Source organism: Liolophura sinensis, chromosome 6 (assembly GCF_032854445.1).
Source record: "Liolophura sinensis isolate JHLJ2023 chromosome 6, CUHK_Ljap_v2, whole genome shotgun sequence".
Classification (NCBI taxonomy): Eukaryota; Metazoa; Mollusca; class Polyplacophora; order Chitonida; family Chitonidae; genus Liolophura; species Liolophura sinensis.
Window position 1 is genome coordinate 58,257,128 of NC_088300.1, and position 144,179 is coordinate 58,401,306.

General features: G+C 38.7%; 8 protein-coding genes across 8 annotated transcripts; 4 read left to right on the forward strand and 4 right to left on the reverse strand.

Annotated features, from left to right (window-relative positions):
* Positions 1-24,575: 24,575 nt before the first annotated feature.
* Positions 24,576-31,093, reverse strand: LOC135467390 (M-phase inducer phosphatase 1-B-like). Its single transcript, XM_064745164.1, has 9 exons — positions 31,044-31,093; positions 29,439-29,472; positions 28,177-28,464; positions 27,917-27,973; positions 27,346-27,559; positions 26,281-26,480; positions 25,851-25,987; positions 25,261-25,378; positions 24,576-24,704 (listed from the first exon to the last, which is right to left on the reverse strand). Exons 1-9 carry the CDS (start codon positions 31,091-31,093, stop codon positions 24,576-24,578), a joined length of 1,227 nt encoding a protein of 408 aa, XP_064601234.1.
* Positions 31,094-38,814: 7,721 nt separating this feature from the next.
* Positions 38,815-45,453, forward strand: LOC135468593 (BET1-like protein). The gene is made up of 4 exons (XM_064746933.1): positions 38,815-38,842; positions 40,277-40,365; positions 41,565-41,621; positions 44,103-45,453. The coding sequence occupies exons 1-4, from the start codon at positions 38,824-38,826 to the stop codon at positions 44,268-44,270; spliced, it is 333 nt and encodes a 110-aa protein (XP_064603003.1). The 5' UTR covers positions 38,815-38,823; the 3' UTR covers positions 44,271-45,453.
* A 2,272-nt stretch (positions 45,454-47,725) lies between these two features.
* Positions 47,726-67,988, reverse strand: LOC135468592 (endothelin-converting enzyme homolog). The gene is made up of 14 exons (XM_064746932.1): positions 67,207-67,988; positions 57,665-57,730; positions 55,986-56,132; positions 55,339-55,428; positions 54,821-54,957; positions 54,347-54,569; positions 53,125-53,223; positions 52,522-52,599; positions 51,801-52,083; positions 51,239-51,408; positions 50,959-51,030; positions 50,413-50,508; positions 49,725-49,798; positions 47,726-48,798 (listed from the first exon to the last, which is right to left on the reverse strand). The coding sequence occupies exons 1-14, from the start codon at positions 67,900-67,902 to the stop codon at positions 48,699-48,701; spliced, it is 2,331 nt and encodes a 776-aa protein (XP_064603002.1). The 5' UTR covers positions 67,903-67,988; the 3' UTR covers positions 47,726-48,698.
* Positions 67,989-71,853: 3,865 nt separating this feature from the next.
* LOC135468870 (neprilysin-like) lies at positions 71,854-81,871 on the forward strand. The gene is made up of 14 exons (XM_064747330.1): positions 71,854-72,587; positions 72,779-72,844; positions 73,201-73,347; positions 73,935-74,024; positions 74,553-74,689; positions 75,323-75,545; positions 75,924-76,022; positions 76,463-76,540; positions 77,225-77,513; positions 78,515-78,684; positions 79,220-79,300; positions 80,051-80,146; positions 80,995-81,068; positions 81,456-81,871. Exons 1-14 carry the CDS (start codon positions 71,907-71,909, stop codon positions 81,553-81,555), a joined length of 2,331 nt encoding a protein of 776 aa, XP_064603400.1. The 5' UTR covers positions 71,854-71,906; the 3' UTR covers positions 81,556-81,871.
* A 4,616-nt stretch (positions 81,872-86,487) lies between these two features.
* On the forward strand, positions 86,488-98,813 carry LOC135468766 (endothelin-converting enzyme 1-like). Its single transcript, XM_064747180.1, has 14 exons — positions 86,488-87,352; positions 88,558-88,620; positions 88,883-89,026; positions 90,126-90,206; positions 91,462-91,601; positions 92,036-92,258; positions 92,733-92,831; positions 93,326-93,403; positions 94,208-94,496; positions 94,935-95,113; positions 95,941-96,021; positions 96,472-96,567; positions 96,915-96,991; positions 98,150-98,813. The coding sequence occupies exons 1-14, from the start codon at positions 86,624-86,626 to the stop codon at positions 98,247-98,249; spliced, it is 2,379 nt and encodes a 792-aa protein (XP_064603250.1). The 5' UTR covers positions 86,488-86,623; the 3' UTR covers positions 98,250-98,813.
* Positions 98,814-101,621: 2,808 nt separating this feature from the next.
* On the reverse strand, positions 101,622-115,247 carry LOC135467391 (uncharacterized). The gene is made up of 15 exons (XM_064745165.1): positions 114,622-115,247; positions 114,052-114,122; positions 112,835-112,921; positions 111,435-111,506; positions 110,961-111,118; positions 110,547-110,568; positions 109,087-109,208; positions 108,725-108,746; positions 107,917-108,047; positions 107,144-107,226; positions 106,610-106,728; positions 106,017-106,124; positions 105,581-105,776; positions 105,164-105,285; positions 101,622-104,775 (listed from the first exon to the last, which is right to left on the reverse strand). The coding sequence occupies exons 1-15, from the start codon at positions 115,121-115,123 to the stop codon at positions 104,659-104,661; spliced, it is 1,932 nt and encodes a 643-aa protein (XP_064601235.1). The 5' UTR covers positions 115,124-115,247; the 3' UTR covers positions 101,622-104,658.
* Positions 115,248-115,523: 276 nt separating this feature from the next.
* On the forward strand, positions 115,524-118,603 carry LOC135468910 (large ribosomal subunit protein mL43-like). Its single transcript, XM_064747380.1, has 3 exons — positions 115,524-115,656; positions 116,746-116,852; positions 117,789-118,603. Exons 1-3 carry the CDS (start codon positions 115,526-115,528, stop codon positions 118,145-118,147), a joined length of 597 nt encoding a protein of 198 aa, XP_064603450.1. The 5' UTR covers positions 115,524-115,525; the 3' UTR covers positions 118,148-118,603.
* A 6,656-nt stretch (positions 118,604-125,259) lies between these two features.
* LOC135467393 (uncharacterized) lies at positions 125,260-126,294 on the reverse strand. Its single transcript, XM_064745166.1, is given in 2 exon segments — positions 125,260-125,907; positions 125,910-126,294. Coding segments are annotated over 2 exon segments (933 nt in total). The 3' UTR covers positions 125,260-125,359.
* Positions 126,295-144,179: the final 17,885 nt, after the last annotated feature.

Here is a 144,179-nt window from a genome sequence, read left to right on the forward strand (position 1 = left end):
TCTGGCGGGAAGCATTACGAAGCAAATTTCGTGAAACTTCATGAATGTGGGCTGTGGTTAAAAGTGTTTGTCTTTTCATCACTAGGATATACAGAGGTGCGGATTCAAACTCGACCTTGGACAAAAGAGTTGTAGGCCCCACTCCCCCACACTGCTTGTAGGGCCTTGGTGCCAATAAGGGGTCGACGGTGCTCGTGGGACCGTTACCGCTCTCTAATCTGTCGTTGAAGACTACTTGCCGTAAATCAATATGGCGTGTATAGTTCATCAGTGACTTGCCAACAATCGGTGGTTTATCCCGGGCACTCCCGTTTCTTTTACCCATAAAAATTACCTTCCTCGTAAAAGTGAAAGCTTCCTAAGGTGTAGGGTGTTAAGCACTGAATACACAAATAAATAAATGAATGCATGAATTCATAAATGATTGTTCCGCCAGAATGTATTGTCTTTAACCTGGTTTCTCCGACCAGAGATAATAATTGACTTGTAACTCTCTAACTCCAAATATACTGGACCAAATTCTATAAAATTTCATGTATGCATTCAGTGGTTGGTACTGCAGAATATACCTGATTTCTCATGTTACAGTTCTTATCTGACTTGTAACGCTACACATGTACCTCTAAAATTACTGTTGCCACGATATGTGGCGTAAAACCATGACCATTTATTCAATCTAAAATTACTGAGGCGTATTACGCAAAACACCGTACGTGAAGTCACTGACAGCTTCAGACAATATTACAGTTTGATCAGCACCAATCAGTGCTGAATGAAGAGAAAAATTTAACTTAAATTATCTGTTGGTAAAGGTTATATAGAAAAGCTCATTAATTATAAACATGCGGTATACACACCTTATATTAGATATACATATTGAGTGGACCTCTATATGTACTTTCACTGCAACTAATGGTGTAACAGTAGCCAGACATCACCATCACTGGGAGTTGCTGTACATTTACGCAACTAACGGTGTAACCGTAGCCAGACATCACCATCACTGAGAGTTGCTGTACATTTAAGAAATGTTCCCACTACGTGTGTCTATCGGCATTTTTTAGTCAATACGGTTAACGGAGCCATTATTTTACCCCTTTCATTTTAGTTATTTTCTGATAGGAGGTCTTCTTCTGTACATTCTACACACATGCATTCGTGATCTGCCAGCATAACAAACAAAACATTATATCTAAGCCAACGGGGCCTTGTTCAGCTCTCGAGTGAACTTGCCATAAGGTCCTCTTCAATGTAAGTGAGCCTTTCTTGCCACAGGGCCTTATTCAGTCTTCTTTAGCGAATTATTGTTGAAATTTCAATCTTCCTGAGTGAGCCATTCTGTTTGTTCAGTCTTCCTGAATGAGCCATTCTTGCCACAGGGCCTTGTTCAGTCTTCTTGAGTGAGCCATTGTACCTTTCCTATAGAGGATGGGATTTCTCGACAGTATTGAAATCCGAAGTCCATAACTATCCATATATAGCTGATTGTCTATCAATATCGCTACTGCATTTATCGACAAACTATTATTTGATGTCAATAAATGAATGAACGATATCGCTAAGTATTTTTCTGTAACGCGATATCTATAAATACTGTTTGTTGTTATGGAAATGGAAATGACTGCTCCCTCTATGATGTTAAGAAAGACTGGCAAACATATTTGTATTTACAATGACCGACGAAGAATGGCCAGCCATCGAAGAAGTCAGGCAGCAGAATCAGGGCCGTCTGACCACAGGTCGGTGATTTGGTGCAGCAGGCTGGGCAGTTGCGTAGTGCTGTAGGGTGTAAGTGATATAGGTACTACTGTAAAACAAGTGGCAAATTTCATTCGTTTTACTCAGTTCTGCTAATATTTTAAAACTTTCGTTTAAAAGCATAGCGACATGTCACGAAGGAGCAGTAATTGTCAGAATGTATAAATGCAACTATTTATCGATATCGCTAATTCATTTATCGATATCGATAAATAACGGTATTTATCGATATAACCTCGGTATCAATAATTCTCGATTAAATGTTGATTTGGCCCCTCATAATGGCCTCGCATAAGGCGAGTTTGACCAGTAACTCGCTCTAATACACATACCATATAAGGACATATAGATTTGGGATTTCTCCACTCTCTATACTGTGATTCCTCACACGGATGTAATAGGTAGAATTTCATCACTCATTGTTCCAGTGTTTAATAAATCCGGTCACCCCTGTATTAACGTCAGAGGCAACAAAGCCGCCTTTAGTTTCACTACATACAAGGGGTACCATTCTTGGGATGTTTCATTGTTCATTGAGTTGCTTGAATTTCTCATTCGGGAAAACCATATATCAACAGTGTATAGGTATTCCGATGGGTACAGATTGTGTCCCCCTTTTGGCAGCGCTGTACCAGTTCTAATATGAATACGACTATATGCAGAAACTATTAAGGAGTAATCATCACCAGGCCCCATCTTTCTCATTCACTAAACAGTATACTGATTATCTGCTGGCTTTATATAAGCCACATATAGCAAGGGCTGTGAAAGATATTTACCCACCTTCGCTGGATTAAAAAAAAACACATATTCTCCAGATGGTACATCTTATCTGGGCCTATATTTCTGCAAAAACCAAAACGGTTTCCTCTCTCGCAGACTTCACGACAAAAGGGATAGTTTCAATTTTGACATTGTAAATTATCGTTACTTGGACAGCAATATACCAAAGAGTCCTGCACATAGCGTGTACACATCTCGCCTTGTAGCATTTGTTACACAATGCGTGTTGTGTGACGATATCAGTCATCATGCAGTTATTACTGCAAAAACAAGTGTGTCATGGTTATTCAATCAAACGCCTTCGCTCCAAGTTTCTTAAGTTTTACAATTAGTATAATTCTTTTGTAAGTAAATATGGACATATGGGCGGCATCTCTGCACCGGACCCACTAGCACAGTCGGTAGTGAGTCCGCTTCGGGAGCAGTAGATCCATGTTCAATCCTGGGTCGAGTCACACTTTAAAACTTTGAAAGAGGTAGTTGTAGCTTCCTCGCTTACCGTCAGCATGAAGGGGATGCTGACAGTTGACAGTATGGCTCGGGCGGGGTGAATTTCTTGCCTTCGGTAAGTCGTCTCAGTTCCACCGCACTAGGTAAAAGGGCGGTGGAAATCCGTCCTGCAACAAGGAGGCACATCACATGCATTCTAAGGATTCCTTCGTCGTCATATGACTGAAAAATTGTTAAGTTAAACGTTAAATCCCAAGCACTCACTCACTCACACAATCTCTGGCGTTCAGCTTCATGGTTCTGTCTAATTCCGCTTAACCCGGAGCTAGGAACCTTGTATTCATGGTGTTAAATTAAATCACCACGTTGGATATATGAATAGTTGCAATCAAAGCACAACTGACATACATATTTGTTAACGACAACTGATAGTCCAACATGGTACACGATTTGAAATTCTGATTTCATTCGAAGTTATATGTTATCTGTCATAAAGTTATGAGGTAATAAAAGGTAAACTTACAGGAAGCTATATTTCATCCGTTACGTGTGACCATTTGCCAATTTTCACACTGTTGTCGCTGCTCTGGTTTTACCTTCTTTGTTATGAGTCTTTTATTATGTTTTTCTTAATGACATGGCTACAAAGAATGGATATCATGTAAAGAAGGTCAATCCATGCTCTCTTATACAAGACATTTAGATCTCATGAAACACCAGTAACATACGCCATGCTCTGATTCTGACATTATCCGTGATCTAGAAAACATGAGCCAATCAGAATGCTGTGTTTCGGGAATTAGGTCACGAAAAGCGAGGTCTTCCTTTTTAACTGCTTGCCACCGATTTATTACTATGTAGGTATATCTGACCGGAAGACGATTCGTCATATCAATCATTTCTGACAGCTACAAAAGATAATTTTGCTGTTTTAAAACTGGGAAACTGACCCAGCAGTAACTTCTCCTTCCACTGACAGACGATGGGCGTCGGCGTCGTCGTCGTTAATCCCACTGTGGATAATCTAAGCGTGTAATCTCATCTATGGCCATTCCCTGTAAGGTACTAGAGATTAGAAAATGAGCTACTTTTGCCATCTATTTTGGACTATACAACATCGTTATTGATCTGTATTTGCTGTCTTTTTGTTTAATGCTTCAGCATATTCGGTACAATTCGCATTTAGAATTGTTGTATGCATGTTGTATTCATTGGTTGATATTATTTTAGTGTTATTCAATGTTACGTGCGGGATGGCTACGTGGACTGGTGGTTAGCGTGCTAACGCATTATAATAACTTATAGGAGCCTCTCACCAATTCCATTGCTTTGGATTCAAGTCTTTCAAGGTTTCCTCTCCTCTCGTATACGTTTGAAGGACGACCTACATCTTACAGATGGTCGTCTGTTTACCCAAGACTCTGTCCAGATTTCGCCCACCATAAGTGAAATATTCCTGAAAACTCCAATCAAATAAGTCAAATGAATCAGTGTTACATGTATCTAATGGAGATTTCCATATATAACGTCTCTTCAAATGATCTGGGGAAATTATACCGCCATGTTGTGGTCATATTTCTTTTCTTCTTCGACATCTTACGTTATCTATGTTGAATCAAATTCCAGAAGGCTCCCTGTGAGCTCAAACCTCCACCACAGCTAAATTATGTACTCCCACCAGAGCTAAATCATGTACAAATCCCTCACCTGGCAAAAGTAAAATAACTTGCATTTCTATTGTAGCGCGCAATGGATCTTTTAAATAATTTCTGACGATTCGGATGAAGATAAGGAATACCAAGCAAATGTAACTGAATTGTGTCTTTGTTTTTTGTTTTTGTTTATGGCCAAGTGCATGTTTATGACAATGAGATCCACTTTTGACATCACGTATGTTGTTTTTTGAAAAACAAAGACACTGACTGGCTTTAATGAAAACAGGCTAACAGCAAGACAAGAGAAGATAGATTTCCCTCAACATAATTTTTTGTGAGTTCTAAGCTTTATTAAATTCTGCTTGCATGTTTTGGATGTTAAGAGCCCCATTCACCGTTTTTTTTTGTGTCCACACTTATACATGTGTTCTTGTATAGTTTGTTTCTGTTCTTCTTCAGTAATGGTCATAGATGCTTGTAACCTTAGTAACTGTTGTGGACATGTACTTGAATATCTGATTACACTGCAATTCCAGAAGGCAAGACATTTTGGTGACAAACCTTTTCCTGCTGTGGATGAATGGAGGGAGTTATGGTGATCTGTATCTAGTGACAAAACATTGGCATTATTTGCAGACGATTCCGGAGCAAGTCAGTGAATTGCCTGAAGAGTTGATGTTCCGGGTGTGGTGTTCTCAGATGGATGGCATATGTACAGTGAATTGCCCGAAGAGTTGATGTGCTGGGTGTGGTGTTCTCAGATGGATGGCATATGTATAGTGAATTGCCCGAAGAGTTGATGTGCTGGGTGTGGTGTTCTCAGATGGATGGCATATGTACAGTGAATTGCCTGAAGAGTTGATGTGCTGGGTGTGGTGTTCTCAGATGGATGGCATATGTACAGTGAATTGCCCGAAGAGTTGATGTGCTGGGTGTGGTGTTCTCAGATGGATGGCATATGTACAGTGAATTGCTATTAATTGACTGATTATCTGTGATGATAGATGAAATAAGACTTCCAGTGTAAATAGAATTTGCCTAAACAGACAAAAGCACCAGACTGACCTCATTTTTCAAAAGTGAAAGTCAGAATTCAGGTTTGAAGGTAAAGTAAAAATAATGAGAATCAACAACAATTCAATACTGTTAGCAACATTTCGCAGCTGTGTAGAACATGCCTGTGTTTGAAAGTCATAACGAACTGTCAGATCAGTACCATAAATCATGCAGTGTGAATTTTATGGCCAAGGCAAAGCTTTTCACAAATTCGTCTGTGACTTCTTCCGTAATGTTGCTGACAGTCAAACATCTGGCAAATGGAGAATAACCGTTACAAAATTGTATTGTATCGGTGATTGTACAAAGGCCAGATCCAGTTTTAATGAAATAGTGCTAGGTCCATGACCAAGCTGTGTATGGAAAGGATCTGTTATGAAAAACTACAACCTAAAGAGCAAAACTAGAGCAGTGACAACAGTGTTATTGTTGGCAAATGGTCACTCGTATAACCGTTGAAATACGAGCTCTTGTCAGTTTATCTCAGTTAGGGTTCTATTCGAATAGTTCATATAAATGCTTAAATAGTTACACATGCCTGCTTGAACAATGGGTTAAACAAAGTTAGGTGAGAAAACGCTGTTAAATGCAGTTTATTACCGAACTCAAAATCCGTCCACATCTTTTGTGTAAAGTTGCTAATGAACAGAAAGACAGATGGACGCGGATGGAAAGATAAACCGTCAGACAAACAAATAAACGAAGGCAAAAAGCATGTTCTCCTTTGGTGGAAGTATTAACTCAGTATGGGTCTTGATTTTATTTGTATAGTCTAAACTTTAGCAGAGCTGCTTTTATCTATATCTATGTTAAGTATCATTCACATCCTAAATTTCTAGACTGTTGGTACTCTCATTTTTATCCTTTCTGTTTTTTTATTTTATTTTTTTTATCTAATTCTTACATTTTGATGCTTTACATTATACGCAATTCAACCATTGACTACCGTGCCATTTGTATACTCATCCAAAATATAAAAGCAATTTCATATTGTTTATTCAGTATTAAAATACCGTGTTAGGGTAAGTATTCATCATCAATAGTGGCTTCAATTTCTACCAGATTTTCCCATTTTAGGGCAATAATCCAGGAACTATGGCAGCCTGAAAATCACAGTTCACGCTCTTCGTGACGCTAAGGGTGGACACACTCAGTACCGAGTGCTTGTGATGATTGTTTGGTTTTTTGGCGATCAAAACTGGTATCTGCATCATCGAATTTCTTTCACAATGGATGCAGATGATATCAGTACTCCATTCTTAGATATTCTGTTTGTTAAATCTGGCCGCATGTTACCTACAGATATATTTCTGAAACCAACCGATACTCAGCCCTATCTTCATTTTAGTTCCAATCACGCGAGGCTCACAAGGGAAAATATCCCTTATTCACTGGCTGGTTACATTTACTTACGCGTGTATTACATTGGTTTTCTGAAAAACGGACCCTCGTTGACATTTTCTTCAGGTTAGGGCTCTGTCGTTTACTGATAATAACTGTATATTTGGAAGGAATATCTTTCATTGTAGCACTATTGTTAAGGCAGACTTTAATTCAGCAGGTTGCTCATTCCGAATGGTTGGGTTGATGACATAGTACACACCCGTCTAGCCAGTGAGTAGTGGATATCGTCACAATTCTGTGCTGAAACATCTATGTGCCTCTAGAAAATGATCAAACGATACTGATTGTCGTTGCCTCGGCAAGTTTAGGTGGTTCCAGACTTCAGTGAAGTTGAATGGAACCTTACGGGCACTGACCTTAAACGAAGGCTGACATTCATCTTACATTATACATCATGTGATCAGGTACAATCATGGTAACTACATCTTAGCCAAATGGGAAAGTAGGCATACTCAAAAAAGAAATCTAACTCGAAACGATGACTGAAATGCCCGGGAACAGACTGCATTTGTACAGTGGACAAGAACGTGATTATATTAAATGTGCGAAAAATTTGACAACGGAAACGTTGACGAGTTACACAGAACTTGTAGAAGTAAGGTTTGCAGACTTAGTCATGCTAAAAACGAAACAGTTTATAGAGTATGTAAAGCTTGTAACATGTCGATTGAAGATCTCCGTAACATGTATTCTATTTTTAACTGCCAAACAGAACATTACGCAGAACTTCACCCATAGCACGCAAGAGTTCGGGAACTTATTACCTACACAGCCAAATACGAATAAATGCGTTGAGCTGTTACGTTACCTGGGTAATTAATTAATATGTAATTAACGTATATTTTAAAAGGCCTGGCAACTACATCAAATCTTTACTTTGCTGACAATTGCCTTGGTCCACTAGGACTGTGGTTGGTGTATTTATAGGCCCTATATAACTGCTTTCACACAGCGCGAGGTCAATAAGCAGACGATGTCCTATTCTTGATGGTTCATCCAACGTCTCATTGGGTCTTAGTTGAATTTGGCTTTAGGAACAATTAGGAGCTGGATTTGAACTCCAGCTGGTAATTACATAGGCCAAAAGTTTGTCGACTGACCTCAGAACGACGCCTTTCACGGTTTAATCGATTTAAGCTAGCGATGACCCAGTTAATGAATTATATCGCCCATAATGTCGCATCCTGAAATGTGTGTATTGCGTCTTTAATATTAGAAATCATATATCGTGTATAAGCTTTAATACACAAACGACTTTTCATCTGCTGAGAGACATGGCGATTGTTTTAGGAGAATTGCAGTTTGCTGCTTCTAAGCATTTACATGAACTGTTTGACGTAAATCCTAACCGATGTCAATAGATAAGAAGCAGAATTTTGCCGAGTACATTTGATCATGTGTCAACTATCACACTGTCGTCTCTTTTTTTGCTCTCTATTCTGTTGTCTCCTGTATTTATAAGTGCGTCATAAAATATGAATGTGGATTTTAATACGATTCACTAGCTCGTAGTTGTTTGCGTGGTGTGTATCCTTATATATGGCTGTGACTACGGTGTGCCTCATCGGTTAAGGTTCTTTGCGTGGTGTAAGTCATCGCTTATGGTGGTTTGTCTCTTGTGTGTCATCGTTTATGGTTGTTTTCGTGGTGTGGGTCATTGTTTATGATGGTTGGTGTGTTGTTTGACATTGTTTATAGTGGTTTGCGTGTTGTGTGTCATCATTTATGGTTGTTTGCGTGATGTGGGTCATTGTTTATGGTTGTTTGCGTGTTGTTTAAAATTGTTTTTGTTAGTTCTGTGTTGTGTCATCGTTTATGCTTGTTTACGTGTTGTGTCATAGTTTATGGTGGTTTGTATGTTGTTCGTCATCGTTTATGTTGGTTTGTGTGTTGTTTGACATTGTTTATGGTGGTTTGCGTGTTGTGTTATCTTTTACGCTTATTTGCGTGTTGTGTCATCGTTTATGCCTGTTTGCGTGGTGCTGGTCATCGTTTATGGCGGTTTGTGTGTTGTTTGACATTGTTTATGGTGGATTGCGTGCTGTGTCATCGTTGTTTGCGTGGTGCTGGTCATCGTTTATGGTGGTTTGTGTGTTGTTTGACATTGTTTATGGTGGATTGCGTGTTGTGTCATCGTTGTTTGCGTGGTGTTGGTTATCATTTATGGTGGTTTGTTGTTTATGTGGTCATCGTTTATGGTTGTTTACGTAATGTGGGTCATTGTTTATGGTTGTTTGTCTGCGTTTGTAAATGTTTGCCTGTAGTTATCAATCATTCACTTTTCTTTGCGCCATACTTGTCATCGTTTAAGATTAAACGAGTTTCATCATATATGACCATTTGCGTGGTTTGTGTCCTGTTTGTGGTTGTTTGTGTGCGCGATATGTGTCATTCTTTATGGCCTTTTGAGTGTGGTGTGGCAGGGTTTATGGTGTTTGCCTTCTCTGCACCATCTTTTATGGCTGTTATAAACGTGTTATAAAACGTCCTTTCAGAGTTCGAAGAAGGTTTAATTATACTTTATTATTTCCATAAATATTGCACATTCCGTGTTTCCCTGGAATAACAAATATTGTATGATTTTGATAATATCTGTAGTGCCTATACACTTTAAAAGTTAAACACATTTGTTGTGACAGTACAGTTTAAGAGTTGAACACATTTATTGTGACGATACACTTTAAAAGCTGAAAACATTTGTATTTTGTTGTAGTGCATGTTTTATGATGAGTTCTGAAAAATTGGGACACATATGAAGAGAATATAAAAGGCTACAGTATGGGCAATAAAACACAGAACAACGACGAAAGTGTGACATTTGTAAAATGGAAGAAGCTTGAGGGGCAATAGACAGTACACCAGACAAAAGTGACAGGTTTTATGCTGGCGAAAGGAACAGTTGTAATAAAGCAGCTGGATAAACCGAAAGCCAGGGGAGTACCACGTGCTTTTATTTTCCTTTAAATTTTGGATGTGAAGAGTATATCTTTCCAACATAAGAATCATAAAACCCTTATTTTTATAGGTAGTTTGCCTATTTAATGAGCAAACACTGTTTTGTGTTTATAGAGGCTTGGAACGTAACACGTACGGATGTTATTTCCATCAGTATGAAGGGCAAGAATGGGCCTGCGTTTTGATGAACATGGAGTAAAGTATCACGACAACTATTTAAATTGGTATTGAACGGGAAAAGGCACGTAGGATATTAGACGGATTGTAATATCCAGTAAGACGAGCTGTCTACGTGACAACAGTTGTGGATGTGTAGACGATGCACGAATAACATAATCTCACTTCCCACATCACAGTTTATTTCATTGAATTGAACCATGTTTATATTTTTCTGCTGTTCCTGTATGCCTTATCGTAACAGCCTGGAATCTATTCAATAGGACATTGAAAGAAAACTCCGGCACCATGTAATAGATACGTGGGTGTTGTAATCAGTGCGAGTTTTTGAGCCAAGGCTATAAATCTTCCTACATACTGAATGATACTGTTTGACTGAATGTGTTTTTCTTTTTTTTTTGTCATTTTTATAGTCTTCCTAGACATTTATTTTAACGTGTTTCATTTTGGGGTGGAAGTCGTAAGGCATGCAACATGTGCCATAATAAGATGGATAATTTCAGTTGTTACTTCCGTAAAAGGCAACGACAGTGCAGAGAGTCATAACATTAATTTCACATGCGATATTTGGAATTTAGTTTTAAGTGGATTTGTAATCTGCTCGATGATTGGATAATCCCGTCACAGCACGTCTGTTTACGGGGGTCTCAGAAGATGACGTCACATGAACTTTGATTACAGGTTTCATCATTGGTCAGCGCGGTTGTTCCAATTTTGATGTGTTTACACGACCATTCAGATTTCTCCACCCGTAACTCGGGGCTCCTGAGCTGTCTGTGGGAAATCTAGCTGCCCTGCCCACGGGGCTCAGATGCGGCGTAAAGCAATCTACCACCCCCTGTCCCTTGTGATCTACGTTTACGCTTAATAGGTAGGTCTACTTGCTGTGCTAGGTGTATCTGTATAAATACAGACAGCATCACACTCCGGTCTCTGAGTACTTTGCTGGAGTGACGGGTGTGGACTCCTCTCTTGACAGGTGCATTAAGAAAATTTTCATGTCCTAACGCTTTGTATTACTGGACATTTCACTAGTGGCTAACGGAACTTTACAGGCTCAGGTTATCTTGATCGGCATTTTAGAGGTACGTATACAACACTTTTTTTCTTTTTCTTTTCTTAACATTTGTTAATTATATACGGGAACAAGATAGTCACTGGTGATGAATTTCGCGTTTTAGATGGAGTATGGTGTCCTGTATTTCTGTGTCCTAGTGGTACACACACCCTGGCCCGACATATACTCTGTCATGCAATGGGGCCGGGATTCGATCCCAACCTTCACCTTTTCCTGCGGCTGTAAGGAAATTGATATCCATTTGTTGTAGGAGTGGTATGTTGTTACATAACATGAACTTAGTCATTATTTCACTTTATACGGATTTTAAAACAGAGAGGGAACGAAAAATATGTCATCAAAATTATCGTATTTTCTTTTATATCGGATCACCAAATAAGGCAAACTTTAGCAGAAGATTCGAAACAAAAGTAAAAATATTATGTCTTTTTTCATATCGATATTGCAACCATTGAAACATGCGACATAAAACGACAGCACGCGTTTTCCTGTATTCCCATATGGTAAATACATGTGTAAGTTCACTACAACCGTCCATATCTTAATCCATAAGTCTCTTTCTGCATGAAAGAAAGCACTTGGTGACAGGAACGTGTCATTCAGTGTATACCGGTTGTATAGAACGCGATCTTACCTGGTTTAATTTTTATTACATTTACTTTTTGACTGAACTAATCAATCCTCAGTTTATTGATGATGAGTCCAATCGATGAATCTGCGTTTCCGGCTTTGGGCATTTTCATCTTGGTTTTACTTCTAGCGTTCTCGCCGATAAAATTCTATTTATTTACCTATTTGATTGGTGTTTTTACGTCGCACTCAAGCATTAGTACGACCAGCATTATGGTGGGAGAAAACCGGGCTCTGGAAACCTACGACCTTCTGCAGGCTACTGTCAGATTTGATGAAATTCAAAGTGCAACTGTGCGCAATACAAGAATTGCGTAATCTGATTGATTTGTGCGTGAAAACTTCAAAGCGATTATGTTAGCAGACAACAGAATTGCCAACCTGTGTTATTATGCCTTTAATTAGTGTTAAGCTGTAGAAATCTCTGCTGATTATATGAACCTTGTTGTTTGGACGTGAAAACGGCGCAAACGACATTTTCGCTAATTATGCCCACAATCATCCTTTCATGTTCCTATACAGATTGGAATTTGATCTGAACTTTAGCTGCGCTTGAGAATGTGGACGTAGCAAATTTCAAATGAACAGTTACAAAAAACCTATTTCTGAAGACACTTTTTTCAGTTACGTCAGCCTTTCAAATCAGACTACAGTGACTCGTTTTTAAACTCGATTTGGTGATAACTCATTCATAACGATTTAAAAAAAACCGACCCAAGAGATTAGTTTTTTAAATCGAGTGTTAAATTTCTTTTTATCTAAGTCGACCTGAGTCGGTTTTTTTTTCTTACGCCTGCCGTAAACATATTTGTTAGTCACAACATTACTTATTCGGTCGATAGACTGTAACTTAATTACAACTTTCCTCAGAATAGGGATCGTAAGAGTCATCACTGAAGGGAAGCAGTTCACTTTTTTCGATTTATTAACGATTTCTTAGCGAATCAGTTGATTTTAAAAACTGAGTAAATGGGTTATTTCGCGTCATTGGCGACGATTTATCACACATGTAACTCGCAGCATCAGAAATCAACATTTGCATACCATCCTTTGGCAGAATAGATGTCCAAATACCCTTTGTTAGCAGCACTAAGTGGGCGCTAAGTCTGAAGCAAAGAAGCATGTTATGTATGGAGTATGTTTAATTTGAAGTTAATGACGAGCCGCTAGCAGTTTCCGTGATGAAGATATTTAAGGAACGAAATTAAAATCAAATGTCGAAGCCAATGTCCTAAATTAGCAGGTATATATATATATAATATATATATATATATAATATATATATATATATATATATATATATATATATATATATATATATATATATATATAATTGATATGGCATTATTTTCGGACTAAGAGTTACAAATATTTAAGCCCAGTGTTAAGTCCAACAGGACACAGCTGTGAAAAGAAAAAACACGCAGATATTTTAAGAAACTTAGAATGAAGGTATTTGACGGAGCATCATGCACGGAACAGGCTAGATTCCGAATTCAAAACTTGTTGCGAAAGTTGTCACATAAATCCATTGAATGCAATGGCGTCGAATATTTGTGGTATGTAAGCGCTATGTCCAGGTATGTAAGGGCTATGTCCAGGAACTCACTCATTAAGAATTGATAATTTAAAAACTTCTTGCATTCGATAAACGCCACTCGCGAGTTGCGTTAAATTTATAGATATGATTCAGAACCGGAAAGAGCTTTTGGTAAATATAGAGTTTTTTCACGACATTGCACAGTGCTATGCTTAGGCGAACAGTTGTGAACAACGCTGGAAAACCTTTCATGACTTGTACATCGGTAATTGGTGTGTTTAGAGTTGTCTTGCTCATTAATCAATTTATCAGTGCAATTACGCTTTGCACCGATTAGAGCAGTGTGCATACTCAGCTTGTGACAGGGTCGTCATAAGTGTGGTACATTTTCCTGTTATACAGGATATGTCATCAAGTGGCAAAGATGACATATCACAGTATTAGTGTTACGAATGATGTTGGGCAATGCTAGTATTAGAGATGATGTTGGAGACTGCTAGTGTTAAAGATGATATTGCACAGTGCTAGTGTTAAAAATGATATTGCACACTACTAGTGTTAAAGATGATATTGCACAGTACTAGTGTTAAAGATGGCATCGCTCTATTCTAGTGTTAAAGATGACATTGTACAGTGTAAAAATAGTATCTCACAGCATTTCTAATGAAGAATAGCATCTCAAAGTGTTAGTGCCGTGGAGGAGGTGCTGTTGTGAAAGTGAACAGAACCGATCTGACAAAGTCACAGTCATTCAACGTAATGGACAACTGTACCCAAAACCTTTTCATTATTTGTTTCTAGAGTCAAATTACTTTCTTCATAAGAATTTCACTTATTTGTCTACGGAGCATTTGGAAACAGTTATTTTCTGTAAAATCATTTCTGATAAAATTTAGTGCACTCTCATCTTTAAGGCGTTCAGAATAAGTGAAAAACTTTTTTAATTTATGGTCTCAAAATCCGAAGTCATCGGTAAGAAAAGAAACCTGAAAATAGTTTGAAATACGGTATACACAGTTCTATATTGTCTTTCATTTGAGACACACTTCATTTTATACATTATGTACACTTTAAGGAAGATGTGATAGTGTATGAACGACAACACATTACTGTAAAGAATATGACCATAGAGCGTGGGCTTTGTGGGTCATATTGATAATACATTTCTGCAATGACGTCACATATTTTTTTGTACACATTTAAATGTAGTTTACCTATGTGTTTGTGGATAAAAAGCATTAAATACTTACCCTGGGGATCAGAGAAAAGTGGGTGATACGTCATAGGAGACATACATTATTAATACGGTGCAATTTCAATGGAAAAATAAGGTATTTTCATTTATCCTTCTACTTGTACATTCTTTTACTTGTTTTTAAATTGAGTCGGGAAATACAGTTGCCAGGATTAAGTGTGATCTTTTAAGATCTTAGTGGTAGACCTCAGATATAGAGATGCCTCAAAAGCCACACATTGACCATATCTTGAACCACCGGCCAGTTATTAGTACCCACCTAGCTGACCTTTCGGTGTGCAACACACCAGACCGACCTTGGAAACCAATGTGTGGACACTAGTTGCCTTGGGCGAAACCAGTTGTTGACACTCACCTACATGTGTCACCCTTGGATCATTGTGTGAACATTTCATCAAGGGTAGTTGCCTTTTGGGGAACCAGGTGTTGACACCCACCAAGCTGACTATTTGATGTGCCACACATTGGACCCACCTTGGACAACTATGTGGACACCCTCGCTCTAGTTTATTCCGGAACCTGTTGACAGTAACTGACTTGTAACCCCACATTTTATGACACTTCATTATTCACACCACCCGCACACTTACAGTGAACGCATTGAGTCATCTGTTTATTCAATATAGTTTATTGGTCTTTCCTTCAATGAGTCCTATATACATATGTGTTCACATAGCAATATCTAGATCCTTGTCGTCTTGTTGTCCTGATGATTCTATTGGGAACTCATAAAACTGCTTCCCGTCTGTATCAAGACAGTCCAAAGCTGGGAATCTTTTTCTTTCCTTTATTACGTCACAATCATTGTCAATGTATGCTCATAAAGCATATGAAATACACACGCACTGCAACGTCACAGAAGAAACAATGTCTTTTACTGTCATTTTGGACCTTCTATGTAGTTCGGCCTCGAGTCTCCCATAACGTGGCATTATCATGGAAAGCCACATGTCTGGTGTGGAACTCAAGATATTCTACAATCCCTGTGCGACCCCAACATAATGCATGCGTAGGCAGAGACAAATGGGTTTCTTAATAGATTGGTATCTTCAGATGGTTAGTCTCATGGTGCTTTGCGATCGGTGTGGGGGTCGGGGATCGGGGGGAGGGGATAGGGGAGGAGCCTCAGATTTCAATATACATGAAGTTGTTCGTGACTATAATTTGCTCTTTGAAATGCCCAATAGCCTGACTCACCAAGGCAATCCTTATAGGCAAACTCCACTTATATGTATCATGCTCATAACCCTGCTGGTTCCTTTTGTCAGACAAAATGTCGTCCTTCTCAGGGAAGGTTGTGTAAGTGGCGAGATCTTTGAATGCTAGAAATGACTTCTGAGCCTTTCATGGACAATAAACGTTGTTCTTAAACAGCAAAATAGCGTCAAAGAGCTTGGCCTCAGATCCTTTGGAATAATGAACATTTTGTCCTCGTGTATCTGATGTAACGCCGGATTGAGGACTCTTGAAAGGAGTAGGGATTTACAGACGGAGGAATCCGGCACAAACAAGAGGTTTATGTTGCTCCAAGAACAGAGGAGAATGATTTAATAGATAAGCTGTTCGGAAATGATTAAAGGTTGTAACGATGCACTTCGTGAGAAACGAACGAAGCCATTAAAATCGACTCGCTGAGAAGGAATCCAGTCACGAGAGGTACAAAAACATTTGAAGTGATGTAATCCTGGAACCATATATTCATTATAGTGTGGGTGTACAACTGAGGGATTGGGTTAGTACAGTCGTTTGAAAAAGGCATACATATAGGCGATGAATATGTAATACGGAAGACACCAATAGAGTTTTAACCTATTCTCTGTTATGATATTTTTAGCATTTAATTGCCAGGAAAACAAGGTCATTGCAAAGCGGTTAAATCACCGATCAGTGCAGAAGACATATTTGTCCATTTCCCAAAACCATTGACATTCCAGTACCAATTTTATTATTTTATCACATACATTTTTTCTGTTATCTTGGTAGATGATTCTTGCTTTTTCAGTTCGCCATGTTTTAATGCTCTTCACATTTTTTCGCTCTATGTTAGAAATAACTCCTACATGGAACTTATAGGATACTGTCTGTTTAAAAAATATAAACAGAGTGACATATGAAGTTGAAACTTAAAGGTACATTTCACTGCCGTCACATATCTTTGACTGGTTTAAAAATCTGAAGCTGGTCTCATTTCAGTTGAATTTAATACTGTTGTTCTGCACTGGGATAAAAAAATTTCATCGTTCATGCTTTAGATAGCATTGCAGATGAATGCCCCGCTATCTTGCTTCTTGGGGAAGATTAGATTGCGTTAAATCAATTCCGTGTTGATATTCTGTTTTCAACCTTTTCTTATTATTAGACTCTCAGTCCTTTAGATTACCATGAGATATTTGCAACTATAAATAATGTAACATAATGGAATTCAAATAGGCAACATGTTTCCGTCTCATTTCAGAACGATGGTGAGAAGCATGACGTCACTTTCCAGCGGTAGCGTTTTGACGGCAGTCTTGTTAGTGCTAATCATGTGTTTACTTCAACACAGTCACTCCCTTCCAACACATCCCAGAAAACCTGCCCAGCCAGGTGAGTTCGCAGCAAAAATCAGTCAAGTTCGGAGAAAAAGAAAACAATAAAATGAAACATATATGGAAGACTAGTACACCTTGTCCAGGAAAGTAGATTTATTTTTTAACACCTTTCCAAAAGAGTAGCATGCTTTTAAAGATTGGGTTCGACAGTGGTTTGTTGGTACCTATGCATGCAGCGGGTGTCAAAGACGTCTCACTCATAATTTGCTTTGAATGAGTGAAATATTCCTGAGTATGGCTTAAAACTACAATGGAATTAATAAATTAATCAATAAATAAGGAGGTCTATGATGTGACCCCACTTCTCACAATATAATCAGTGTTACAACTGCAATATAACCTGGTAAGGAAAACTCAGAAAAAAAAAGAGAAAAGAAAACAAGAAAAACGAAGTGTTTTCTTGGACTGTGTCAAATGGTTTTTTCAGTTGACATATACTGAAAGTTAATGTTTTCATTGCCTTTTTAATATGAACACAATATGGCTTAGAGACTTCCATTGATTGATTAGGTGTAAACACATTCTAACCGCAACTGAAAACCACATTTTACATACATGACGACTGTGGCCAGTTTTATGGTGGCTGGTGTATCTGATTCATTTTTATTGGTGTTTTACGCCGTAATCAAGAATATTTCACTTATACAACGGCGGGCAGCATTATGGTAGGAGAAAACCGTGGCAGAGCTCGGCAGAGGGAAAACTCATAGCCATCCGCAGGTAACTGCAGATCTTCCCACACAAGGCCGGAGAGGAAGTCAGCATGAGTTTGACTTGAATTCACAGCGACCGGTTTGGTGAGAGGCTGTGGGTTATTGCACCGCATTGGCGTGCTAAACCCCTCAGCCACGGAGGCACATTATGGTGGATGAAACTGGGTATAATCCAATGGAAACCATCACTCTTTACCTGTGAGCTGGTAACTTTCTGACTAAGAGCTGCTGCTGAAGCAGAGAAATGTAGTGTCGAATCTGTGCTGTCTTTGGACAGAGGCCTACATTGGGCGCAGCGAAAAAAACGCGTACGGCATTAGCTAACATAAAATGGCCAGCTACAACATTTTCGTACACAACAAATCGCAAGACACTCGCAGGGGCCTTTTGATGCGACTATTCAGAATATATCCAGACAAAAATCACGCCACAAACATTCGATCCACTCAACACATAAATATTTGTAAGGAAATGCCACCGTACACTTAATTCTAAGCTCACAAAGACTTACACATAGTTTGTATTCTATGACATCAATTATATAATATATGCTTCATGTAACTAAACAGTGTGACACATACATATTGAATGACATACCCATGTCGTACATGAAAAAGTTAAAGATTTTAATGTCTTGTACTATAATCAAGATATTGAAGCGATTTCAAACTGTTCCACGTACCCATCTGACTGAGTTGTTTTATAGTGGCGACGAGATGTTGATCTTTTATGGTAGGGACACGTTACGAGTTGTGACAGTATTTACTGTGTTAAAGTCGTGTTGAGAAGGGAACGGTATGAACATGCACTATATACATCAATTTACTCCGAACAAATTGGATTTGTGAGATACCATGAGGAAATTGTCAAAGAATGTTTTCGAACGGGTTTCGCCCATGGGGAGTTATGTCTCAATCGACTTTATAGAATTGCTCTTCCTGACACTTGTGACAGAAAGGGAGTGCTCGTTGAATAGACTTATGACGTCTTACTTGTCAAATTTACTAACGCATACTCCACACTGTACTTATATTGGTTCTCAGTCAAAATTTTCTGAAAATTAGCATGGTCCATATTTCATCACCTCCACATATTTCGTATTCGTGTGGTCGTTTAAGGCAATCTGTGAACGCCATCTGGTGTATTTGATTAGTCCACTATCAACCACGCCTACACCGCGTGCTTATTGGAGGGAAGTGTACCCTAGGATTAAACCTGATACCACAAAATCGTCTATATCCCAAAGAGGATAGAATTTCCAACAGCCTTTAGAATAGCAATCAGAAAGTTGGCTTTTCTTGGAAATTGCCGTTTAGTTATATAGTGAACTTAAGCGGTTCTATACAGAGACGGAGAAACACTTTTTATGTCCTATTTCACAACGATTAATATGTAATGTCAGTTTACAGTTATTTCGACGGGACAGGACTCTACTATTTTCGCCTTGGGACAGGAAGACCTAATTAATCCCCTGAAACAGCTATGGTTTAAAAAGCGACAACGTTTGTAAGATTAATTTTCATTTATATCGGTGGCATTATTGTCCACGGTGTGAAACCCAAGCACACTGTACTACATGTATTAGCACACATTATATTACACCATGTGCCACTCTTTGATAATGATGCACACAGTATTACATATATTATAGACTATTTCTTTCAGAGAGTCGTCTATATTCAGCTGACTCGCTACCAACATTGCCTGTGGTCAGTGACAAGGAACAACTTAAACTCTACACGTTGTTATGTTGGAAATTCACATTATTGCAAGGAAAATGAAGCCAGGACACTTTTTCTGATTCATAATGTTGAAGTCCATAAGCTCGGCTTCGACAACAAGAACCCATTGCCTCGGGTGACGTCATAGTTATTCTAAGACCAGTCTAAACTGCTATCGATTTTACTGTAAATCCTGTTTTTGACACTGACATAATGGAAGTTGTTTTACACGTTTTAGTATAATACAACCTTAATAAATGAATTTAATATTATCTGTTGCAGTATATGATCTCACGGCAGTATTGTTTTAAAGCTGGATGTTAGGAAATTTTATTATAAAAAACAATGTTGTCCATTTTATTTATTTATTTGATGGGTGTTTTACACCGTGTCAAGAATATTTCACTAATACGAGGGCGACCAGCATTATGGTGGGAGGAAACAGTGCAGATTCTAGGGAAAAGCCAAGACCATCCGCAGGTTGCTGGAAGACCTTCCCACCGGAGAGGAAACTAGCATGAGCTGGACTTGAACTCATAGCATTGGTGAGAGGATCAAGGGTCATTACCCCATGTTGTCTGTTCGCAGAAACACTAGTATAGGCTGTGTTACTACGTGGAGTTTGTTCTAACCGTAAACAAATTACTCTCAACACTCATTCCCAAGCATGTCACTTGTTTTGGAAAAATCATCACGTCATCTGAGGCAATAAAATCTTGGCATCGGAACTGAGCTTAACTGATGCAGTTTAACATCATGAATTAGAAAAAGTGTTCTAGTTTGATTTTCTTTGCAAGAATATGGACTTCCAACATATCCATGTGTAGAGCTTGTATTGTTACCTAATTTTGGCAATGAGCATGACTGCTTTTACAGGCGGTTGAATATAGGCTATTCTCTAAAAGAAATCGACTACAGAACACATTATATTGCACCATGTGTCACACGTTGATATTAATGCATACTGGATTACATGTTACTTTAGATCAAATAATACATGGTATTGAATTATATGTCAGACATTAGTACCCAAGCACACAGCGGTACAAGAATTTTATAAGAGCATATGGCATTGTCTCATACACAACACTGCCACAACATTCAAGCATACTTCATATCACACTGTTGTGTTAATACATACATTAATACATGTAATACATAGGCCATATATGGTTAGATTCACGCTCACTGTGGTACATTTTGTTGTATTAGACCTTTTGTCATTACCATAGTCCACATTATGATATCCAAGCATAGTGTAATACACCATATGTTTTATATCATGTGTCTTGGAGCAACCCCAAAAATTAATATAGGGCGGTTGAGTTCAAATCATAAAGTGATCCAAGCGATAAACAATTTAAATAGCTGAGCTACCGAATATTTATTCAAATGCTTTCCGTTTATGGATACTTCGAATAAATCCGTCTATTTGTTGAACACAAATACATGTATTACTAAAACAAATTCTCGTCCATACTACTCGGCAGTGTCGAACTCATTCTACGCTGTCTAAAAGCTGTTAAAATAAACTTATTTACTGAATAAATTTTACACTTGACACGCAAAGAAAACTTACATTTAAAGTACTGTAATCTTACACTTTCTTGAGAACTATACTTAAAATAACTCCTTGTTTCAACGGAAATATGACATATGTGAAAGTCCATGTTGGGCATATTACCATGCAACACTCACAAAAATCAAAAACATACGGAACAACCTGTGAAACGGGCAATTTAATTTACCTCCAACAGTCAGAACGATCCAGGTTTCGCTGACGAGTCTATGAACCGATAAGAACTTGAAACATCAGGATGTTAATATTGATACAGGCTGACACTTTTGTTGCTTTTTTATGTTGCAGTTTATGATTCGGCGGATATATTACAGTATTATGTCGATAAGACGAAACCGAATCAGAGAGAGCATATCGTACCTACACAAGACATTGGCACGTTTCCAGCTTCTTTTCAAGGTAATGATAATAATCCTTGATGGGCCAAGAGTCTATTCATTCCCGAGGCTTGATATTCTGGGTGGACTCTAATAACCTGCCAGGGGAGATATAAAACGTCTCTTCAAAACACACACTGAGTCATCCATCAAACCTCCCACTGTCAGTGGTTGCAGAAAACATGAGTTTTAGAAGTGATAAATTGTGTTCCTTGATGCCGCCTGTAACATTATTAACTGTGGTATACGTTGGCAAGGTGTTGGTTCATAGCTTCAGAATTTCAGTAATTGATCTCCTTTACGCATTGAAGATTACATTTGTAAACCCGCATTGGTGGCATTTTGTTGTCTTGACTTTCTGGTGTAAAAAAACAAACAAAAAAACATCTGGTTTCAACTTCTATTCTAAATTTTATTGGCAATATATCAGCATTTATCTTTTTGTGTTACAAAATAGCAACAGCGGAAACCAGCAATCGTCGTCATATATATATACGCATAATAAACTTTTGATTCTAAGATGACTTATGTTTAATGTTCTCTGGGTTAAAGTAATCCACACTCAAACTGTATATAATCATTTGCTCATTTAAGCCTTTTCGACGATGTTCTGTGTGGAAACAAATTACATATTACACATGTAGAACAAGAGAATAATTGTCAGTCCAGCTTTAAACCGATACGAACCAATCCGGTCGTTGTGCGTTCAAGTCCAGCTCATGCTGGCTCCGGCCATACATAGGAAGGTCTGTCAGCTACTTGCGAAAGGACGTGAGTGTCCCCCTTTCTCTGTCCGGTTTCCTAACACCATCATTCTAATGAGTACGGCGTAAAACACCAGTCAAATAAATAATTAAAACCGATAGGACATTTCGCCAGATAGATACCACATTAAGACCGTAGCTTAAATACGTCTGTGTTTGACTTTAAACTCGACAAGATCCGGGGATAATGAATTAAAATTTTTTAGACAGGACTGTACGTTTCATAGTACAAGTGATATACAAATGCCAGAAGAAAAAACGTTTAGAGTTTTTCTTTCGAAGGCCCACAAAATTGAGGTTACCATCAGCTTTATAACAGTGTTACAGACTTCACATCCTTTGCAGCTCTGTCTTACCGCTACATATGGATCTACATATATATGTTCTTACTGATCATATTAAATTTTAAGTGTATCACTGGTTTGTTTTTATATATTTGAACTGTTAAACCATTTGTTCTGGTATAACTTTTTGTTAATTTTCCCTTTTTGTTTTGCTTTTTTTTATTCTAACTTTATATTTATTTATTTTTTAGATGTGATAATTCCCGCTAAGAGAGGCCCCAGCGCTCAGACATCGTGCCCCCCAGGTATCAGCGAGAGGGAATGTAACTATGAGTTGATGGCCGTATGGATACGCATGCTCATGAAGGAGAACCAGTGAGAAGCGAGCCTGGATAACTCACCGGGACTTCTGTTGGCATCATGGGGAATTTGTCCTCAAACTTCAGAACAACCAAACAGTTTTGTCATGCATCAGGACACTTTATTTTGTTTTGGACTTATACACATTTGTACTGGCAACATAGATCGCAATGTGTAGAAGTGGCATTGGAACTTAAACCCTCAAATGCCATCCAATCTGAAAATGCCACAATTGCATTGTTCATGTACTGCGAAATCCCGTTTCTCAGTTTGAACCCATAAACACGAATCTATCTGCTAAGATGCATGTCTCGCTTTAAAGCATGATTTCGCCACGCATGAATGTCACGCCCCATCAACGAGATTTGGTACATCGCCTGAAGTATTTGGTTGTACACTTACTCCCAGTTACCCATACTTCTATAAAGACCTTATTGGTTTGTATTGCAGGCTGAGATGGCAGGCTTGTATGGTAAGAGATGCTTGAAAATGGCCTTTACAGAACCTCAATAAAATGTGTTATAATGTTGCAACATCGTCGAACGGGTTGCTACATTCTTCAAGTGGTGGCAAATGAGCTACATGCAGGCCATTTTCTACAAGTTATTACATTCAGTTTTCATCGTTACACCCGCCAATATTCAGTCACTTTTAACCTCTTTCCACATCAGCCTTAATTTGCTCTTTAATCGACTCTAACAGTTGAAGGATTTTCAAAATGACAATATGCTGTTCTTCTGTGCTTATGAATAAAACTTCTTATTTTATACTAGTTTTCTATATTGCCTGTAGGTCGATGTATTGGAACACGTTTGTTCGCCAACAATTACACCAACACCGTAGAGAGCAGTTTGTCCAGAGGCCATTTACGTCTAAGCGATGGTTGAATTCTTTGTCTTCGAACATTATGTTGTTCACATCTGTTCTTCAGGCGGGTAAAAGTTGACAAAGGTTGTGGTTTATTCCGGTTTTTCCACCCATAAAACAGACCGCCATATAAATGAAAAATTCTTGAGTATGACGTTTTAACAACAATGAAATAATTACATCAAACCCACAGTGCATTACCGGATTCCAGCCCATTATCATAACTCTATAATGATAATTTGCTCGCGCTTTTGTGGTTTGATCGCGCACAATCATGCAATAGCAATCTTAAAAACAAAACGACCAACTATAAGTTCACTCAGACATAAAACTCTTGTTTTATTTGTCTCAGCGTTAACTTCATTTAACTCAACTCCGAAAAAGTTAACATTAGCCACCAGTACGACATAGGCGAATCGTGGATTAAACAAAGATACCAGTATAAGCTCGTGTTTCATACTGGGTGTATAAGTAACAACACAGCTGTAGAATAACGTACATGTCAATAAATAAATAAAGCACTGAGACAGGCTAAGACATTCCACAGACTAAACTCGCCTGTTTCACTCACATTTTAACTAAAAACCAAACACAGACCGACTTTTCTTGTCTCCTGACCAAGATTTAGATTTGGTGCGGAACTTGCGCATGTCCTCTTTGTGGCCGGCGTCATGCATGGGGACGTAACTCGGAGGTGTGCACATATCCTAAAAGACGAAAGTGTATTCGGTTTATAAATGGATAGATAAAACTTTGACGATTTAATGATAAACTCCTTAAATGGTTCATTAATTTAGTTGGTGGAAACAGAAAAAAAATTCACTCGTTTTAGAACGTCTTCATTATCTTCGAAAGAAAAAAACTAGGGACAACATTGTCCCTCTCACAATACCTGTCAAGCGCATACAGATTGGTAGTGAAATCATTAAGAATATTTTAACACATCAGCAATACTCAACGGTCCAAAATGATGATGTGAGTGAATTCTGATAGCCTGAATAGTTTCCACTGAACAGCTTGTTAACATTTCAAAGCAGGTAAACGCTTTGTCGCACAAGTCATGCAGAGAAAAGCCAATCTAAGTTCACTAACGTCACGGGTACTAGTATATGCCGTCGTTGTATTTGGAACTTTTTGACAACTCCATTCCTGGACTGCCTGCTGAACGGCAAGTATCGCGAGGTTTTATGGGACTAAAAATCAATTACGATTTAGATGACTACGTAATGACCGGTCCTTCTGATGACAGAGTGCTTCGCCTACCTTTTGACTTCTGAAGAAATTTTTATAACCGCCGTCCAGTAAATACATTTCTGGGTAAAACAGTTTAGGGTAACATTCCTTATTAGCATCCCTGTCCATTTTTCGAAGAAATCTCGATCTGAAGAAGAAATGGAAATAAATAAATTTTACGGTATTAAATACAGTACGCCTTGTACAAGTAGTCCAACACCATCAAACTCAAGGTTGACAAAATAAAAAGAAAACTTATGTAAATTTTTTACTTGACATGTTGACATGTTTACGCATCATTTTTCTTGACTCTGCGAAGGTCACACGTCATGTACAGTGATCAAAAGTGTCTTGGTAAATTCAGTCGCGAAAAATATCTCTTGGGACTGTCAGTCGCGGGATATATGTTACTTATAATTCAATAAATCTCTGTGTTTATTGAATTTCTCTTAACAGAGACAAGTCTGTAATCGGACGAAACATCATCAAATAACAGTCCAGCAAAACTATGCACCTGATTCCAGATTAAAGGACAGACAAGGGTTTATACGAATCAACTGGAATCTTCCTGCATATGTGACTATGTAACGAGGGTCTGACCGTGTATGGGAAATACTTACAACTTAGGTGCTCTCTCTGAAGAAAATTCGCAGTGGAATATCAACACGAAACGCTTCCCACTATTTTCGTTAGGACGAGAATGTTTTGCCATGAAAAGTTCTAAAACACCGTCTTTTGTGAAGCAGTTAATAGCACCCTGAAATAACAATACAGCAAAAAATTTTACCACAGTGGCATGGTTCATGTTCGGACATGATTTTAAATCCCGTCATTGTTATTCTCCAAATATAAGGTAAATAGCATTTGTATATTTCATTTCCATTTAGTTGCCATAAAACTCGAAACATTTATATTTCTGCATACTAATTAGCGAGATTAAAGTTAAAAATTTTGAACTCGTTCTATCTCAAAATTGCAGATGTGAAAGGTGAGATGTGTAATACTGAATCTTTATTAAAGGAATACTGGTACCATAGCATGGTAATTCACCTTTATATGTCCTCCTGTGTATTCATACGGGTACCTGCAGTCAACGATAACAGCTTTCTCAATAGTCTCCGAATACTCGAGATTGATGACACGTGACAGAGTTTCTGGAGTTATGGAGTGGAGGTCTCGGTGTTTTCCGTCTACGGTCGGCAGACATAGCCTCCTGCAGTTGTCTCCCGTCCTGGCTTCGTCATCGGAGCCTATATAAGATCATCGGATATAATAGTTAATTGAAAAACGTTAATTACTGATGATTTAGAACATGTCAGTATTGTGTGGTATGTGGTTTACACACCGAGAAGAAAGAAATTATTAACAAAGTTGATTTGTTAGTAATTTGAGTATGTGTAACACGGGGAATTAGTTGGTTGAAACTTTCGTTTGTTTTATTAATATAAGGCCTGTTACCTAAGATTGATTATAAGCGCAATAGCGATTGGGCGAAAAACGTCAGCCGACTCAAAGCGAGTGTATAATTTTTGAGTACTCTATCTTAAATATTGTCTCCACTAAATTTCGTGAAACATCTGAATCACTGTGAAAAGATACCCTTAAAGAGTTAAAGAATCGACACTGATTGACAGTGGGGAAAGGGTTTCATGGAATAAGTTTTTGCACCCTTGGTTACACTTGAATAAATGTAACATACCTAAAATTCAGCTTAGTCAAGGCATAGCCTGGTCTTCCCTATCCCTCACACCAGCTAATCAGAATCGATTCTGTATCTCTTTAAATGTACAAATGGGTAACTGTCTCAATAGATTGTCATACCGACAAGTATGACACCAGACATGGCACAATACATGACACCGGACATGACACTGCATGTAATATCCTTATGCTTAACACCAAACCAGGAAGTATACAAAGATCGCCCATTTTACCAGCTTTGACATGCGCGACATGTTTGAACCGGTGTATTCCGGTCATACTCTCTGTACCGAGGCTAGTCCTTTACACCGTCGTGGCATGAGAGAAATAATGTTGAAAGTGACACTAGAAACAAAGAAATTTTTTTGTTACTATCTCTGAACACTTGCAAACACAAGACTATCCGTCCCTCACCACTGTCTGAGTTAGTCAGGTAGGAAGGCCTGAGCATTGATGACGTTTCTCTTAATGGCTGCTGCTTGCATGAGGTGTCTAGAGACTTGTGTCGTCTGAATCTGCCGGAACACACTCGTCTTTTTCGAGCAGGAGAACACACGTCACTGTAAGTTGGCCGTTCCCTCTTCAGACGAAGACACTGTTTTCTCTTCTCCTTCTCACAAACACCAACCTGAAGTGTAGATCGAGTGTAATCATCAACAAATTTAAAACTCATGCAAAGAAGTGTTTCCATTTCCTTGGATACTTTTTCTTTATTTCTGATTTCACCAGGTAGAAGCCGTATATCGTGCGATTTAAACTTGAATGTACGGATTTTTCTAACGTTGTATCAGTGTAACTACTGGTGAGGAGAAATGTCATTCAGGAGTTTACGCTTGAACATTTGCCGTGCAATTTAACCGTGAAACGAACAAAAAAAGGAAAGGAAAAGAAAAGACAGCGGTTAAAAAAGGTTTTTTTTTTGTCGCTTTGAGATTAATTTTTGAAGATATACAGCTCACTGATATCATTTACCATGTAAACGTACCTCGTGATTTTCTTTGGATTCTTTTACTATAGTGCTATCAGGATCGCTAGGGGTCTCCTACAATCACAATTCAGACATTTGAGAAACACAATTTACTCATTTGAACATTTATCACTGTATAAAATGTTGAATGCCTCTCTTGATTTCTTGTCCATTTTAATACGCTTACTTTCTTTCTTGTCACACACTAAAGGTTGGCTCAGAAACGAAATTGAATTACTATAAAAACATGAGCAATTAAACCAAAACTGTTATAATACCTTTGTAAATGCATATGCTTCTGACACTTCTTGTTGGAAAACTGGAAACAACAGATTTTCACATCGGCCATTTTCGGTGAAAAGAGGAAAACTCCGCACGGGCAAATCGAGATTGTCAACCTCTTCAATGTCATTGCCCATGCCCACTCCACTGTCACGTGACTCTTCATCTTCAAACAAACGAGTCCTCAGAGCGGTATCTTTGTCCAAAGTCGGTGTTTCTGACTGGTAGAAATTGCTATATTCTTCATCCGAATCGAACAGCAACTGTGTCTTCCATCGTGAGGACTGAACCGAAATATTACAAAAGTGAATGGTAAAATGAAATACAGTTTTTGCATTATGCTGATTGCGGATTATGTACGGGTTATCAAGAGTTAATCCTACTTGGCATGATCACTTGCACTAAGGTTATCGGCGCCAATAACATCCATGGAACAAACAAACTACATCTTGAGTACATTGTGGATGGCCCTGGGTTTCCCGGGTTTTGACCGGTTTCCGCCACCATAATGCTGGCGGCTGTGGTATAAGTGAAATATTCTTGAGTATGGGTTAAAACACCAATCAAATAAAAATAAATAAGTACATTTACGATTCCAGGGGCCCGTTCTACGAAGCACTTACACAGCGAGTGGCGTAATTTCCATGACAACATACAGTGAAGAGATACATCACCACGATAAATGCACTTGAGGCAGTTGTGCGACCGCTTTGTAGAACGGGACCGAGGAAGGCGTCATATTTCATTTGGTTATTAAAAACTTGGCCATTCATATTCACGCTCTTATACCTTTGTCTCTGTAGGTACACACAAGCTGAGTTAAAAGGGCACAGGTAAAGTAAATTGATGACAATTTTGCCGCATTCACAGTTGAAAAGTGTAAATAGAAGATGTATTATATGTGATGACTGGCTTGTTGTTTCATAAATATCATATGACAAGTTTCATACTTCATTAAAATATCTTCTATGGCCCATACTTAATCCGGATCTTCAAATTCGCAAAAAAAACATGTTTCTAGCCAAACTAAAGCCATAATTCACCCTTTTGGAGAATCCTACAACTTGATTGATGTACGGTCAATAACTGGTAGAGCCGAAATTGCTTCCTTTTTACTTTATCACCTTTCATACTACCTATCAGCGAATAAAATACCCTGAACTAATGTAAAATAGAGGTCTGCTGGATATTGATTTCACGTTAGAGACAACGCTCCGGCGGAGTCATAATATTAAAGACGACAGTGATATATACTTACAGGTGGGGTGTTTTCAACTTCTACCGACTCTAGTCTAAAAAAGAGTAAAACAGAGGCGAAATAAGGCTTAAGTGAACTTTCTTAACTTCATTATATATTACTTCTAATAAAATACAAAATTACAACCTGCATGGTTTGACTATACTCAATAGAAACAAGATGACAAAAACTACATACATCTTGAAGTATGAGCGAATATATATATACGTAGAAAACAAAAAACAATAACTTATTCATAATGTAACAAATATCACCTCCTGTTGCTTCTATTTTGTTCACTGGTTATTCATTATAAATATATTTCAATATAAATAATGTTAGTATCATAATTTTGTAAGGAGTTGGGTGGCTTCAAAGAAGGGAGGTACACAAATAGTCAACCGTGTGTTAGTGTCAAAAACATGAAGTCCTGTGATGTGTATACTTGTATACTATATTCACAACCTATATTAACACCTCTGAAATGAAATGCACATAAAATGATTTCATTATTTCCACTATTTCTCAGCTTCATGCAAATCACACACTTCGTTCGCGTCTTCTACGTTTGAGTACATTCTGAATAGGTGCGCAGCCTGTAACACCTTCCGTGGTTACCAAAAATTTTGGCCGGGCACAATGCAAAATAGGCAAGCTTGGCCAAATGTAAAGCGGACTTTACAAGGACATTTCTACAAATACATTCATAGCAAAAACTAACAGAATTTTAGAAAACTTGTCGCAGTTCGTTGAATCAGGTGATGCTTTCGGAGAGGTGGGGAAGAGAGTACGCCTTTACACAGCTTACTATATAACATATGCTCTCCCACAGCCGAACCTCAGTAAAGATTTCTGTCGCACCTGCAACCCTAGACGTCATGGGGGAATTTCGCTAACAGCTGTCATAAAATAGTCAGCTTAATAAAATTCCCCCTCACAGCCAGGCACATGTGAATTTTTCTGTGTACCAGGAACCCTGATGAGTTCACACAAATGGTTCTCAGCTCTTATGTTTTTTTATGTGTTGCTGACATCTGGGATTAACCCCTCACGAGCTCCCGCGAATTTCACCTGTATACATGTAGGTATAGGGAACAATCTTCCATGCGTTTTTCGAATACGCGTTCGCCTTAAAATGTTCGTTGCGATAAAAGATGATGATACTATGTGCGCACATCTCATCATTTACGTACATTTATGGTTTTTTACAGTGTGTTCGCCATTTCTGGTGCCTAAAGTGTTGTTTTATTTCAAAAATTGGCTTTTGAAGGTCGTGTAGTAGAACCATCTACTCACTGCATGAGCCAAATGAATCAGATTCGCCACATTTCTATTTTCTTGCTTTTCATTTTGACAAACATCTCATTTCACTTACTTCATCGTAACAGCAAACTACGCATGTTTCTTGGAACCCTTGGGCACGAACATTCAATATCAAAAAACGTACACAAAAGGTTAATTAGTAGAAGTATGACAGTTTTGACTAGATGGAATGCAGCGTAAGGTGGAATAACCGATAAGCAGAACAATTGCCCGGAGTCATTGTACATGCATGCGTATATAAAGCACGCTGTCAGACACAAATAAGACATCTCTGTAGCGTATTACATCTATACAGATATTCACCTAGCATGGCCACGGATATTATCCCCGGGAGAATGGACCTTGGTCGACATCTCGTAACTGAAATAAAGCCAAGTAAAGGCTGAATTGATGGCAATAATACAGTACATAGAACTGTCTAGTACATATTGCCCGAAATAGGCAAGCTTATACATTTTGTTTAAGTGACATTTGAACGCAAATACAGGTTGTAATAAGGCAGGTGTCGCTTTTTGAATAAGTCATATTTGTATTTATGATGTCACAAGATGTTATACTGAATTCTATCGAGATTATTAAAACCAAAACACACAAACTGTCAGCAATATTACGTGACTATCGAAAAGTACATTTGTGTCAGTGCTCCTCTTACACCTTTATTGATATTAATAGTGGAAGTTTGTTCTTGTAGCTAAGCAGCCTGTAAAGTCAAACTGGGATTTATAATGTCATAAGGCTGTTTTACTATATATTCCATCGCTATCGAAAAGTACAATTGTACAAGAGCTTCTCTTACACGTTTATTCACATTAATAAAAAAGTTTGTTGTAACTTTGCAGTCTCTTGAGCCGACATATAATATACAAGACTTACCTCTTTGTGACTTTGACGTCCAACCAATGTTTTCGTACAGGTTCGCAATTATGTCTGAAATATTAGAAATGAACCATCAGGATCTTCATATTTCATGACGTCTTAATGGACATAAAATTTTCAAATAAGTTTCGGTTTAAGCATGTTTACGATCGAAACCCCAGTACACGACACGGCCGGCTTTTCTGTTGGTGCTTGGGTCCTGCTTTATCCCGGACCAGGTGATTGCCAGGCTATAATCCTCGTCTTCTGTTCAGGTGAACTTGTGCTTGCGGACTGAAAAGCCCACACACTGTCACCCTCATCTTAATACCGGTCCTTCCAAGGGGTGGGGAGTCCGGCACCTCCCAGGGACAACACGAGTGAGGGCAACAGACGTCCCGTCGGTGGAAAACAATCAGGCCCCACCCCAGGCGGTTTTATCAAAGCTCTCACCTAGTTAACACTTGGTGCATCCCTCGGTTCCTTTGTAAGGCTTATTTGCTCAGGGCTTCTTGAAATGCTATAAGCGTTGGACAAGTACCAGCTAAGGTAGACTTGTCTAGGCACCAGAAGCCTTCTTCCAAATGCTAAGCAATGTCTTGGTCCAAGACAAATAGCTTTTCACAGGTTTAAGTGGCCGTCATTGTTGAGAAGCTTTTAAACTCTGTATACTTTATTTGTCTGAGGGCATTTGTATGCTGGCTGATAAGTGTGTCTGTACTTAAACAGTGATAAATCCTGAAGGTACATCTTAAGAAAGTTCAAGCGTTAATAACAAATAGATGTCAAATTCTGGTCTTTGTTCTGTACGTCGGATTTCGTTCTCTTCATTACCGACTCTTTATCCATCCCCTTATAAGGCATTCTGGAGTTATCCACGCCCTCAAAAGTGAATATTGTGAGATGGCTTTCATTTAACTTGGGGGTATTAAGAAGATCATGTTAATCCGCTACCGATCGACAAATAATTGCAGTATTTGTACGCATACAGCCACAATACGCGATATAGATCTGGATTAGTATGTGGATAGATGTGTCATCAGAAAACAGCTGATAGACGCACTACCTTTCAACCGCACTTAGAATGAAAGGGTATATAAGTACTTATTCCATCTTCACAATGTTAAGAAACATTATATATGGGTGCGGCGTTCTCCCATGGCATGATATGTATTTTTATAAGTATAAGGCGTACAACAGCGAACGATATTCGTCTTTTTTAAAAAGTTCGTTTAAAAAAAAAACAACATTTTTATCATTAAATTTTTCAAAAGCATTTTCCTGAATTGAATCGGCAACCATTGATTCATCTTGTTATCTTTCATAACCTTAATTCTCTCGAGTAGTTTCGTCTGTTTTCATTTAAAATGGGCTTTGTATACATAATCAGTCGTTTTACGATAATGTCCCAATATTTCAAATGAACTGTGTCGGGGTTTTGTTTTTTATTATGATCACAGTTAGCAAAACTCCCACCCAGGTATTCAGTGTTAGCCCTGGGTGAGAAATGTCATTTCTAGCTATAGTGTCAGTTTCGCCCGCACGTGAGTGCCAGTGAGTCGTGGCACGGTAAGACAATGAGCCTCAAATGACCCTATTGTTGTCCCGTTGTTGTCCCATTGTTGGCGTGTCAGACCTCCCTTATCCTCTTCTACACCCCAGTAGCCAAAGTTTTTTCTACACCTTTTCCCGCAAACACTTCCGTCCGTTAAGAAAATGTTGTTAAGATTCACAGCATTTTATCTCCAGTTCTCACTTTCCTGAGATGACATGTTTGTTAAAACACTAAATGTGAGCTAAAAGCCTAGGTTTGACAATTTCCAATGGTTCATAAAGAGGAAAGGCGGGAAACAAAGCTAAAATTAATCCAAGACGGAACTCGTCTTGGAATGTAATTAAAACTTGCATCTGCTCGAGATTCGCCAAGCCCAAATATGTTAACAACACCTTTATTATACTGAAAAGGCTTATTATTAATCATGCAATTCCATTTTATTCGAAAAATTAATTGCCTATTCAAATGTCACATAAGGGTTATCGGAATAAATCATTAAAAAAAGGCAATGTATTTTTCGCTATCAATTTGAGAATCTTATTTATAATGGCAATTGGTGTACAGTTATCGTGTGTTTAACCCTGTAATCCTTGCGCATGACACATACGTATACTTAACTTGAAATGTTGATCTAATACTTGGCAATATCAACCGAGCTAATGAATATGTTTTCACAATTTAAACAATATTTTGATAAGCGCTGATACGAGATCACAAGAATGTGTATGTTCAAGAGAATTATACATTATAAGAATATATAGGGCAGATATGTCATACCATATCCTGCTATGAAAACAACCCACGTAAATTCCAAGACTACAAGTCCACATCGCGTCAGATGTCAAACAGAGTCTGTGTTTCTGTTCATTTTAAGAAGGTCTTGAAGATGTTATAGAAAGACTGCAAGGTGTAATAGTTACGCTCTGCAACCTGTCAAAACTTGGTGGACCATGGCGCTCTTGACACGTAAAACTAAGTGTCGACAAGTTTGTTAGAAAAGCAAAACGTAAGAAAACTTCGACAAAATTTAGTCTTTGTTGATACTTAATCGACAGATGTCAGGAAAAAGCAAAATAGAATTTGAAGTCAGATATGGATTTATGAGAACACATTTGAGACAATGATTACCAGCAGGCGTTGTCTGTTGATATCATATGCGGTATATAAAACGTTTTCAGTGTGAAACGCTGGAGGACCCAGGAATTATTCTTTAACGCATAGGGAGAATTCGCTCGTGTAAGAATGAATGAGTATGACTTAACGCCACATTGCCAATTGTTTAGGTCTTTCGTGGCTAACCCAAGTGTAAGAAACACGGTATAGGGTGTATATATACTAGCCGCCGTTACATTTATAACTGAACAAGAAGACCCAGCTTTATGAGTATTCTTGCCACAGACAAATTCTTAAAGAGGTTTTATTACAAACCATAAAACGTTACAAAAGCTCAATAAACTAAAAGAGATTTACCTTGACAGTGGATGTTATCGTGACGTCAGATTATATAGTCTTCATGTGAACTTCCTTCAGTATAAACTGGAACTATAAAGCCGTAAAGTGTGGTACGCTGGCCGGAATACTTTTTTTAAAGATCTTATCTTCACGTTAAAACCGTTATAGGCAGATGACATACTTTAATTTCGTTTCGTCAGGTCTTATATATTGGCTTGCCATCTTCTTGTAATCCGCTTCACTGTTTGAGTTCCAAGCTGACTTTGTGTCAGATAGGAAACAGTCTTGACTTGGAGAATTACTCCTGTATAGGATTATTATGATTGTCTATTGTTCGATACTCACTGTACAAAGACAGGACCTCTAGAAGGTGTGTCTCTTTGAATGGCCAGCCCATTATACTTGGGTAATACCTCTCATAAGCCTTAGATCATTGCTCAAACACGTCTGAGGACGAACGCAGAGTCCTTTAATAACTGCAGGTCAAAATTTAACTCAATGTCTGGATGTAGACATCATTTCGGATATACTCTGATCGCTCAATCATGACGCCTATATAATGACTCAAATTTCAGAAATTCGGAAATGATATATAGTAAAACATGTCAGTTAGCGGGTTTTATGATTATATATACAGGATTTAAACAACAACGAATGATTACCTCTATATTTTGTTGCAATCAAAATCAAGCTTACATGCAAATATCACATTCCACAGATTCAAAATGAATTTAATTTTAGTCACTTGTCAGTTTTCAGTCAAGCGAAGAAAAAACCAAAATACCGAGGAAAGAAGCCTACTGTATATTCTTGGTTCGAAGTCAGAGTGCCAAAATAATACGATATATATGTACACGCATTATTCTGTCTACATATAGATGATAACAGTGTATAGCAAGTACATGTAAAACATATTGTAAAACAACTTAATTATTAAGAGTAATAATTACTATTTTAGCACTTGGTCTGGATTTGAACCAAGGATAAGTTTGTATTTATACATATCTTAATATACAAAGGATAAAGATTAAAATTTTAATTGTATATTCACTTGTTTGACAAAGACTTAGGCTGTACATCGAAACGTTGCGTACCGGCCCGGATAGCACAATTGGTAGAGCGTCCGCTTCGGGACCGGTAGATCCAGGATCAATCCTTAGGAGTCACACCTAAGACTTTAAAAGAGGAAGCAACTTCCTCGCTTGGCGTTCAGCATGCGTTCAACATGAAGGGGATAGTGCCCGTATCAGTATAATGGCGGGGCGGCTTACTTTCCTTCGGTAAGTCGTCTCAGTGAAGCAGCACTAAATAAAAGAACGGTGGAAATCCGTCCTGCAACAAGGAGGCACATTACACGTACATGCACCCTAAGGATTCCTTCGTCGTCATATGACTGAAAAATTGTTGCGTACGTTAAACGTTAAACCCCAAGCACTCATTCACTCGAAACGTTGCAAATTAATAAATCAGAAGTTGATCATAATCCATATACAACCCTCTCAAAATTAATCAAACAGATCAAATTAATCAAATGTCCTCTCATTTTCATTATATAATGATGGTCAATTTCTTTGCTTGCATGACAATACGAATTCGTATGAATTAAAACCTGTTTTCGTACATGCGTGTTAAGATATAGTCTTGTCAATATAAAATATTTTATGAGTCCTCCGTGGCCAAGGTAATTAGCGTGCCAGCGCGCGTGGCAATAACCCAAGAGCTTCTCACCAGTGCGCTCATGTTGGCTTCCTCTCCGACCATACGTGGGAAGATCTGGCAACCTGTGAATGGCCGTGGGTTACTCCCGGCTTTGCCCGGTTTCCTCCCACCATAATTCCGACTGCCGTAGCATTAGTGAAATATTCTTCAGTACGGCGTAAAACATAAACCAAATAACTAAATAACAAACTAAATAAATGAAATATATTATAACATAATAAATCCAGGCGGTATATCAGACTTTCACATGCATGATGGACATTCCTGGTCAGGTATTGGCAAAAGTAATTTACAAAACAATACTCACTGTCTTAAAATGGTGGTTTTCAATAACGGTAAGTCACTGAAAAAATGTACTGAAGCGGGCACGTGCATTCAATCCTTTGTCCCAGATTCAATGTAGACAACTGTTCAGGCGTTCACGTGGCTATATAAATGGGCTATATACGGCTGTGGACATCAAAGACCCTGCAACCAATTTAGTCACCTTATCTACGTACATACCCATCGCTAATGCAAAATAAATCTTTTGAAAGGGGTATATAATAGACCCACTTCTCGATATCGGTTATTTCCTTTCCACTTACAGTGATTCTTACAAAATTAGGATAATATTTTGGACTTTTTCAGTTTTTTCTCTGTTTCATAAAATGGGATTGGGAGGGATCGTCAGTTGAAGCGACTAATACAGTTTTGATCCAGAATTGAAGAATATGCTTGCATATACTAGGCCTATCACCGGAGAGAAGGAGGGATTATACATACATATATTCATTTATTTTGATTGTTAATCTGCAACGACATAGTCCAGAAACTTTCTTAGGAAACTGATTCACTGGTTAAACCACTGAACTTTGATATGTTACTGGTGGACTTTTTAGTCTTCATGTGAGATAAAGGCGCATCCAGAGTGGAAGACAAGTGGTGTTTACTGGATGTATGATAAACTCTCCCTCAAGCAGTGTCAATCGCGACCGCTTATTGTTCTCAGCGTTGATCCTTCCACGAGATAATAAGAAGATAATTGTACTTTTTTGTATAGAGCAAATAACAACAGAACAGAGTTGCTTGAGTAAACATATTCCAGTACTATGAAATCTTAAACTATACATGAATTATATGCATGCATTTAAACAGCATACCCCGTCCCGCATATTTTATGATCTATGGCGGGAAACGCAAACTATAACGTGAATGTTCATATCGTACGCCTAAATATATAAGCTGACAATTAAGGCGCCTCGGAAGCTTTGGACTTTAACTGGCCTACTCTTCCACATTTATGTCTTAAATAATTCACGTCCGAATTGAGTGTTGGGTTAATCACATTTGCAATGTGTATAGGGCCTTACAAACCCGTTTTTCGCTCATATAAGGAAATCTTCGCATTCCTGTTTACTAGTAGTCATATCCGGTGTTTGAAGGGTTCAATGCATGGAATCGAGTTTTGATCGTGCTCTCTATATCCCAATTTTCTAAAACCCTCAATACATGGCATGGGGTGTAACTGGATTCAACGAGTCTAACAAACAATATTTGTCAGAAAACTGTAGGTTCCAATTAGATATAGCCATGGGAATGTGGTTGTTAAAAATAACAGGCCCTGCAGCAGAAATGTAAAAATGATAGGGCCTATATGAACTTTGCTGGTGCATAATTAAAAAAAAAATACCTTACCTATATTTATTAATTTGATGTTGTTGTTTATCTCAGCAAAACCCCCAAACACGATAGCATTGGGCCTGAACCTAGAGCATCCTAGCGATTGAAAATGCCTAGAAAATACAGACCCACTGCCCACGACGGGTTCTTTCTACACGTGAGTCTGTTTTGTTCTCTGTACTGTAAACCTTTAATTATATTGTATTCCTGCATAATCCGGGAGTTTGCATTTGGACTAAGCATTCCGGAGGTCTGGTCTTTGCATTGTTTTAATGTGATTGTATGTTAAATGTGATGACAGAAGAGCATTTTAAGTATATCTAGACAAGTAATGTCTAATAAATTGCAGTTAACATCAATGCATTTTTTAACCTAATTGTGCTTAACCTACTAGGGAGCGTGTAAATTGCTACTATTCACGCATTTACAAGAACAGTTAGAATAAACCCCTGACTGAGGTAAATTGACTAGAGGCCGTATTTCACCGGTTTAGCGTGACAATTTGCCAGCTATCATATTGTCGTCGCTACTCTGTGGTGTACGTCTTTATTTATATTGAATAACACTTTAAAAGGCGTAAATGTATTTTTTTTAGTGATAAGTCATAGACATATTGACACCTTAATATGCATAAAATGGTACAGGCCTACCTTATTGTATTATTGAATCAGCTGGTCTCTAGTATTGAAGAGTGAGATTTTTTTTTTTTTTTTGGACTCACTATAAAGGTACGAGTCAACCACTGCAGGATCCGTATTTCGGTTTTTATTTGTGAGTGACAGTGTCTGGTTTTGTATCTACCCGTGAGGATTTCCCCTTAATGACGTCATCATTGACAGCATGGCAAACTTCCGAAATGGTAAGAATCTCTAGGCTGGTTGTGTAGTTTAAACTTACTTAAGTTGACATGTTTATCCCAACACGATTACCTTACCCTGTGCTCGATAGCCGGTGTCAGTCTCTTCATAGAAAATACCACAATCAGAGCATGAATTGTGATGAAAATACTGGACGCTTATCCAGCTGTCATTTTCTGACTTGGCCACTGACACATTTTTAGCAAAAATGTCAGTGGCAATCACAGCGTAGTGAAATCATTCTTCAGATGTTTGCCAGCTACACATACTAATGATAGCTCCCCTTTATTGACTGATATGTAACTTTGAGTTGTTATAGTACACATGATAACGCAAAACATTGTATTAACAGTTTACAGAAAGCACCAACATATATTGTGTACGTTACTATTCCACGTAACACAAGACAAAATGCCTCCACCTTCGACCCATACAATTGTTTAATTCATTTAATTTTAATTGAGACCTGTACATGAAGCATATTTTTGTACCTATGCAGACATGTAAATTAACATACCGTTACCGGTATAGTGTGGTAATTGTAGCGCGATCCCAAGCTCGTCAGGGGGTGCACCAGTTTGTTTTGTTAAATGGCCGAAAGCAGACCCCCAAGATACCCAGTGGTAGGACCCCTTTCCACCACATTTTTCTGTGTTAGTACATCCCCAATAACACCAAGTATATGGAATTTATATGCCTCCAGAAGCAATTGAGCTTTCAAGTTAAGAAATATTTGACAACTGATTATACGTGAAGAGATTATGGCATTTGCTTACACGGTATACTGTGACATTACAGAATAGATAATTATAATTATTTAGGTAAAATAATTGACAAATATGACAAACAGCACTTTCTTTTAGAGCAAATGTTCACGGGGTAAATTCACAGAAGAATGACTGAATTTTCAGTTAAAAATGAAAACTTCCACATACTTGATAAGTAATTAGCTTTTATTCGTTACATATTAACCAAAGCAGAAGTATTTTTTTTTAAATACTATAATTCTTCTTTTAGTATGATAAAATTGTGTCTATTTACTTTCCAGAGAACCATTAATGGGATATTTTAGGCCTTGTTCTAACCCCCAAAAAAGAGAGGTCATTTTTTGCTATTTTCAATTACGCTTTATGGGTGGCATGCATTCCAGGTGGTTGTGTGCAAATTCATCTCCTTTGCTGAATTATGAACAATGTATTTTTGAAATACACATATACTGAGCTTTCCAGAAATATGTAGTTTGTTGTGGTTTCAATGTATTTTAAAATCATTTGAGTAGGCTAGTAATAGCACAATTAATTACATGTGTAGCTGTCTGTTCTGGCAGTGTGATAGGAGTCATATTTGTACAGGTGACCTTACACTTTCGTTCTATCTCCTGTTTTCCTTCTGCTTTGTCATGCTGTATGATTACCTGTGTGGTCATGTATTTGTAGGACGAGATGGGCGGTCAGAAGAAATGCTGGACAACGAAAACCAGCACAGAGTGGATGGCTTGTCTGGAAAAGTGTCCAGGTTAAAAGAGGTTTGTTAACTTGTCTAGGTCTGGTTACTGCAAAGTATGATCCATGTACTCCGTATAGGGATATGGTAAAATGGTATGAGATGTGTACTGTCTCACAGATCCATCACAGATTCAATAATTTTGTACATAAACTGATTAAAATTAACACATGAAAATAAGAATGTACGTGTAAGAACCATTATGGAGTTAGTCAAGACATTTACATCTATAGTCCTAATTCGGTCAGAAACTTGCGGAAGTCATAGATCTCCTCCAGGCCCTATCTGCATGCTTTCCTTTTACCATAATGCTGGCCACCGCCGTACAAGTGAAATAATCTTGATTATTATACACTTTCCGTGTTTATATTGCATGTCATCATTAGGAACGTGACATTTTCATGGCATCATTTGATAACACAACAAATTTTCTCTCTCTCTACATATTCTGCCACATTCATAAAAAATTACTTCGAGCTTCACAAACTTAAATGTTTTGTCAAATGTTCGTTTTCATAGTTTAAAGTTTGCTTCCTTGTTGAATTAGTTGATGTATGGTGTATAAATAGGTTATTGACTGAACACAAGCTGGTGTGGACTTGTTCTCTTTTTGTACGGTGCTGAAGCGGGAACTCACTCAAAAATAGAAGAAAAAATAGAAGAAAGTCCACATCAACTTGTATTAATTCATTAACCTATAAGTACGGCATTAAGTACCAATGAAATAAATGAATTGTCTAAACTGTTTGTCCATTTTATTATTTGAAATGTGATTTGAACATTTTGTGTATGCCTTACTCATAAGTAGAAGCTTTGCTGGTACTGAGGCATTCTGATTATTGGTTTTACTGTGTTATAAGTGAAATACCTCTAAAATACTGAATGTAATCAAAAGACATTAAGTTTATTTACAGTTTATCTACTTACTTAATGATAAGGCAATGTGATGGCTGAGTGGCCTAATGTGCCCTCCTCAATCCACTAGGAGCATTTGATAACTGAAGCTGTATGTTTGAATCCAAGTCCTGTTGGTTTGCTCCGGAAATGTCTCATCAGGAGGTTTGTCTGGTTTTCTGACAAAGTTTGATGGTTTTCTGCCGGCTTTGTTCAGTTTCTTCCACCCAGAAATGTGACCACTGTTATATGACCGAAATAATGTGTTAAAAACCCACCAGCCTTTCAAGTGATATTGTGTTAATGATATTTATTTCCTTTATGCAGATAGCATTTGACATAGAACTGGAGGCCAAAGATCAGAACAGATACATAGACGATGTTGTAAGTTGTCATTTTCTCCTTCTTGGTGTACAACAGGGATAGGATACAGGTATATGCAAAAACCTTGTCATATTTGGGGGAAATTGATGCAAGTAACAGGAAGCAAGTATCACATAAAACACACTGTGAATTAATGCAATGAGGATGTGCCAGAATGATTTCTGAACATATGCTTTTGGAGACAGGTTGATTTATTGGTGTAAACTGTGGGTAACAGATTCATTATGGTAGTGAAGAGAAAAGTTTGTGAGAGAGGTTACATGTACTACTCATGAAGTGTTTGGAATTGACTAGTGGAGTCAGGGCTTAGGGGAGAAATAGACTGAGGGATATCTACAGATGTGGACCCAGTTGAGCATCACCAGTATTATTAATTAAGGTTAAAGCCTGGCTTAATTTTAAACAACCAGCCTTTTTGTGCAAAAAAATGGTCTCTGATAGAAACTGGTGTGGGAGACATAATGTGTAGTGGACAGTAGGACTTGTGAAATAAATTGACTAAAGGACAAAAGACATGAAGGGATCGTACTAATGAGCATGGGGAGAAAGGAGCTGATGGACATAGGGCCATAGAAGAAAGAGATTGATAAACATAGGGAGGGAAACTGAAAGAAAACACGGGATTAGAGAAAGAAACACACCCATGGCTGTCATTATCTGTAACAGCAACAACAAAGAGTAAGTTTCTAATCCAGGTGTTTAAATTTAGTTATTTATATATTAGTTTTTATTAATTTATTTACTTTTATGATAATTTATTAATTTATTTTAATAACTCTTTATTTATGTATGGAAATTCAACATACACTAATGCTGTTTTAGGGATTCATATTAAGGAAACATAATAGTACTTATGACTGGTTGTAGTCGTCAAGCCCTACAACCTCTTCGAGTGCAGGGGTCAGACCGTGGTACGTGTACGAATGAGAATCGCTGTCTCAGTGCACATATAATTGAGAACAGACTTAACTTCATAAAATAGGGAACAAAGGAATTTACTGGACGGTTAAAGCAGATGGTTTGAGAGCAGGTACGGGTCCAGATATAGTTCACTTATTTCATTTTTTTTATTATCATGGGCAAAGGATTAGGGAGAGAAACTGACAGATGGACAAAGACACTTGCGGAAACATATAAACAAAATGGTTAGGGAGAAAAACTGACAGATGGACAAAAGGAGTAGAGAGAGAAACTGACACGTGGACAAAGGATTAGGGAGAGAAACTATCAAATGGACAAAAGACTAGGGAGACAAACTGACAGATGGACAAAAGGAATAGAGAGACAAACTGACAGATGGACAAAAGGATTAGGGAGAGAAACTATCAAATGGACAAAAGACTAGGGAGACAAACTGACAGATGGACAAAAGGATTAGGGAGAGAAACTATCAAATGGACAAAAGACTAGGGAGACAAACTGACAGATGGACAAAAGGATTAGGGAGAGAAACTATCAAATGGACAAAAGACTAGGGAGACAAACTGACAGATGGACAAAAGGAATAGAGAGAGAAACTGACATGTGGACAAAGGGTTAGGGAGAGAAACTATCAAATGGACAAAAGACTAGGGAGACAAACTGACAGATGGACAAAAGGATTAGGGAGAGAAACTATCAAATGGACAAAAGACTAGGGAGACAAACTGACAGATGGACAAAAGGATTAGGGAGAGAGTGATTATAATATTATTTAATGCCCCAAATAGTATCCAACTCATCAGTATTTAACGTGCTTGCTGATTATGTGCATACATATCGTCACCGAATGACAAAAAAGTTTCGGCTGAGCTCAGTGTTTCTGGTAATAGCGTAAATGCACATCGGGCAATTACAGCACGCTTTGATGGGCTTTAAGTGGTTAGGTTATTATGCCCGGTGTCTTCTGACATTGTGCCAGATTGCTTCAAGCAAGGTATCGGTGTGATATGACCGAGATTATGTTGAAAGCGAGATTAAGCCCCTACTCTGACGTTCAGCAAGAAGCTCATCATCTTATCATTCCGTTGGACTTACATCTGATATGCCGTAACTGTTACTTTATGAACAGATGATTTACTATCTCGGGTTCAGTTATTTGTATGTTAGAGGTCCTTTAAAATGACCTGGGAGTTTGGAGACTCACTCATTAGTTGGTTGTCAAGTCCTGTATCAGGTGTTTGGATTGGCCAATAACCCATTCGTCACGGTTTCTGTAAAGGAGCGGGCCACTAAAAGTCATAATTCAGCAGTAAACCAAACATCCCACTATTGATAGGATGAGTTCAAGCTTGATGGTTTCATCGCGCCTCATTTGACGATAATAGGGTTTGTTAACCTGTAATGAAGTTCAGATATTTAATCAGCTAAAAAGACGCGTCCTGTTACTCCCATTACTGTAAATTAGCCTGGTGAAACAAAACAAAAAAGGCTTCTACTTAATCTTGGAAACTTAATTTTTGTCATGAAATTCGCTCATTATTCATTGTGATTTACTTTCAGCATGGCGAGTTTGATTCTTCACACGGTCTTTTGTCTGGAAGTGTTGGTCGCCTATCAAACATGCTCGGTACTGGAAGGAACAATCGCAGACTTATGTGTTACATTATTGTTGGCTTTGTCGGACTTTTCTTCGTTGCTTATTTTGTGGCATCACGAGTGACGGCATGAGGATACGAGTCTCAGTCGGATATTGTACATACCATTGTATTTATGATCACACCATGAAAGCTGCTTGTATTATTCTATGCGAAGATAAACTTGGGCTTCCAGAGTTCTGTACACGTAACGCCATTTACAGAAGACTTGGTCTGTTTTCTGTTCTGGTATAGGCATTATGTAAAGTGAATTGCGGGGTTCCATGCTAAGCCTTGAGCCAGTCATATGTGTGCACAGATAAATTTCCATGGGAAAAAAGTTTTGTACATGGGCTAACAGTCAGGGGAATCTGCGCTCAGTTGTTCAAAAGACAACTACTAGAACAATACTGGTATTGAGGTTTAAGCCTTACTTAATTTTCAACATACACTTTTTGACATTCGGTCCATGGTTTGTAAATACTGATGGAAATGATGAACGGGTCATGTCTACATGACAAATTTTGGGTAGCGCGTTATGTAGAAACTCTCTAATCTCAGTTCTTTGTGACATGGCCTCATCTTTCGCATTGCCGTCATTATTTCTTATGGTATATATCAGAATAAAGATGGTTTTATATCGTACTTTTGATTATAACACCTTCATTTCTGCTGTAGTTATAATGGTCGAACTTGGATTAAGTCGCTGGAAATTTAGAATTTTAGCGAAAGCGTTAAAATGAATGAAATTTGCCAAATTTTTACAGGCACATGTTTTATACTAGTACCTGTATCACTCGTGCTACAGTAACGTAGAGAGAGCAGTCGTTTCCATTGAAACCAACAGGAAACAATTTATCGATACCGCTTATTAATTTATCGATATCGACAAATAAATTATAGACATCAATAAATGATTCATCGATATCGATAAATGAATTAGCGATGTTGATAAATCGCTTCCATGTACTGATATACATCAAAAGGAAATATATATGATATATAGGATTTGTCAATATCGATAAATGAATCAACGATTTCAATCATTAGATATTACTCATTTTTGAATAAATGTTAATTTGGTCCACCATACATCATTGGCAAAGGGAACTTTTTATTCTTTTCAGGCTTCGTGTCTGTAACTTAATCCTAACTCGGGTAGAGCATGAAGACTTCATGGTCATCCGTACGAAGTGTGAACGTATGATGAGATAATATAACGTATCGGTGTGTTCCCTAATGACAATCCATGCAGCTGTGGAGCGGTCGGGAAATTGCTTTCATAACTCGTCTATACAAAATCTGTCGAACAGAGAAGAACTGGAAGTCATATATGAGAAGTTGTGGAAATTATATCACGGTTTAGACGTTAATTTACACTTGTGAAGCCCGGTTTGCATGGTATAGTCAGTATATGCTTATTTTCAGAAGAAACGACCTAATAATGATTTGTCATTTAGGGTGTTTTCCTATTATTTTTAATTTAGAGGACGTCTGAATCCTCGTTGTTGTTGTTTGTTTCACTGAAGTAAAGTGAAAAGTATATCTGAACGGTCATAGGTAAAAAAGTAGTAAAAACGAAGAAGGCCTGATATTCTGTGTCAATATTGCACAAAACCGAAAGTACATGTACGCCCAAGTTGATCTTTTTCGGTATATACACGAAGAAACAAGTTCAGAACAGCCGTGAAACTTTTCAAGCACAAAGGACATAATTGGTATTCCGAAATTACTAACAATCTGACCGTAAGGAAACACCGCAAATTTCACCCCAATTTAGAATTTAGTGGTGATATTGTCACACAGTGGTTGGATTAGTTTTCACACACGGACACCATGTCTTGTAGGTGTATCCATCTTCAGCCTTCAGCCTCAGGTGGTAAAAATTTTTTTTTGGGTGGGTGGGGGGGGGGGGGAATGTGACTTAGTTTAAAGAACAAATTGGACGGGAAACGTTCAAAGGGGTACCAAACGCCTCTCTTTGCATATATATATATATACATACATATACATATATATATATATATATATATATATATATATATATATATATATATATATATATAAAGAACACGTGTTTTTAGTGTATATCATCGATACTTTATCCGACCTTTGTGTGGATATAACCTATCTACTGATAATGGCTTCCCATGCATTATTTAACTATATGGTTCTATATGTATCTAGATCATGGCATTTCCCCATGAGTTTTATTAATGAAGGGATCGTCGGAAACCACCTTCCATAAGAACGACTGTAAATGGGACTGTTTTTACACACATAAACTTACATGTATTTCTTTTTATTGTCATATAACGAGCCAACCTTTTAAACAAAACAAAAACCATATGTGTGTGAGAAACAGGCTTTGTATGGATCGGACATTAAATCAAAAGTTACAAAAAAGTTAATTAAGCTTGCAGTATTTGAATTAGGAGCACAACTCGGAGGAATGTTTGATCGTAAAACTGAAGATAACCACCTGAACTCAACCGTTATTGTCGCGTGAGAGCATTCCTTTGGGAAAAGCATACCAATAAGACTGAGATTGGCTGTCCATTCTACAGTGATCTAGTCACGGTTCTTTCTTTGTTAAACTTGATAACAGCTGTATGTATATATATCACGAGGGCGTCCAACATTTACACTGTGGTCAGCGAACCTCATCCAGCGACTTCATGAAAACTGCTCGAATTCACACGGGGACCCTACTCAGGGTGGGTTCGAAAGGTTACTAAATAGCATTCACCTCAGGGATTTTGGGGGTAGTTTGGATAAAAGTCAATTTGGTGAAGCCATTTCTGAATTACTAAGTCTAAAATTAAATCAATAGTTAGCTGTTGTTAGCGGAAGTTGAAACTGATTTCATGAAATAGCTGTTTGTGACCGTTTTCTACAATGTTTAACTGGTGGTCGTATATGCATGACTGAAAAATTGTTAAGTATGACGTAAAACTCCTATTACACATACACTGTTTGTAAGAGCTGGACTCAGAAGTTCAGACTGTGGCAGATTATTTGGTTTATGTGAAGTTCGTTGGCGATCTGTTGTTGGCCACAAACATGGTATATTCGTAGGGGTCCCTTTGCAGGGAAAAATCTGTATCATGTGGGAATTTTTTGTGTGTTTTAGATTTTGTTTAAAGTCATCCTTAAGGCGTTTTCACTTAGAAGATGGCGGCCCCTTAAGTGTTACTTGCCGGCAGGCAACTTAACCACTCGGCCAACACCAGCTTCCTGGAAATTTAGAGATGTATTTTTTTTTTTGTTTATTTACTGGTTTTAGGGCCACTTTCCTGGCGGATATCGTGGCCCATCAAATCAGTGTTTTATTTATTTATTTTTTTTAACACATGAATATTTTGGTTACATAACAGCAGTGCGTTGGAGATGTATTTTTCAAGGGACGGTGGTTATATACTCTGTACTCTTCCCTTCCCTGCACCCATAAAAATGACGGGCGCCTTATTCAAGTGAGAAATTCTTTAGTATAGCGTTAAACACAATAACTAAACATTATTATTAATACTAAGGTATCACTCTGAGATATCTTTTTTAAAAACATTTATTTCTTTGGCTGAAAATATAATTAAAATATACATTTTGTATTAATATCACGAAAACATATTGTGCAATTCACGACCTAGCTGTTTTAAGTTCAGCAAGATTAGACAAACAAAAGCTTAATCAAGTTAACGTGATGCCAAAACACAAGCTTTATGTGATACATAAATTATACAACATATATCGTCGAACAATTTCTACCAAATGTTTCGGACTAATAATCTACTATAAAATGCTCTTGAAATGTCAATATCTAATCACAAATAACATATTTCACTGGAGTACAGAGTGTTAATATAATATGTGTGTGTAATAAAAATAAGAGCTAGTTATTCCTATTTGTTCCCAGCGCTTCCCGCCACACGTCCGCGGAATTATCCCAGAAAACTACAGGCCTATATACATATTTGTGGATCGTCACAAAGGTAACTGCAGTTATAATATTTAGTTATACGATGAGACAACAAACTGTCAGCTACATCAACAGGCGTGCTTATAAACGTCCATTACATTGGATTTAATCTCACCTGTAATTCTGTACGGATTACATGATCTACATATATACATGCAGGATAATGGGCTATATTGGGGAATTAAGCATTTCGTCCTAGTTAATAAAAAGTACATCTAAATGTATCCTCTACAAGGGACGATTTTTGACACTCTAAAATGGCTTTAATATTTCACAATATACAGCAAACAAACATATATTTACATCCTATGAGGGTGGTAAAAATTCCCAAACCATAACCGGCATCAACTGTTGGTAGTAAGAGCAGGGCACCATTGCTTCATCAATGACCTTGACATGTAATTCTGAACACCTCTCTAGAAAGAAGATCTGAACTATTTCTGTTTGCATGTGTCTCGCCTTATGACTTGTAGCTCAATCAAAACTTTTTGTCGTATATTAGCACCATATAGAGTCCACTGTAATGTGGATTTAGCTAGACGGTTTTCACCAAATCGAACATTTCTTCTGCGGATTCATAGGGGAGTTAACAGGGCACTTGAAGGCGTTGCTAAATTCCTTCATCTGGGAGACGGCTGTGTTTACCCTGTGAAAGAGATAAGGGCAATGACTGTATAGATGCATGAAATCTACAAATGTATATGATGAATAGCAGTGTTGAACAAACAACTGTTTTGATATAATGAACAATTAGACATATCACACAACCACTTACAGGCAATTACTATCCCATGAGATGCAGTGCATGCTAAATATATCACAGTAACATATTGCTGTGTATGTCACGTGATCAATAACTAAATCAACAAGACGTGAAATAATTTAAACAACAGGCTACAACATGTATCAGATTATATTTATATCCAAAAATAGCAAGCGCAAGACTTGACAAAGTAAAATATATGTATATTTTATTTATTTATTCCAGATAAAGATGGTCTCTTTAAATAACATTGCAACATAATGTAAATAACATTGTAAGTAAATATGTGCTTTCCAGGAAGATGACCTTCTTGTAGAGTGTGTTGAACTTTTTTGTTTAACTATATGCAGCTATTGTGAAACGATTGGCATAGCCCCCAAGTGGGAAAATATATCAGACAGGTTTAGATGTCACTTTAGAAAGTGGATTTAGTGACAGTATTATCGTAATAGGGATTACACTTTCTAAATACAGCGCATGTGCTAGTGCTGAAAATTGGCTGAGACCACTGTGGGTTCGAACCAGCGTCCTCAGAGTCACGCACCAATTCGCACTAGAATTTGTGCTGTATTCAGAAGTGTAATCCTATTAACGATATTTATTTATTTATTTGATTAGTGTTTTACGCCGTACTCAAGAATATTTCATTTATACGACGGTGGCCAGCATTATGGTGGGAGGAAACCGGGCAGAGCCCGGGAAAACCCACGACCATCCGCAAGCTGCTGCCAGACGTTCCCACGTACGGCTATTAACGATAATATTGTTGGCAAAATATATGTGGGTCAGTGAATCCATTCAAAACCTACTTCATGTTTTCGGGTAATCGACCTCTCATGGCGTATTGGTAGGACGTGATGTCGTTCCGAACAAAGCACCAGGTCTGCAAAGATTAAATATACGTCATCACTACATTCTAATATTCTGCATGCATTAGTTAAATCTTGCAAACCAAGACTGCTGAATAGACGTTTAACTTTTTGCATACAAGTGAGAAATCGAATGTGACTGTGAAGTTTTCACCGAACACACCGTGTAAATAATTTATAATCCCATGTTTATTACTTGGTTAACTTAGCTACAATAACTTAACTGCTGACCATATAAGTATATATTTATACCCGAGTTATTCCTTGATTGGTGTTTTATGCCGTACTCAAAAATATTTCACTTATACGACGGCGGCTAGCATTATAGGGAGAGGAAACTGGTCAGATCCCGGGGGAAACCCAAGACCACCCGCATTTTGCTGCCAAGCCTTCCACGTACCCTTGCAATATGAAAAACACCTGTCATCATCCTATAGCCTACGCTCCTATCTATGTTTAGCAAATAGACATGTAAGTCCATCAGTGTCGATTTAAACAGGGTAGAATGAAACATTCACAGTTTCCATCACGCTATCAGCCATAAGTCTTCATATTTCTCCACCACTTCACATCTCTCAGACTCCGAATTACAAAGTAATAATTTATTCTGTTTATTTCTCTGACTCACCTGAGCATAGGCTAGGAAGAACATCTGGTCATTTGTCAATCCCAGCCCTGGTGCCATCGGCTCTCCGCTGTGTTCCACCTCCCACTTTTTGTACCCCTGTTGGAGGAAAATGAATGAACTGCTTCAAATAGTGTGTACAGTCAAAAATAGCGTATCCAAATTAAAATTGCCACCTTCAACTTGAACTGTGTCAGTTTCCAATAACCTACTACTTGTTTAATCATTTGCCTCTAAATCGATGAGGCCAGCCACGCTAGCCATTTTCAGGTCATCCAAAGCTTTTCTTTTATTTGTATTTCATAGTCAGTAGTTACGGTTCCACTGTACTGGGTTTTTACTTGTTCAGGGCTCTCAGCTAAAATCAGATAAATTCTGGTTCAAGGGCAACAAAAAAAGGAATACAAAACGAAACGATAAAAAAATGAATAAAATAGACTCTGGTTTCATATTTATTTATGTACGACCATCCATTGGTAACTGACCTTTTCCGTCGGCTGTCATGTGTATCTTTGCGTTAGTATATGAGGGCAGCGACGAGGTACTTACATAATAAGCTTGCTTTAGACCACCAACTTCTAAAGCTCCTTCTCCAGCAAAGCTTGTGGCTTTGGCGGGAACCTGTAAACAGACATGCTCTTTGATCATGTTGTTATGAATGAAGTCAAAAAGAAATGCAAAAGTTATGAAAAACTTTTCAACGTAATGACACTATTAATAAACTTTATTTTACAATCTGTATTGATAGCTTATGTCGTAAACGCGATATACGGTTGTAATAGTCATAATTTGATAACCTGGTTTATAAGTAGAGTATTATTAAACTTACTGTCAGTTTTCTTCCATTCACTGAATAAGGCCCCAGTGTTTTATTTGTGTAGTAATCCACAAAGCATTTGCTAGCCTCGGTGTACCGGAATGTTGTATCATTTGTCCACCAGCGAATGAATTTGCCATCGTCATCTCTGAGCAACGACCCGTTTATTTGGTAATAGGCACCTGTACACAGACGATAAAACTGTGCTTTATAATGATAGTCCCAGTACATGAGAAGTTTCAGGAAGACAATGGTTTCTTCTGAGAAGCAGCTGCTGGCATGTCAGCGCCTACTGACAGTCGAAAATATACGACGTGTATTGTCGTCAGTGGCGGGTCAAATTCTCAAGGATTTTAACTTTTTGTAAATGGACATCTAAATGTGACATGATTTGATTAAGAGATTCGGGTATGTTTCATTACTTTCTGAAATGATAATATTATTGCAGACAGCTGCATGGGAGCGTTGCTCTTAAAATGGTACTGCATGACCTAACACAGAGTCAAAGCCATTTTATTGGTCACATCTAACATACAATAACTTTACCATTCCGCCCTGGGCCTTCTGTACTTACCGTTGTAGTCTATAGAATGAACATACATATGGGCGATTACGCTTCCCATAGAGCCGAAGTTAAGGAAATGCGGAATGTGGTAATCGTATATAGGCCACTGGAGGATTCCAGCCGGCACTAACAGCTCAGTCCAAGGGTAATAGAACTGGGCAAATGTAGCGTAGGTGTTTCCCCGCCATTTTGTTCTGTCTTCCCCATCTCTCAGCAGATTCGTCCAGTCTGTCCTGTATAACTTATTGATGTTTAGAACGTTCTGGAAATAGTCCGTTGCGTTGATTTCCAGCTGAAAGCAACCATTTAGACATTTACGTCGAATGACGGCGAAATAAAGAAAATATTTAATGTTCAGTTTACTCTAACAAATACTTGGGATGTATCCGTTTTCCAACCATACCACATATGGGGTACATCTTAAGTTAATCTGAAGACCAGATAATGAACACAACAACACAATTAAGACATTATGAACAAATAAGTTATATTAGCAAACCTATTATATTAACAAAATGACATAGACGTATGCGCCTATGCCACTCTGTCCAGTATCTTTTTATTTTAGAACGCTGATCAGCGGTCACTTAAACTCTGTCACGGATGTGAAAATGTGCCCACCAGGGTAGGTGTGTATAGGTCATGTTACATTTGTAGTCAGGTATGTTACGAAATTTATAATCAGGTTTAGGTCACTATATCTAACGGCGAGATCTGTAGTCACACCCACCGTTGCGTACATCCTGTCCACCTCTTCAGGTTTCATCATGAAGTCAGGGTAGCCGAGTTTATCCACAATGGCCTGGACCTGAGAAAAGCAGGAAACAAACTGTGGTACATTTCGTGATAGACAAAAACAGCACCTTTGTTGTTGGCATCTTGTGTTTGCACAGAGTAATATATTAAAATCGTACAGAACTATCAGTTGAGATGTACTGCAAATTGTAAACTGTTCGAGGGCTAAATACCGAATTTATGCGAGATCGTGTCATTCTCGACTATTGTTGCCCATCTGGAGAACGCCCTGTGTTAACCGTCCAGGAGCATTCCAACAATACTGATTCCTGTTCGATTTCGTATTACCATGGCGTCGAAAAAAGTATTTTATTAGCATTGTAGGCCAACTGGAAAGTAGCTAAAATTCTTTCAAGGGAGACAACTTTGCAAGGTGCATGGCATTAAAAACCCCTCACTTTTGTTTGAATGATTATATTGTAGCAATACTGTTGCTGATGAACAGAAGTGAGGAAATACTGTGATGACAATGACTAACTTATGTACAGAAGAATGCCGTCCCTGACGAGACAAATTATACATATAACATTGAAATCACCTTGTTTCTAGCATATGCCCTCGTCTTCTCGTCCATCCATTTAAAATCTGACAAATGGTCCACCAAAGATTGTTTGACGTACGAGGCGATTTCGTGCACCTGTGTGAAAGAAGTGTTATGACGAAATTTATCGTAATTACTTCATCGTCTTTATAAACGAATACAAAATGCAAACATGATATGCGTTTTCAAGAATCATTACAGTTAATACTGCTGGACGTAACATCTAGATAAAACTATGCATCTAACGGTCGTAACAGGCATTCGTATACCAGTCGTCAACCAATAAGGACGTTCCTGGTCAAAAAACGCATGGTCAAGTCCAAAAACGACGTTTAGCACAAATTACCAAAGGACTGAGGAAGTATATAAAGTACGAAAATCATACACGAGAAGCGGTCAACAGTTTTCAATAATGTGGGAAGACGTAAGCGACTGAGTGAAAACAGTGTTCAGATCGTGTACCATGCTAGAATATCAGTTGTCGATAACAAAATATGTGTCTCAGTTGCGCTTTGATTGCAACTGTTCATATATCCAACGTGGCGATCAAATTCAACACGATGAATACACAGTCCCTAGCCCTGAGTTAAACGGAATTGGACAAACAATCATGAAGCAGAGCGCTAGAGAATCTGAACGCTTTGTCCATATTTACTTTTATTTATTACACACGAGAATTGTACTTATTGTAAACCTTAAGAAATTTGGAGTGAAGGCACTTGATGGAGTAACGTTGACACACTAGTTTCTGCATTAATACCTTCTGACGCTAACTGAAATCGTCACACAATGCTACAAGGCAAGATATGTACACGCCATATACAGAACTTTGGTATATTGCTGTCCAAGTAAGGATGATTTACAATATCAAAATTGTAATGCAGCCACACAAGCATTACAAAATTCAATGGTTACATTACAAGATTTGTCGTTGCAAAAGGCAACCACACAAGCAATAAACATACTGCAAGGTGCTTTCTAAGTGTTTACACTGATTGGATATAACTGAATTCACATCTGGTCACCAGCCTTATTTACATCAATTACTGACTTTTAAGTCGAAATAATGAAATTTCTCACGCTGTGTTTGCCTTTGTAGAGGTTAACATTTCAGTTACTTGTGGTGCCTTTGCCGATATCCCTTACGGGCTACGAGTTAGAGAGCTATTAAGCGCCTTAGTATATATCCGTTTAATCAGAGGATTCCTTTAGTGAGTACCTTTTGTTTGTTGTCATCCGCAAAATGATCCTGGATAAACAGATGGCTTAGGGCAACGTTCATGGAGGTTGAAACGTAATTGAAGCAGTACCGCCACGTGCCCAGGAACTCCGCCCTCCCCGTCCTGTCTACGTAGAACTGACGATTGGCGTGAACGTATTCCCAGGACAAGTCCTGCAGGTACGCGTAAGCTAGCTTCCAAGCTAGGTAATTGTTTAAAATTCTAAAATAAGACAAAACGTACATCTATATTTAAATATATACAGACTTTCTTACAACCACACATAAGCTACGACTGATTTGATTTACAGACATATACCTTAAGTCACATGGAAACCTATCTGTGTTTAATTACGATTTTCTAAGCATTTCTACAGCGACGGTTGGACAAGGTTATTACAAGCTCTCGGCTGCATTTCATACATTTGTCAAGGTTTCGATTTTTCCTCAGTTTGCTTGCATTAATGATCTCACCGTGTTTTATTTTCCCCCAAGTTGTTCACATATTCCGCCATTCTGATGATGTAATCTTTCTTTTGAATGACCACTTTTGTGTTCCCACTGACACCGGCGCCAGTGAACATGTACTGGAAAAACGTTGACCAGTTGATCTGAAAAAAAAAATGTTTTGTTCTCTCCGTGAGCAGTTATGCAATGTGTGAATAGAATGTCAGACAATAAAGGTCAATGCTGTTTTTATTTTATCCAATATCTTAACTATCAAGTGTATTTTGATCAAGTATAAATGACCGTTTTCCATCACTGACAATGTGGTCAAGTAATATCGACCTGTCATCCTAACGCATATATACATGTATATAATGTATCACTACGAACTACGTTAAATTCATTAAATATAGTAGAAACAATTACAAGGGTGGAATTAATACCATGTTTGTCCAGATGATGGTATTGGTATTGTAATTTATCGAAACAACAACTATTTTTGAGACTGTTTAGGATGTACAGAAAAAAACGACATTGGTACTCACGACATTATTTGTCTGTCGGTTAAGTTCAGTCAGTGACACTCTCTCTTCGTCATCGTAACGGTTACTGCTGTAAGGTGACGACTTGGAAATCTAGAACACCAATTTAAGTCTCTCTCTATGACTGCGCTTGTTGTTATAATGGTTATTAATGTCGGATTATAAGTGAATAAAGTTCTTAATTCAAACTGCTGCAGATTCAAAGAAATGCCGTTGAAGACGTACACTGACGATTGTAATTCATAATCAATGATGCTGTGCAGTCTTCGGTAAAGTATTTGTCGGCAATACATAGTAGTGATGAGCAAACAAAACTTTGTAAACTGTAAATCTAGCCACACATAATTTGACAAACTGTTTCGGTTACCATGTTTAGGTGCTTGCTTTCAGAAAGACGACAGATGCTAGCGCCGTCCAAATGTACATGAGCGTCTTTGTATAAGGCGGCACTGTGGGGGTGAGCCTATTAATTTGGTAAATAAAATAGCCAAAAGAAATAAACTACTGCGTCAATGATATACGCTTTGAAACATAAAATCTTAACCCAAACATACGCAAGTAAATAAACGCAAATCCGCAATCGATTAATATCTCAATATATCATCGAGACCAGCCTCGTTTTTAATATACCTCATCTGACCCTTACATACGTTTGCTAAATCTCTCTCAAACGTGAAGACGTCGCTGACGAAAGTATCGATCCGCTGCTGGAGAGCCGCATCACCAAGGGTCAGGTTAAAGTCCCTGCAGAGCAGAGTGGCCACGGTTCGCATCAACTTCTGAAGGTCATCCCGAATCTGTGCACAATCAGACGAAAACAGATTAGTTATTATACTTTACCCTATAGACTACAATACTTCCCTTATACGACGATGATACGGTTGCAATATTGCCGAAGTGACGTTACGCTATAATCATTTATTCTTCGTGAGGTCTTACATAAAGTTCCGTCTTCATGTAAGATCTCACGGACCGGACCTTCATGTAAGATCTCACAACACGGAGTTCTCTCCCTTTTATTGACACCACGGTTCCGGGAACCATGAAAGTAGGGTAATCTGCAACATTCCCGGTCTGGGAATGGGATTAAACTCATGTCGGGTGACCTAGCGATTAAAGGCAACCATAATCAATGCAATCTGCAACGATCAGACCCCATCGTCAAGGCATATGTATATACCTTAAACCGTATCCTCTCAAACATGGAATTCAAGCGGAGATTCCATGACAGGTGATTTCTATTTTCAGGAAGTAGATAAGCCTCAATCAACCAAATAAACAGCACCGGTCCACAATCTGGGGTTAGCGTTTTAGTGCATACGGCCTAAGGATTCAGTTCCAGAAGGTCATTTTATTATGATAAATTGTATGCTTCACCTCAACAATCACTTGTTCACGAAGACAGTATCATACCGTTTCCTCTTGCAGTTACGGTATTGTTATTCCAGGCCAAAAAAAAAAAAGACAGTGATATGATATCTGTTTATTTGCTTTACAGTTTCCACATAGCGGGTGTGAATTACTTAGCTGGGAACATACGTCACTATGCTTCCTCGTTCTCCTGAGGATGGTTAACCAGGTAAGTTAACCAGGTGGTTGAGAAGTGGATTACATCATCACCAGTTAGACAAACCGGATAAAAGATGTACAAATCGTAATGTTTATTAGGTTTTCACCTTGTTAATGTTTTTTTTAGCAGAACGTTTGTGAATCCGCCTTTATATCATGCAGATTTGTTGTATTACGGACAAATCTTCTGCCAGACGTAGGACCGCAGCAGTGCGCGGGTGATGTGGTTTACCACAACAACCTGAACTAGACTCAAATCCTCGTGCTTGCTACAGGTTACTACAAAAGCATCTTAATCGCTGCATGTCTGCTGATGTTACCCTCGTCTGAGTTACGCAATCTGCACGCGTGTGCCTTACACGGTCATGTCAGAGTGAGCGGTATTATTCACGAACCTCACCCAAATACACAGAAGAGTCAGTATTTGCATTAAAAAAGTTGAAACAAGAACTGGTCATTTAAAAATTGATAAATGATAGGCCAATAAATATCATATGTGAGCGTTTACATTCTGCCATAAGTTCCATAATCTTTTTGCATTATTGTAAAAGTCACACATTTTTCATTATAGCCAAAATGTTGATTTTGACATCTGATGATGACCTGTATTTTGGCAGTGAGCTTTTAAACTTTTCAGCATTGTACCACCAAGTGTAGGCTTAATAACAAAACTTTGCATCAGCAGTCATTTGTTTAGCAATGTAAGAAAAATGACAGGAATACAAGCTAACCGCTATCATTATGCAGCTGGTTTACTTACTTGTGCTGCGCGAGACCACTCAGACGTGTACCAATACGACCACATCGTGAGTCCCGAAGACGTAATCTGCAAAATAACCAATCAAATTAGCTACATGACTATATGATTTGCATAACAAAGTGAATGCAGAGAAACATAATTCATGAAGCAAGTTAGACGCCAGCTTCATAACCGAACAAACCAAGCCATTGCAACACATTGTGTGGGGTTGTGTTGTTTATTTATTTATTTGATTGTTGCGTAACGCCGCACTCAATAATTTTTAACTTAGACGACGTGAGTCAGGTTGATGAGTGGAGGAAAACAGAGTGCCCGGGCCTTTAAGGCCCTGAAAACATGTTGCCACTAAGGTTCGTGAACCATGTAGGAAGGGGAACTCTCAAGATTCCGTGTTAGAGTATAAGATTGTACCCGTGTCATGGGTGTCGTGAAAAGGAATCGAAGGAATTGAAAGGAATCCTGTGTTTTGAACATGACATAATAATTTATATAATCGACAGGCGTATTCTGCTTGACATCTGAAACAGTATCAAGTAATATTGTTTTAAGAAACCATATACATTGTATTGAACAGTGTCCAATATATGTTTCAAGACAAAATTCAGATTTATCTTTAAGGGACCTCTTTCAGACATCCGAGTTCTTGCCTTATTTGAGCTGTTGTGAGACACTGGTTATAATTACCTGCTATAATTGCCAGTTCTAAAAGAGTGCCGTGTTTGGCATGCTTGACCTGCTAACACGGTCGGCATGTCTGGACGTGACCGAGGCTGTTTGTTTATCCAAGGTAAAGCCGACACTGCCGTAGTATCTGACACGAAGCGTGAGGCCCCAAAATGCCGCCGCCAACTTTGGATTTCTCGGTATTTTCGCTTAGCACAGTGGCTACTTATTTTTATCTGTATTATATGCACATTGTCTGGTGACATCAACATTTCTTTAAACTGTAAAAGCTGAGTTATCGTTCAAATTACTCTTCGAGGCCGTCATGTACTCAAGTGATAGGATATCCCTGGGGGCGGTTTCATGAAACGTACTTAGCGTTAAGTAGCCCTTAACAAAGTTCACTTTATATCTCTACAACATACGCAGTCATTGTATTTAATGGCATACTTAACAATGTGCGCTTCATGCGAATGGTTCCATAATATTTATATAGGACTATACAGTTACTGACCACAATGGGCATTTGTTTGGTTGTATATCATTTTGTGTTCATGTACATTGCACCTATACTGGGCTATCATACATGACTATATTCATTTTGTTTTTGTGAATATTGGACTACACTGGACATATGGATGTATTTAGCTGACGATTATATCACCACACTTCCCACTGGCAAAGATATAATATGGATATATTCGTTTCGTATTAGTATCACAACACTGGATACACTTGTGATTAAATTAATTTTGTTTATGTATTACCAACATCTATTGCCTCATTTTTTACCAATGAGCCGCCGTTATATTAATTTTTCTGTGCTAGTCTCGCAATTCACGTAAAGTTTGTGATGTATGACTCATACCTACTGTAGTTCGTCCTCTACAACGAACATCACTGATTGCTCAGAACCAATGCACATTTAAATTGCTCACATATTATTATAACCTCACCCATACCACACTCCGTATTTTGGTCATCGTTTCCTACAAATCCCTTGGTTGCGATAATCAGGCAAATTGTTAGTTGAATATTAATTAGCCCAGTGTAACCTTTACATAAAAAACCCACGTATAACGATTTACCACAAGGAAGGACACATAGCAGTCATCAAAGCTCCTGTCAATTCATATTTCACGAGAAACCGGTGCGTTTAATTAGGAGATGTAAGATTACACGTCTGTGCCGATACTCATTAAGATGAACTAGTATATTTGCCACAAATTCTGTGAAAACAAGCATCACACATAGTTAACCATTTTGGCGCACGTATCTTTTGAAGACTTCTTAAGAGCAGCTCATATTTACAGCAGCCTTGACGTTTGCTTTTTCAAAGATTTCTATTTCTATGATTTCTTCTGCAAACACCCACCGTAATTGCCTTTTTATCAGGAATATCCTCGTCGTCTTTCACTTCCACTTTGACCAAAGCTTCAACTCGGTAATCAGCCTGAATATTCTCTAACGCACTCTGCAGGTTCCACGTGTCCAGATTTTTATTAAACACATACCAGTTACCAAGAGACTCCTCCACAATTTTCAAAAGCGGGTTGGAGCCTTGGCGTGTCTTTTCGTAGTCATTGAGACAGGATTTAAACAAAAGTTTTATTTTTCTCTCAGCGGAACTTGAATAATTCCTCACAACTGGAGATTCCAGATAATCTGTAAGCTTTTCTCGGATCTGATTGTCTATGGCAAGTTTTACAGTGATCTCCGCTTCACCTGGAGGCATTGCCGTGCGAGCTCGCCAGCCACCACAAGAGTACTCGAAGAAGTCATCACAAGGCTTAGCAGATCGGTCCATGGCTTCTTCCATCTCCGCAGCCCGCTTCATGCAGTGGGAGCTGGCACAACCAAAGGGTGCCACATGGTTTAGGGTGATCGGCACCCTGCCAGCAGATATCCCGACGGCGATGATCAAGGCAATGCAGAGAATTGCCAGGCAAAGAACTACCATCAGCAGCGTCAAAGTACTTCTCCGAAGCGATCTCACTTTCACCGCTACGTAGCTTGGGAAATTACCAAACGGATTTATTTTCCCTGACTTGTCTGGTTTATCGTCTTCGCCGACTATCTTTTCCATGTCGTCGTAGCCTTTCAATTTGCCGGACATCTTTGGACCGATGTTGGCCATTTCTGTGACGATGGTATGCATGGTTGACATGGTGAAGCTATAGGTAACCCCTGAAGGGGTCAGGGAAGCTCAGTTACCCCGCTCTGACTGGTGGACACCTGTGCGGCTTGGGCTTACATGGGTGGCTGGGCGTTCTGTGTCGAGGGAGGACCGCTGGTACTCGGCCAGACAATTCTTTCTACCTGAAAGGTCGTAACTGAAGAGACCGGGCTGTTTGTCGTGTCAGTCAGCTAACGATGTGAGCAGGACATAGACTGTTCAGCAGTCCGAACAGTGGGTCTGTCACGTCGGGGTGTCTGGCTGTACCACCGGCCTTACCTGGGAACGGTTATAAATACCCGCGGGTCGGGCCAGTCGCAGAGAGCGCTCTATCAAACCACAATAGAACAGGTGGTAATCTGGAAGCTGTGAGATTACCGCACTCGTCGGCTTATACCCACGTTATGACTAGTAGGGGAAGAATCAGTCTTACACATGCGGTAATTCGATGGAGTGTTAGTCTGCTGTTGTCTCCGATATCCTTTGTACAATGTTACCCTGATGTTGTAATCCACAAAAACGGACGTAAAACGTTTTGTTTTCCTGTCTTTCCTGTTTGTACCCTGCATACATGTATACGTATTTAACAGCTCTATGCTAACAAGACTGACTTCGTACGGTATAACCCGTCCTTTTTCATTCAGTTTTTTAAAAATTTACAAACACTCCATAAATGGGTATTGCATGTTTCTCTATAAATATAGCAATGTAGATCACATTTGGGAGGTAATGGGTTTTCATTGTTTTGACAGACAGCGCCTTGGACCAAGGGGACACCGACAGCGCTCAGACGTGATCTTCCTGTCATAAGAACATCTGCGCAGTGGCCAGATAACGGGACTTCTTTGCGCAGCTTGACGCTCAAAGATATCAACTGTTATTACCCATTAGGAAATGCGAGTTATCACGAGAAGAAATCTTCACTTTTACTCTCCAATGTGTTTTGTTTAATTTTATTTTATGATTCCAAGCCAATTTATGTTGCCTAAGTGTTTAATTATCATTTTGAAATGTGCGTTTATGAGTGCATCAGTATCGACCCGTTCAGAGGAGAACCTGCAGCAAGTCAACGTTGGTATATAGGCTCAGTGAAAGCACAGCTTTACAGCCTCACACCACTCTCGCTGTTCCGGCTGGTTAACCGCTTATACAAACATAACCCACGTCTGCGCAAATACTTTACAGACAAAATTTTGAAAAGATGTAAATATAAGATTACACTTAAGCAAAACCTGACGGGAATGAATTAGCAGCAATTACGGCAAAATTAAAAAAGGCAAACCAAAATAAATGCTTTTTAGCATGTTTAAATATAGGCGTAAGTGCGTAAGGAGGGCACGTTCAAACGATACACAAATAAGCAGAAGGGGGAAACCTGGGAAAATAACGGTAGGAGGTAAAGGAAGTGGGTGAAAAAATGTACAAAAGATACTACAATTAAAAAGGGATGGTTTATCTCTGGTGCTATGGCACACCTCTTTATATCACGTCCCATGGTCATCCTTCCTACCCACCGCAACTTTCGGGGGGTGGGGGGGGGACTAATTTCCCATAACTTACTCTGGAAAAATAAGGCTTTACAGTAATTTCCTTTACAGTAATTTCCCATACAAGTTTCCCAACTTGTATGGGAACCAATTATTTTGAGTTATCAATTCAAAGTTTCCTAGGTTATCATAAAAAGATTTTCAAATTCAAAACTAAAATAAATTTTGTTTGATTTTGACGTCAATCTGATTGAATGACACAACTCTGATCATGAAGCAAATTATTTATTTGTCGGACGGGTGTTTAAGCCCACACCGACGAATATCTCACTTATGTGACGACGGTAGGTTTGCTTGGGTGGAAGAAATATAGCAATAAAGAGTAGATATTTAACTTTACTTTACAGATACTTTTGTTTAAATATTTAGTCAATTTACATACAGTTTAGTGTCATTCAATTTAGGAAACAAGTCCTATATGTTTTTAAATATAAGAATTAAACGCGGCATATGATTTATGGAATTTATACACTGCCGAGAAAATATCAAAACAATATAGGGTTCATGTGCTTGTCTAGGAACTATTGCAGATAACCTCGGTACTCTTGGCTCTCTGCATTGCAGATAACCTCGGTACTCTTGGCTCTCTGCATTGCAGATAACCTCGGTACTCTTGGCTCTCTGCATTGCAGATAACCTCGGTACTCTTGGCTCTCTGCATTGCAGATAACCTCGGTACTCTTGGCTCTCTGCATTGCAGATAACCTCGGTACTCTTGGCTCTCTGCGTTGCAGATAACCTCGGTACTCTTGGCTCTCTGCATTGCAGATAACCTCGGTACTCTTGGCTGTCTGCATTGCAGATAACCTCGGTACTTTTGGCTCTCTGCATTGCAGATAACCTCGGTACTTTTGGCTCTCTACATTGCAGATAAGCTCAGTAATCTTGTCTCTCTGCATTGCAGATAACCTCGGTACTCTTGGCTCTCTGCATTCTTCTCCTCTGTGTTGATACTTTTGCTCATACTCTGCACTCTTCTAGTGCAATCTGCCCATAACTGCACTCTGGTACTACAACTTTTGCCCATAAATCTGCACTCTGCTACTATAACACTCCCATCGTTCTGCACCCAGCCACTAGTTCCACCCATACCTCTGTACTCTGCTGCTACTACACCACCTATCATTCTGCACCCAGCCACTAGTTCTGCCCATAAATCTGCACTCTGCTACTATTACACCACCCATTCTTCTGCACACAGCTATTAGTCCTACCCATAAATCTGTACTCTGCTACTGTTACACCACCCATTCTTCTGCACCCAGCTACTAGTTCCACCCATACCTCTGTACTCTGCTGCTACTACACCACCTATCATTCTGCACCCAGCCACTAGTTCTACCCATAAATCTGCAGTCTGCTACTATAAAACAACCCATCGTGCTGCAATCAGCCACTAGTTCTACCCATACCTCTGTACTCTGCTACTATTACACCACCCATTCTTCTGCACACAGCTATTAGTCCTACCCATAAATCTGTACTCAGCTACTGTTACACCACCCATTCTTCTGCACACAGCTACTAGTTCCACCCATACCTCTGTACTCTGCTGCTACTACACCACCCATTCTTCTGCACCCAGCCACTAGTTCTACCCATAAATCTGCACTCTGCTACTATTACACCACCCATCATGCTGCAATCAGCTACTAGTTCTGCCCATAAATCTGCACTCTGCTACTATTACACCACCCATTCTTCTGCATACAGCTATTAGTTCTACCCATAAATCTGCACTCTGCTACTATTACACCACCCATTCTTCTGCACACAGCTATTAGTTCTACCCATAAATCTGCACTCTGCTACTATTACACCACCCATTCTTCTGCACCCAGCCACTAGTTCTACCCATAAATCTGCACTCTGCTACTATTACACCACCCATTCTTCTGCACACAGCTATTAGTTCTACCCATAAATCTGCACTCTGCTACTATTACACCACCCATTCTTCTGCACCCAGCCACTAGTTCTACCCATAAATCTGCACTCTGCTACTATTACACCACCCATTCTTCTGCACCCAGCCACTAGTTCTACCCATAAATCTGCACTCTGCTACTATTACACCACCCATTCTTCTGCACACAGCTATTAGTTCTACCCATAAATCTGCACTCTGCTACTATTACACCACCCATTCTTCTGCACCCAGCCACTAGTTCTACCCATAAATCTGCACTCTGCTACTCACTACCCATTCTTCTGCACACAGCTAATAGTTCTACCCATAAATCTGCACTCTGCTACTATTACGCCACCCATTCTTCTGCACCCAGCCACTAGTTCTACCCATAAATCTGCACTCTGCTACTATTACACCACCCATTCTTCTGCACACAGCTATTAGTTCTACCCATAAATCTGCACTCTGCTACTATTACACCACCCATTCTTCTGCACACAGCTATTAGTCCTACCCATAAATCTGTACTCTGCTGCTACTACACCACCTATCATTCTCCACCCAGCCACTAGTTCTACCCATAAATCTGCACTCTGCTACTGTTACACCACCCATCGTGCTGCAATCAGCTACTAGTTCTGCCCATACCCCTGCACTTTGCTACTACTACACCGCCTATCATTCTGCACCCAGCCACTAGTTCTACCCATAAATATGCACTCTGCTACTGTTACACCACCCATCGTGCTGCAATCAGCTACTAGTTCTGCCCATACCCCTGCACTTTGCTACTACTACACCGCCTATCATTCTGCGCCAGCCACTAGATCCACCTATACCTCTGCACTCTGCTACTGTTACTCCTGCCCGTATGCGTGCACTATAGCCCATACCTGTTAATTCTGCTACTTCTGCACATCGCCCTACAACATGTAACTACCACTACCCATACCTCTGCTACCTGCTGCTATCACTACCCATACTTCTGCAGCCAGTAACTGACTACTCCTACCTCTGGAACCTGTAACCACCACTACCCATACCTCCGGAGCCTGTAACTACCACTACCCATAAGTCTGCTCCGTGCTATTACCACAACCCATACCTCTGTACCCTGTAATTACCACTACCTCTGAAGCCTGCAACTACCACTACCCATACCTCTGGAGCCTGTAACTACCACTACCCATACGTCTGCTCCCTGCTACTACCACAACCCATACCTCTGCTCCCTGCTACTACCACAACCCATACCTCTGTACACTGTAATTACCACTACCTCTGAAGCCTGCAACTACCACTACCCATACCTCTGGAGCCTGTAACTACCATTACCCATACCTCTGTTCCTTGCTACTACCACTACCCAAACCTCTGCACCCTGTAACCACCACTTCCCATTCCTCTGCTTCCTGATACTACCACTACCCATGCCTTTACACCCTGTAACTATCACCACCCATTCCTTTGTTTCCTGATATTACCACTACCCATGCCTTTACACCCTGTAACTATCACCACCCATTCCTTTGTTTCCTGATATTACCAGTACCCATGCCTTTACACCCTGTAACCACCACTTCCCATTCCTCTGCTTCCTCATATTACCAGTACCCATGCCTTTGCACCCTGTAACTATCACCACCCATTCTTCTGCCTCCTGATATTACCAGTACCCATGACTTTACACCCTGTAACTATCACCACCCATTCTTCTGCCTCCTGATATTGCCAGTACCCATGACTTTACACCCTGTAACTATCACCACCCATTCTTCTGCCTCCTGATATTACCACTACCCATGCCTTTACACCCTGTAACTATCACCACCCATTCCTCTGCTTCCTGATTTTACCAGTACCCATGCCTTTACACCCTGTAACTATCACCACCCATTCCTTTGTATCCTGATATTACCACTACCCATGCATTTACACCCTGTAACTATCACCACCCATTCCTCTGCTTCCTGATATTACCAGTACCCATGCCTTTACACCCTGTAACTATCACCACCCATTCCTCTGCTTCCTGATATTACCACTACCCATGCCTTTACACCCTGTAACTATCACCACCCATTCCTCTGCTTCCTGATATTACCACTACCCATGCATTTACACCCTGTAACTATCACCACCCATTCCTTTGTTTCCTGATATTACCAGTACCCATGCCTTTACACCCTGTAACTATCACCACCCATTCCTCTGCTTACTGATTTTACCAGTACCCATGCATTTACACCCTGTAACTATCACCACCCATTCCTTTGTTTCCTGATATTACCAGTATCCATGCCTTTACACCCTGTAACTATCACCACCCATTCCTCTGCTTCCTGATATTACCACTACCCATGCATTTACACCCTGTAACTATCACCACCCATTCTTTTGTTTCCAGAAACGGTCTCTGATCTGTTGTGTGGTCTCGCATGAAGTCCAGTGGTGACTGCTATTACCATCCTTAGGCCTATAAACTTACATACTACCACCATGTTTCAAACTACTGCTTTACATGCGCCCAGGACTACAACCCATGCACCCGGTACTACAACCCATGGCCCAGTACTACTACCAATGCACCCAGTACTACAACCCATGCCCCCAGTACTACAACCCATGCCCCCATTACTACTACCAATGCACCCAGTACTACAACCCATGCCCCCATTACTACTACCAATGCATCCAGTACTAAAACCCATGCCCCCAGTACTACAACCCATGCACCCAGTACTACAACCCATGCCCCCAGTACTACATCCCATGCACCCAGTACTACAACCCATAGCCCCAGTACTACTACCAATGCACCCAGTACTACAACCCATGCCCCCAGTACTACAACCCATGCCCCCAGTACTACTACCAATGCACCCAGTAGCCTACTACAACCAATACACACAGTTATTGCCACCCATTCACTTAGCTTCTACCTCCCGCACACCAAGCTATTACCACAATGTATAATGTGACAGTGCGGAGTGTCTTGCCTGGTGTCTTCAGCATGATAGTTCCGTGGCGAAAACATTGTGGTGGTATGTCTTTGCCCTGCCACAAGAAGACACGGTATATGTGCACACACCTTATGAATTCTTTGTCATATGGCTGAACAATTGTTGAGTGCAATGTAAAAATCAAAGCATACATTCACAGTTTGTCTAACACAAGTGAGAAAACTACAATATAAATGTGTCATTGGCTAGATTAGATTATATATGATAATGACATTACTTACAACAACAACTCTGTTAGCTCGGTTATTCCAGTCTACTCCCACGTAAAACCCAAACAGGGCGTCCACCCAGAAGTCCACATGAACCTTCTCCAGGGCAGTTTGTAGTTCCCAGTTCACGTCCATGTTGTTCAAAACTCCCCATCCTCCAGCTGGTATCAGAACTTTTGTCAGGAAGGGATTGGCCCCTTTGATCATCTTACCATAATCGTCCAAACATGACTTGAACAGTTTCTTCAGTTTGACCTCACTCGATATGTCAGAATCTGTTACTGGATCTTCCAAAAGTCTTCGGAGTTTTTCCTTGTTCTTGTTGTAAATAACCGTGATAGGAGTGTTACCAACAAAACCATCCACGATTGGGTTTTTCTGGGGCCAGACTCCACAAGCGTACGTATGGAAGTCGTCACATGGTTGTACAGACCTGTTCATGTAGGATGCAACAGATGCTGTTGTCTCAAGACATATCACACTCTTACAGATGTCCGTCCTTAAAGGCGATGCCGTCGGCATGACATTACCCGAAGCGTCATTACTATTGACTTTCGCTCCGTACAATCCCACAAACACGAGACAAAAGACGAGAGCAACCAGACCGGCTGCAACCATAACCAACTCTTTTTTGGTAAAAGTGTGGTTAGAAAATGTGAGCTTTGTTGAATCTCCAAACACGGAGCCTGGGTTTCTCAAGTCCGTCATTTTGAGCTTTAAGGCGCCTTTTTGACAATTCCTTCAGCCGGTGAATAAATGTTAGCAAAAGCTTATTTTAACTCACACTTTGCGTTGCATCTGCAATGAGCACTTTTCTATGTCCCAGCATCCAAGGGGCGGTTACCTCTACACGCCTTGCTACTTCACGGTCATGCGCAGTCGATGGTACTGGTAACTGACTTGTCCAAAGTCCACAATCCACTGTTTCTTTGACCACAGCGAATTTATAACATGTTATGGCGAGGTTAAACCATTTATATATATAAGTGCACAGGTAAGAAATTCAGATGTTGTGCTTTATTATATTTTACTGTAATTGTTCAAATAAAATAAAAGATTTCTTTAAAGAATTTAAAGAAGTTACCTACACGTCCTATAAGCTATAACAAAGAACGGACGTACAATTTCCACGAAAGCACAGCTATGCGATGGAAATAGTTTTGTATATGTTGTTTTATCAAATATTATTGATAGAACCAGTAAAACTTGCTACTGCTTTTTATGACAGTCAGAGAAAAGCGTGCCAACAAAAATTTATAAAGAAGTTCAGTTTGTTTACCACATGTTCTTCATCTTGACCTACAAGCCATGCGCTAAAGAATGGTGGTGTTGAGTTTCATCATGCACGGGCACGATCTAGCAACGCCCCCTAGAGGGAGTCACGTGTTATTGGGAATATATATTTTAAAGTAATCGACTTCCAACCTTTCTGCTCCTTAGGAAAGAAAATTATCGAAGTGCACGTTGATACGTCTAAGTCCTACTGGCTATACGGTGATGTCAAATACTACTGTACGGTTTTAATTCATAAGGTTTGTTTATGTATAACGGACTTAATTATCTGCCATCCCGCGTTAAAACGTGTGCAAGCATACACATTCCGAAGGTCATTCTGTACGATACATTTGATTTATGCCTGTTCGTTAAGGGTAAAGACTCACACAACACGCTTACTTTTACCTAAGAGTTTGCTCAAGTTTGCTCTAGCCACCGGGGAGAGAATGACACTAATGACTAAGATAATACCTCAACAATGGTTACGTCAAGTTTTCCGTAATAATCTGACACCTGTGTAATACTCGGTTTAAAAGAAATTTTAATTGATTTTTATGTACAGTGCAACTAAATTTGAGTGTTTATCACATTTAACGTATGGCTAATTACCTTGGCGTCACATTTTAACGTTCTCATATGAAAACTGGACCACATATATTAGGGCCTACTTCGGTTGTTAAGAGTTAAAAACTTTTCAGGGATTGTCAATGTGATGCATCTACTATATACAAATACTTGAACGATATCAGAACTTTGCACTTACTGAGGCATATTGACTATAACTGTACCTTCTGGTACAGGATTGTCATGGGATACAGTGACATGCTAATCAGTCTTAATACAGGTTAACGTACAAGCTGGAACTATCCCCAAATGCAAATTGTATACTGTTATAAGCCTTTAGTTCGCTGCAGTAATATTAACCTTCATCACTTGAACATCTTGCAATTAAGGCTTCAAGTTTATGTAGAGGTACTGTCTGGCTCTTATCTCTATGGGTTTGCCTACTGTCTCGTGATTCCAATTTTAAAGTAAATAAATATATTTTCAAAAAATTATAATTGTAAGAGATTTTCGCAGCAATCAAACATGTTAGTGAAGTCGATATGATATTATTCGCCAGCAGCTCTCACGTTTAGACTGGATTTATACAAGTTAATAGGTGTTACTTTGTTGGAACGTGCCTAAGCTGTTGGCAGATCACCTCTCTTAAAAGCCTTTGTGCCTATTACATATCTATAAATAATCAGTGATTAATAGCCTCAGGACTATATTTAAAATTATTTCGACGATACATGTTATGAAATAAAATATATTATAGTTGGCAATGAGACATATGTTGATCATTATTCATACACAAGTTTACATATGTCACGCAGCTAAAATTTGCCCACATCGTGCGTTACACATGCAAAAATTCAAGTAGACTGTGATGATATATATGTAATAAATTAAAAACTGATAAAGCTAAACAGTTAGTGCTTCAGTCCACAGTATCACAGATCCGCTTTTTGTTCTCTCAAACACAACATTACCACAGAATTTTAGACTAATTGTGACTTATGCTGGATGGACACTTCATTTGTGTTTGGATCCCACTGAAACAGCGATTTACAATTCGAGACGAGTTGTGCTCATGAAATCTATGCTATCAATAATATTAAACATTACCGTATTTTGATCAATAGACAATCATCATGTAAGGACATTTACCAATTAACAAACCACAGAAGGCTACTATGAGCCATGGGGGGTGTCAACGAGGATATCGTGATCACACAAGCATGAAATACATGCTTCTGTGTCGATAGATTAATGAAAAATGCAAGAAATAGGTAAAAAAGAGGTCGTGATAATGTTTGACAGGTCTCCATGGCAAGCGCAGAACAATGATTCAGGAGTCTCTAAAAATGCGGTCGCTGTGAGTTCAAGTCCAGCACGTACTGACTTCCTTTTCGGTGATACGTGGGAAGGTCTGACAGTAACCTGTGGACGGTCGTGGGTTTCTCCAGGGCTCTGCCTGGTTTCTTTCCTTTATAAAACTGGCCATCGTCGTATTTAAGTGAAAACAATTAGAATGTTTTACATTTATCATACGTTCATCATCTGAGAGATAAACCATGAGCAATTAAGGATATCTCTAAGCCCCTTTGCCAGATATATACAGGAGTTTGGGCCGCTATGGTCACACGATAGCTTGTTAAAAAGGTTTTTACAATGGTGGGTTTGGTTCAGTGCCTAGCTTACTTAAACAAGTGGTATTGGTGTTCTCTGGTAGGCATTACAAACTAATTTTATCAAATCTCAAACAGATCTGTTTATGAATCTATAATATTCAACAGCTAGTATTACACGACAATAAATGCACAAACGTATTACCCAGACCACACACACTCTGTTTTAGAAATCCTCAAAACAGCCTTGCATTCCTCCGGGTAACTCAATAAATAATAAAACCATGTAACAAATCAGTTAATGAAATATTCCATGAACAACATAGCTTTCATAACCATCTAAAACTATCTATGTTAAGACAGTCCTGAGTGTTAACTACTCATGGACAGAAATCAGCAATCAGCAATAAAACATTTATTTATAACTCAAGAATATTTTAATTATAAGACGGCGACCAGTATTTTGGTCGAAGGAAACTGGACAGAGCCCGCGGGACAGACCGCAATAAAAATGGAACACTTAACATATCACAGAGTACTATATGTAGAATTTGTGTCACCTATATAAAACCGACATTTACCCCAGGTAAATGTTCCAAACATAATCTTTGCTGTCACCAGGAAAAGCCAAGAAGTATGTCAAATTCATAAAGACGTATTTGAAAAATATGTTTCGCGAAATCTGCCTTATATAAATCGACAAACCTTGTACACAGAAATTAGAGCAATAAACTTTCTGTGAATTAAACACTGCGTTTATCTTAAAATATGAATGTCCTTCAAAATGACTTTAATTATTCAAAGAAGTAGATATTTTAAGAAGACATATTTATGATCAGGAACCTGGTATAAATGTTTTATAAATCAATCAATAATACAGCAAATCAAGTTATAATATTAGTGCAAGTAAGCATGCAAATCGGGGCGTTTCATGTTCACTACAGTCGACTCGTACATACATGTACGTACATAAGTCAGTTAGAGTAGATCACCCCTGGGTACATATGCTATTAAGCTCACCAGATCATGTTAGTGTGTAGTGTGACGGATCAAATAACGCTGTCTAAACATCAAAGTTTGCACACACACGTGAATATGGCGTAACATTGCACTCCTGGTTTTACAGGTGTTCGCTTACGGGACACTCCCCCCCATCTACCGAGCCACTGTCCACTCTGCCACTTGGCCTTATCACCCAAGGATTCGCCAAGGCTTGGGCAAAAGAGATCCTCATTGTTTCAGTAAATCTCTCGGAGTTTCGACATGAAGGAATCGCTGAGTTTTGGGGGTGGAACCTACAGAACCCGGGAAATCATCTTGGTGACTGTGGCCGTCGTAGCTGTAGCGCTGTGTATTTTGTTTCTAGGATTGTACGCTACCAAACCAAGCAGTTCAGACAACGCTTCAAAACAAAGTAAAACCTCTGCTCAGCACGCAATGACGCCCAAACCAAACCCGATCTGCGAAACACCGTCCTGCCTGGAAACGACGGCCTACGTCTGGTCACTGGTTAACACGAGCGCGAACCCCTGTGAAGACTTCTACTCGTATGCCTGTGGTTACTGGCCCTCACAAAATCCACTGCAGCCAAACGAATACACTAACAGTGTCATTCGCAAAATTAGAAAGGACAATGAATTAAGAATCCGCCGACTGCTGGAGTCACCCAAGCTTCGAGCTGTTCCTTGGGGAAGCGAACGGAAAGTTAAAGACTTATACAGGTCATGCCTTAACGAGTACGGAAGGATGAAGTCCGGTGGGAATCCATTTATAGAGAAAGTTCTGAAGGTCGTCGGTGGCTGGTATGTTGTGGGTAACTTCAATGCCGATAGATGGGACCTTCTCACCAACATTGAGAAAGTCCACGTGGATTTCGGCACAAATGTTCTGTTTACGATTCGCGTGGCAACAGACTGGACCTTTCCATCTCGACGAATTATATCTGTAAGTGTAGCCCATGTTATCAGTATGTGTTTTGAAATTATTCTCAAATCTGCTTGATAATTGCTCGGCTTCTCGAGGAATGAGAAAACGACATTTGCTATCTCTGATCTGTGTTTCCGTCAGCTAAAATAATGACAGCTATGATTTAATAATGTGTATGATTCTACGTGTGTCCTTTCTTTTGATCTCAGCTTTCAAGCGTCCAAACTGGAATGTATAGGTGGTATTATACAGCTACCTACTCATACGCAAACAAGGTAGGATTCTCCATAGAATCTCCGTACATGCAACTGCAGTTCAAAGCAGAAAAAGGCAACAAATGTCACATTGATAATGAATTCCAGAGGTGATGATCTAGATTTCAATTAACATGTATAAACGGTTGCTAAATACCATCCGATACTATAAAAAATGACCGTATAGATATACTAATAATACAGTATAATATTATCACTGAGTACTAGTCTATACATATTCTTATAAATATGATAGCACTCAACATATCGCATTGGTGTTCTTATCTTGGTGTATCAAATTGATACACAAAAATTACAATTTCTTCCGCATAATTCTGGGCTATATTCGACTGAATAAGTTAAACTATACTTTTCAGACACGCACGGCTTACATGGACTACATGAGAACAGTGGCTGGTTTGTTGGTGAGAGATGCTGATGTGAGCATGACAGACACAGACAAGACTAACCGCATCAATGTATTCGTCGATGACGTCATGAACATGGAGTCCATACTGGCAAACGTAAGTTGTACAGTTGGTTCAATTCTGTACCTTACATGCTTTTGACACAGCTTGGTGCCAATACTTCAGCCTTCTTGATACAACGTGATGCTAATACCTCAGCAGCCTTGCTACAACATTGTGCCAATTCCCCAGCAGCCTTGATACAATATGGTACCAATACCCCACGAAGCTTGTTGTCAATTCCTCAGCGTCCTTGATGCAAAACGGCACCAATGCGTCAAACGCTCGTGATACAAAATGGTACCAATACGTCACATGCTACCGATACAATCTGGTGCCAATACGTCAACAGCCTTGATACAATATGGTGCCAATACGTCAACAGCCTTGATACAACATGGTGCCAATACGTCAACAGCCTTGATACAATATGGTGCCAATACGTCAACAGCCTTGATACAACATGGTGCCAATGCCTCAACAGCCTTGATACAACATGGTGCCAATGCCTCAGAAGCCTTTCATGCAACATGGGGCCAATACCTCACGTGCCCTGGTTTTGCAAATCTAAAATTATACATTTGGCTTTATCAAGTCACCCTAAACATTATTCCATTTAATATGGTATGCCTGCTATTTTACAGATAAGCTCCACCTCAAGGTATGACGTACAAAGCCACGAGCGAGAGAAGAAGGTTCGAATCAACAACCTGACAGCATTAACGGACACAACGGTCAGTAATGTGGTATCTCTGTCTCTCACGTGTTCCGTCTGTAGGGCAAACGAAAAGATTTACACATTACTTACACATTACTTAAAAACTTCTTCGACTGACTGCGATTGGTTCGTTGTACATCTTATTTCCATGTTAATTGTCTGAAACGACTTAGCCTCAACGTCAGCTACCGGAAGCAATTGATGATTGTGGTGAAGACAGAAGATAAAGAGCTAACGAATGTGTCTGAGGAAAGCTCTTAATTTACGTTGATCTGGTATTTGTGGATTGTACCTCAACTGACTTAATTTATGTGTGATTATTATAAATTACGCATGACTTGCTAGAAAACACCACCCTAATCCCCAGATCAGTCCACATTTCAAGAGAGACAACAGTGATACCAGTTGACAACGTCAGAAACAATGTCTTGTCATTTAACACAAATTCATAACTTTAATTGTCCACAACCGAACTACATTGACAGTTTGTTGTATTTTAAAGGCTGTTAACCGTTTTTGGCACTTATGTTCTGTTATGTTTCAGTTTAATTGGGTGTCGTTCTTCTCCTACATGTTTGACAAGCCGAGAGTTAGCGAGTGGACCTTCATAGCCATACCAGAGAAAGACTACATCCGGAAAATGTCCCAAGCCATAAATAACCTAGGCCCGAACAAAAACAGGTAAAGAGTCTCGCTGCAAAGATTTTGACGATGCCTGTTCAGGTGGGGTGGAAGATGTATAGCCTACGCGTTAGTGCTCTATTAATCGGTATGAATTGAGAAATTACAAAGCGAGAAAAAAATTAGTATATGAGCGGTCTTATAACATTATCGGGACCTTCGGTAGCACATTCGGCCAGTTTGTTGGTCTCACCGCAGGCAATCGGCTCCTAGTCAGTTCATGAGGTCGAAAGTTCGAATCCAGCTCTCACTGGTTTGGCTGTGACTTGAAATAGGTTGTTGACCGCGGGAACTGCCGTTTTCCCCACCCATAACCATGACCCCAGTCTTGTAAGTGAAATTTCACCAATATAAAATACCATTTATATACAGCCATAAGTGGATAGTAACATATTTTTCTACATAGTTCACTCCACGAAAATGAGGCTATAACACTAGCTTTTGACCAATGTGAGTGTGTGCCCTGATGAACCTGCTGTGACTCCAATTGCAGCTGATGGCTGAAAACAAGGTGCAGTGGTGTTTCCCTGTACTCTCTTCAATCAACTTGACTGCTCTGAAGCAAATCCCGAGTAAGACCTAAAGCACAAATGATTACCAGAAACATTCAGCCTGGTTTCTTCTTTTGTATAGGATACTGAACAACTACTTCACGTGGACCATGCTCCGGAAGTACGTACCGCACATGTCTGCCGAGTATATCCACGCGGCGCGCGCCTACAGGAAGGCCCGCTTCGGCTACACTGAATTCTCCTCCACTTGGGAAGAGTGCTTTGATTACGCGGCCAGCACCATGAAAGATGCTATGAGTCATCTGTACATTAAGGATCATTTTGCGGACGAGAACAAGGATAAGGTAACCTCCACAGTCAATGTACCCATGCTTCTGATGTTGTTTGCTTGGTATGCTTACGTGTGACCATGTGCGAACTATCTTACAGTCACCGCTGCTCTGGTTTTACTTTCCATGTTATAATCCTATATACTATAAAGTGCACATGAAGTTTACTATAAAATGTGTCTTCAAATGAAACGTCATGTTTAGACATAGGTCAGTGCCAAGAAACGGTTTCTAACAGCATTTTGTTTATCAGATTTTCCAATGAATTCGTGTCAGGCCACACATACGATCTCATATTTATAATGATTTCTAATCAATCAATTAAGGGAAAACTCTTAAATTATCAGACACATTCAGCTGGAAAGAGTTCATGTCTCATCCGTCCTCCTGCAGGTTACCGAGATTGCTCAGAGCGTGAGACAAGCCTTGGTGGACAGTCTGACAGGGAATAGCTTCATGGACGCTGAGACCCGTGCCTATGCCAGGACAAAGGTATGCTATCATGATCTCCTATTTGTATGTGTAATAAAGAGGCTATCTGAGAATAGTCAGGCTTTGTCTTAGCTTGTTGTAGGCCTTACCGGAAATAGTCCAGAAATCTTAGTACAAAAGTAAAAACGACAAGTTACAGTTTTAGCGCGATAAACAGCTGTGGAGTTAAAGGTTTGTCTGACTTTAGTGTAAGATAGCTTTGCGATCCTGGCCCCATCTGAACATTTGTGAAGGATAATCGATATTTATGTATAGATGTAAGTCTCCCTAAACTATACATGTGCATGCATATATACACAGCAACTGTCATTCGATTTGTTGATGATTTCTTTATCCAAAAAGTCTGAATCGCACTAATCTTTCTTTGATTAGTTTGATATTCAAATTATTTCAATGTGATATTCGATATCTTTTACTTTAATGTTTAAAATCTTTTATAGGTTCAGAGCATCGTGGACAAAATCGGCTACCCACAGTATATCTTAGACAACGATTCCGTGGATAGGATATATCAATCAGTAAGTCAATGAACGGCTTTGTCAGGGTTGTTCAAAGATGTATTATTAATAATATCGTGATGAACTCATCATGTATTTAGGCTGTGGTGGGAAACTCAACATTTTTATGCTGTCCGCAATACTATTCGTCTGTCTCCTACGACACAGAATGGGATACTTCTTTCCACGTACTGACGACTCGAAAATGAATTGACCATTGGTTTCTTGTGCTAAATGTGTATACGTTACCAGTTTGCCAGAGTAACTTTATCACTAAGTCTGTTATTATGAACGTTAGACAATACTGCTCAAATCCGACTTACTTTAGGTGGAAAAAGTTCTCTATTGTTCCGTATCTTCAACGTAATGGCGGGTATGAACCATAGACTGGATAAAGGCCGAGGTGGTTAGCGTATCAGCTCTGCGCAATGGCCCAGGAGGCTCTCACCAATGCAGTCCCCGTGATTTCAAATCCAGTTGATGTTAGCTTCCTTTTGCCATCAACCCGCAGATGGTCGTAGGTTTCCCCGGGCTCTGTCTGGTTTCGTTCCACCATAATGCTGGCCACTGTCGTCTAAGCGAAATATTGCTGAACAGCGTGTAGAGTACCAATCAAATAAATAAATACTTTATTCACAATAGGTTCCTCGTTATTCTGGTTAAAGTTTCATTGTAAATAGATATATGCATTTTTCGTCATTTTAGTTAGAGATTCACGACAACGACTACTTCCAAAATGTCCTGAACATGAACAAATTTGCAAGAGTGGATATGAACAAGCAGTTGCAAGGAAGTCGGGCGGACCCAGACCAGTGGGGCTATCACAGCGCTATAGACGCCTGGCACGCCTACATCCACTACCTCAACCAGGTTGTCATACCCGCCGGCTTGCTTCAGCATCCCATATATGACTACAAACTGCCTCACTACCTAAACTTTGGCTCTGTTGGCACCCTTTTTGCCGAGAGTTACATCCGCGCTATTGACAGGATAGGTAAGTGTGAATCTGTATTTACTAGGATATCATACAATATCAGGTCGGCACATTTTACAGACTGTGATGGAAACATTAAAAACGATGTTCTTTTTATTGTAAAGAACGTTGATACAGTGTCAGATGTTTGTGCGTCACGGAGGAACTACACTGTTTCTTCTTCTTGAAGTAACGACTCTTTCGTTCTGGACACATACAACCTTAGGCCACGTTCATCTAACCCTTGGCATTAACACTCTGGTAAACAGACCTCTACAAAGGTAAATACATTAGTCTCGGCATTTTGTTTGATCTCACGAAAGAAGTTTTCTTGACTCACGAAAGAAGTTTTCTTGACATAGTGAATTGTATTCACCACGACTCTGGACTATTCTCTTGTATACACGTGTTGACTGACATTGCAATGCTAAACCAAATAAAGCATCCCGGTCGTTTGACCCCTGGTTAGTGACGTCACAAACTTTACCACTCTCTACTTCAGCTACGGCTTTAAGTCAGGATTGTTGTATACCTGAGAACTTCTTGAGTGCGTTGTTAAATCATTAATTAAATCAAATCAATCAATCAGTAAGACAAACAACCAAATCTGAATAAGCTATGTGTTTAAACACTGGTCTTTCAGATATTTGTTATTTAGATCGGTTTTGTAGAGTTTAAGTAACGACAAACTGCCTTATTGTTCATTTTCCCCCAGAGAGTTGACCTGGTAAACCTATGATTGTTTTCTTACGAGTTTTCATCGATAGAGAAATAACCCTTTTGTGTTCTGCTGCCCCAATGTCCAAAAATGTCTGTAAAAGTTGCAGATATATGAATGTTTATGTATTTGTGACGAATGTAAAAAAAGCAAAATAAACCAAGTGTAAGAATTTTAAGGCTTACTTTGGACAAATTAACAACGGGTCGTCAACTAACTTGTATATGGTTGTCTTCCAGTTGAGCCTTTCTTTTATTTTTTATCTGGACGGATTCATTTTTTGTTCCTTTATCACATTTATCAGGTTCACTATTCGATAAAGATGGTGACAGAGTAAGCTCAGAGCGTAACCCATTTACATACAACGGATGGTGGTCGGACACGACTCTTAGCAAATACACGGATATCAGAAGCTGTTTGATGAACTATACTGTCAACAAAACAGAGAGCACTACTACTGGCGGAGCCAATCCGGTATGAACTATTTCCCTAGCGATTTTTTGTATTTTCTTTAGTTTTCCCACAAACTATGGACTGCATGGTGACTGTCATATTAATCTGTGGCGATACTTTAACCCTTGGTGTTATTCTAAAGTGCTACGTGAGTTAACAAGAACAATTAATGAAAAAATATCACTTACAAATAGAAAGAAAAACATCTCTGCTTTTGCGACACGTCATCTTTTGGGTACCCAAAAGACATGCATACGTGTATTTTCACATGGTAAATCTGCTTTGGTTCAAAGTAGGAAAATTGATTTAATACGCTGTTATTTTCGAGCAAGGTAAACAATGAGAAAGTCACAATGTCAGTGATGATACAATAAGCACAGAGGCTGATTCATCGATGACACCATGTGACAAGTACAGGTTTACCAATGTTAAAGTGTATCATCTAACAGTTTCCTCTTCTGGAGAGTACATGTGTAAATGTTGCAATCTGTACTCACATTTAATATGTGTCTTCAAAAAACTCACTAACCTAACCTGTTGTCGCAATATAATCCAGGTCAGGGTGTCGTCGTATATGACAATAAACATGGCGGAAAACTTAGCGGAAGAAGTTTGGATGGTCAAGATAGCAATGAAGGTCAGTAAGCACTGCATTAAATGACACTGTATTGCAGTTTACTCAGCTGAGCTCTAGGTGGCGTTTTTTTGGTCTCCCGTGTGTTTCACATCAGTAAAGAGAGCGTGTCATTTGACATTTTTGTGTATGTAGCAACTTGTATAATTTGATACTACATTTGTGTCGTCCAGAGTATTTTTTGTATTTCTGTATAAAATTAGATGTTATTCTCTTTGTTTTTTTATATGTAGCCCCCTAAGTAATTAATGGAAATCAAATTTTAGACTTACTGCAGTGTCAAACTTGATTCACCTGATTTGGTTATTAATGACATGTGTACCAGAAAGAGTCCTTTCACAAACTGACATTGTGTCAAAATCCACATAGTGCGCTGTACCGGGCATGGTTGGTTGAAATGTGTGTTTTTATTTTTGACACTTGCGACTTCTGTCATTTGTAATACTTCAGCCTTATCATGCAGGATAGAGCGTAATTTTGTACTTTTAGAGCTGTGAAAATCCTGGAGTACAATCCCTTTGCAACTACTGCCTTGCGATATGCAAATACTTTCATGTGACTTGTATATGACTTTCTTCCCTACTGGTAGATTTCAAACACTTCGACAGTCTGGATCAAGAAGTTCTGTTTCAAGAAATCCTTCCAGTAGCTAAGTAAAAACATCTTGCAAGAAATTCTGATTCTGGTTTGAAACCAGATTCCCTTATATTTTAACACCTAATAAGAGTGCATTTCATGATTGCTTGTTTCTAGGCATACCAGGCTTGGGTAGCAAAGAATGGTGCCGAACTGATGCCCCCCTCTATTGGCCTCACAAACCAGCAGATGTATTTCGTCGCATATGCACAGGTATATACATACAGACACAAATGTCCGGCCTTAAAAACATTGGGCTTTCAACCGTTCGATCAAACGAGGTATTCCAGCTGCGTAAAGAAAGTTTCAGATATGTTCTTTTTTCCAATGATGTCGGGCATTGGTGACAAGAAGTTTGCTCATGTAGCCGCTAGCTTTTCTTTCATAAAGTTTATTACAGATTGTTTGCGTTCCTGCAATATGTCATGCACACTGATATCGATTTGTGAGTGAAATCTGAGGAGCATATGCGTTAAATGCCGTTGGTATTTTGCTCAAAGCCTTTACTTCGAGCTGTCCGTTTTTCCACACACGCAATACTAACCACTGTCGTATATTTGAAATATCCTTGAGAAGGTGTTAAAGACACACCTATGTGAATGTGGTGGAGAGATATCCAGAACGCCTGGATGTAATACATACATGTATCATGCATGTAATATCGGTGGCCTCCATGGCAGAATGTTTAGCGTGCCAGCGTGGCGCCTCCCACAAATGTGACCAGCTCATGCTACTTTCTCTCCGGTCATACCTGGGAAAGTCTGCCAGTAAACTACGAAGAGTTGTGGGTTCCTTCATAATGCTGCCCAACTTAGTATAGGTGAAATATGTTTGAGTGCGGCGTAAACACCAATCTAATAAATAAATAAATGTAATACCAAGCAACCTCATGGATTACAAAGTTACTTTAGTTATTCTTTCCGAGAGTTACGTTTTTTGTTGTTTCTTGATCCATGTTCTCGTCATGATAATATGGCTGCAATACTGCTGACATAACATTAAGCCATAAATCATTCAGTTACTCATTTTTCTAGATCAAGTGTATGTTTGTATACTTCCAGACCCAGTGTTATGTGAATAGCCCTGTCCAGGACAGCTATCACGATTTGTACGGTTTTTTTAGGAAATCGTTCACGTGAGTACTGCCTCGTTGTACTAGTGATTTGCCTCGTGCTTTAAGCTGGTGTTTTGTTTTGGAAAAGTTTCTTACGCTTGTAGATTTAGATGGCCCCTTCGTGATCTAAGAGAGGTATACGATTATCGAAACTGATAATTAGATTTATGTTAAATAGCATCTTTATTGCACTTGTGCAGTGTAATACATCTGCTTTTATTGTTTTGACAAAATATTGTTAAAATAAAATGAAATAAAATGACATGAAAAAATTTACGATAATCTGCAACAGGAGTAGATAAAACACAACAGCAGAGCGAGAGGATATATGTTGTGGAGAGGTGTGTGTGTGTGGGTGAGTGAGAAAGACTGAAATGTGTACTTGTTTCGTTCTTTTTTTTTTTTCAGAACAAACATGGCCCTTTCCCAGGTGAAAGAGTTTTCTGATGTATTTAAATGTCCTGACACAGCTATGTTAAATCCATCGAACAGATGTCCCTTGAACTGACGAAACTTTACAGACTATTCACGTTAAGTTTGTCTTATATCTAGTGATGTTATAACACTGGCTGTGGGGTCAGTGCGTGTGTAAATTGTGCAGTGCACGAATAGCTCGTGAGCAATTTTTTGTACCAAAATTCATCGGCCGCTATTTCGACGAATAAATGTACGTTTATCTCATTATAACTTTTTGACTGTTGACTTATTTCTTAAAATGCTCGAAGTACTACTCATTTTATATTTTTCAAATATTTGTTTTTAGCTTTCGCTAATATGTTATTTATCCATATAAATTGAAGTGTAAATGGTCTGAAAACCGATCTATTCTTAACACAAAATATTTATTTAAAAATTTGTTCATCCTTGTGTCAGGTTAATGTTTTAGATTACATGTTCTTGTTTTAGATTACATGTTCATGTTTTAGATTACATGTTCATGTTTAGATTACATGTTCATGTTTTAGATTACATGTTCATGTTTAGATTACATGTTCATGTTTAGATTACATGTTCATGTTTTAGATTACATGTTCATGTTTTAGATTACATGCTCATCTTTAGATTACACAGCTGCCGCAAACTGAGCGCCTCGTCTCCATTTTAATGTGCTTTAAATAAATATACATATTTTACACAGTAGACGTCTTACTTTTTGTGCCTATATATTACAATTGAATCAGTCAAGATTTTCATGCATGTCATGTGATTTAATTATTTAATTTCTAAATCAGATGCACATCGATAAATAAAGCGATTACCTTTGAATTGAGGAAGTCTTCCACCAATATGATGTGCGTTTCTTTATGCCAGACGTCAGAAACTTGCCAAAGGTCGGAGGCATTCCGTTTTTCTTCACCTATAATACACCAGCCGCCTTTGTACACGTATACTTCTTGATTACGTTGTTAAACAACGATAAAAAATTAGAAACCGATTTATGACTTTTTCTTTGCTAATTTTGTGAAAGATCAACCAGTTTGTCTACTCATTTAGGGAAGTTAGTGATCTGAAAGGTTGAATACAACGAGCTACCTAGTTAACTGCATATTCCTTTGGGTATGCTTAAATTATGTTGTTCTCTACAGCCAGTACTAGTGATGACTTTATTAAAATAGCTTCAGAAGTCAGTGTATTGTTTTCGACTTGATTCAACTGAGGGTTTACGGGGCTCCCAAGACAAGATTTCTCTGACATAGCGGGGTTCATGCTAATGAGGGTCTCTCAGACGACACCACCTTACCGTATTTAGGCCGAACCGGTGGAAAGTACATGTGAACTTTTGTCCTCAGATGACACCACCTTACCGTATTTAGATTGAACTGGCGGAAAGTACATGTGAACTTTTGTTCTCAGACGACACCGCCGTACCTCATTCAGATCAAACTGATGGAAAGTACTTGTGAACTTTTGTTCTCAGACGACACCAACGTACCGTAGTCAGTCAGAAGTGGTGGAAAGTACTTGTGAACTTTTGTTCTCAGACGACACCACCGTACCGTACTCAGTCAGAAGTGGTGGAAAGTGCAAGTGAACTTTTGTCCTCAGATGACACCACCATACCCTGCTTAGTCCGAACTGGTGGAAAATACATGTGAACTTTTGTTCTCAGACGAAACCACCATATCGTACTCAGACAGAACTGGAGGAAAGTACATGCGTCAAAGGTTTGTGGTCGGAATTCACACCGATAGCGGTGCATAAGATGTGTATTGTACGACTCCGAGATGTCTACAAACATACATGCTCAAAGGTATGTGAATATGTATACGTATACATGTGAAATCCTTAGCCTATCGAAATTGGTAACTTATCTGAGAACAGCTTACGCGCTTTTATTTGAATATATTTATATAAATTTGAAGTCATATTTGTGTACAAAATGACCTTGATCGATGGCGAACAAGCTCGCTGGAGATCACTTGTCTTCCATGAACATGGTTTACATGCGCATGTGATACATGTGAGCTAGCAGCCAATAGCTCACCAAAAGTTGGTGGTTCATCAGGGCCTATCCATTTTCCATCCTGCACCAATAAAACTGGTGAACACAAGTGAAATATCCTTGAGTGTATGGCCCTCCAACATGATCTGGACGAGAACTCACCTCGATTGCACACAGTCATTTGCACGTGCCCCCACTTACCCACTCGGCCACATAGGTCCCCATCCTAATTATTAGAAATCTTTATTTATATTTGATTAGATTTTTACCTAGTAGTTAAAAATGTTAAGCCCATATCAAACTGCTTCATGCGTTTGTATTTTTGTTGAGTATATTTATTTTAGAACACAGTGGGTGGTCAAATGTAATCATTGATGATATGGAATAAAAACCAATTAATTCGGCTGCATTAAATATCATACATGCACGGTGCAAATATTTGAAATTAGTTAACAATCCAATGACCTAAGCATGCTGTGAAAAATTGTAGATAGGCGTACAGATATTTCGGTGATCCTATACAAACAGAAAAACCTAAATTATACCCCAAGGCTCTTGACTGGATTAAAGTTTGATATGCTAGCTGTAGCTCGGCGCATGTATTCTGTTACCAGGCGGACTGCTGGGTTGAAGTTTGGTCTGTCTTGGGCAGGTATAGTATGACTACGAGCATGTACAGAGCGAGAGGTGTGGCGCTGTGACACAGAATACATTAACCCCGGGATCAAAGAGACTACAGTACCCAAGTCAGCTTAGCACAAGGGGGCGGGGCTCATATATTATGCACATATATAATACAGCTAACATAGAGCACATTAAATCTGCACAAAAGACGGTTGTAAACATCCCATAACGATATTTTTTTGTTATCTTCCTGTATAATGTTGAACAGCATGGCCTACTTTATCGTGGCTTATTACGACCATTATAGAAATCCACTTGAAAACGTACATGAGACTATTCGTATAAACTTATGTGTGTAGTTGAAGATCTGCTGATCAGTCACTGAAAATTTTATGAGAAATCACTAAAATTGCTGGAACAAACAAGACCAGAAGTTTTTGCGTTTTATTCTATCTATCCATGTAATTGCACAAATAGTAGCAAATTGTACACCAACTACAGAATTGATTCTGTTTAACTGGTGTTAGAGATAGGCAAGACAATTCTATACCAAGCCTAAGCTGAATTTTGGGTATGGCAGATGTATTCAAGCGTGACCAAAGCAGCACAGTTTAACCCTTTTTCCACTGTCAGCCAATCAGCATGGATTCCTTTAAGCAGGATTAGGGGAAAATGCGGTGATGCTAATTGCAATATATTAGAGGTCACTGATCTAGAATTACTCGAAATACGTGTTGTCATCACATTTAACATACAATAGCACTGTTATAAAAATGCCAAGATCACCGTCGTTAGATTGGTCATACCGATCTAAAGAGTTTATCGATATCGTAACGTATTAATAATCAAGTCGAAAGATATCAATTGTATAAAATTGCGATCTTTCCTATTTTCATCCAACTAGAAATCGACGAGTTGAATCAACAAAAATGAAAATCGCATACACCGTTACATTACATTTTACATCAAACTAAGGTTATTCCAATCGTTCATGGTTCAGTACAGACTTTCACAGATTTTCCTCGTCATTTTAGACTGAGGAATTTTGTACACGCAAGTCTCTTAAAGTTTATAATGCATTTCTATGTGTTTATATATTTCAGTCTACTTCATCAGTGCTATAGAATTGCTCGCTTTTGTTTTAAGTGTATAAAATACCGAACATTAACTGCAGTTTAAAGGCACGATGTGTCGGAGAAAATGGGATTTTCATTTGTATGTTTTTGTTTTAAGCAGCTGAAGATGTTTACCGTTATGATATCCCTCGATTAGTTCACTGGCCATTTTTACAAAAAAACTTTCGTCTACACAGGTTGAATGCAACTAAGGCTGCTAAGTTCAGAATAGCCCTCCAGTGCCACTTTTACTTTAACAACGTTGTCTTCTGTATATAACACTGTATATTTGCCTACTTGTTACTCATTCTTGAAAATGGTTTAACTTAAACCGAAATATTGAATCATATTTAGCTCTGCGTCATTTGTTGTCATTTGCCATAGGACTATTTTTTGTGAAACTCATCAGTGGAAATGGAAATACTTTCAGTTTCTTGTTGACGTGTTGATACCCTGTCAAGAGTAAATTTATTATAATTTTAGATATAGAATGAAAGTTATAGTTGCGGTTGTTAAAACAAATATTTGGAAATAACTATGTTACTGTTATATTGGCTAATTCGGCCAGATTTACTCAATCAAAGAAGCAATCAATCAATCAATCAATCAATCAGTGGCTAGTGAAAATTTTTTTATAGGATCGCGCTGAGTTATTAAACTGGGATGCTGAGGAAGTTTGGGCCATTCACATACGGTCTTTATTCATTGACTGATCTTTAAAACCAGGTGCACACGCTGGGAAAATTTCACCAAAATTGAGGTCTCTGTCTTCGTTTTGCTGAACGTGAAGGCCGACGTCTCCTCCGCGTTTATCCGGCACTTGTATTAGCATTCTCCTGCATTAATTGTACCCGTGGGCAGCTGTTGCCACGCCTCCTAAATGCACCTGGACATCTCCTGTTAAACCTTGCGCACATAGTCGTAGATTGAACTATCAGTAAACAATTGGTAGCCAATTTATAAAATACGACATATTCGAGAAAAAAAACATGTGTGATAGTAATTGTTTGTGTTTATCTGTATACAGTTAGTTAAAGTTGAATATGTGCATCTTATGGAAAGACTTATTGGAGATACAACATAGCATAGTATTGTTGAATTTTGAGGGAAGTTTTAGACTTAATCCATTCTCTGTCATGTGCCGTCGTTCCTGGGTCACGTGTTCACAGTGTCGCATTACTCTAACTTAGTTGTCGTAACGCCCCCTGTACCTGGCGGCGTAGCACCTGTAGATACCTATCATAGGCTTACTCCTAGATACCCCAGGGGTAGAAGAAGTTAAGAAGTGTTAAGCTCAACAGCCGGAGAGGTTTGGTATACTTAGGTATCCTGATCGGTGGGTGATAGGGATTTGGCACAATTTTACAGGTGTACTGGTTTGATCAGCCTCCAAAATGTCCGACAAAACTCCGATAGAGCCGTCGGCTAATTATGGAGGCGGTTTCAGCCTGGGACAGATCTCCTGTAAGATGAGAGAGATGCTCATTGCCATTGGACTCGTCGTCATCATTGTCATGAGCCTTGTTTTCGTCGCACTGTACTCAACGGCAGCCAAATCTGGTGACGATAACAGTAACGGGGGTGTGACAGCCGCCCAGCACCTCGGTACTACCCCGACCCCCGATCCTCGCACCTGCAACACTGCCGGATGCCTGCAGGCCGTAGGATATGCGCGCTGGCTGATGAACGTCTCCATAGACCCCTGTGAAGACTTCTACACGTACGCCTGTGGTCAATGGCCCAACAGGTACCCGTTAGAGCCCGATTCCTACAGGAGTTCAGTCACAACAAACATATTCAAAAACAACCAGAAGAAAATTCTCAGTATATTGAGCACAGATGTCAAGCGAGATATGCCGTGGGCTGCGGAGAGAAAGGCGAAGGACCTCTACATGTCCTGTATGGATGACTACGGCAGGATGGCGGTGGGGGGAAACGCCTTAATCAGCAAGGTTCTAGAGCAGATCGGCGGCTGGGCCTTGGTGCACAATCTACCTACTAACTGGAACATCCTGAACGCCATCGAGAAAGTCCACGTTGACTTCTGGACAGACGTGCTGTTTAACGTATATGTTGGCTCGGACTACACATTCGGCTATAGATTCAGGATTCCAATTATAACGGTAGGCTATTGGAAGATTCAAGTTACTCAATATATCTGAGAATCAGTAAAATTTTCTGCTTTTCTTCCTGAGTCAGTACATAGGAATATATACATGTAGCTCTTCAGTTATAGGATTGAATTATAATTGCCAGAGAATAACATCACACCCTTAACGTCGGTATGACCATTATATCGAAAATTGCCTTTGTTCAATTTTTACCTTAATATGATACATCCAAGAAAATTTAAACTATACATTCATAAGAGAAGTCATTTTATACTATACATTCATAAGACAAGTCATTTTATACTATACATTCATAAGACAAGTCATTTTATACTATACATTCATAAGACAGGTCATTTTATACTATACATTCATAAGACAAGTCATTTTATACTATACATTCATAAGACAAGTTATTTTATATGATACATCCAAGTAATTTTATACTATACATTCATAAGACAAGTCATTTTATATGAAACATCCAAGAAATTTTATACTATACATTCATAAGACAGGTCATTTTATACCATACATTCATAAGACAAGTCATTTTATACTATACATTCATAAGACAAGTAATTTTATACCATACATTAGTAAGACAAGTCATTTTATACTATACATTAATAAGACAAGTTATTTTATATGATACATCCAAGTAATTTTATACTATACATTCATAAGACAAGTCATTTTATACTATACATTCATAAGACAAGTAATTTTATACCATACATTAGTAAGACAAGTCATTTTATACTATACATTCATAAGACAAGTCATTTTATATGAAACATCCAAGTAATTTTATACTATACATTCATAAGACAAGTAATTTTATACCATACATTCATAAGACAAGTCATTTTATACCATACATTAGTAAGACAAGTCATTTTATACTATACATTAATAAGACAAGTTATTTTATATGATACATCCAAGTAATTTTATACTATACATTCATAAGACAAGTCATTTTATATGAAACATCCAAGTCATTTTATTTTATACATTCGTGAGACAAGTAATTTTATATGATACATCCATGTAATTTTATACTATACATTAATAAGACAAGTAATTTTATATGATACATCCAAGTATTGTTATACCATACATTCATAAGACAAGTAATTTTATATGATGCATTCAAGTAATTTCATGCGATATATGCACATAATTTTGTACTTTACATCCAAGTGATTTTTCAGATTTCCAGCGGTGGTCTTGGTATGGGATATTACAGCTATTACTTGAGAAGTTATTACAATAAGGTAAACATTTACTTTGACCAGTAATAAAGTAAACATAAACTTTATAAAACGAAACAACAAACTTGCACAATATAAAAAATAAACTTATGAGTTTACTTCTATTTTACATTATTAGTGGTTGCCTCCCCGCAACATAATGATAATAATAAAAAAAGAAAAACGTCTTGCAACGCACTGCAGTTTAATTGTCTCTAATTCACAGATGGAAGTAATATATGTGATACGGCACGCAGATGGTTTATGTGACTTTCTTATTTTATAGACAAGAACTGATTACCAGGCTTACATGCGCAATGTGGCCAAGCTTCTGCTCAGGGACGCGGGTGTGACTCCAGGGACTGATTTCGACAACAGAACTAATACATTTGTCAATGACGTGATGAGTTTCGAAACGGACTTGGCAAATGTAAGAACTGAATTATATCAACTTGTACTTAATTATCTGCTAATCGATGTTAATGTGTGTTGACGGAGGAATTTACACAGCGATGTAACATCCTCGTGCATGTGGTTTCATTGCACTAGCTGTAATACGACAATGTAAAAGTGATGCCGACACGACATAAATGTAATGTGAAGAGCTATCAATTTATTTCACCGATACAAATATTACTTATTTCATAAATATACATAAATGCTTCATATCTCATTATGCACCTTGTATATCTTTCTTTCGAAGATTCGTGGTGACTAAGAGGTCTAATGGATCTAATTATTCGTGGTTCAGTAACCCCTGGTCATTGAGTTCGAATCCCGATTCTGTCAATTCAGCCGCGGCGTTAAGTCTCATGAGAACTGAGTAAAGCGCTGTGCTGTGGCTCTTACAGTGCTCTATCTATATGTTTCTACGTCCGTTTTCCTGCACGGCCGCCCTCTTTATATATTTTCTTATATGTTTGCATTGAATCAGTGTGTTCTACTCTTAACTCACGGTGGGTTGGACATATTACATTTATGTATAAGTATTATCACTTCATTCTTCATAAACACTGCTTCTATTGTTTATTTATTTATTTATTTCATTGGTGTTTTACGCCGTTCTCAAGAATATTTCACTTATACGACGGCGACCAGCACTATAGTGTGAGGAGCAGCGCCCGGGGGAAATCCACTACCATCCGCAGGTTGCTGCAGACCTTCCCATTTACGGCCGGGGAGGAAGCCAGCATAAGCTGGACTTGAACTCACAGAGAGTTTCTATTGTTATTACAACTGGCACATGCACCAATGTTTACGTTGACCAATTATGTTCCACTTTTAACTTACCTTACCTTCTATGTTGTATGCAAAATACGTTCTATCCTGCAAGCTACTGCTACGAATGTTCTGTGTTTGCATCACTTAAATATATTTTACTTTCAAGTTACCTTGGGTTATATAGATACATATTCGATGTGTATGCATAAAAATACATTCGTTTGTTAATGCAGCTAGAATCAGTACTTTACATGTATTACCTTTATGTATTCAATTACGTAGTATCTACGTTTTCTTCTGCCTGTCAGATCACAATGAATTCGCGGTACTCCTACTCCTCAAGTGGTCACATGAGTCTGGCAACACTGAACAACCAAACTGGGAACATCGTGAGTAGCACAGACCGAACAACGGCATCACTGAACTTTATCTACCATACATGGCTTTAACTTATACTGGATGGTAAAATTCACACGAGTCTCTGTGATCAGTTAGACATAATGAAAATGGGGTCTTTTTTTATCTATTACAAATTGTTAAATTGGCAATTCCTTGCGGTAAAACTGATAATTTCCTTTTTTTGGTCTTTCGTAATAAGAAAAGGCGGCTTTCGCTTCTACTGGATGTTAAACTTGGTAATTAAATGTGTGGTGTTGGTCATATGGGGAAAGAAGTGTTTTTTGTTTAAAACAAATTATAATGAATACTGCCAGGCTGTTCATTTGGGGATCTATATATCTATGCTGAATGATACAATTGTTGATTCATTGTGTTTGGTTAGTCACATGAACAAAGGGAGGGCTTTTTTGACTGATCATTTGGGCATTGTGTTTGGTTAGTCATGTGAGCAGAGGGAGGTGTTTTGTTTGGCTGGTCATTTGGACAATGTGTTTGGTTAGTCATATGAACAAAGGAGGTTTTTTGTTTGGCTGGTCATTTGGGCAATGTGTTTGGTTAGTCAAATGAACAAAGGGAGGATTTTGGTTTGGCTGATCAGTTTGGCAATATGTTTGGTTAGTCATATTAGCAAAGGGAGGTTTTTTGTTTGACTGGTCATTTGGCAATTGTGTTTCGTTAGTCATATTTGCCAAGTGAGACTGCTATGTAAACGTTGAAATGCACTGGTTATTCTGACTTAGAGTAGACTTTTGTAAATATTTGATAGTAAAATTAGTAGTCTAATTTCTTGCGTATGATTTGTTATACAGACAAAGAGCTGTTTTGTCTTTTATTTCTGTCGCATGCTAATATTTGTAACGCCTTGTGTTTGCCGGTGGGTTAATTGGGTGTACCGATTCTATTCAAATGAACGGTGAAACGAGAAAACAAATCCTTGTTACTGTTGCACAACTATCACGCATGAAGCATATACCAAGGTCAGGTAGAGATTTTTCATTCTAAATCATTTTTTCCATGCTGCCTAGTGAAGTGCTGATATTTTATATTATTAAATGATTATAACTATATAACACTATCATCAATGAGGCAACAAAAAAACAAATGCATTCACTGGCATCAAAAACACCATTCTGATAGAAATTTAACGTAAGCATATCCTTAAGTGTCTTGTATTTAATACCGGCTAGACAGTGTATTTGTCTCATTTTGTTAGTGCTCTCCTGCGGGTGTTTTGACTATCTTCAGGTGGACTGGGTGTCTTTCATGAAATACCTGTTTGACAAGGCTATAATCACAGAGGATACTATTGTCAATGTTCGGAGAAGTGGCTACCTGGATAAAATAGCACAGATGATTAAAGATCTACCGGATAAAGACAGAAACAGGTAGCTAGTCTACAACCAGATATCTATATACCAATCCAAACCTAATAATGAATCCAACGCACTTCTCTTATTGTAACTAAGGACAAGCTCAAATAGTTTAATATTTCAATGGTTGTTTGCAAGCAAGCTAAGAATCCAAATACCAACGCAATGTTTTACTCATTGTGAGTGCGTGTCGGTGATAGAGTTGTGTTTCCGAAATTTATTTGGATAACTTTAATTTGAAGGTAAAATACAGTTAAAGACACTTAGGTCCCGCTCCGTGTACTTTCCAGACGATTATACAGAAGGACAAAGAATTTGATTGGCTTCGATCACAGGAATAGCGACACAAATTAAAAGATTCTGTATGGTAATAGATGGCAATCGTCCGACCCAGTGTCCCTCTATTCCAAATTTATATATCTTTTTGTGTTCTTCAATATTTTCTGCAGAAAATTAAACAATTATTTCGTCTGGCAAATAGCGGTGAAGTATGCAAAGGATTTGTCATACGAGTACATTCATGCCCGGAAACAGTACTACACGGACCGATATGGAACCCGCGAGTTTCAAAGCCCGGAAACCTACTGCTTTAACTACGTCAAGAGCAGCATGTCGGACGCTGTCAGTCACGTTTTCATCATGGATCACTTCGCTGACAAAAATAAGGAAAAGGTTTGCTTCCTTAATATATTAATTTATTTATTTGATAGGTATTTTACGCCGTACTCAATAATATTTCACTTATACGACAGCGGCCAGCATTATGGTGGGAGGAAACCGGACAGAGCCCGGGGGAAAACCACGACCATCCGCAGGTTGCTGCAGACCTTTCTTAATATAGCTGGAGAGTTTACCTTTAGATGAAATCAGGAAGATGTTCTGGGTATAATGAGGCTCAACAAAGAATCGTAATAAATACGACCTTCTAGTTGAGCACACGTAATATATGTACAAGCAACACTGATTGATTTCATAAAAGTCACAATAGATAATCCGTTAAACCATGTAAAATTGCGTTTCCTTACGTGTTCATGAGATGTGTTTTTCTCTTGCGATATTTATTTTTAGCTGTGGATTATCATGAGGCTTCACAGTGATGTTAGTTCAAATGTTAACAACTAAAACCATTAAATTTCTTCTTGAAAGGTGACAGAGATTGCCTCGTACGTCAAACAGGCAATAATCGACGGCGTTGACCAGATGAACTTCATGGACAAAGACACGAAAGCATACGCAAAGAAGAAGGTCAGAAAGATGTCGTAATGTGAAATTATTAGATCGAAATATTAATACCGAACATACGTCAAATTAGTTGTAAGTTGAATTTGGCTGGATAAAAACCCTTAAAATTTTGATAGAATGGTTTTACAGACACGATGTTTCTTCCACAAGTAAATCCTGTTCATGATTGTCCTACCCGTTTTTTATTTTATTAATGTTTATACCGGTCTATTTTTGTTCAATGTTCCTCCGAACTGTGTCCAATATGTTTGCATATTATCTATAAGGAATAGAACAAGGCCTTTAAAAAGTAAATGGGGCTTTTACTCTCGCCTAACGTATTAATATACATAACTGTCATTCTGTTGTCATCACAAGCATCGGGAGAATGCTGTAAGCACTTTGATACTCAGCATAATATCTAGACATTCTTCAAGCAAGGCTCTCACAAAAGCCTTGTCTTTAATCTACTGTGTTCCAGATATACAGCAAAAGATTTCTATTATTTACTGTTTTAGCTCTCATACACAGACGACAGTATTGGGTACCCGGACTGGATGATGGATTCAGATGCCGTGGACCTCATTTACTACCCGGTAAGTTATTAATAAACTAAAGTTCTAGTTCCGTCACATGGGATACTAGGCTGAATATTTTAAAATAAAATGAACTAAACCTTTCAAAACACATTAGAAATATACTTTAAAAAAAAAAACAACCATACAGTTCAATCATATAGTTAAATAAACGTTTAAATTAAAAGTTAAGCCGTCCAATTTATACAATTATTAATTTATTTAATTATATGTCTCAAGAAATTTTTTCCCTTAAACGATAGTGGTAAGTTTTATGGGTCAAAGAATTAAGAGAGTTCGTGGTAAACCACTAACCTTTGGCCAGTTACCAACGACCTTTCCCACATGTGACATAATAATATTGGTGGAAGACAAGTAGTTTTCAATGAACGTAAGACTACTCAAACGGCGATATGCGCATCGTCAACCAATTATTGTTAGCAGGCTCCCGCGAACAATGAGCGTGGGGAAACAGTTAACCGCAAAGTCACCTGTTCGATATTTATTGTCATATGTTTATGCGCCGAAACAGACATTCAACCAGTAAGGACGTTCCAGGTAAAAATTCGCAAGGCCAATTCTCAAACTTACATATAACACAAACAACCAAAGAACTAAAGAAGAATATATAGTACGAAAACAGGACAGAATCATGCAAAGAGATGCAGAAAGATGACACATCTAGACATTAAGCCTACGTAGAGGTATAAATGCTCGAATGAACGAATGATTATGGCTTAACGCCACGTTGGCAATATTTCAGCCATACTGTGGCGAGATATGTGCTTGAAGTATACACATCAATTGTTTTCCTTTGCTTTTCAGTTGAATATAACCAGCGGAGATTACTTTCAGAATGTCCTGAATATTAATAAGTACGACAAAGTGGATATGAATAACAGATACTTACAAATTGACGGTGAAACCCACTTATCCTGGCACGGGAACACCTATAACAGTTATATGTACCTGTATCAAATGTGGAATGAGCTGATCGCCCCGGCTGGTCTACTACAGAGTCCGCTATATGACTACAACAGCCCGCACTATGTCAACTTCGGAGCCATCGGCTCCATGTTTGGCAACCGTTATTTGGACGCCATCGACAGGACAGGTAAATTAAAATGATATGATATAGTAACTATTTGTTTATGTGAGTATTGTGAGTATTCAAACAGTTTACGCCTATGTAACTGCGGTCACGATGATGGTGTAGGAAATCAGACCGAGCCAAGGAGGAAGCCAATGATCACCAATAGTCCAGACGTTTGATCCAATTGACGTAAGATGTTACAACAGGGGAGATAACAAGGGCCTAGGTACTTAATTATGCTTAATTACAAGGCACTTAGACTTCACGTCCTCCGTCGCGTCAAGTCAAGAGCTTTGTCAGGCACCTAGTGATTGTCGGTGATTTACTCCTCCACCCAAATAGTGGAAAATTCTTGAGTACGTGTTAAAGGGTTACAATCAATCGATTAGTCTGTCAATCAATGATCAGTTCATATATCTGAAAATTTATTTTTTTCTAAGCTTTTCTTTTATTGGTCAGGTTCAATATACGGATACCACGGTGAGCGACTGATGGACCCACTTTACAGATACAGGTACAAGAGATGGTGGAGTAACTCTACAACCTACAAGTTCAACAACGCTACAGCGTGTTTCTCCGACTTCTACGTTAATAAAACAGCCGGCTCGTATATCGACGACGACGGAAACGTTGTTGATGTAAAGTACATTTTTTCTGCTTGTACTCATACCAGCCAGAGGATCCCGCAAAGCCAATTCTGACTTAAGTCAAAATTTATAAGGCGATTTTAAAGCTTTTTGGGGGTCCCAACAATTGAGGAGTTTCACCACCTCATGTAAGTTGTCTTAAGATAAATGCGTGCAAATTTATCCTTCCAGTACCAAAAACTAAGCACTGTGAAGACGTTTTAAATTTTGGCTTAAGTTAGATATGGCTTTCTGGAATCGAACCAAGATCCGTTCCAAGATTTGTATCTAATCTAAACTGATTTTAACTTCCATAACTATACATTTAAAAGACATATGCTACCACGGTAGTTACAATCAACATAGTCTGTGATCGCATTTTGGAACGGGGACCATGACCACATACGAAACAACATTCTGTCAAAATTTTTAGGTACCTGTTGTAATCAAAATAGTTTTGCTGTGATATGTGATATTGGACAGTTAAGATAATCGTCCGTGTTCCATTCGCCATAACGTGCTAAACATGTAAAAATGGCACCCTAATTTTAGTAATTTCAATGCTTTCTCACTTTTCTTTATTATGTGACATATCTTAAGCATAATTTTGCCGTCTGCCTTGTCCAAACGTAATGGTATGTTATTTTTATTGCCTTTTTTTTGCTAACGACAGAAACTAGTCGTGTGTGAACCATCTATATAATGGGTGAACAGAAACTGCATGTTAACTTTATTCCCATTTTGCCATCAGTTATGTTTAGTGAGTCATGATTACTGTGACAACACTCACACGGTGTGTGCCCCGTGCGGTGGCATCTAAAACTCCCCCTTTGTTCTAGGTTCCCGTGAGTATTTACTCGGCTAGATCCTACTCGCAAACGGCAGCTCAGGAGCTGGGGGGTGTCAAGAGGGCTTATTATGTGAGTTTACACTTTTTCATATTTAGTCCCACGTACATGAGTATGTGTCTATGGTAGATGCATTCAAATGAATTTTAATCTTTTTCACAATTATAACTATACTTATGCGAACTGTAATAATATACTATACTGCACATGACTTTTATTGCGACCAGAAAATGAAAATACCACATGATGATTATACATTGTTTGTGCATTGAAAATGTTTTTTCTTTCATTTTATTGGTGTTTGTGGATAAAACTCGTTTGAAACCACTTTATACCTAGCCAGGTATATAATAAACTTTCTGAAGCAAGTCCCCAGTCCACTCCAATCTGGAATTGGATTCGAATAGGTAGCCACATTCCTTACAGTTAGTGATTTCTTCAGGCAACCTTTTAGACCTCCAACAATCTAGGACCAGGTAATTATTGGAATATTATATATGCCATTGGTATGTTTCACTACAGGCTTATCAAGCATGGCAGAAGAAGAACTCAAGAGAGAAACTACCGCCTATTCTCGATTTAAATAACGAGCAGATGTTTTTCATCGCTTATGCTCAGGTATGTAGGCCTATGGACCTTAAGATTTCACCCAACGCCTTCTGAAATTTTGTGTGCACGACCCTGAATATGACAGTCTTGCGTCATAATTGCAAACTAAAATCAGATCGCTATGTGCATAACATTTATTTTATCCGTTGTGGGAAAACATAATTATGTACTTTATTTAAATTCCTCTGCAAAAGAAATAAATAATTTGAGCTAAATAATGCAATTTATTTACATTGTAAACTGTATGAAACCCAGTGAATTGACATTTCTTAATATGGTTAAAGACCTACGTCGTCACACGCAGATGCGTATATGGAAATTTAAAATAAACCTGGTTGTGTACATATCTGTTACAGACAAAATGTACGGTAACACGGCGCTTCTCCACGTCACCGTTCTTCTCGCGCTATTTCCCTATTCCTGACAGCATGAAGTGAGTATTACGGCTAAAAAACAATGGAGAAAGGATATTCATTTTATCACTATAACAATACGCCAGGTCAGAACCCCAGACTGGGCTGGTTGTTCCGTTGATCGGACACACTCCCTCGTGTAGCATAGGTAGCATAATTAACACGGACCCTATAGAGAACAAGTGAGGAAATTCAAAATTAAATCACCGAAACTGTCGTAATAAATACACTCTAATGTTGTCGTTGATGAGCTTCCTGATGTTCTTTTTGACAAAATGACAGCGAAAGAATTTGTAGAATTTATCGAACCAGGCTGATTTCAGATTTCTGTTCCATCCGTGGACAGGCTACATAAAACGCCAGATGATTAGAAATATTAGTGATAACGTGGGTAGTATCACATATATAATTTGTCTGGGCTCTCATTTCAGCATACTGACATGCATTTAGACATCTAATGTGGACGATAAGATGTTAGAAGCTTAGTAATGGTGTGTAACCATTACTAATTTATATCATTTTTCAGTTCTCTATGTCTTGAAAAAAAAAACACATCATTTTTGAAAATGTAATAGCAATTTACCAAAATATGTATATCTATGTCTTTCTGAAATGTCTGTTACGTCACTGCACACTACAAGAAAGGGTCAAAATTTACTAATACTACAACAATAAAAATAGGTACGAGAGCGAAAAAAAAAACTAAAGCATTCTTCTTATAACATTCACACATATTGGTATCATATCTGTAAATACTATTTTTTTAAAACTATTAATACAGTATAGTTTTTATATGTTACCTGGACTTCAGATCTCTCGGAGTGGTAACTGGTAAAAAGTGTGTTACAAGTTAAATCAAGACATCAGTGTTGATACAAAACAAATGGTGCTTAAGTGCAGACTATAGTTCGTTTCTCTCAGTTTGATGAAGTGCAATAAAACCCTAGACATGCAATATTTTGCTGACAAAGTGTTTGGTTTATTATACTCAAACCGTCATATGTGAGACAGACGAAGAATAAATTGCGATAAATCGAGCTATATGAATGGCATGAATGTGTCTGGGAAGAGTACAAAGATCATTAGTGCTAGTGACAACATCTGATATGCAGCAAGCTTCGTGCTTGTCTGTCAACCGTAAGCGTTTTAATTCTGAATTCTATCTTTACTTTTCACAGAGTGAACGGAGCTATGGCCATGATGAGCGAATTCAGTAAGGCTTTTGGTTGTCCCGCTGACAGTGTCCTCAATCCGCCAGATAAGTGTTCGGTGTTTTAACTTAAGCCGAATGTTAATGACATCGATTGAATGTATTTGATACAAATTTAAGAAAGAACCAGTTCCGAATATGTAGTCCGAATATGAAGGACAACGAAGTTTCATTTTAGTTTCATCTGAGTACGTGTCTATGTTAATAATACTTGGAGTATTTCACGTTGGACAAAACTCAAAGCAACTCAGAATTATGTATATCAGCATTATGCACACTCATCATTAAGTTGTTTTTAGGAGCAGGTGTTCTGTACATTTCACTTTCGTGTTTGACACGTAAAGAGCGTACCGTTACACAAAGTTACTCAAGCTATGCTCACATGCGATTTTGAGTGCAAATTCCGTCTCAAACAAGTTGGCACATTATGGTATCAAGGATAAAGCAGAAATCAAATGTTCGCCACCCATCGTCTTGTAGTTACATATATCTGTGGCCCAAAAGAGCAGCTGTCTAAAATGTCCCACAACAGTATGTATATTTAATTATTTTATGTCAACGTTTTCGGGCATGTGTAAATAATATAGTTGATAACATTTAACAGAGAAATAAAGGTACACGATTACCATTAAGTGTGTGTTATTATGAACTGAATTGAGTTTTTGTCTGAACAAGTAACCAGTGGGGACTTAAGCTGCAGTTTTGTGAGCGGAACGTCACCTTTAGTGACTGGCATGTAAGTACGAGGTGCGGGTTCAAACTCGATCTTGGACACGGAATTCGTAGATTTCCCAGCTCTAGGTTTGTGCGGCTTTTGGAGACAATAAGCAGTCCTTGGGCCATTCGCGAAGTCTTAACAATCGTTGACCACTTAATTTGTCCTCCAATCAATATTCACGTACCTGTACGCCACACGCGCGAAGTTCGTCCATAACTAGCCGAAGATGGTACACCACGCTCACTTTGGCTTCCTACAATCATAAAACTGACAGCCATCGCATAAATGAAGAAGTCTTCAGCATGGAGTGAAACAATTAATAAATAAATAAGCTGCAATTATCTGTGAATACACCTGATACGCGCGAGAGGGTACTGTCTGATGTGTCAAACACATGATTTGTGCTTGCGGTCCAGTTATTTCCACAGTGCACTACATTCTTCATGCCTCAATTTTGTACAATAATGGAGTCCTAGATTGAGATTATACTGTAGGCGATCATCTGAGTGAGAAATGACGCAGCAAAACTTTTCATTATACATATCCTATAATTTTCAAACTGGAACTCACAAAGACTGGAAAATGGACTTCAGAGACTACATGTTAATATGAAAAACAGGCCATTATTGATCAATACTCTGTCCACGTATATATCTCCGAAAACGACATACCAAAGCTCTGTAGGCAAGATATGTACATATACATGAAAAAAAAGAAACGTGTTTATGATCTGCTAAAATCTTTAATAACAGTATATTCAGGTATTACTAACAATTTGATTAATAAAATATATGTTGATATTTAACATTACAAGTATACATTTACCGTTGTTGTAATACAAAACATTAAAGGGTTAATGTAATATAACGCTGACCTGTCTGTTTCCAATCTTCTAGTACATTATACACCATTTCTAAAATACAATTCTAGCCTCATGGCAAATAAAACCGGTTTCAAAACACTTAGAGATTCAAATAAGTTCACAGATCGTTATTTACGGAGAAAACCATGCTTAAACATTGTAACTCTAAATAATTTAGTTTAACACTTCGTTCATGTTGTCATTTTATATCTTTGCTTTTTCTTTAAATTAAATAATTGTTTATACTAACATGTAAACATAGACATTTTGGAGAAATAGGACTAGGAAGTTTGAATAGGACATAATCTCTACAAACTGTGTACTCAATATCAGCTTAAAGTAATCAATTATTTGCAGTTTACAATGTCTTAAATCTTCTCTAAATAACAAGACATAAACTACTTACAAAGATCAATTCAACAACAAAGCATTACTACATCAGAAATATTCTGTGTAAATAACCAAAAAATATATATTCGTAACTCACCCACAAACTAAAATTAATTTGCACAGTAGGTGTGCACAATTTATATTCTTTAAATTTATATTTTCTGTACATGCAATTTGCAAACAATATCATAACTCTATCTGCTTATCAAGTTTCTCCATAATTTTAAAAACAAAATGTAACTTCATACACTTTACATAGGACATAAGCATTCTTCCAAAAATCTCTGATACTGTTTCATTACATTTATAATCACGTTTTAGGTATAGTGTTTTAGGTACAGGTTTAAGTCAACCTGTACCAGTCTCTCTGGTATAATAGACTAACCAGTTAGCACTATTGTACTTTGAGCACCTGTGCTAATGTCCAACGTGCTCAGGTCGCAGCCTGTCAGCCACTGACACCAACAAGGCCTACTACTTACACAGACAGGATAGGTTCTTTTACAAGACTTGATCTTTGGATCTTTTCTGGCTAAGGATCGATCCAGAGCCTGTCATGTGTCCGTTTGATTGAACCCCTCTTTAAAAGTGATAGTGACCATGAGCCAAAATGCTTTCACATAAGTGAAATGCAAGTAATGCAAACCACCAATCGGACAATGAAATACATAAAATAAATCACTGTTACTAATTCTGTACATTTTCCAATTACAATCAACAATTCACACACTTGCGTAATTTATAATGGCTACAAGGATGATTTAAGGCACCATTTGTACTCATGTGCATCATTTCATAATGAAATACAAACAAATTTACATCACTCTTGAAACGATAATTCAATCTGATATCTATACATGTACATTTTTATGTGCAAAAGATGAATACCCGTGGGAAGATCTCAAGCAACCTGTGGGCGGTCGTGGTTTCCCCCGGGCTCTGCCTGCTTTACTCCCACCATAAAGCTGGTCGCCGTCGTATAAGTGAAATATTCTTGAGTACGGCGTAAAACATCAATAAAATAAACAAATAAATAAACTAATACCCCCCCCCCCCCAAAAAAAAAAACAAAACAAAAAACAGATACAATTAACCTGGGTAGGCATACGTCAAACATGTCATTTATGTTTAAATGGGGCATGTAGTTTTGTTTACAGTGTACCCTATTAAATGTAATCTTCACTAACATTATCATTTTCCAGAGGACATGTGAATTTAAGCCTATACCTCCAGTGAGACATTCTGCTCTAAATAAAATTTACTTTGTAAATCAAACAATCCTTGTGGAGACAAAACACACTACACAGTAGCATACTATAAACTACAAAAGCTTGTTATTCAAAATGTCCATGGAGTAATACCAAAAATGTATAAATATCAATATATATATATATATATATATATATATATATATATATATATATATATATATATATATATATAAGAAAGAATAATACTTAAATGTGACAGTAAGACTGATACTACATGTAATGTATACCCTGACACCATCGACAATGCTTTTTCCACACATCATTAAATATTGCTAGGAGAATGTCACATACAAGTATGATCATGAAGTATAGCTCTATTTGTTACAATCTGACAAGTGGAGTTTGACCTTGGTTTTAATGCTGTCATGTGTGCTCAGATCTTGTCAAGACGACTAACATGAAACATTGTGGTACACAAGCGCAACTGTAGCATATCAGTGGAAGGTTTCACAACACTTTCTACAGTTTTTTGCTTAAAGTAAAAGCAAGCTACAATATGAAGTAAGGTTTATAATACAAATGAGAACTATGCGTCAAAGTACTTTTATTTATTTTTTTTCAGATTTTGTTTAAGAGTGTTGGCATTCAAATATTTGAATACTATGGTGGGCCTTATGGACTACACTGATGGTGTCTAGAAACTCTGACGTCAGATCACCTTTTTTTTCTGATGTTCACCAGAAGTTAGGAATTTTGGGGAATATTATTTCAGTCATCTTTTACTAATGGGTAAACAGAGTCATTCCAACCCTCAGTGTCGTCAATAGAGTTGGAAAAACCTGTGACATCAGAGTTCCTAACCTCTGATAGTATGGTTCATAAAGCTCACCTTATGATTCAAATGTTTAAAAACCTATAAATCTTTCCACAAAAGTCTAAAAAAAATTAAAGCTGTTATGCAACAGTGTTGCCGGGGTATTCGCCTTTTACCACTTCTGGTAGCCTGGTATTCATAAAGTTCATGACAATGGGGAAAAACACGAAAAAAAAAATGGAAAGGATTTGAACCCTAGATTGTCGGGCATCATTGGTCAAGAACTGAAGACTAGCATAGAGATTAGTAGGCTCTGATCTCCTATTGATAGCCCAGGACAAAAGACAGCAAGAATATATTGTTGCAGAGCTTATGCCCGTTCCCAGGTGAACTGCAGTCAATGGCTTCATGCAGTCTAGCACGAAGTTCCCGGGTTATTTACATAGGACAGTTTTGTCAAATTTTTGCTCTTTCTTTGCTCATAACATGAAAACAAGTACAAAAATAATTCTTGCAGGTTTGCAATCTTCATGTCAAGGGGAGCCAGACAGTGTGTCTGTTTAATGATTTTAGGCAGTTTTAAAAATTGATTTATTTTTTAGCCAATTTCAGTGAATAGTTTTGACCTGATTTGTATACCAAAAATGTTTTTACTGTATGGGTAGGGTGATCCACCTAAAAACTGTAAACCAAAAGTATATCTCGATAGGTTTAGCCGTTTTGGAAAAGATTTTTTTAGCTTACCAATATATTTCAGAATGGCTGCTAAATCATGCGCCTGGTAAAACAGTACAAAACGTCAAATGATGCTTCATGAGTTCCTCATTACGACTTCAAAGTTTGGTTTTTCTACCTTTAGCAGTTTTCCAGATATTGTAATTTTACTAGTTGACTATGAATAATAACAATAATAATTATAATAATAATAATCCAAATGATTTCAAGCAGTGTCCCTCTAGGACACTAGCGTGGAACCCTAATAAATGAAAGTATATTTATGCATAGTTTTAAATGGACTATTTAATGATGAATACTTCGATATTTTAGAGGTCTTTTCCTTGAAACAAAAGTGTTTAGTATCATCACCATACTTTGCAGTGTTCAGTTGAAGTTTTTGCGAGAAACATTCCATGCAAAACAATACTTAAGATTCAATTTACTGCCAAGATAAATTTCAGACAGGTATGGAAAACATTACCTAAGGTTTCGTATGCTTAAATTCTGAAAGCAGTATAAACATATACATTGCACTTAAAATTGCTCACAGAAGCAATAAGCACATGTTCCACTATACAGCAGTAATAAATGCATGTTCTTCAGTACCTAATATAAAGTACATGTAATATAAAAGAAATATAATGTAATACAATTGTAAACAGGCAATATTTTGTGTAAAAATTAAATAATGATTTTATACCAAACTGTGGTTTACATAAATGTGCATGTATCTAACACACTTTCAGGAAGCTTTTTTCAGAATATTTAACAAATGGAACTAGACAAATTATTTCATGGATAGTTAACTGTTGATATCTTCCTAACTAGTAACACCGGGTACGGTGTCACAGGTAGTTTAAGCTCACATATATTTACATGTAACACTCTGATCCCTATCTGCAATATCCATAAGGCTAAGCCTGAATACTGGGTGTCTGACAGCACCAACAACACGGGAGAAAAGATTGTGTGTTGTACATGAAGGCATCAGCAGGCACAATCTCTGACATGAAGTGAGGAAACCTGACAGTAACTTGTGAGAATCTGAGATAAAATACTTGTACTGTACACATACAAGACATCATTTCTCAAATAAATACACAAAAGTATAAGTTATGGACCATAGACATAACAACAAAATTTAAAGAAGAAAACATATAAAACTATGTTCATTGCCACTGAAGGATAATTTTCACTGGAGAAATGTTTTGTCATCACTGGATAAATCCAGTTTTCATTTGCCAAATTCCGATGGTATGAAAACAGAAAACAGAATCTGGATCCATATCCTAATAAGTTTATGTTCAAACCAGCAGCTCTCCATTAACCTTTGTTACAAGTGTGAATGAACGTTCCTCTGTTAAAACAGAGGCCAGTGGATATCAAGTATATGTATGTGTCACACTACATGGACAGTCACTTTATTCCCATTCAGGATATCTTTGGTAAAGATAACTAAAGCAAATCTAAAGCTAGGATTAAGTACACATGAACAGTAGTCCATGTAAGAGGTATTGTGACCAACCTGAACACACAAGGCACTGGGCATTGTTTAAAAGAACAAGCATTGTATACTTATAACATAAACTATACTGGCAATTTTCAATCAAGGGTATTTCACAATCACATGATACACATTTGTGTAAAGCTCATTAGAAAAATAAAGTTCGGTATGATTGTAACCTGTAACCTTCTGGATATTAATGGCAGGCAGGAGGTAATAACCATAGATATAACACTCTTATTGATAGGCTGTTATCAGCTGTCAAGTGTCTAAATTATCCCCACTGGCTGCCAGTTTACTTTCAAGTTCTTGATTTTTCTTAGCCAATATTTTTGCTGCAACTTTTTGATGAGCACATAATTCTCTTCTTTCATTAATCTGTGAAAGAAATAAAACCAGAAACAGTTACATGTACACGTAAATGTGTTATGTGTAAAAACATTATTGTATACATGTGCATGTACATGTATGATATAATATTTTGTCCATCACAATGAAATTACTCATTTTGCCAGATAATATAAAAGTTATATTGATTCTAAAAACTTACTTTCGGGTTTTTTTGGAAAGTAGAATGATATCCTACGGGAAAATGTATGTTCCAGGACAAAAAGAAATATTTTATGACCGTTATTAGGAATTTAATCTCTTAAAATTCACTTTTTTAGGCACAAGTTTTGGTCAAAAACTGTATAACGTATACACTTTATTCTGAGGTGATATATTTCACAGGTTAATCTCAGGAGGAGCACAGATGCCTACTCACCATTTCCAGCAGCATTACTAGTAACTCCCTGTCAGTACAGTGACTGAGGTCAAGGTCGCTTGTCAGCAGAGTCACATGATTGGTTGACTCACTTTGGGACTCAGGATTTCTGGGGAAATCATCTGCAGCACAATCAAATACAAGTAAACAAGTTACAGGCAGAACACATATTGACAATGTTGTTGGAAGAAACAAAGGCACTTGTTAAACTTAAAAGAGCGCTGTGCACAGTCCTGGAGAAATTTGACGAGCCTACTGTGACAAACAATTCCTTATACAAAACTTGTGACTGTTATAACAAGACGTAAGGCAACTTGTGGTATTTACAATCTTCTATGCAGTACTTTTGACAGCCTCTGAACATTCACTAAGACCACATTATGTCTAAATTAGAGTGCAAAATTTCATATTACTTACCTTCATTTAGGCCCTTAATAATCCACTTGATGACATTTTTAGCTTTGCTGCCTTTTGTTTTACTGTTGCTGGGTGTGCACATTTCAGCCAGTTTCCCTCCAAGCTCCTTGTTGCGAAGAATCTGTTCTTCAAAGGCTATCCTGTAAGCCTCCACTGTAGTGTAGGCTTCATCTGTCCTCTGTTTGCTGAGGTCTATCTGGAAGTGGATCAGAACAAGTCAGTATACAAATAGTGGAAAACAGATCAGCACATCCACATTAACTGAGCATGAGAATTGTGCTAAGATCCTCGTCACACTCATCAGGGAGCAAACTGCCTTTTACAGATTCCCAAGATTCCTCTTCTCTAGCATGACACTTCTTTATTACATCTGTGTAAATATTTTGTATGAAATGCAGGTACTGCACAAGAGATGTACTGTTTCCCAATTGCTTACCTCTTCTCTTAACTTGACAATCTCTTTGCGCATATTCGCTGCTGCCAGGGCACAACCACAGGGTTCTGGACGTCTTCCTCGACAAACACATGCTCCAAGTACTGCCAGCTGAAATATATGCACAGAGATGATGCTAACAACCGCACACTACATATAAATGACTAGCAACTGGAGGCAAATACATGTAGGCTACTGCTTAATATATACCTTATCCCCTACCTTATTCCCTGTCAGTTATGCACCAAAGTACACATATATGTATGCTGCCCATGAAAACCAAGTGTTTGTTTCTTTACTTAAGGCTAATTAGTGTTTTCCACACTATTTCTGACATACAACAACAGTTTCGCCTAATAGCAGGCTGGTGACAAGGTTTAGAATTTTACTTACATAAACTTGGTCTGTGTTTGGATTAAACTTTACCAGATGCCTGTGAGGCAGATGTTCTAACCACTCAGTCATCACAGTGTGCTTTCATCTGTCCTTGTAAACCAGAGTAATGCTCTACTATCCAATCTCTGGTAATGCAATGCCCAGTTCAGGCACACACTGAGTGAATCACTGACAACCTGGGGAATATTGTGATTGATTACCTCAGCTGATGTGAAGTGGTTATAGTCATCCTCAGACACAGATGTGCGAGATTTCTCATACTGCTGCCTCTCCTGCACATCTAACAGGGCCAGTAACTCTTCACGCTCTCTCAGTAATGCTACAGAAAAGAGTATGAAAGATAGAGCCAAAGTAAGACTAATTTGTATAGTAGACGGGTCACACTCATAAAATGCATTTAATAGGTTTCTACATGTGTCTAACAATTTAACAAGGAAATATTAATGTGGAATAAAATGTGAAAAAAAAAACATGTGACTAAGGCCAAACACAGTAATGAGAATTTTCAACTCCACCACATTGTACTTTATGGTTATAATGTCTGGTCTGATTGCTGCGGTTTGAAGGAAAGTCAATGGTGTAACACCTCCTCATGCAGGACCAGAGAGGAAGCTAGCATGAGCTGGACTTAAACTCTCAAGTACACGACTGATGAAAGGCTCCTGACTCAATGCACCATGCTGGCACACTAATCGCTTGGCCATGGAGGCCCAAAACCTTTATTTGTAACTTACCCATGTTCCTGGCTGTGACCTGCCTCAGCTCCTCTGACCTGTTTCTCAAGGTCACCAGTAGATTGGAGTTCTCCTGACATGCTCTAGGGGAGACAACTCTACCATTAGCACAGAACAGCACACAGCTTCTACACTTTTGTTCATTCATGTGTCCTTGCTAAATGTACATATAGTGTGAACAAACTGTCCTTACAATGTATAATCTGAGACAATGTATTAGCCAGGACTTCTCATGACAACTGATCATAACAACAGGCACTATGGGCATGCAAGTAAATGTAATATTAACAAAGCAATTCATATAACATTTTACATGGCAAAATCTCACTGACTAAACCTACATATATGTGTACCAGCCTGCCAAATACAAATAACAGACACTCGCTTAGTGGACAAGAAATGGCAGCCATGCACATGAATTGTGTATCCTATATCTAGTGAAGCTGATTGACAACAATTTTAATAACGGCATTCTTTACGCTTATTACAGTTTAATAATTCATTTCTTTAATAAGCCAGCAAATAAAGTACGATCTGCAATATCACTGCATTCAAGTCAGTGGTAAAACTGACACCATAATACAAATGAAGTCAATATATTCCTATAAGTCTTATCATACCGGTATGAATAAACACTTACAGGCCTGCCTTGAGAAAAAAAAACACCCACACACTGTTATTTTGACAAAATACTTTCATTCTGAACAATACTTTAAACCGTTGTGTAGCTGCATACAGTTCCATCATACAGGGTACAGTAGCAGAATACCGACCTGTTATAGTACTGTTCCTCAGCTAGTCCTTCCTGTCTATAATCAGTGTCCCCAGGCAGAACAAAGTGCTCTGCTAACCCATCACCAGTCACATAGTAAACCTCCCCACCACCAGCAGTGAGCATGTTAGCCTAGCAATAGTAAAACTCAGCCTAATGAGAGATAGCCACACAGAGAAGAGGCCTGATACACACAAAAAAAACTGCATGAGTGAAATGTACACAAACATATAGATAAAATCAATTTGATTTTAAATGACACCTATTTTTTTCTGGATCAGGCCTACTACTCAAGAAAGACAAAGTTTCAGAACTAATTTGAAGAGCATGACCCCAGTCACATGGCATTCAATTTAGTTGATAGCAAATATATTTTCAAGCATTAAATAGCTTCTCAATAGCTTTCAAAATAAAGTGGACAAAATACATCAGATTTGATTGTGCGCAATGTGAGCTTGCCAAGACTTGGAGTTATAATATATCCTGTTAAACTATATTGCAGCCAAAGAGAGAAATGCAAAGAATGGGAGTGATAGCCTTTAAACATCACCCTGGCTTCAGCGCACAGAATATATTTGAAAGGAATTTCAATCACAGACCTTTACAAAGCCCAAAGAGTAAGGAGTTTTCAATGGTATTCCATGGCATAGTATTAATAACCATTCAAGAAGAGCATTAAAACCTTCAGGAATAAAATTTTATAAAAATGCAGCAATAAAATCCATAGCTGCAAACACCTCAGGAGCAAATTACAGTATAAAAGAAAGATGCTGATTCTATAAAATTCTGGACTTACATGGCAACCAAACATCATCTATAATCAAACAAAAGCTTCAAAATAACAAACAAGCCAACACAAGACAACAGATTGCTCATGTCAGCTCAGTGCAGATACAGTCTTATTAATACCTATTTAACTTGTCTTCGTATGAATGTTTGCTCAAAAGAAGATCCAAAAAATCGAGGAAACATCCGACATAAACTGAACTGAAGTATCAGAAATCAAGTTTTTCAAAACAACTCTGCAGACAAATGCAATGTGCAGCAAACACCATACAACATATACCGTAACATAAGGAATGTGCACAAGGAACAACAACAACGGACATACATGTCTATATTTGAGAGACACCCTGAGTTAGTAAGACAGCAATATGCCTGGGTTAGTTACCTATCAAAGCGTGCAGCCCATGTCCTCTGGCTGTTAAGCATAGTAGACTGGTGGTAATCCAGCACAAATTGTAAGTGGTTGATTTCCTGTAACACAGTATTGTATGCAATATGATAATCTGCCTTCCCAGTGCCCCCAGGCAGTATAGTTTCTCATGACATTATTGGTCTCTGTTGCGATGGCAATACACTTCACTGAAAACAATTACATGGACATACACCTAATTGCAGACTTGTATAAAACTAAAGAAACAACTGCCTGCTGATGTATATCGAGTGTGTCTTGATCAGAAAGTCTTCCTTAGCAAAATGCTCCTGATGTGGCGTTATAAAACTTTTGAGCGATGATTTTCATTCTGGTGCCTAGAACCCACTGATGGTTTGTCAATTCTTCACCTTTGTTCTTGAAAGAACTTCCAAATTAGCCGATATCAAACATTTTAGTGTCTACCATAGCTTTAGGGTAATTATTAACTGTGTGCTTAAATTCATGAAAGGCTGATCACAACAAGAAGTTTGTCCTCCCTTTTTGAACAAATGGATTTGAGACAAAAACTTAGTTAATACTACAGTTGTAAGATATCAGTCATTCTCTTGGAAGCTTGATGCTCTTGTTATGGATGTATGTGTACAAAAGTGTCCAACTGATATACGTTAAAAATGTTATACTCTAAGCGATACCCACATTTTCACATACAAGACTTACATTGTACATGTACACAGAACATCTACATGCTCAAAGGACAATGTAGCATTTCCTCAGGCAGCAGAAGAAAATTGGTAAAGCAACATGCCTGTGTCCTGCATAAAGTCAACAAATATGTAACCTGGAAATCTAATGTCAACAGCTGAATTGGACACACTAGATATCCATCTGAAAAATTTTCTACACGGGATCTGCCTGATCAAACTATGTGTTCAGCACACATATATCAACTGCAAGAGAAATCCATGTAGAGTGTAGTACAGAAACCCCTGAGAAAGTCTCAAAACAGCTTGACTTTCTAATATACATGTAATACAAGAAAAAGTTCAATTCATTATTTCCAAAGAAAATACAATAGGAAATGAACCTAATGTTTAGCTCTCAGATATAAAAGTATCCATAAAATTTGGCACTCTCAAATGCCCAGATGAATATGTTAAATTAATTACAACAAAAATTTTACATTTAAACTTTTATTTCAGGTTGGATGTGGTAAATGTACAGGACAAGTGAAATGCTGAAGGCACATAGCTGACTAGGGTTAACCTTCATATAATCTGTCTACATGTAAACTACATGTACATGTTACTTGTTCATATCAATTCATAGCAGTGTGTAAAATTGTTAACTGATCAAAAGCAATATGCATATTACATGCCCAAAAGCAAAATAATTAACTATGAAAAGCAAAGATAGGTCAATCCATGTTAGTACAAGTAGAAACCATAAGCTATAGTAATGTAATGTCAACTAGCATAACAAGCATACAAAGAGCCACTACAATAGTATATCAACATGCGTATGTTTAAATGTTGTATGCTCTACGCATCAGAGCCTATCAAGTGACCCAAACCCACAGATTAGGTCTATGAAAACAATGGTTCACTGGTTAAATTTACATGTACATGTTTGTGATATGTGCTCCTTGAAAGCTTCTCTGCTATTTGGATAAAACTTCAATAGCTTCAGCAGATGTTGTATTTTGCGTGTGATATTGATACTGATGGTTTGAGTATACTCATCATGATCAGCTGTGATGTCTAAGAACTGAATGATACATGTTTCATACTAAAACGGCTTCATATGACCATGGTGGATACATGATTTCTCTTTTCTGCCCAATACATACACTGTATTTTGGCCTTAATCAGATGAATTACAAGTTTCACCAATTAGTACAATATGCATGGCATTCTGTGTTACAGTTTTCACAGGATGAGTGATCATATTGTGGTGGCTCTGTTATATCCTCAAAATCTACACTATAAGATAAACCATTCCCAAACTTTAAAACAAAAAATGATATCTTAATTACCTTCTCTGCATCCTGGAAAAAAAGTAATAAATGTACAGAGCTCAAGAAGAAAATAACTGATTTAGAGGTATATTTATAAAAATTAAACAATTCAAAGCATATCACATATAATGGCACCAAAACAAAAAGTCATAGTATATAATTACACTAAAGCACCATTGAATATGGCAAACACAGGACACCAGTAACCAAAACAATACAAGCTCCACCATCATGGCAAATGAAAGCCAATCGTCAATCTAATGAAACCACTTGCACATCTCCTTTAATTCTTCAACCGAGATTTAACCTATTGAGGTTATCTCCCTTTAGTCTATATCCCACCTACCCTTTCCAGTTGATGGCTGTACTCTGATGTCTGTTTCTCATGTTCTTCTGTCTTTTGTTCTGCTTGTTCAGCCTGCACAAGAGTAATGTCACACAGGGTTTGAAAGTATTGGGCATGTCATATTTAATCCTTGCAGTTTTCCTACCTGTAGATGTTGCTATAGCAAAACTATTACCTGAAGTTCACTTGCCTTAACTTTGGGTCTTTATCTATTTATTTGATTGGTGCTAGTACTCAAGAATATTTCACTTATACAACAGTGGCCAGTATTATGATGGGAGGAAACCAGGCAGAGCCCGGGGAAACCCACAACCATCTGCAGGTTGCTGGCAGACCTTGCCATGCACAGCCAAAGAGGAAGCCAGCGTGAGCTGGACCTGAACTCACAGCGAACGCTTTGGTGAGAGGCTTCTGGGTCATTACGCTAACCAACTGAGCCATCTTTATTACTGTATAAGAACATGTGACATGAGACTACCCATTAATGTTATCCTGACATCTTCACACTCAGTTCTAGGATCTAGAAACAAGTGCAATACATGATGGTTACACAGTGGACAGTGTTTTGACTTGATCAGAAAACAAAGCATGTAAAATATATTTTTAGCGTTATATATGAATACATATTTAACGATTTCTTCACCATAACATTTTTTACACCAAAAACTGCCCCATTCTCAGAACTACCCACCCCCACTCTCCCTCAACACCACACACACTTGCACCAAATAAAAAACAACAATTTCCTCTAACTAAATTCTAACTTCACCCTAAAACCAAGAGTTAACATGTACATGTATGTAGTTTTAGTTTATGCTCTAAGCAGGAATTGCATTAAATGGGCTTGGGAATTTTTGTGTTCAGTTGGATTCCTGGTTCATCAGACCGATGTAAAACTGAAATGGTGAACTATTTGATCAATTACAGAATGTGTTATCATAGCAGAATGTCAACCAATGAACTATAAATAAGACCGACAACCGGACACTTTGGTCCTGATCCATGTGAATGAAGGCCAAAAACAAATCATTCCATGAACAGTAACCGAAAATATGACTTACATGTATTTGCCCAGCAGTGAACTCATAATGAACGTTGTTTACTGCCACCAATCTGTTTTCCTCACTATTAGGAATAATCAAGCCCACATCACAAGCATTACTACGAAAATTAAGAATATTAATTGTACACTGTATTTACAAAGCTAGAACAGATGGAAAAGTGACCCATGATTGAAACTAATCAAAAACTGAGACACACAAACGAACGACGCACCAATGTATGAATGGAACGAAACCAACCAGACCACAATAACTGCTATAAGGTAGCAACGAAAGTAATTCCCCAAGTATGAAATACACCAGCATGGGAACAGCTATACAGACTTTTGTCAGCAGTACCTGTTGTTTGAGGATGTCAATAGCTCTGTACTTGGCATCCAATCTCCTTTGACAGTTCTCCAGCTCCAGTTGCAACTCTTCCACCTCCTGTCAACAACAGTGTCAACATCTTATGGTCATACTGACAGTCATCATTTTAGTCACAAACATACATGCCTATATAAAACTGATCCTGTCATAAAATCTACTACATACCCAAAACCATATGGTTATTATTTGAAATCAATGACCATTAATCAATATCATTTCAAAAGAGAGCAAAATCACCAAGCAACATTACGCAATAGTTAAAGTCACAAAGAAAATTTGATGTAGCTTGTACTCATATTATCACTGCCAAAATACAATTTATTAAAACAGATATACATTTATCTGCCACATAAATATATTTATACAATATAAATATAGTTATTCGAAGTCCAAAGATTAAGATGTAGGCAAACTTTACATAAGTACGTAATCAAATTACAGAATAAATGGTAACACCAAAATACGAAACAAATTTTATACCAGCCAGCTTTTAAATAACAGTATTCTTAATAATATGCATCAATTTTTCTCCAAAAAAGTTCCATATACATGTATATGAAGGTTATTCTAACAAGCATTCTGGAAGTACATGTATTCCAGAAGCAATATATATCTCTCCCAGAATTAGTCATCACAATAATATTAGCTATAATGGCAAAGTTCAAAACAAAAACTGTTACAATTGTGTTTCAAATGAATGAAATTTCAATACAGAATCACCAACTGTTACAGTAGTGAAGACAGCCCCATGATTTGATGAATGATTGACAGACCAGGTTATATGGATGAAAACTACATGTGTACATCATGTAATTTGCCCTACATGGATTTGCAGTAGAACATACCATGTCAAACTGTTTCTTCTCACAAAACATGTCAAAGACATGTAAACAATGGATAGAATCCTTTACTCTTCCTTACACACATATATATCCAATGTCCATATCTGAAGAATAATCTGACAATTCAGTTCATTTTATGCTTATCCCTCAGGGAAAACTGCAAATTGAAAATGTTCCTGCATGTGTACATGTAGCTACAACAATACACATATTTACATTCCAGCTGGTGCCAGAGCTTCATCACAATACTGATATTACTGAAACAGGATAAATGATGAAGGTACTTCTTGAAGCACAATAGAGGGTTTCAACTGTCTGTATTAATGCACCCTCATATATTTTTACCTGGTTGGCTTGGAGCAATTTCCTTTCAATCTCATCTGCCTTTAGACTGCTGGGTTGCTTTTCATTAGGGTCTGAAAGATAAAAATATACAGTTACACTTCACATACAACATAATATCATGACAACTTCTAGGTGTATATGGGGTGCATTGAACTTATTTTAATTGCAAGTTATGTCTTCTCTGCACCTGAAAAAATCAAATCAGAAAGGAAATTGCTGACTGCTGTGTATGTAATTGGTGTTGCAACATTACAGTTACTATTAAATAAGCAAATTTCCTCAGACGGCTCCACGGATGAATGCGAATTAGCATGCAATCCTGACATCAAAATTTGTTTTTTTTCATATATTTATGGCTAAGGTAAAAAAAAAAAGATCTGATTTTTCACTTCACCCTCTGTTTATTCATTACATTCAGTATTTCATGTGTCACTCATACATGATACGACGTACAGCTGTCAAATTTATCTGTGGAGGAAACTGGCAGGACAACCACCACCCTTACATGATTGCATGAATATACATGTACATACATATCTACATCTATATAAACTATAAAAGCTCCAAAACCTGATGTTAAGGAATCCGACTCTGCTGTATCATTCACTGGAACTTTTCGGTGAAATAAATGCCCTAAGTCTTGTTCAAAAAGAAGTTTCTGTTGGCGTATTGATGTCCCATAGGGGATATCTGCATAGGATGGAAAAGCCTCTTCTCTGCTGTCGAATTCCCCTTCCAACTGTTCCTGATCGTCACTTGATTTTCTGCTGGATCGACTTGATGAACGAGAAAACAGTCGGCTTAATTTTCCCTTCTTTTCCTTTTCTGAAGAGTTTCTCCTTTGAGTTTGATACTGTGTGCTACCTGACTGACAGTCTGTGTGGTTCAGGTTGTGGTCAGATTTTGGCGGGTCAGTGTGGCCCGAGGGTAAGGAGAACAAGGGTAACTTAGCAGGAGAGCCAGCGAACCCCCCAGGTCTCAATCCCGAACCCAAGCCCAGATCACCACTGTCAAAATCGTCCTCAACTTTCACACAGTTACACCTGTCAACAAAACCTTCCCCGTTGTACATTTTGTCTGCCCGCCGTTTTCCTTCCCTCACAGAGCCTTGGTGTCATCTGATCTGGGTACTACGGGATGGAGACACAGAAAAACAGCAGATTAAGTAGACGCCAGATGAATGTTTCTGATCCCCGAGAATTTGACAACTTTGCCAAGTGTCTCCGGAAGTGCCGCATAGCAACATCGTGGTACCGCACATCCGCGGAAAGTAAATCCAGCGTGATTCATTTCCTTAATATAGAGAATCTTGTCATTTTCAGAACATTGTTGAAAATGGGAATAATGTTGTATGGTGATCTGTTGTCAATGAAGGTACACAAGGGTGCTCTTTAATACGGTGTGACAGTTTCTTACACAAAGGTCAAGCTGAAAAAGTTCTGCGAGTCCGAACGCATGTCGATTAGCAGACAACATGTCTTCTCGTATGACCCCGAGCGGATTTGTGAAAAATGTGGCGCAAAACGGCGTTGGCAGATATGTCTGTCAGTTGCAGAGACTTACGTTTAGGTTTTGTAAGTCACACGGTGGCAGCAGGGGCGTTAGGTAATCTTTTTCACGTTGTGATTTTGGTGACCAGCTTCGTTATTGGTCGTTGTTGTTGTTGTGTGTTGATATGTCATTGAGAGCGCAGTTCTCGACATCCATAATGTCACTGCATACATTCTTGCATCGTGCGCACAGTCTTTGTTGAGTGAGATAACTCTAAGTGTAAAGATGAATGAATTTTTAGGAAGATGGACTAGTCCACTGTAAACAGTTATGGTTTTGTGCATCGCAAATACAAGTCAGAGTCGGAGTACATAGGCCTACACAGACGGACCACTAGGTTCAGAAGTATGTGGATAAGCCATGGCCAAGCCATAAATCATGGCTGCTCAACTTTTTTACAACTTGCCCATTTACAACTTGATATAAGTGTCCGTGAACACATTGCAGAACAGATAACATAATGTATGAACCTCTAGCCGGTCGCCGCCATTGTAGTTGCAGAGTAGAGCAACTTTTAAATCGAGCAACATGAAGTGTAAACAGAGTTAGGGAGAGAAACTGGTTCTATTGTGGACATTGGGTGTAGTGTCTGAAAATGTTTTGTATGAATTTGTGTGGTTGTCATGGATTGTTTTTAGTGCAGCTAGACATGGGACAGGTTAGTTGATTACACTATGTGGACAACTTGGTTAAAATTGATTTACGCTGGAGAAGTTTTAATGTGTGTGTGAAGATGTGGTAAATGTTCCTTATCGTCAATCCAACACATTAAAAGCAGTTTCTGAGCTACATTCCACAACTACTGCCATCATATAAGTGAAAAATTAATGAGTGTGGCATTAAACAGCAACCTGACAAATGAATCAAACAAATAAAACTGAAAGGAATTTACAGTCCTCTCAGTCAACAGTAGAGGGAGGGAAATTCACCCTGGGCTTCCTTTCGGCTTGATGTGGAAAACCTGATGAGCAGAGGTGGATGATGGTCAAGCTGATATTTTATACCTTTCAGATTGTTAATGCCTCCTAGTTTTATTTCTGTCATCGTGGAAAGTCTATTGATGAAATAGTAAGTGGAATATAACATAAAAAATAACAGTTTTCTAACATCAGATTAAACTGTCATGTCTTCCACTGTTTGCAGAGATTTCTTGGAGAATCGACTACTAGACTTCACTCGTGCCAACCCTGGTGTTGTGGTGTATGTAAAGCCCAGGCGACATCGCCCAGCCAAATTAACAGCTGAATACTGTGAGTGTGACATCCGTGTAGAATGACGAGAAAATGACTTGTATTTTGGATACTTGGCCATCTGCTTAAATTGTTCAAGTAGTAAACTGGGTGAAAGAATATAGCTTTTTTATTTACATTGATTTATACTCAACAAAAATATAAATTCAGGAAGCAATTTCATATTGTTTTCTCTCAGTATTAAATGACGTGAACTCAATATTTAGGGTAAGAGTTCATTATGAGTTGTGGCCTCAGTATCCAGTTGTGGGTAATTACAGCTGACGCTCTTCATGATGTTAACAGTGGACACACTCATTACTGAGTGTTGTGAACTGTGATTACCAACTACTCTGTATTCATGGTGCATTAGCTCCTGGGTTATTGCCCTATAATGTGAAAATTTGGTGGAAATTGAAGCCATAATTGATAATGAATACTTACCCTGATTGTTGAGTTAACACGTTATTTAATACTGAGAGAAAACAATATAAAATTGCTTTGTGCATTTATATTTTTGTTAAATATGTAATTGAACAGAAGTATGTCGAGTGAAATAGAACTTTGATGGTAAAATATAACAGTTAATGAATTAAAGGAGGAGCCGAAGACCATAGAACTGTAGGTGAACTGATATAATTATGCATTTAATGTTTTAAATGTCAACAATAATTAAACCACATCAGTAAAAGGATGTATTGTTATGGACTGTTACGCACTGGCAACCAGCTTGGCTATGCCATTCTAAGTTCTGTTAGGAAGTGCAACAAATCCTGCTATTATGCTGTTTTCTGTGTGCTTGCCATTCCTGTTGCTGCTATGTCTATGGTCTGCTGCCCAAGTAGCTAAAGCTAGTTTAGAACGTGTAAGGTCATTGGTAAGGGCCTGATCAGATACCAGCTAACTTATGCACATCAGTCACTGTGCTCTTCCTAATGTGGTATTTATCTGTTTCAGTGAATGGTAATGCGCACACCATACATGCACAGATGCTGAGTGAAGAGGAATTGTGTAAATGGGTAGATTACCTACACAGTCGATCAGGTGTGCCGCTTGTTAGACTGAGGAAAATGTGGCACACGGACAATCCCAGCATCCAAGGGGTGTGGCACCCATTTTTGAACAAGGACACAGCGTTAAATGTGACATCTTTGCCTGACCCTGAACTGTCACAATTTCATAGTAAGAAACAATCCGCAACTGAGAAACTGCTAGAGATGGCTCGGCAGTTAAAGTTATATGATCAGAAAACACCCCCACTGTCAGGTGATGAACAAACACATGCGGAACATTCCCAACAGGACAGCAGACAATAACCTGTACAGAGTGTGGTGGTGAACATTGATGTGCGAATCCAGAGAAAGAACATTTAAGAGTGCTTGGTGCAAGTGACATTTGTGACATTAGATATTTACTTGTGCCATTAGACTTGTTTTAACAGATTTATTAAAGAAAATAGTCATGTCAATAAATATTGACTGAAATATCTTTTTGCACATTTCATATCGTTTTGTGAAATATGTTTAGTAAATGTAGATGTTTAGAGAAGAAAACTACATGCACCTGCAGGCCGCTTACATGTACACGTATCTTAGACTCGCTGTCATATAAGGGAAATATTCTTGAATGTGGCGTAAAACACCAGTCAAGCAAATAACTAGCTTACATGACTTACTGGCCTTTAGTTACATACAGCTCACATCAGATAGACTCGGCTCTACTAGCTCACCTCCATGCTCCTTACAGCGCATGTAAGGAGCGGGGTCTCTAGCGGGGGGGGGGCGGTCTTTATCACTGCCACCAGAAGACACGTATGATTGTTTAGCTTAGCCTGATCACTTGATGTCCTTGCGCTGACCTATAATCAGCATTTGACAATAAAACTGTTTCAAGTGTCCATTATAATCATATTGTATATAATTCAGGTAAAAGAGAATGCATGTCTCAATTGTTCACAGAAACAAAGGTTGAGATGTAGTTTTCGTACTTCGGACATTAATTCCTGACTCCTCACCACGACCTCATTCTCCTTGGTGGTGTTCAAGATTTCTCTACAGAATTTGCTCGCGGTGGCAGTAAAAGCGAGAGTAGAGATCCATACATACCAGCTAAACCAGAAACCAGTGTTAATATATATAAACAACCTTTTTATTTGAGAAGTTAATGAAAATCGTATGCTTGAGGTTTAAATGTTATTTCTATATGAGATCCCGAACATCCGGGCATTTCACTGGTTACTATCAGTGGCTAGCAGGCGACGAGGTGAAAGGTAACATAGAAAGCTATAGGGAAATGAACAACATTATATATTGGATATTTACCCAAATGACATGACAATTACTGCAAAACTCTGCTCCACGACCTCATACGTCAAAAGCAGGCTGTGCTCATGTTCACGCTGTGCGAATTGTTAGTATAATTAAGTCTGGTAGTAACCGGAAATGTCATTGTCTTGAACAACAGAACAATCCACGCAACGTGCAAATAGTCTGCTTTCGACGTTTTGTCATGTCGTATGGGCAATAGCCGCCGTACGTAAAAAAATCTGTCAGCAACCTGTGGATGACCGTGGGTTTGCCCTGGGCTCGCCTGGTTTACTCCCACAATAATGCTGACCACTGTCGTATATGTGAATTATTCTTGAGTACGACGTAAAACGCCAATAAAATAAATTTGGGCAATATTTTTGCCGCCTTGTTCTACGCGAGTAAAGGTTGTAGGGGTGTATGAAAGGACAAATGCGAGGATATCCGCGGTTTTGATACGATTCCTGGCAATCAGTTTATTACTTGCCACATGCAACTGGCCTCCCCATCTGTATTGTCTTTGTATTGGTTGCCCGGAGCCAGTAAGGTAATCTAATAATCTAACCAAAACGGCAAGCCTTTGACTAACAGGGCAAAGTCAGACCAGTATTAGGCATATACGGTAAACTTACAGACAGTACAGAAAATCCCCATTTAGTATTTGACACCTGGCCAGTACGGCAACTTCTGGGGCGACTTTCACATAGATGTCGTTCTTGTACTGGACCGCTTTGTGAAACTGGGCGCTGGCTAATACGCTAAACATCCGATGGGTAATGAGTTTTCGTGTTTGCTAATGCGACACACCTCCACCCACTACTGGCACCTTCTGCCAATGCGTGGAAAACTCTGTTTAACCTGGAAAGCAAATTAGTGACCAATGTGACAAACGTCCAGTCAGTACTGGGAACTTTTCGCCAGTAAAGCAAATCCCCAGCAAGCATTGAAACCTCTGCCAATACAGGAAACATCCGGTCAGTACATTTAACTTTTGCCCTACATGTATAAAGTATCGCGTCAAGCACGCTTGTTTAATTTGTATTTCCTAGCTTGTCTCAAAAGTTTGTCTGTGACGAAATACAGCCTGTCCTATTGTTATTTGATTAGTGATAGTTGAATTCGACAACTCGTAAGCCAAATTGCACTGAGTGAATTAGGGATTAGAGAAAACTTAGAAGTCATATCATTGGTTGTATATTTGATTTATTTATTTATTTACTTAGACATATTTCACTTATACGACGGCGGTCAGCATTATGGTGGGAGGAAACCGTGTGTATATTCGAGTGCTGATTAAAAAAATTTACCAATGAACATTGTTTTCTGGAAAAATTTTTTGAAACTATGGTTCTTAAGTTGCTACTGTGTAAGCATTTACATGAACAGTTGGAGTAAAACACAAACTAAGGTAAATATACAAGAGGCCGGATTTCATAAGTTACGTGTAACCATTTGCCAAACATCACATTTCCGTCGCAGTTGTGATTTTCCTTTATATCATAAATAATTCGTGGAATATTAAGACAGGCGATCTTTTTTGGAAAATAAAATTGGGAAGAAGATAACTGACTAGTTAAACGTTACGAGGAAATTTTATAGCTTTAATAGTACTAGCCTAATGCAAAAACATTACGAATTGTAACCACAGGTGTGCCTGATTTTGAATTTTGCAATTGATACATTACATACACTTCAAAAAGTTAGGAATGGGTCCCTTGGTTCTCGGATGTCAGTGTGGGCAGATATGTTGAGGTGGTGGTCTCTTCGCAATCCCCGAGCCAGGAGAGTATGCGATCCTCCTTGTCACAGTCGTTATCTGTATTATCCTGGATTAGGGTTGTTGCTGGTGCCAAGATGAGTTTAGTTGTCTTTCCCCGTCTGATATGCGGCGCCGACGTATCCGAGGCTTCAATGTCACAGTTGTCCATACCACGGTTTTCCTCTTGCCACATTGCTGAATACACCGATGTCCCTACCGGGAAGTTATCAATATAGATCGCGGTTCATCAATAATCATCTTAAAACAATTCCATCTCAGTCAAACAGCTTTACATTTTCCAGTTAGTAATTTTTCGGGCTTGCCGTCTGCGGACGATTACGCAGGTGAAGAAGTACTTAACGCTACACATTTCGATTAATTAACGTCTATTTACAAACCCACTATCGACCAGTTGAAAAATTAGACTAACTGTTTTGGTATGTGTCACTATTGCAATTCGATTAATTAACGTCTATTTACAAACCCACTATCGACCAGTTGAAAAATTAGACAGTAACTGTTTTGGTATGTGTCACTATTGCAATTAAAAGTATATTCACATTGGCAATCTGCTTACCTTTCCTGAGAGGAGGAGTTTGTCTTCTTACCACCTCAAACCTCATGTTTTCAGAAGACTGTCGTGGCTGAGGTGTGACAGATCTGGGCAGCTTTATGGCCCGAGGAACGATATTAGCAACTTTCTTTCTGAACAAAGCCACTTTGTCTGATCTGCTAGTTCTGTTGTCTTCAACTGGTGAATCTCGTACCATTTCGAGTAGGCCTACGTGTTCATTGGATGACGAATATGATTCCTTGGTGAGAGATCGGGCTTTGACGTCTTTGCTGCTTGCGATGACAAATCTGCGAGGTTTGCTTAGCATCGATGATGACCTGTGTTGGTGAGTATTATCCATTTCAGGGGAAAGGGCAGATTTGGGTAGTAGACCTGGCTTCACAACACCATGTGTGTTATCAGTGATACCACCTGGGACGATATCAAACATGTTGAATGAAGTTTGACTCTTGCTCGATAGCTCAGACTGTTGGGCTTTTCCTGGCGTTTTGTCACCAAATGCTAATGGTGGCCGTATTCTGTCTACAAAAGCTGCGGGTGTTTTTGGTCTGTGTTGAAGTAAGGTACTTCCAGAACTTGACCGGGTCGAAGATTCTTCAATGTGGAACTGAACGGATTTTGTCGGATTGATATTATTTTCACTTAGTGTTAAAATTCCCAATGAAGTAACTGGTCTTGGCTGACTGAGGGAAATTGTTGTTGGAATCGATGGATTAGCGTTCCACAGTTCGGGTTGATAAGCTGGTGAGAACATCATGTTCCTCCCGATTGTCGCATCCCCAGTGACCCTAATTTGTCTGCTATGTCGGTTCGCAACCTGAGGGAAATCTACCTTGTGTGTTCGTCCTAAATTCCCTTTTGCCTGATCCCCAGTGGCACCACTCTCCAGCGGAGAAAGTAATCCCAAAGCTGTACAGGATCGTGGGTTGAGCTGGGCGGTTTTCCAGCGCTCCAGATACGATTGCGGTTCAGGACGCTGCCTTGGTTGTGGCGTTTTAGCTCTTTGTCTTGGCTCATCATCAATGCTCAGCTTTATCTGGAGAGGTTTTGTGAATATAGAGGAGCTTCTGTTAGAAACAGTAAGAGACGTCGGTGTTTTTGGCCTTTCTCTGGATGGAGTGACTGGCCGTGGGTGTAGCTGTGTGATTTCAATTTGGCCTGTTGAGGAACGTTGGGATTTTCCGACGTTGTCGCCTGATTTATTACTCCTGACAGGCGAAACACAAGGACGTCTCTGTAAGATTCTTCGTTTTAGACGAGCAATGGGGGTAGCTCTCAGTTTGGCGTCCATATTGGTGGTGTTTGAATCTTCTCCGTTATTTGGTCGGACAGACATTGTATAATTGGACAAAAATCCCCCCAGGTTCTGGATTCCAACAACGATCTGGTTTTACGTCACCACAACACTTTTCGGCGATGGCAAATGATCAACAAACACCTGGTAAAGTGTTTACCATTTGCTGAAGAGGTTATGTAGACCAACGAATTCTTCTCCCGAATCAGTGTAACAAATTAAAACAATCTGCTCAGTTCAGAAACGTTTGTAGTTACCGCACATGTACCATTAAAAAAAATGGTGAGAAAAATGGCACCAAAAGGGGCAAATCCTCGCATCACACAAGTGTTTATGCGATCGTAGTTAGTGTAAACCATTCAAAAACAACATGCGTTTGACGCATGTTCACACCTAGCTGAATAACAACCTTTCAGCGTGCCCATATGCTCGGTACAAGTCAGAACTAGCAGTGCCATTTTAATGTATCTGTTTGGTATATCGGGTTTATCGTCATTGCTGTAAAATAGGACTGGGTAGCCTATATGTACTTATATGAACACATATACACTAATGTCCCCCAGGTTGTTCCCCGTGACTGGTTAGGCACTAAGTGTAAGATGATACCTTCCCGTTGAGGAAATACTCCCACTTTGGTGGACCATGCAGGAGTCATTGTGCACATTCGACAGGGCTTGATTAATGATTTGAATTCATGACAACTACGTTTGTCATTTCTCACCCAAAATGATGTGCTTTGTGGGAACCATTTTCACTCGCCTTCTGTGTCGTTTTGCACATCAGGATCAGTGTTCGTAAACCATTGCTTTTGTCCATCTCCACTATTATTCGTTGTTTTCTGCGACGCATTAGTTACTGTTTTCTGCATTCGTGTCAATTAATTGTCGGCGTCTATGTCATGTAGGCGGACTTTATCTTTTTCATAGGTGTCGTCTTTTTCTCATAAAAGACGATTTTTTAAGCGTACTTGTGAACTTGCAAGTTGATGTGAGTCACTATACAACGGAAAAAAACATATATAACTAAATGAGTAAGTGTATTCATTAAGGCAGACAACTTCGTGTGTGACGAAGTGGACACAGTTATGTAGCTCACAATTTGATAGGAGGAGGCGGGCCATAATCTTGTCAAAAGTGTTTGCCTTTCAGTGGTTAGGACACGTCGTGTACAGGTTCAAACCTGGCGTTCAACAGGGGATTTGTATATTACCCCACTCTGTTTGTGGGGTCGTGGTCACAATAAAGAATCCATTACGCTCATTTGACAGTTACGCGCGTTCGTTGAAGATCCCTTCTTCGGTAGGTGGTTTAGCCCGGTTACCCAGTTCCAGTTTACACAAAACTAACCGCCATCGTGTTATTGAAAAACAACAAACATATCAAATCAAGCCCTACTGACGTGCTGATGGACGCAGAGCCATAACATGAAAGTTAACGAAAATTTTGGATTCTCCAGCTGAGCAGCCTATAACCCCAAAACGTCGCAATATGGCGATCTTATGTTGGTGAGAGATCAGAGCACCTCGAGTACTGCAGAAAAAATGTCAGAGGTGATGAAAAGCTATATCTTGAATGGTGTCTGAATATGTCTCAGTAGAACACAGGCCTTTTATTTGCCTTCTAAGACCGTATTTTGTCACTGTAATTATTGATCAACAAAGGTCGACGGTTGAACAGCATTCATCGTGCAGCTGTCCGTCCGTCGGCATATCACTAGGAGAAATACAGAACGGTATTTGGCTACTTATATAGTCCTTGATATCTATCATAATAAATCTATAATATGTGAAAATTCATGCTGATTTCATACAGGCCGAATCACGATCACCTGCATGGTGCTATATGCATGAAGTGCAGCTAGGTGGCTTTCTCGCTTGTGAAAAAACATTTCACTGTATAATTGAACTGAAATCGATTTTCCCCTTTTTTCTTTAATTAATTGTTTCTCGATAAAATTCAGTCTCATTTTATAACATGTTTGTTCTCCTCTATAGGTAAATTTGGCAAGACAGAGGAAAGACAAATATGTAATTGCAAACACGGTTTTATATAGCCACATGCAGTCGATTTTAAATGTTTATTTTGTGTATAAAAAGATACAGATTGAATATACCATCGTATACGTATGTTGATATTTCAGACACTTCTCGTAGATCTAAAAATGGAAACCTGGGTCGGGTAGGCCTATGGAAGAAGTAATGACAAAATCACACAATTGTGACTCAGCGAAAACGATTTACTGATTTTCAGAAGTGCGAAAATGTCCCTTGTGTCTCATTTGTCTCTGATGGGGAATTTCAGATCACTACTATAGGTGAAACAGAATAAAATTTTAAAAAATTTTAAAAAAAATTTACATTTGTTGACTTGACATGCAAGAATAGTTCTGTTTTAACATCATTTATTATGATTAATTATGATTATGACAATCTCACCTTTGCAGAAACGTTCTCACACTGAGGCAGCGATACTTACATAGAACAGAGTGTACTAAGTTGTAGTCCTACAGGTAACGTCACTGATAAAGATCCTTCAAACATTCGGTAGTATTCTTGAAACCAAGCCATGAGTACATTCTGCAAAACAGTTCAGATCTTTAACCACACACTGATAGAAAATACTCGAAATCTGACAACTGTTCGCCATGATGCAACCAGTTCCAAATTTCTTGGTTCTGCCCAAAGGTGAGAAAGTCTGAACGCACTGTGGCTGGTATCACAGATTTAGGCGCTTTTGTGCCTTTGATTTCCGAGTAAGATGTAAACACTTTTATGTCCTCTTCGTGTTTCTCTAAGGATTGGTTTTGTGCCACTTTTAGCCTAATGATTTCTTCAACACGTTTACGATCGACGTCTCGTTGATTCTCGCGGGAGGATTTGTGTTTTGATGTGTCGTCTGCTTTTTTCATTACGTCGCTAACTGCGTAGTCAGCTTCCTCATCCCTGACCGACTGTAGTATTTTCTCTGCTTCTTTCCTCATTCTGACGGCTTCTGGTGGAATTGGGGTCTTTATCGGTAAAATAAGGTTGGATCTTCTTTTGTTCTGTTTTAATAATTCTGGAGATTTCAACCTTTCCCCTGAAGGAGCTGAGTGAAGATAAAGTTGTCGACATTTCTCTGAATCAGCATTAATATCTACGGGGCATCACATCCCCATTTTGCTGGCCTCTGAGAGGCTACAACGTTTCTGAAGTGTACTTTCGAGCTTCTCACCAATTCTGATTCTTGAAAATTCCGTGTGACATCTACATAAGGCTCCTGAAACAAGGCCCGAAGGTCTGTCCGGTATTTATTTTCCACAGAAGCTTTGCTCTTATCTGCCGGAAGAAGGTACATTATCCCCCGACTTACTGTGTTTCTGGTAAGAGCATCTTTGATAAGGTCTATTGGCGGCAAGTCCGGCCATTCAAACTCCAGCATTTCGGGAAGCTGATGGGCAATCTTGGCATTACTGCCATTGTGACTTTTCAGCGATACTGGTGTACTCGTGGACCGTGCAGAGAAACTGGGTGTTCGTCTTAACGGCAACATATTAACAGGTTATGGAGTTTTGTGGTTCGATAACGTGCTTTCAGCTGCGAGCTGATATCCGCGGTAGATTCTAAGTGTACATATACCAGCACCTGCCCACACACCCAACCGGAGAACCTGAAACAAAGGCGGAAAGACCTAATAGACGTTAACGAAGCCTCTATGTTCATAATCTACACAACTGTGAAAAACACTGGTAGCCAATAGATTAATTCTCTTATGACTTCTTTGTATAGCACCAGTGTTATTGCAAGAGGCAAAACTATAGAGTATGTAGCTTTCTACACTCGATGCTGACGGCTAGGCCACTCGCTACCGGCCTCCCATATATATATATATATATATATATATATATATATATATATATATATATATATATATATATATATATATATATATATATATATGTGTGTGTGTGTACGAGAATAAATTTCATATGTGCATTCTTCAATTCACAATTGTACACACTTCTTTAGCAAACACTACTTACTGTATGTCACATTATCAGTGGCACAGCGCCTGGTTTTGAACAACCCCGAGTTAGGTGATAGACCTGGACTATGTAGGTGGAACTTACAGTCCAGTTATTATGCACCTACGAGTTCGACGACCCAAGGCAGCAGAGGGAGATATGTGGTAGAAAGGTCTGTAGTATACCGTTACTTCCAGCTCAGTCAAGCACGGAATTGGTAGTGTGAGTATTATGCTTAAGTTCATAACTAAGCCGTTGACAATCAATATTGTTGTATATATTAATAGCGTGGCTGATGTTTTAGCGCCGTCAGCCTATACGTTGTTCTCTTATCGCGGACCGGCCCAGTCAGGTCATGTGGGATTTCACGCGACATTAACTGTAGATTTGTCCACGTCATGACAGCCTGGTTGTAGACAGTACCATTATAGAGGTTGGTATTACACGAAGCGTAACTATGTCAAAGATCAAAAGGCTTAATGTGTAATGTTTATACCTGTCAATAAGCTAACAGTTAAGTGCCTTCTAATTCTCTCTGCTACCCGGAACTAAGTATCTATTTGGAAATTTGCAAGGTTAAGTGGATACAATTTGTCAGATAGTTCCCTGTCATTGCTTTTTCAACGAAACGAGATGCTTTTAAGGAGACGAATAGTTCCAAGCAAAAAAATGTTGTATTTTATTTATTATTTCCAAGCACATGCATTTTAGCAAATTTGGTGATTTGGCTTATTGTAGCATGCTTTTAGCATGGGTTTTAGTATACTGGATCGCTTTTCCATCCAAAATTTTGCACAGGTCTAGAAATTTTCGCAGCCAGTTGTCGCTTGCAGAATTTCGATGTTCTGTGATGCATCTTCCTCTGCTGTAATTCTGTTCGTGACAAATCCTTGGTTTAGTTTATAAGCCAGTAGTGCTTTATCCCGTATTCAATAAATTTACGTGAACATAAAAAATGGCAAAATTTCTGACATTTTTTATTTGTGTTTATCTCATTTTCAAGTACTGTTTCTTGAATGACATTGACGCGAGTTCACGTGAGTTCACGTGAGTTTAATGTTCTAAAGATAACCTACTAGCAACAAAATCCAATACCTATAGTACTCTTACAACTAAATGCAATTAAAAAACAACAGAGAAGAAATAAATTTCGAACGAAAATTTCCTTAGGAAGAATTAGTCATACATGTGTTACTACTATATGTTTGATGCTGTAACCGATGAAACACCGCCTCATTTTAATTTACCTCAGTTAGGGTTTTATTATAACAGTTCTTGTAAATGTTTTAAAACTAACAAATAATATGCTTCTTATCAATATGAATTAGGTAGAGTTAGGTAAAAAAATATGCAGTGATTTTAACTGCATGCGATACAGTAAATGTCACTGTTCTAGAATTACTCAAAATGCTGTATTGTCATCGCATTTAATATACAAACACATGAAAACAATGCTGGGAGACAAGGGGTAGTGTTTAGAGTTGATCTGACGTGCCTGTGCGGGATTTGCAGTCTAATATTCTGAAGACTCCCAAATCACCCCAACTTCCTGACAGTGTAGCCAATCTTGCCTTTCAAATCTTTCAAAGAATTTATACCGGCACATTTAAATTTACTCAATTCTGTGAGGAAAGTTTTACAAACTAGGTTTATCTGTATGCATATTCTGGACCACTTGTCTGGCAATGCTTACCTTATGTAAGAATAACCTTCACTGACAACAGCACATATCGCTTTCAGCATGCTGTGTCAAGCGAGTGGATTAAAACACTCATTTAAGAACACAACACACATATACTTTTTGAAAATAACTTTATACAGCTTTCTTTTCATTTTACAACACATTTCAATAATATAACATTTATAATACTTTTCATTATGTTCATGCATATACAGTGTACGTAGCATCATGGGCAGGGTGGTACATTTCCACTTCATGTCATGGACATCATGACCGACTTCTACAACATAGGTTACTTTCACAGCATGGGCCACATCTACATCATGGGCCACTTCCACATTAAGGGCCACTCTCATGAAACTTCGTACACCAATTTTTTCACCCATGAATGGTTTCATCTTATGGAAAAACTTCACAGCACACACAGTGTATTAATGGAGGAAAGCCTCAGAACAAAGCTCATGAGCATGGTACCGGAGTTGTAGGCAATCACAATGAACATTGGGACAACAAAGTACATGTATGTAGCACGTCCATATATCGGCAAGCCGACGTCAAGAGTGGACGAAAGCTGCCAGAATCAAAGAGATCAAATCAACGGAAATATGAAATAATCCAGCCAGTACATGTATCTCTTCAACAGGCGAATACATACCTTCAAGGGATTTATGAATGCCACAAACAATTTGGCGAGATTTTTAAGTTAAAACATTTAGTTTTTTTGTACATTATTTTCCCTCTTGCACGAGAACTTTAAGCTTTCGGGCGTCACTGATACGCCTTCACTCTCAGCCTTGATGTTGTAAAATATGTCAACTTCGTACTGCTCGCGCAGCTGGCATGTACTTGTACGGCTAGAATATCACAGCCACAACTTGTCTGTAAGGTTCAGAAAGTATGACACACAAATGTGGGGCATTTTTCTGCAAAATCTTGGGTGCATATTCAATTTATTTATGTGACTGTTGTTTAACACAGCACTCAAGTATTTGTCAGAAAAGGTTCAAGTGGAAAAGGATTAATAATCAATACGGTTGTTTGTATCTGATATCCTATACAACCAAGCCTTTTTTATGCTCTGTTGCTGTCAGACAGAAACGATTTTGACAGGAAAATTTACATTCTCCACTAAGACTGCTGTACAAATGGCAACGGACTAGGCACGTGAGAACTACTACCATGTCTACTCACAGATTACTGCTGTTTTACTGTTAGTCCCAAATACACCATCTAGAGAAAAGGCTGTTAGGAAGTGTTCACCACAGACTATAGGGAATGCAACGAGTGGTATTCAGTTTCCTTGCGGTCATTTTTGACAACGTCCGCATGGCGGATATCGTGATCATGCGGCCTGTAGTTCAAACTGTATACTAATCTGTATACTAATCTTCATGTATACGATCCTCGTTACACTGAAATGCAAGAAATACATATTTTTCTCCTTCGACTTTCGCTAACATGTGTATATCTTACACATCTATCCGGATTGTCACAAGAAACCATTGTAGACAGTTAGTAATATGCATTTATATTTGTCTTTAGGATAATTAACAATTGTGTCTGGAACATGGACAAGCTAAAGTGCCTAGACTCGAGTTTACTCGTTACGTGATAAGAATGTTGATTAGGTACACGCAACAACCTGCACACATCAGCCAAATAAAATCCGCATAGCTGATGTTGATCTGTCAGCGTGTAATTGTGTCTATAAAACCAACTGACTTCTACAAAACGGCGCCGAAGTCATGCCATGAAGTGTGGAGTTGAGTTACCAACACAAGGCCGCCTTCATTTTTAGCCAGAATCGTGAAGAATTCACGACATTGAAAAATAAGGATACGTGTCGTTTATGGAATAAATATTTGTATGATTTGGAACCGATATCCTATCAGCTTATCGAATGGTGTTCTTGTAGAACGACTTTTACTTGAATAAAGTACACGATGTACACCTGTCATTTCTACAGTTATGCGTCTAACGAAGAATACTACATACAGTTGAAGAGCACGGATCAAAGTTTACTTGCGATGTTTGTTCATATTTATCAATGCAAACGTAATGCATTCTTAGGGAAATTAGCGAATATTAGAAATGTTGCGGAGAAGAAGAAAGAAATCAGTCAAATTTTTGTTGAAAACATTCATTTAAAAGCTATGTCAAAATACAACCTTAAAAGTTGCATTGTGCATGCGGAATAGGCAAGGTTGAGAACAAACTAAACCTTATAATATAGACACATTCTACTGTCACCTTTCCGAATTTCAGAAGAACATCCTCTAGTTTTTGGTAACCTATTCCTTGCACAATTGTAGCTTGTATAGTTAAAAAGTAATAAGCTTAAATTTGTTGTGTGCTAAACCTATACCAGTGGGTAGCCTCCTCCGCCCGAAGATTTACTACTGGTTCATGTCGGATATCTTTCTTACACGCTTTGCCTGTAAGCCTGTATGTTCCATCTTACAAATACATCAGCACACTGTTTAATGGCTCTGAAAATGTAGAATACACACGACTAACAACTACATAGCGATTATGTATTCACAATGAGCCAATACGTCACCTATATAATGCTAGGGAATCTTGTTTACCGGCGTTTTGGGATATAGTAGTACCATCGGGTAAATAGTTTATCGTATACTGTGGTGACCAAATAGCTCTGGCAATAATCACATACTTGTTGGCCAACGTTATACTATTATTTTTCGAGGATGCAACCTGGAATACAACATTATAATATGTATCCCAGATCTAACACAACTGAAAGCTGGAAAAACCCGCTTAAAACATTTTAGCAATACCAGTGCCTTCCACAACTCGTCATTCATTATAATTTCTAATCCGTCCTCTGTAGGCAATGCAGGGCATTTTCACGATATTTATCATCTAGATATAACACTAAATTATATGAAGTCATAATAGGTGATATCACAGGAACACTCAGGTACATGTATATGTATATATATATAACATTTATCACGATCATCAGCATTTATGATATTTTCCCTGTATGCAGGGTTTCGTTTCACAGGGGAGGTAACTGGATATGACTTCTAGATTTTATACGTTCCCTTTGTGAGATATGTAAGCTTTCCAACCATTTTTGGCATTTTGATGAGGAATCTTCAGTAACATAAATTTCTCCAGAACGTGGGTCATAGTGTTCGAATTCTTCACTGGTTGGGCTCCAAGCAACGTCATCATTCTGCTCCATGGCGTATGCCGCGCCTTCCATGACGTCTTGGAAATGTTCGAACTTTTGGAGATTCTCGGCGCTAAGGGGTAGGGATGGTCTAGAGACATGAGGGGACAAGAGGTTAAACGACTGAGCGTGGGACAAATTATTCCTTTCGCTAATACTTGATATAGAGGACATTCGACTACTCTCTGCGTTTAACTCACAAGAAGAAGTCCTGCTCACGGGATGGTTAACGACGTTAGGGCGCCGAAAAGCTCGTGGCGTGGACGAAGGCGAGTCTAACAGAATATTCTCCTTGGATTCGGCCAACACCTCTGTGCTGGCAAACTGTCGCCGTGAAAATGTTGGCGTCGATGACGGGGAAGAATGTTCACTCTGCGTGCTGTTGATGTTGTTCAAGTCACCTGCGTCGTTTAAATGTAGTCGGCGTCGGATTAACGGGGATATGCTACACACTTCTGAAGGTATCCGTCTTTTCGGTTTCTTTGCTGTTTTGGACCTGTCCGATGTGTCCACGATATCCGGGACGTAATTAGAATCTAGAAATTTTCCGCCAAGACTCTCACGTGACGGAAGATCCGGGCACGAGCTGTGACGTGAAAGGTTTGACGCTGTAGACTGTCTACGGATAAAGCCGGCAGGTGCAATATCTCCTGCGCGACTGTCGTCGTCAGTTGAGGGCGTTTCCACTTCTACTTCCATGGTAACGAGTGACTTTGAGGTGATCTCCTATTCACTCAAAGTGACATTCACTCCATTTTAGACATCATTTTCTGTAAAACAGAAATAAGAATAAAAATATTAATTCCCCCTGAAAGCAACGTTTATCTATTTATTTGACTGGTCTATAATGTCAAACTCAAGAATTTTTTGTTTATATCACGGTGCGTGTAGCAAACCATGGCCCTTCGTCACAAGCGAAGCTGTAAAAGCTGTATTGGAGGGCCAATATTTATTTATGTATTTGGTCATTTATCTTTTCTGATGAAGATATTTAGGTGATGAAGCAGCCAGCATACTTGTAATATATGATAACATTTTATTCATCCCATGATATCACATAAGTATTCACGTCGTGACGTCACACACGTGTTCATCACATGACGTCACACCACTTACACGTTTCTAGTTCCAGGCGGAAAGCTTTCCGCATCAGTCTGCCACTTCAAAGCAAATCAAAGATCTACCACTTTGGGCTGTTCGGGGGAAATTACTGAGGCGTTATGAGATTTACACCGGATTTCTGTCATACACACTAAATTAATCACACAACCCTAGTTTAATATGTATAGCATATACTTGATGGAGTTATACACGGCACAGTAGACACAGACCATATCAGGGAAAATACACATATACTTGTCCGTGGCATTATGGTCTTCTCTACATCAGCCTGTATTGATTTTATCCGTCTGAACAACTATGATCAATCTAATCTAGTCATTCTGGTAGACCGACATTCTAAACTGCTCAGAACTCTTGCTTGGTGTCAGACATTTGATTATGGTGAAGTAAATTGTTAAGCTCTGGCGATATTTCCCCCACAGTGAGGTCATCAATACAAACAATGAAAACACAATTCTAACCACATAAAGCTTCCATGAAAGTGTCGCCACTTCCGATTAGATAATTTCAGCTGCCAAAACGTTTCCCTGGTGACGACAACAATATCTTGTTTTCTGGAGCCGGAAAAATTCCTGAAGTTTTAATATCTCAGATATGATCACCCATCATCTAAAATATATATTACTGGCACAAAAAATGAAGACCAAAACATTTTTGCAGCAGATTGCTGTTAGAACTATCTTCTCCAGTTTAGGACTGCAATATTGCCTGCCGTGTCAGAATTTAGTCACAGATTTTGGGCAGTATGTGTTAGGCATGTCAGTACCTGTCTGACACATGAAGTCTCCTGCTTTGTCATAAATCCGCTGTCAATCCCAAGTGAACTGGAGTTTATGTATATAAAACCCACGAGCCACATTCGCAGCTCAGTTAGAGAGAGGTTAGACAGCATCATCACTGAAAGCGTCATGATGTGCAATACAATTTTTTTCAATAACTTCTCAATCTTGGTACCTTCCTTGGCCAGCGCTCAGCATAAGTGGATAGATGAACCAATGATGCAGCAATACTGGTATTAGGGTAAGTCTGCTACAATAAGACTCTTGCAGTCTTAATAATATGGAAAGGCGTACCATCTAGGACAAATATTTATCACACTTAATATTATTACTGCGTTGTTACATTACTGTGTACAATGGTCATTATTTTACACATTATTTTTCAACAGAGAAGACTTAATAAACAGAATATAGCAGGGTCAAACTGGAATGCCATATGATACAATGTTGTCGAGAAAGGTGAGTATACCAAGCCACGCGACACTTTGCGCCATATCATAGAAGCATATCAGGGGTATTTTTGGGTCAAACACTGCCAGGTTATTGTACCAAAGAGACTTAATAAACGAGCTAAACCAAAACGAGCATTTTTTTTTTCATACTCTACATCCTCGTATCTGTAATGTACCGGCATTTCACCATTACAAAGGTATGTGCAAGCAAAGGGGGAGTAACTCTAACCAGCGCAAATGTTTATGGACGATTTCGTACATTTGTGGACGACCGAATCGTTCTGAAGTCATTTTGTCATACAAGCCTACGTTTTAAAAATACAGTCACAACCATATAAAATAAGATTGTGTGGTCCACAGAGCGAAATAGTTGTCAAGGTTACAGACATGAGTTCACTGTTTGTCATTGGTCTTTAAGTCAATCTGTCTGTTCCCCGCCCCAGAGCCCGTGCAAATACTGAACGATCACGGTATTTGAATGCTAATCGATTGGTTAACATATCCATGTGTGTTAACTGTTGTATCAATATGGAAATCAGATCGTTTACAGAACTGTGCAGGCGAGATCAATCAAGGTTTTGTTAATAGTTCACAACCGACACCCGATATTGTACCTGTATGTAAATAAACCCGCGGACTAAACTCACCAGCTTGTCCTTGTGCGCCATGATAAAGTCATATCTCTTGTGAGTGCTTCCTGGTGGTCGGCCTACATTTACCACACCTTTATTTACATCCAGAACCCACGAAACCTTTTATGCCCTTAGTCAGGAGAGTATTTATTCCTGATAGGTTGTGACCTGTGAATAATACGCAATAAGTGGTTTCTGCACGACTTAAAAGCCTTTAGAAGAGTGTCAGTATCAATGATACCTCATGCATGAATTCAGATCTTGAGAAAAGAACTCATGATAGGAAAATAATGTAAGAAATTTTCCTGATTACGACGCATTTCTATGGAAGGATAAAAGAACGTCATTCCGTGTCAGATATATAGGCCACCGTGCAGGCACTAACCTATACATGCAGTTGTATGCATATGTATCTAGGGTTATGCTAATAATGGCTGGGATCGTGATGAAAACGGACCTGTATACATGTTATCTTATTATCCATAAGCGCCCAGGCCTATGTAACCGTTATGAGTAGATGTACAACCTGTTGAATGTAAATCTTATAAAACTCCGAGAGGGTGTTCATGAATCTATTTAGGCGTAGAAACAGACGTTCGCATACAAGTCGTCATCCACGCATAAAGGTTGAACCCATCGATTTTCGGGTAAGGGAACAGGAAAATAAGATAGACCGTCTTGTTTTACGTACGGGAGTTAAACAGTTCACTTCAATAACGAAATATCCACTATGGGAATTGCATGCCAATGTCAACGTTTTTCCTATTACATACCCTCTCAAATACATTGACATATATATGCAGTAACTTTCGTCCGCAAAGGGAGTCGGTAATTATTTAACATAAATTTTGCCTTCACTTAAGTTTAGGCTTGGAAAACTGTTAACACACTTCATGCATTTACAAAATAACAGCTATTTTGTGGTGGTTACGGCGCTGCTTTAATGGCAACACGTTAAAAAGGAATGTTTGGAAGGTATAGCCAGTGCCTATGTAAAACCCCGTAAGTACAATGCGAATAGTCGTATCCACTTGTAAAATGAAACGTCTAAACTGGGTCCAAAGGTACAAATCGCATGAAACAGGGTTCGCGGGCTTATATTTTCATTAGACTGTAGTTGGACTTAGTGTGTCAATCCTACAAATCGCATCATGTCAACGCAGCTTTAATGTGCAGGATACTCTCAAAGTGATAACGTAACATTTTCTGTACGCCATTGTCCACCCATGGTTGTCGTCACATGAAGCCTTTCCTTAAACCAACGACAAATGGGTAAATGAGTCTATATGTTACAAAAATAATAAAAAAGAGATACAAAGAAAATATGATCTGCACTTGTACTCGCCGTGAATTGGGTCAGTTGGTTTGCATGGCATTAAAACAGGTCATATAGTTTGTGGGTTTTTCAAGTAACGTGTATGTTAAATTATATTATGCACTTTAAATCAACACCACCGAGCAATACATTTCACGCAGAATGCCATACGTGTACTCGATATAGTGGCAATGTAAAGTCTGGTGGGTTCCATAGTGTCTATTAAATGACAATATCTACGACATTTGTGACTCGAAGAATATAACATGGTTCTAGAAAGCTATGTTGTATAGAAGATATTGACCAACCGGCAATAAAGACATGGTCTATACTGTGGCATATCTGCATTCTCAGTTGCGGACTTCTGATTTCTGATTGATCCTTACCATGCAATGAACTGATTTATTGGTTATTTAATAAAGCGTGGGAGCTATGTATCACTGGAGAAATCAATCACACTTTGCGGTTTAGACGCCAGTTCCCGAAGTCCTAAGGTGCTGGCAAAACGCATGCAGTGTGACTTTAATGAAAGGGGCGGAACAAGTCGTCAACATGCACGCGAATGTGCTCTGAGAGAGAAAGACCAGGTTAGAGTGAAAACCAAAGGTGCACCGACTTGCGCAATTTTGGCACCTTTCCAGATGAAATATCAGTCTGTAGCGTGAGCTTGAGCATTCATTCCACAGTCGGGATAGACGCTAATTCACGAACGCAAAGCTTCCAATGGAAAGAGATTGAGAATCGATCGTCGAATAGTTATGGCATATCCCATGAATCATGTCTATTTCCCAATAACAAAACAGTCTACATAAAGCTCGGATATCGACGATTGCCAGCCAACAACCAAGTCTCTCTCCGTCTCACTTCGCACACTCCACACATAATTTCCCACAGGAACATCCTCACTTCGATGCATTTGTCCGAACATAACACTGTTGTAACAGATTACTATTAATTTACCGAAAACACATTGTAACTGAGACAACATACAGTTAAAGCCAGAGAGAGGAGTATGGTTTTATACAGCATGCGGCCAGCAAACTCAGGAGCATTATTTCGTGATTCAGACATGGAAATAAATCTACTATTGACCTTTAGGGCCAATCGATTTGGTCCTTGTGGTGTAAAGCCAGGAGGCCGACTTACCCCGGTATACTGATGCTGCCCTGATAACAGGTCGCTTACCCTCCCGTTTTCTCCACAAGTCAGGAAGAGCTGGTAATGCTCCCTAACGGCCCGTATTCGAGACTCATCACGAAACAAATGCAAATGGAACTAGAAGTTATTCGTAGGCTTTGACAGGAAATGGACGCAAGTCTCGATTTATTTCCGAAGAAGATGGCGATAAAAAGTGAGTGCACGGTCCGACAGCGTGGGCGGACTACATATACAGTAATCTGTCTGAAGGGCCATATGGCCGCCAGCAATAACTGTACCTAACTGTACATCAACTGTGTGATACTCACTCTACTACATCAAAACACGCACATCTGTGGAAAACAGACTTGCTTAATGAGATAAAAGGAATACACCTTGGCGCTCGCCTTAGCTCAAGACTTACCGTTACACAGTCCAGGGGCCGGCTAACAAGTACGGGCTGATCTGAGTGCTTGGCAAGGCCCAGTACTATACGGGCATACTCACTACGTCCGCCGAGGGACTACAGCGGACATGTAGATAGATGAAAGTAGAGCTCCTGTCTGAATCTAGCCGGAAGTGTCAGTCTGGTGTGATTATACCAAGATGAAAGGATAGGCAAGACTTAAAGTAAACGATGTACGGTTATATACATCAGGTTATATTGTGTGTAAGGACACAGCTGTATCGTGGTGAGCTATGCTAATATACATGATGTTTGACGTATGCACACACCTTCAATCTTTAGACAGCTTGTAACACTCTATTGCTCATCTGTTTACAAAAGTCTGATACAATCTAATGCTCTACTAGTCGAGCTCTCCGTGAGAGTCTGCATGGACGGCAGGTGCAGCTTGAGAATAACCCTGTCCAGTGGGAAACGTTTCTGGCTTAAAGTAACAGGTGCCTAAGGCTATGTAGTCTATTGATCATTCCGGCCGTTGGGCTAACTGCAGGGTTATGTACTAGTTATATAACAAATGAGAACAAATGTCAGCCCCCTTGGACCTGAGTCGCCAATGCTCAGGAAACTGTACCTCATTCATATAAACCTGTTCTCTAAATACTACAGTACAACCAAAATTTATATAATTAATTGATTAAATTATTGTTCATCAACCCCGTATTTAAGATATTTTCATACGGTGCATGACTGGCTATCAGTTCATTGTTGGGGAAAGTGGAATGCCAGACTAAAACTATTTCGATAGTTACATACAGTGTAATATTACTAACGCATGTGATTTTTTAATTTTGTAGACACGTCTCAATTCAACTGTTATACTTCTTTCATTGTAGAAAAACCCAGACACGAAGATTTATCAGAGTGCTAAATAATTTCAGGTCATGAAAGAGGGTCAGGCTGGTTTAGGTACTGAGAGGGCAAGTACGATACACGTATATACAACACATTATATACAGTCTAATAAATCACACAACTTTGGGTCATTTGCAAAATATTTAGTCAGAGGTACATGTATCTACAGTTCAAATTTTTCTTTGCAACACACAGTAAAATGTGACTTTGTCTACAACTATTACCCACTCAACCGGTATGAATTGCCAAAGCAACGGTACTAGCATCGTCTTTGGTTTGTGTATACATTGCTTTGATCATCGTTAACAAACGTCGTGAACTGCAATAAATGTTGTTTCTGTACTTTTTACCATAGCTACATGTAGTGCTCTATCAACTGCGCAGTATTGCTTTCACAGAATGTAAACATATAAAGCAGTAACACTCGTGGCATCCCTGACAAAGAACTTAACTAAGCTGAAGAAGCAAGCAGCTGTCAACAACTGGCAGGCTCGCGAAACATTCGAGTGTATTAGTAAGGGACAACAGGCATCTGTTAACTCAGAGCGCTTTGCCATGTCTTGCGGATAGAGGTATACAGTCGTGTTTACATGCCTATCTAGTCCAACATTCAGCCTAAGTATATCTCTTCCCGGCACATACTATTTAGACAGCTCCACTTCTATTCTTAAAACTAGAGTGTAAGTTCCACGCCCGTTCCACGTCGTTTGAAGATTGGACGTCATTGAAAGGTGCAAGAAGGATGTCAATCTATGTGACCACACGCGCGATATGTATATACCCACTTGCAATATATATTATTTACCCTGAAACTTTGTACAGATTTCCTGCTGTAGATGACGCCATTTTATCTGCTACTACATGAACGGGGTATATACACACCCGGAGAAAAGTCTTGGTACGAAGTTTCATAAAGGTCGATCCTGAACTCTCCCTATACTTGGGCTATAGAGGATTTATAGGGAATATATGGAGACATCAGATATAATACATTTATAATAAAAGGCTACAGCATAACGAGTAAAATACCAGTGAAATACGATTGACTCTGGTTAGTTTACCTCAGTTATGGTTTTATTGTAGGCTAACTCTTCATTTGAGCGCTTAAATAGTAACAAACTACATGTCCTCTAGCACTTTGGCTTAGGCCGAATTGTAAGTAAAATAGGCAATGATGTTAATTGCAGTTGCATTGTTTAATGTTATTGTATGTGATAACTTAACTTTGGCTTAAGCCGAATTACAAGTAAAATAAGCAGTGATTTTAACTGCAATTTATTAGACGTCACTGGTCTTGACGAATTGCTCAAACTGTTGTGTTGTCATCACATACAATAACATTAAACAATGCAACGGCACCAGGCCCTGGAAGATCACACAATTCCACTAAATGGGTTGATGACAGCGTAACAGTTTGAGCAATTCGTCGAGAAAAGTGACTTCTAATAAATTGCAGTTAACATCACTGCATATTTTACTTGCAATTCGGCTTAAGCCAAAGTTAAGTTATCACATACAATAACATTAAACAATGCAACAACACCAGGCCCTGGAAGATCACACAATTTAACTAAATGGGTTGATTCATTTTGACATTGTTGTGTCACTCAGTAGTCAACTAATACAGTAATGGTTGTTTAACAGCGTACTCAAGAACATTTCACTTACATGATTAGTGTCATGGGCAGGGGAAGCCGGTGTCTCTGAAGTAAATCACCGGTCTTTGCCAAGTCATTAAAGTACTTTTCCAAATGCGAGGGACACATGTTTACTGAGTGTCGTCAGGGAGCTCACTATGTATACCATATTGGTGAAACCCCAGTGCTCTCCAAAAAACTCCATGAAAGACAAATTTACCTCTCCTACGACCGGCGTTTATCGCTTATTGACACCAAACCCCAAATTACAATGGAGGTAGAAAAACATCAGAAATTCTCTGTTCTAAGCCGAGAATTAACAAAGACGTCAATTGTTGGACGATTCGAAAAGACGAACACCCCACAGTCACAATACCACTCTTCACCCAACATGCATGTCACCGTGCTTATAGGGATACCCTAGATATCGTCTCTGTTATTAAAGAATATTGTGTTTGAATTTCGTCATAGAGCTTGACTTACCCTTTGCTGACATGGGCACCAGTACGTACGTCTAGTTGATCACGTACCAGGCTATAGGTTGGTGAACAGATATATGGGAGTGACAAGTCTAACGGTTGTTACGTCGTTGTCTCCACGGAGCAGCTCGTCGCTAATATCGCCAATTTGCACCGATACATGTGTCTGCTTCAGCAGGATTATGTGGCCTTTATCCATGATCCAGTATTTCTGTTACATTATCTTGTCACCAGTATATCACAAGGTTAGTGTCACACAATGGCTCTCGTCCTAAAGGTCGAGGATAGCCTCCAACCAATATAAAAGCGTGGTTTCCAGCCCGGCTTTACTTAACAATTTAGACATGATAATAAGAGTAAAAAAACTTCAACTCCTTAAAATTGTTCCACTAATCGCATAAACGCGTATGTAGCAAAACAGGTAAAAAAAACGCAGAGCTCGTTGTCATACCGACAATACGCAGTAAGTGAGGTTGTTTTCTTTATCAGATGTTGAGTGAAGGTTATTGCAACAGACAGGTACTGAATCTATTCATTATCTAGGAGGTCGTTTTTTTTTAAACCTCGTGATTTATAAATGTAATTCCACATCATTGTGTGTGCATATGTATTTCCACGGGAAAGAGAATGGCAGCTTAGGGGATGGCAGAAACACAACACACAATAAACCTTAATAAAGGCATATGACTCATAAACAAAACATATATCACCATCAAGTGACAAGACAAGTGCATTAAACCTATAGGCCTGAATAAAGGCATATGACTCATAAACAAACATATATCACCATCAAGTGACAAGACACGTGCATTAAACCTATAGGCCTAAATAAAGGCATATGACTCATAAACAAAACGTATATCACCATCAAGTAACAAGACACGTGCATTAAATTTAATTCTTTATTTGTTTGGTGTTTTACGCCGTACTCAAGAATATTTCGCTTATAAGACGGCGGCCAGCATTATGGTGGGAGGAAACGGGGCACAGCCCGGGGGAAACCCACGACCATGCGTAGGTTACTGGCACACCTTCCCACTTACGACCGGAGGGGAAACCAGCATGAGACGTGCACTAAGCTTATAGGCCTAAATTAAGGCATATGACCCATAAATAAAACATATATCACCATCAAGTGACAAGACACGTGCATTAAACCTAAAGTCCTGAACAAGCGTGCATAGTTAAAGGCGTCATAATTATAATCACTGGGAGCATTTACTAGAGAGATGATATATAGCTGCACAAGACTGAGAGTTTAGAATAGCACCATGTCAAAGAAGGCGCAAAAAATGGCACTAAATAAATCATTTTGATGACAACAAATCCACATGCATGATGAGGTAGACGAATTAGCACTACTACTCCGTAGGAGACTAATTAACACTGGAACAAACCGCTTGCTGTGTGTCAGTTGCCACTTGAACAAATCATTTAGTTGACGTCGACAAATTCATGTGAGGATTCAGAAAATTAATTAACACTACAACAAAGCACTCACCAGGAGATAAATCAACAATCCAACTCACTAGTGGCTGTATAAAGGTGTCTCTGGAACACATTCAATGCCTGACTTATAACGCAACAAAATAACACGTACAGCAAGGCAACACCTGACTTCAAGAAGCAGTGCAGCCACAGGCCACCTGACGGCCCGAGAACGTGGAACCACAGAGCACCTCACCTGACGGCCCGAGAACGTGGAACCACAGAGCACCTGACCTGACGTCAAGAGAACGTGGAACCACAGAATAGTTCGCCTGACTGCACTACAAAGTGGAACCACAGAACACCTCACCTGACTGCACGACAAAGTGGCACCACATAGCACCTCACCTGACGGCCCGAGAACGTGGAACCACAGAATAACTCGCCTGACAGCACGACAACGTGGAACCACAGAGCATCTTACCTGTTGAAACGACAAAGTGCAAGCGCAGAACACCTCACCTGACTGCACGATGCAGTGGAATCACAGAACACCTCACCTGACGGCCCGAGAACGTGGAACCACAGAATAACTCGCCTGACGGCACGACAACGTGGAACAACAGAGCATCTTACCTGATGAAACGACAAAGTGCAAGCGCAGAACCCCTCACCTGACTGCACGATGCAGTGGAATCACAGAACACCTCACCTGACTGCACGATACAGTGGAACCACAGAGCACCTCAACTGACTGCACGATGCAGTGGAACCACAGAGCACCTCACCTGACTGCACAACACTGAGGAACCACAGATTACCTCAGATTACCAAGGGGCACCTCACCCTACTGCATGACACAGCACACAATACACCTGACAGAGCATACAACCTATTGTACCTGTTTAAGTTGTTAGTTAGACAAATTGCATTAGCAACACGATACTGTTCAGGTGGCAGAAAGGGGTGCAAATGGCAGTTTAATAGTGCTACATTTAAATGACTAAACTTACCATTCAATGAGAGAATGTAAGCATGGACAAATCACACTGCTGTGTGCATGGACAATTTGCACAGTATCCCAACAATGACTGAGTTGAAAAACGCCACTATGTCTCAAAGGCCTGAGCGAGTCATAAATTTTCATTGTACTCCACCTCTTTTCCGTCGTGGGGCGTGGCACAGTGCTATTCATGATTGCCAGTTCATTTATTACACTGTTCAACTAATTAGAGGCTGTGTATAACACCGGATAGATGGTGGTCACCTACAGAATTCGCTGCGAGAGTCGAACACTGACGTTTAGGGCTTCAGAAGCGATCGAGGCCTGCTTAAAATCGACCCCGACTCATAGACTCTGACATGAGGTTGCCTCGTATCCGCGTTGCAATGTTCCAACAAAGACTTGCTACAATAGAGATTCTTGGCGCTTTTGTCTAGAAATCTGCAAATCAAAGCACCACAACCTCCAGCCTACCGCGATGATATTGAATGCCATCTGCAGAGATCTCCATCTCACCCACGTTTCTGATTGACTGGTCTCTCCGTGAGACAGTTCGCGCAAATATCTCCATGGTAAATCACGAGCTTTTTGTTTTCGTTATTAATTGGGCACACCTCTAATATGAGTAAGGAGACTGAAAAATTGTACGCAATAACTATATCTTAACCACAAGTTTATTTATTCCACCCATCCAGAATGGGTGGCTAGTGAGAATGTGCAAGAGTTTGGATGGGATGGTGACCTAGACAGAATTCGACATGAGCATTGGCCGGTGATATATTTACATGGCCAAGTCAGCACCCACAAAAGGCTAAGAATCCAAATCAACTGTAACATTTGCAGTGTAAATGTACACTGGCTGTGAGCCCACTAAATTTATGAGACAAATTAAAGGCGATTCTCACAATGGAATGGAAAAATAAAATTGAATCCAACATGAGTGACAAAGTGTGGGTGCACTATGTACCAGATTAAGTGCTATTATTATTTGTCTGTTTGGAAGGAATTTCTTATTAATAATTCAGAAATAATTTTAATGATTTAAACACAAATGTATCTGTCATCAGGGGCATCTTTGAATGCATTTTGGTATCCAGCCTTTGATTTTATATTGTCCACAATATAGAAACGGTTGCTTTATTTACCCACACCAGCATCACCATGATAATGGTTCATAGTTTCTATGCTACAAAGGTAAAGGGTATGAATGATGCAAATGTAAACATTTTGT

Excerpts from the sequence above, each read along its gene's own strand:
- LOC135468870 (XM_064747330.1), top strand. The coding sequence starts at position 71,907 with ATGAAGGAATCGCTGAGTTTTGGGGGTGGAACCTACAGAACCCGGGAA. Across the intron at positions 79,301-80,050 it reads TGGTCAAGATAGCAATGAAG|GCATACCAGGCTTGGGTAGC; the intron begins GTCAGTAAGCAC and ends GCTTGTTTCTAG. Across the intron at positions 81,069-81,455 it reads TTTTTTAGGAAATCGTTCAC|AACAAACATGGCCCTTTCCC; the intron begins GTGAGTACTGCC and ends TTTTTTTTTCAG.
- LOC135467390 (XM_064745164.1), bottom strand. The coding sequence starts at position 31,093 with ATGTCGACCAAGGTCCATTCTCCCGGGGATAATATCCGTGGCCATGCT. Across the intron at positions 28,465-29,438 it reads AAGTTGAAAACACCCCACCT|TCCTCACGATGGAAGACACA; the intron begins GTAAGTATATAT and ends ATTTCGGTTCAG. Across the intron at positions 26,481-27,345 it reads CCTGACTAACTCAGACAGTG|GCTCCGATGACGAAGCCAGG; the intron begins GTGAGGGACGGA and ends GATCTTATATAG.
- LOC135468592 (XM_064746932.1), bottom strand. The coding sequence starts at position 67,902 with ATGACGGACTTGAGAAACCCAGGCTCCGTGTTTGGAGATTCAACAAAG. Across the intron at positions 56,133-57,664 it reads AGTGGTCTCGCGCAGCACAA|ATTCGGGATGACCTTCAGAA; the intron begins GTAAGTAAACCA and ends GATTGTGCACAG. Across the intron at positions 55,429-55,985 it reads TTGAGAGAGATTTAGCAAAC|ATTTCCAAGTCGTCACCTTA; the intron begins GTATGTAAGGGT and ends TTGGTGTTCTAG.
- LOC135468766 (XM_064747180.1), top strand. The coding sequence starts at position 86,624 with ATGTCCGACAAAACTCCGATAGAGCCGTCGGCTAATTATGGAGGCGGT. Across the intron at positions 88,621-88,882 it reads TGAGAAGTTATTACAATAAG|ACAAGAACTGATTACCAGGC; the intron begins GTAAACATTTAC and ends CTTATTTTATAG. Across the intron at positions 92,832-93,325 it reads AAGCATACGCAAAGAAGAAG|CTCTCATACACAGACGACAG; the intron begins GTCAGAAAGATG and ends TTACTGTTTTAG.
- LOC135468593 (XM_064746933.1), top strand. Across the intron at positions 40,366-41,564 it reads AAGTGTCCAGGTTAAAAGAG|ATAGCATTTGACATAGAACT; the intron begins GTTTGTTAACTT and ends TCCTTTATGCAG. Across the intron at positions 41,622-44,102 it reads ACAGATACATAGACGATGTT|CATGGCGAGTTTGATTCTTC; the intron begins GTAAGTTGTCAT and ends ATTTACTTTCAG.
- LOC135467391 (XM_064745165.1), bottom strand. The coding sequence starts at position 115,123 with ATGTACAACGGGGAAGGTTTTGTTGACAGGTGTAACTGTGTGAAAGTT. Across the intron at positions 112,922-114,051 it reads AATTGCTCCAAGCCAACCAG|GAGGTGGAAGAGTTGCAACT; the intron begins GTAAAAATATAT and ends TGTTGTTGACAG. Across the intron at positions 105,286-105,580 it reads TATTAAGGGCCTAAATGAAG|ATGATTTCCCCAGAAATCCT; the intron begins GTAAGTAATATG and ends ATTGTGCTGCAG.
- LOC135468910 (XM_064747380.1), top strand. The coding sequence starts at position 115,526 with ATGTCTTCTCGTATGACCCCGAGCGGATTTGTGAAAAATGTGGCGCAA. Across the intron at positions 115,657-116,745 it reads GGTGGCAGCAGGGGCGTTAG|AGATTTCTTGGAGAATCGAC; the intron begins GTAATCTTTTTC and ends CACTGTTTGCAG. Across the intron at positions 116,853-117,788 it reads CAAATTAACAGCTGAATACT|TGAATGGTAATGCGCACACC; the intron begins GTGAGTGTGACA and ends TATCTGTTTCAG.